The sequence below is a fragment of the Entelurus aequoreus genome, linkage group LG04, assembly GCF_033978785.1.
Source record: "Entelurus aequoreus isolate RoL-2023_Sb linkage group LG04, RoL_Eaeq_v1.1, whole genome shotgun sequence".
Taxonomy (NCBI): domain Eukaryota; kingdom Metazoa; phylum Chordata; class Actinopteri; order Syngnathiformes; family Syngnathidae; genus Entelurus; species Entelurus aequoreus.
Window position 1 is genome coordinate 33,419,209 of NC_084734.1, and position 140,917 is coordinate 33,560,125.

Genomic DNA, 140,917 nt, shown 5'->3' on the forward strand with positions numbered 1-140,917 from the left:
AGTACAAACAAAAACCTAAATTAAATAGGGCGTTGTGCGCCACTTTTGCATACATGAGGCCCCAGATGTTTCCGGCGGATCTTACGGGGTTCACTGTGGCATTTGCTATGCTAACTAATGGTGGGATACTTGTAACTGAAATTTCTGCATGGAACTTCAAGTGTAACAATTAGCTGAGGGACAGCTCTTATAGCAAAACACTCTTAAGTCAGGGTATTCTTAGACTGAGGTACCACTTTATATCTGAAACTTTTCTCTATTTCCTTTTAGCCCCCTGCCCTACGGATCTTTTTGCTCGGTTGCAGAGGGTCGGGCAAGACCACTCAAGGTGAGTGGCTTGCCAAAAAACTGGGCCTCTTTCATGTCCAGTTCAGGGAGCAGCTTCAAATGCTCCTTGTGGCAAAGACGAAGGAGCGGGCTGTTAACGCAGACGAGTCGACAGAGGAGCACCTCGATGCCTTGAAGGCTACCATCAAAGAAGCTCTTGGGGAGGAGGATGTTGAGACCACCAACGAGGTTAGTTTGCTTCTTATCATACAGGACTGTCAGATGATTTTTTTTTAAACAAAGTAATCACACTCTTGAATTTTAATGATGATTAATCACAAGTGCTTCACACCTGCTTGCATAGGTAATATTTGCTTAAGAAAAGACCCCAGTAATTGGTCACGTCTAATTTTATTCTCAGAATGTCGTACAGGAACGTTTTTTTTTTAATGTTTTACTGAACTGGTGACAAAACTTGGTGACTGTATAGTAAAAAATTAAGTGCACATTTTGAAAGTCTTTGCAATATAATAGTAAACAAGGTAAGGATGTACACTAAGAGAATATAATGAACACACCCATAAACAAGTTAACATAGTGCTCCATTTACATCTGCACTTACTCTTCCTTTAACCAGGTGCTTAAACAAACATGCTTATTTTACATTTTCAGATGACAGTGCTGATCTCTTTTTTGTACAAAGCTAGTTGTGATTATTTCCTGAGGTGCAATGGTCTCCAGTAAGCAAAATAAATTCAGCATCAGCCAGTAGTTGCAACTTGCTGCCCTTGTTTGTGCAGTACAGTTCGTTTATCCGTGTTATAATTGTGCCACTCCAAGGTAGTTTGTATGACGGATCACCTGTGGTGATATGCATGACTGTGACAGAGTGGATGAGCTCGGCACTCATCTCAACAGGCCTAATTTACATGATTATGTAATTGTCTTGCTGGCATTTTTAGCAGTTCTTGTTTCATTTTATTTCAGTTAAATGTATTAAGTTATCTGTTGCAATATACTTACATGCTGTGGCAGCTCACCTACAGAAATGTTTGGGACGGAGCCACCAGATATTTCCTGGTTGTTCTCAGGTAAAATAATATTTAATAACACCAGTAGTCAAATACTAAACAAACACTCTCGTGCAGGGATGTGCACGTAAAAAAAGGACACTAGTGCAGTTAGTAGCGCACAAAAAGACTATACAGAAACTCAAAACAAGACTATACTTATATTGAGGCGTGAAAAGAAAGAACAGCGTGCCACAGCCGTCATCAATTTTCGAGCGCTATTTAAAACACAAAGCTGTCTTAAATAGGCTGATGATTGTTAACTCAACTCATTTGGACCTAACAGCACTATGAGGCAGGAGTCAAGTTGCTTCAGGAGGAAAAAATAAAACAGGAAAAAAAAAAAAAAAAAAAGAGCGCTAGACCGGAAAGAAATCATCAAACACAGGAAAATGCCCACACATTTAAAATAAGGCACGGTTTTCTTCCTCTTCTTCATTGTATGGCAGGTCGTTATAGGTGCATACCCCCACCTGCTGTACTGGATTGAGTGTGTATCCTCATGGAGAGTACTTAGGGTACGGACTATATTGGTACAACCATATCAAATATGTATTTACACAAACCAGAACTACAAATAAAAATTAAAAAAACAAAACAAAAAACTACACTTTTAGTAATAAACCTGTGGTTTTGAAGAGGAACTGCCTATCGTTCACAATCATTATGAAAGACATGACGGCAGGGATTTTTTTTAATGCTTTCTAAATATTAAATAAAAGTAAATAAAAGTGTGCTTACTGCAGAACCAATGGGAGCTACCTTTTTCCGTCCATACAATCCGATAAATAACCATTCAATAAGCGCCAACAATACTCAATTTACATTTCGTGACTTGAATATTAACCAAGTATTAGTGATATTGTTATTATAAGCACTAACGCAGACAAACTATTTATAGTGGCGCCATCATCACAAGTTTGTGTGCCTATGTTTTCATTACATCATCAAGTGGTCTGCTGCTTCCTCGCTTCCTTGCTCCCTGTAAGTTTATTTTAGATCATAAATCATGCCTCTCACCTGAAAAGTACATGGCTGAGAATATAATCCGACAAATTGTGACACTCTGACAGCCGTTTCAGACCTGAAACTGGCGAGAACACCACAAAAAGCATCACACACCCCCCGCCCCCCCATCCTTCCCCCACCCCACCTCTTTTTTTTGCGAGGATTATGAGACATTTTCATCTAAATGGGAAAATATGAACATCCTAGCGGTCGGCATTGTAATACCAGCAGACCTTGTACAGTAAGTGATGTTTTATCATGTTTGTTGGCTCTCATAAAGTCTGCAGTGAGTAATAGTCAGTGATAAAGGAAAAAAAAGCAAACGTTGTTGGTTGTCCTCTGCTTGTTGTTGTCATTGTAGCATCCTCAAGTACATGTTTTGTTTTAAGATGGTACTATAAAAATGGGACCCATTACCTCCCTGCTTGGCACTCAGCATCAAGGGTTGGAGTTGGGGGTTAAATCACCAAAATGATTCCCGGGCGCAGCGCCGCTGCTGCCCACTGCTCCCCAAGGGGATGGGTCAAATGCAGAGGACAAATTTCACCACATCTAGTGTGTGTGTGACAATCATTGGTACTTTAATCTTAATCTTTAATCTTTTTTATTTGATGTGCGCTGATGATAAGCAAGTTTGTTGATGCAAAATCCAATAGTTTACCTTAGTTGTATCTAAAGTTACGTCGGACTGGGTTTTGAAGCGGAATTGGCCGCAGAGCACACCGCTCTGACTCTCATTCCTAATCTTCGCACTGGCATGTGGCCTGATCACTGACCGTGTAACAATGGTTAATGTAACGGGTTAAGATGCAGTCAAAACAAAAAGTGTGATTAATCTTCATTAATTTTTTATTTACGCAAAAATTTTTTCTTATCGATCACATGCATTACCGCGTTAATGTTGACAGTCCTAATATAAACTGATTGCCTCCTTGTTTTAGTCGTTTTTGCAGGATGGGGAACTGGCTGAGGAGGAAATCAGTATCAAAGCCTATTTGGTGGATGGCATTCCATTGAGTCAACATGTACTAGAAAAGGTCCTTAATCCATATTGGAAAACGGAGCCTTTCATGTAACTACATAGAAAACACACAAATTCTCTAAGTCAGGGGTCTCCAACCCATGCTCGCTGGTAGCTCCCCTTGCCTTTCCGAATGGTAGACATTGTGGTAGTGTTCACATACCCTTTCCAGAGGCTTTTATTATGCTCAGCCATCTAACACAGCTGCTATAAGTTGGCCGAACAATCAAATATTTTGAACGGCTCTTTTATATAAACAATTAAATATTAATTCGGACAATGGTACTGTAGAAGAAAGTAATTGGGAATTGGTTGTCAAGGTTCACTTAATGTATATCCGTTCAAAAAGTCGTTCATTTGTGGGGGGCACTGTTTTGCGTACAAATTGCATGTAAAATCTCGATTTATAAATGACAGTGCACTTCATATTGAATTTTAATGAAAACAATTTCTTGGCTGCTTCCTGCTCCGTCGCTGACAAGAATATAGTCGTAAAATTGCCCCCCTGACAGTCACACTGGCTCCTATGGCGCATAGTGCTTGTCTTGTAAGGCAGAGATACTGGATTAAAATCCTGATTAAAGTTGATTTTGGAAGGTTTATAAAAGTGTGTTTTAATGTTATTAAACTTTTTTTTTGTACAAAACACTAGTCAAATTAAAATCAAGTTTGATTTTAAAAGAAAGTATAAAAATCGTTTCACATTATTGGGGACTTATTATGCAAAACCAACTTTTCTTACCTGTTGGTACCTGTTTTTGTGTATTTAGGATCCGCATAAGTCCCGAAAATGTGTAGCATATAGTTCTACCATATTTCTGTCAGTAGATTCGCTATGGAAGGGCTAAAAACTAAAACATGATGCTGTACAGTGGAGCCACTTAATTAAGACCCTCCACAAAACGACGCACCCTGAAGAGACAGACGGAAAGCAGCTTGAAAACAGTCTGTAAAAAAAATTAATAATTTATGCGAATTTTAACCAAAGAACCACCATTACATGTTATGTAGACTACAAGGAAGAGTTCTAAATGTAGAAAAAAATTGTAACGGGGAAAAGGAGGCCTCTAAATAAAATTCTGCTTAGGACCCCAATTTAGCCTGGAGCAGCCATGGCTATGAAAATAAATGTTTCCAAAAGATGTAGCTCTCGGCCATTTTCATTTTCTAAAAGTAGCTCTCACAAGAAAAAAGGTTGGAGACCCCTGCTTTAAGTTATAGTTTAGGGTGTTGGCAATAATCAAGTTGTGTTTTTTTACAGGTCTACAGGTTTTATTCTCGAGGGTTTCCCTCTTAACACTGAGGAAGTGCACCACGTGTTGCAGTATCAGCTTTTCCCCGATGTTGTGGTCACCTTGACGGCGGAGGTGTCTGACATTCAGACGCGTCTGCTGCCAAAATTTTGGCAGAGGTGGAAGGAGCACTGCGATCGGCGAGAAGCTTTGCTCGACGTCCTACGTGAAATGAACCGCAAGACTCGAGTAAGTCAGCAACAACAATGCCAGAAAATATATTTAAGGGGACGGCGTGGCGCGGTTGGGAGAGTGGCCGTGCCAGCAACCTGATGGTTGCTGGTTCGATCCCCACCTTCTACCAACCTCGTCATGTCCGTTGTGTCCTTGAGAAAGACACTTCACCCTTGCTCCTGATGGGTCGTGGTTAGGGCCTTGCATGGCAGCTCCCGCCATCAGAGTGTGAATGTGTGTATGAATGGGTGAATGTGGAAATAGTGTCAAAGCGCTTTGAGTACCTTGAAGGTAGAAAAGCGCTATACAAGTATAACCCATTTACCATTTCTGTCCTCACAAAAAGTTGTTACAGGCAATGTGATTTTCTGCTATACAGCTAGCTAAACATGAAAATCTTCCATCATTGCATCCTTAAAGGAACATGTTGTCGGGACTGGCAGGATGTAAGTCAAGAAATACCCTTTACTTTGTAAAACTGAAAATGGGCACTAATAAAAACAGTGAGTACTAAAGACTAAATAACATTCCATCGATAGTCAGTTTACAGCAAACTAGTCATTATCACAACCCCAAAATGCATGTTAATTTTACTTTGAACAGAAGAAGCTCCCTGGGCCCCACTCGTTATTATCAACAGTGTTGGGACTAACGCGTTACAAAGTAACGCGTTACTGTAACGCCGTTAGTTTCGGCGGTAACTAGTAATCTAACGCGTTTTTTTTATATTCAGTAACTCAGTTACCGTTACTACATGATGCGTTACTGCGTTATTTTACGTTATTTTTTATGTAGTATCGGCTAGAAACAGAAGATCTGAGTGTGTTTTATTACAGCGCTGGAGTGACATGCTTCTGAATCTTCCTCTGCTCCCTGTGTGTGTCTGGGTGTGGGAAGGGGAGGGGAGGGGGATGCGCAATACAACGTAAACCGTTGGCCAACCAAAAAGTAACCACAGAACACTATACGACTATACGGTATACGTGTATAGTGTTCTGTGGTTACTTTTTGGTTGGCCAAGCGGACGTGACGACAGGCTGTCCTCACTCAGGTCTGCACGGACCTGGAGGGGGCGTGCCTTAAGTCCGGCTGGAAATCAAGAGAAATTCGGGAGAATGGTTGTCCCGGGGAGAGGCACTGAAATTCGGGAGGGTTGGCAAATATGAGATATTCTCACTTCTTTTCTTTTGTCGAGCACAAAGAAAATAACATTTTAGTTAAATGTAAGTTGTGTCTTGGATCAAAGATCCCGTCTATTGCCCAAAACAACAACTCAAATCTGCCTGGTTAGGCTTTGTGTATGTCACATGTGCCTTCCTAGGTGAAGCCAGGTTTACAGCTATGTTGTTGATTGATTGATTGATTGAAACTTTTATTAGTAGATTGCACAGTACAGTACATATTCCGTACAATTGACCACTAAATGGTAACACCCCAATAAGTTTTTCAACTTGTTTAAGTCGGGGTCCACTTAAATTGATTCATGATACAGATATATACTATCAAATATATGCTATCATCATAATACAGTCATCACACAAGATAATCATCAGAGTATATACATTGAATTATTTACATTATTTACAATCCGGGGTGTGGGATATGGAGGGGGGGGGGGTTGGGTTTAGTTGGTATCAACACTTCAGTCATCAACAATCAGCATCAACAATTGCATCATCAGAGAAATGGACATTGGAACAGTGTAGGACTGACTTGGTAGGACATGTACAGCAAGTAGTGGACATAGAGAGAGAGATCAGAAAGTATAAGAAAAAGTGTCTACATTTGATTATTTACAATCCGAAGAGGTATTATGTGGAAGGGAGGGTGTTAGTTTAGGGTTGTAGTTGACTGAAGGTGTTCTTTTAGTGTGGTTTTGAAGGAGGATAGAGATGCCCTTTATTTTACACCTGTTGGGAGTGCATTCCATATTGATGTGGCATAGACAGAGAAGGAGTTAAGACCTTTGTTAGTTCGGAATCTGGGTTTAACGTGGTTAGTGTTAGTGTTAGTGTTAGTGTTAGTGTTAGTGTTAGTGTTAGTGTTATTATGCTGTTTGTTACTTATGTATGTTATGTTGCAGCTATTTAAAATAGTTTTGTCAATTTGTTCTGGCCTGAAATAGATTGGCCCTTTGAAACATATCTTTGTCTTTGTGTGTTGTGTGTAGACCACATTGCTTAGCAGAGTTCAGTGATGCAAATGCATGTCAAGTTGATCAACGCATTGTATTATTCTCCAGTGCAATAACAGTATTTAAATGAAGGCTAAAAGGGCATTAATGGGAGCTTAAAAAAAAAAAGTAGAAGAAGTAACTAAATAGTTACTTTTCACAGTAACGCATTACTTTTTGGTGTAAGTAACTGAGTTAGTAACTGAGTTACTTTTGAAATAAAGTAACTAGTAACTGTAACTAGTTACTGGTTTTCAGTAATTAACCCAACACTGATTATCAATGCTATTACCGTACCTTACTTCCTGCTGATGCCTGCTATTTGAAACCACCACCACATTGCACCACATACACACAGAAAAACACTCCATTGATTCCGATCAAACAATCATCATGGTCAGGTAACTCTCGGGTACAACCTCAACCAGTGTTGATGCTTCATTATTACAGTGGGGGTAGGAGAGGCAGAGCCCCACCAGATCTGGCATATGGGGCTCTTGAAAAAAAACTATCAGCTACTGGGTGTAATAAATTTAAATACAATGTTATATTATATTATATTATATATTATTTTGGCAAGGAAAACTACAGTGGTTTAAAAAGAAGAAAAAACATTATACTTGTTTATTGATTAAAATAAAATAACAATGATCAGCTCTTGGCTTAAAAGGGCTCTTACCTCTTCGGCAAAACTAAGTGAGAATCTTTTGACTACATAAAAAGGCATTGATGATACTTCTTGATAATGATATATTTTTAGTATCCAAATTGGCAAGGAGGACAATCACTTGAGGCTACAGCTATTACGCAATATTTAGTACATGTCAAAATGTTCTAGACACACTTTTCTTATTTAGATCGTGTCCAAAACTTGACTGGTATTCTATAATATAGAAAGAAACCCCAGCTATGATACTTAATGAATGATATTTACTAAAACAAAGATTGAGACTCTTCATAGAACAAGTAGCGGAGCAACAAGGGTTAGATCATGAATAAGGTATATATTGTACATGTGTTGTTATGTAATGAAACTAGAGCTGTCAAAGTTAACACAATACTTACGCGTTAACTATAAAAAAAAATATAACAAAAAATTGTATGTTCTGTACAGCCACTCAGGCTAGTTATTGTGTTGATATGCATACCCATTTTGGCTGTACATATGTGCTTTAAGAAAAGAGAACTATGGGATATTTCTCCTGTTGCCATGTATTGTATGTATTTGACTTTTTTAAATGGATACTGTACATTAAGGGTTTGGCGCAGCCGGACCGGAGCAGGAGGGGATAAAAAGAAGGAAATAAAGATGGAGGGGGAAATTGTGGGGACAAGAGGGGGATAAGACAGAGAGAGACAACAACAACCACAAAATAACTACATCAGCAAATACGATATACATATGATACCAAAAATGATGAAGACAAACCACTTGATAAAGTAGATAGTAATAGCACAGAAATGACAATTAAAATTACACCACAAATTGCGCAACAAAAATACCAATAGAAATAACACTATTAATAATGTATAATAGAGGGCAGCGCGGGGGAAAAGGGGTTAGTGCATGTGCATCACAATACGAAGGTCCTGGGTTCGATCCCCGGGAATAGAGGGTAGCACGGGGATACAGGGGTTAGTGCATGTGCCTCACAATACGAAGGTCCTGGGTTCGATCCCCGGGCTCAGGGTCTTACTGTGTGGAGTTTGCATGTTCTACCTGGGTACTCCGGCTTCCTCCCACCTCCAAAGACATGCACCTGGGGATAGGTTGATTGGCAACACTAGATTGGCCCTAGTGTGCTCATGTTGTCTGTCTGGCCCTGCAACGAGGTGGATATTTGTCCAGGGTGTACCCCACCTTACGGGCTCCAGCACCCCCGCGACCTCGAGAGGGACAAGCGGTAGTGAATGGATGGATAATGTATAATAATAATAATTATCTCTATTATCAACAGTGATCCTGTTCTGTCTCCCTGTAATGTTTGTCTGCTCTTGAATGGGATTGTGCTGAAAATGTTAATTTCCCCTCGGGGATTAATAAAGTATTTCTGATTCTGATTGCTTCAAATGCAACAATAATGTAATCTAATGAATACTTGAATTACAAAAGAACACAAATAAAGCGGGAACAGAGAAAGAGGAGCGCGGTGCAACCTTAATAAATATTTGATGAGGCGTGATTGTAAGCATGAGTGTGTGTATGTATACAGCATGTGCATGTGTATGTACAGTATGTATGTTTGTACAGTCAATGTGCGTGTGTGTATGTTTGTTTGTAAGTACAGTATATTTGTGGATGGTTGTGTGCCATGTCCTCGGCAACGCGGCATAGTGGGCCCGGTCTCGGGGGTCCTGTCGCTGGCCGGCCTGCCTTTGGTCCCTTGTTTCTGGGCACCGCACCTGCTGTTTTGGGTTGGGTTTTCTGGGTGACTGTACATAGTTCTGCACATACATAAGTACATACGCATATACATACACTCACACAATACATACAGTACATCCACACACACTTTTACTGTACAAACATACATACATACATACTGTGTATACACGTGCACATATACACAAACATAAATTCATGCATACAATAACGTTTCATCAACCATATATTCACGTTGTGTCGTCTTGAGTAGAAACATGGCACACTGCTAAAGCGTAACCTATCTTTACCAAAATCAATGTAAAAGGTTAATATATTCCGCTCCTCCTTGTCCCCCTTCACCTTTATCTACTTTATTTTGTAATTAAAGTATTCATTACATTCATGTATAGTTGAATTTGAAGCGATTCCAATGTTGATAATAGAAGTAATTATTCATTATCAATAGGCAAGGCCAGTTTATTTATTGGGCACAATTCGTACACAAGGCAATTAAAAAAGATTTACAGAAAATTTAAATATGGCAAACAAATATACCAATTTATAATTCAAATTCAAATCAGAAAGCACACTAATCATCATAAAGAAAATCATAGTTAATTAAAATCAATCAAATACTGTAGATAAAATACTTTCAGTTGTCATAAGACACGATTGAATACAAGTGTTTTCAGACTAGATTTGAATATTGCCAACCTTGAGGCCCGTCTCACATTTTCAGGAAGACTATTCCAAATTTTAGGAGCATAAAATTGAATCGCAGTTTCACCATGTTTGGTACTGACTCTAGACCGCAGCAGGAGACCACCACCTGAGGTTCTCAGAGCTCGATGGGGTTCAAATGGCTCTAATAGTGTTATTTCTATTGGTATTTTTGTTGCTCCATTTGAAGTGCAATAATGTTCATTGACATTTCTGTGTCATTATTATCTATTTTATTAACTGGTCTTTGTTATAATTTTTGGTATCATATTTGTAAATATTGTATATGCTGATGTTTTTTTTGTTGTTTTTTGTTGTCTCTCTGTCTTATCCCCCTGTCTTCTTTTTTTCTTCTTCTTTCTATCCCCTCCTGAGCCAAACACTAAATATATCCATTTAATATAGTCAAATACAAATCGTCAAGGGTGTGTCGTGTGAGACGGTGAAAGTTGTTGGGATTTTAGATGCAGACAAACAAGGAGGCAACGTGCAGGTGAAAAGACGTTTTTGATACAGAAATAAACAAAAAGTAAGAGTTACAGCATAAGGGAAGGTAGGCGGGGCAAAAACTAAACTGGATAGACTACAGAGAAAACAAAATGGACTGCTGGAACACAGAAAAAATAAACACTGACTATGAGTTTGGAGCAGGCACCGTCCAGAAAGTAAGTCTGTACTTGACATAACCATGGAAATTTCCCGACAAATAATAGTGGCTCAGACTCAACTTAAATAGTCTTAATTACCAACAGAAAGCAGGTGTGTGTACCAGTGCTCAGAGAAAGATGCAAAGCTGTTATGGAAAAACACCAACACCACAGGAATTACCACCAAAATAAAATTGCAAGACAGGAATTAAACTACTAAATACCAGAGAAAACTCAAACTAAAAATAGGGCACAGTCTGGCGTAACAGGCTGTGACAGAATGCCCCCCGGCACCCCTAAAAAACGGATTCCAGACGTTCGAGAAAAGTCACGGGAGGGTGGAGGGAGGACAAGGCGGTGGGTCGACTAGCCCTGTGTCCTCTTAGCCAGCGGGGAAGAGTCAGATGGCGGAGCTAGACCGTTTAGTATTTTATACCTAAGTAGTAAAACACAGGAAGCCAGTGCAGGTGAGCCAGTATTGGCGTAATATGATCAAAGTTCTTGTTCTTGTCAAAAGTCTAGCAGCCCCATTTTGTACCAACTGTAATCTTTTAATGCTAGACAGAGGGAGACCCGAAATTAATTCGTTACAGTAATCGAGACGAGACGTAACGAACGCATGAATAATGATCCCAGCGTCGCTGGTGGACAAAATGGGAAGGAATTTTAGCGATATTACGGAGATGAAAGAAGGCTGTTTTACTAACACTCTTAATGTGTGACTCAAGTGAGAGAGTTGGGTCGAAGATAATACAGAGATTCCTTACCGAGTCCCTTTGTGTAACTGTTTGGTTGTCAAATGTTAAGGTGGTATTATTAAATAGGTTTCGGTGTTTAGCAGGACCGATAATCAGCATTTCCGTTTTCTTAGCGTTAAGATGCAAAAAAATGCTGGACGTCCATTGTTTAATTTCATTTAGACACGCCTCCAGGTGACTACAATCCGGCGTGTTGGTCAGCTTTAGGGGCATGTAGAGTTGGGTGTCATCAGCATAACAGTGAAAGCTAACATCGTATTTGCGTATGATGTCACTTAGCGGCAGCATGTAGATGCTGAAGAGTGCAGGGCCAAGAACCGAACCCTGTGGAACTCCGCACGTTACCTTAACATACCCCGAGGTCACATTGTTATGGGAGACACACTGCATCCTGTCAGTAAGATAAGAGTTAAACCAAGACAAGGCTAAGTCTGACATACCAATACGTGTTTTGATACGTTCTAATAAAATGTTATGATCGACAGTATCGAAAGCAGCACTAAGCTCAAGTAGCAGCAACATAGATGACGCATCAGCATCCATATTTAGCAATAGGTCATTAGTCACTTTTGCGAGGGCTGTCTCCATAGAGTGTTTTGCCCTGAATCCAGACTGAAAGGGTTCACAGAGATTGTTAGATGCTAAAGTTTCATTTAGTTGCTGTGCAACAATTTTTTCGAGGATCTTTGAGATAAAAGGAAGGTGAGACACCGACCGGTAGTTTACCATGAGGTCAGGATGGAGGTTAGGGCTTTTGAGCAGAGGATGAATAACCGTTTTCTTTTAATGCTACGAGAACAGTGCCAGAGGAAAGTGATAAGTTATTAATACTTAGCACAGATGGTCCTAATATTACAAACAGCTCCTTGATAAGTTTCCCAGGAAGTGGGTCAAGTAAACATGTTGTTTAGCCCACATCATTTGGGAATGGTGCCATTACCAAAGGCAATAGGCCAGAAAGAGTCATAGTTTTTGACAGCATTAATGTTGCGGCTGCTAAAGCAGTGGTTATTGGCCTGTTGCCAATTAATCAGAACTTCAAATTTTATAAGGTAATGATCAGACATTACTTTAGTTTACGAACATACCATAACTTTGGAGGTGGTGACACCCCAGACAAGGACTAGATCTATTGTATTTCCGTTGCAATGTGTAGGTTAATGTATTATTTGTGTAAAACCACAGCTATGGATTATAGTCTGGAGCGCCACACACGGAGGGTTTGACAGGGTATTCATATGTATATTAAAATCCTCCATTATAATTATGCGTGCGTCACTAGATCAGCGACAAACTCTGAAAATTCACTGATAAAGTCAGAATAAGGCCCAGAGGGGCGATAGATAACAACCAGATAGAGAGGTAGCGGTTTGACAGACCTTATAGTAAGCACATCAAATGGTTTATATTTATTACTTAGGTTAGGGGTAAGGTTAAGGTTTTCATTGGATATTAGTGCGCCCCCTCCACCCCTTTTAAGGGGACGGGCAATATGTGCACTCCTATTGTTAGGAGGAGGTGCCTCATGAAGCGGGAAAAATTCATCTGGCTTTAGCCAGGTTTCGCTGAGACCAATGATGTTAAAATTGTTGTCTCTAATGACCTCATTAACTAATAACGTTTTGTTATTAGTTAATGATATTTTTAAGAAGCCCATATCATAGATAGTGGGCTGTTTTGAGGAATTTTTGTTAATGGTATCCGTAGTACTGACGATCGTCAGCAGACTTTCATGTAGTCATGTAGTCTGCCTTACGATGAGTGTGGAGCAGACGGCGTCCACAAAGTACCTTTTATACTTGACAACACCATAGAAATAATATGAATAGTGAATAATGTGCCGACAATGAATGATGGCTCAGACTGAACTTAAATAGTCCTAATTACCAGTGATGGGCATTAACAAACTACATGTAGCTAAGCTACATATCTTAACTAAATTTTCCAGTAGCTTGGCGGTAGCTTAGCTACTTTTTTAACAATTAGCTTTTCCTGTAGCTTAGCTACTTTTAGACCTATGTATCTTATATCAAAGCTACAAGCTGATTAATAAAAAATAAAAATACATGAAAATGGAAGAGGGATTCTCTCCCGCAGATTAGATATTTCCTTTAGTGATGAAGATGACGTGCAGGAAACCCACAATAAAGTGTGTCCATATCCATATTTAGACAAATCTTTGCCGTTAGAGAAAAAAATGCCCCAAACTTTAGTTTTTAGTTGTCTACTGTGAATACCAAAATATAACTGCTCTCTCATTTAAGTCGTGGAACAGAAATTTAGCAATACACATTAAGGTGAGTTGAGTTTTTTACTGCACGTAACACAAGTCATTGTTTTTTTTTTGTCAAGATATAGATAGATGATGTTTGTTTTTTTACTGTAGGTAGAGAAAACGAATAACATTATAGGGGTGGGCCAAAGAAAAGGCAAACTAAATAAATAGATACATACAGTGATGTGCGGGGAGCCCTAGAGGTAGATGTAGAGCGTCCCTGCATGGCTAAATGACAGATCGTTAACAGTAATGGACCCTTATTGGGGCCATTTGTACTCTCTCAGTTACATTAACATTGATATTATACATGTGGGCCCATAGATATAAATGCCGTTAAATGTAACTTTGATGTAGCAAGTTACTTTTGCTGTGTAGCTTGTAGTGTAACTTGCTAAAATTCTCTGGGGAGAGCTTCCCCTGTAGTTTAGCCACATTTAATCGAGAGTAACTTGTAGCTCAGCCTACTACATTTTCCGAGTAGCTTGCCCATCACTGCTAGTTACTAATAGAAAGCAGGTGCGTGTATCAGTGCTCAGCAAAAATGTAAAGGTGTTATGGAAAAACACCAACACCACAGGAAGTACCACCAAAATAAAAGCGCAGGACAGGAACTAAAGCACTAAACACCAGAGAAAACTTTAACTAAATATAGGGCACAGCCTAGTTTAACAGGCTATGACACAAATAAGGCAACAAAAGAAGTATCCCACACTTCTATTTTGTAAAGTATATATGTACAGCAGATATGGGCATCTACAGTGACAAAATGATTTGCCTTAGTGGCTGGACAGGACATGTTTAAAAAAATAAATAAAAGTACAGTACAGTACCTTAGTAGGCCAAAGTATTCATTAAAAGCAAGGCAGTTTTATTTACACACATTTTGAACAGTAACACTGTTTTTGACTGTAGTAAAATAAAACAAGTACTTTAATCAAGTAATTATTACACTAGATAGAACCCACGTACCACTGGTGGTACACATACCACAGTTTAATAATAAATAGTTGATAACATAACACATAGATTGTTACTGTAACTACCGTATTTTTCGGAGTATAAGTCACACCTGCCGAAAATGCATAATAAAGAAGGAAAAAAACATATATAAATCGCACTGGAGCCCGGCCAAACTATGAAAAAAACTGCGACTTATAGTCCGAAAAATACGGTACTTCAATAAAATGGGATGCAAGCTCAGCAAAAATGAAAGACAGTAGGCAAAAAGTCGAGAGGGACTTTTTTATCTTGTCTGTCATCAATACATGTCAAGACACCTCTTCTCGAAAAAATCAATGACTTCCAGCTTCAAAACAAAAACGCTACGTGTCACATCCGGTCAAACTGCACTAACGGAAATGTAAATTTGCCTTACTTTACGATCATGCTTATCAAATATGTTTTGCAATGCAATCTGTGATATTTCTACCTAAATAAATGTTGGTTTATCAGTTGAGGAATATAGGAGCGGAAATTTCCTGACAGGCTAAAATATAGTGTATACTCTTTCATAACCTATTCTGGTTGATAGTCCTCAATTACAGAATGTTTAGCAGGCTGAATATTACACTTTCTTAATAAATAGAGAAGGGTAAGACATGGTCATGCAGCGATATGAATACCATTAACTTGTACAACATGTAATGTACAGGATTTATTCAAGAAGAAATATCACATTTTAGATTACCAATATCTTTGACCATCAAACAAACCATGATTGCAACAACTCGCATTTTGTGTTAATAATGCTCAAAACTGGTATCTAAACACAGAGGTGTAGCTCCTCTCCTCTGAATGCAAGTGTCCTACAGCCGGAAATAGAATTCTGTCAGGGATACACCAACTGCACGTCATTTTTGTAAATTGTCATTTGAAAAAAATGTTTTGTTTACAGTACACGTGCTAATAATGAAAACATTTAACCATCTGCTATTATCGTGATACATTTTTAGTTAACCATGATTTTATATTTTAATTGTTTGAGAGCCTTAAATCATGTTTTTCACAGGTTGTTTTGGTGCCAGATGTCAAAAATGCCTATTATTTAATACCTTGAATACCTTATGTACCCTTAAAGAAATTAACAATCAAATTTGTCCTATTGCTATTTACTGTAATGCAAAGTCGTGATCAGGCTCTCTTTGTTACAGGAAGACAACATTGAGAAGAGGAGGGCAGATCTAATGGAGGAGAAAGGCGTTTCTTCGCTAAACACAGCAAAAGTAAGGTCACACAGTAGTCTCTCTAAAATCTTTACTTCCCTTTTAGGAATACATTTTTTTGTTCCAAACTCTAAACAAACAACTTTTCGTGTCAGGCCGAAGACGAGGACGGGGACGGGGACGGGGACGGGGAAGGCTCAAACATCGAGGATGAGATCGAGGCTATCTTGGAGGAGGAGTTTCCCCTTGAAGGGGACGACGAATTCAGGGATGAAGAGGAGACCGAGGAAGCAACTGACGACAGGCTGAGCATGGAGATCGAAGAGCGCTACGTGACTGATACCAACAACATTGCTTCTGTGTTGGTAAAAAAGACAAACCCCTGGGCATTTGGTTTAATGTAAGATTAACTAGATTGTTAGTGCAGTTAAATAGGTTATGCAGTATATCCTTACAATAAAATAAAAGAGTTAGACACTTTAGTTCCAGTGTCAGACTGTTAGGAAATCCTTTATTAACCCTTACAGAAATCGATTCTGAATTGAATTGTTACCCCCAATAATCGAATCGTGTGGTGCCCAAAGATTCACAGCCCTATTGTATATACATACATATGTATATATGTACAAACCCCGTTTCCATATGAGTTGGGAAATTGTGTTAGATGTAAATATGAACGGAATACAATGATTTGCAAATCCTTTTCAACCCATATTCAATTGAATGCACTACAAAGACAAGATATTTGATGTTCAAACCCATAAACTTTATTTATTTTTTTTGCAAATAATAATTAACTTAGAATTTCATGGCTGCAACACGTGTCAAAGTAGTTGGGAAAAGGCATGTTCACCACTGTGTTACATGGCCTTTCCTTTTAACAACACTCAGTAAACGTTTGGGAACTGAGGAGACACATTTTTTAAGCTTCTCAGGTGGAATTCTTTCCCATTCTTGCTTGATGTACAGCTTAAGTTGTTCAACAGTCCGGGGGTCTCCGTTTTGGTATTTTAGGCTTCATAATGCGCCACACATTTTCAATGGGAGATAGGTCTGGACTACAGGCAGGCCAGTCTAGCACCCACACTCTTTTACTATGAAGCCACGTTGATAAGCAGGGGCGTCCATGGTAACGTTGCTTGGATGGCAACATATGTTGCTCCAAAACCTGTATGTACCTTTCAGCATTAATGGCGCCTTCACAGATGTGTAAGTTACCCATGCCTTGGGCACTAACACACCCCCATACCATCACAGATGCTGGCTTTTACACATTGCGCCTAAAACAATCTGGATGGTTCTTTTCCTCTTTGGTCCGGAGGACACAACGTCCACAGTTTCCAAAAACAATTTGAAATGTGGACTCGTCAGACCACAGAACACTTTTCCACTTTGTATCAGTCCATCTTAGATGAGTTCAGGCCCAGCGAAGCCGACGGCGTTTCTGGGTGTTGTTGATAAACTGTTTTCGCCTTGCATAGGAGAGTTTTAACTTGCACTTACAGATGTAGCGACCAACTGTAGTTACTGACAGTGGGTTTCTGAAGTGTTCCTGAGCCCATGTGGTGATATCCTTTACACACTGATGTCGCTTGTTGATGCAGTACAGCCTGAAGGATCGAAGGTCACGGGCTTAGCTGCTTACGTGCAGTGATTTCACCAGATTCTCTGAACCCTTTGATGATATTACGGAGCGTAGATGGTGATTTCCCTAAATTCCTTGCAATAGCTGGTTGAGATAGGTTTTTCTTAAACTGTTCAACAATTTGCTTACACATTTGTTGACAAAGTGGTGACCCTCGCCCCATCCTTGTTTGTGAATGACTGAGCGTTTCATGGAATCTACTTTTATGCCCAATCATGGCACCCACCTGTTCCCAATTTGCCTGTTCACCTGTGGGATGTTCCAAATAAGTGTTTGATGAGCATTCCTCAACTTTATCAGTATTTATTGCCACCTTTCCTAACTTCTTTGTCACATGTTGCTGGCATCAAATTCTAAAGTTAATGATTATTTGCAAAAAATAATATTTATCAGTTTGAACATCAAATATGTTGTCTTTGTAGCATATTCACTGAATATGGGTTGAAAATGATTTGCAAATCATTGTATTCCGTTTATATTTACATCCAACACAATTTCCCAACGCATATGGAAACGGGGTTTGCATATTAAAATGTTACTTCAAACATTGCCTGTAAAATTATAAAGGCTTTATGATGGTGACTGTTCACCTTACAGTACATGTACTTCAGTCTTTGAGAACATTTGCTTTTGTGTGTGTTTTCCATACCTAGGAGCTTGTGGCCGAGCTGAACATTCCGAGGATATCTATAAATGCGTCCCGTAAGACACAGATTGTTCGACGTCAACTCGTCCTGAAAGTGGAGCCTTTGTTCACCAACAGGGAGTCACTCTTCCAAAGATGCCTGGCCATTTCGTACAACTTGTCACAGCAGCTACTCCTCTACTCTTACAAGTTTCATAGTGCCTTTGGCTGCTTGGACCCCGTTAGGGTAAGACAAAATAACCTTGATTTTGAGGATTGAGAAATTTTCCGAGTAAATTAAGTCCTTTTCCACACAGCGGTATAATGAAAGAGATATCATCCAGCCTTTGCTGTGGCCTCTTGATGGCGCCTATCCCGTGCTCCTCAATCAGTATATCTACTTTTTAGAGTCTAAGAAGAACCAACAAACATTCATGCTCAACCCTTTAAAGTACCTCAGGCAGACCAAGCCCTCCCCTACGCTTCCTGTTAAAATGGCCATTATTGGACCACCAAAATCAGGGAAAACTGGCGGTGAGTTTCGAATTGCAGTTTTTCATAAACTTCCTTCTCTAGTTTTCTAATCAATTTCTCTACATGTTGATGAAGTCGCGCAGATGTTGTCTCAGAAGTACGGCTTGGACCTGCTGTCCATTGGTGGCGTCATGCGTCGGGTTCTCGACACCCAGGATCACAGCGATTTGGCCACGCAGATGAAAGAGCATCTCCACGAAGGCCTTGCTGTGCCTGATGAACTGGCCATCCAGTGCCTGGAGCTGGTGCTCATGAGCATGGTCTGCTGCACCCAAGGGTTAGGCAAACATCACCTTTTACTAAATGAACTAAACATATTTCACAGACATTAATTGCAACAATTATTCATTGTTTTTAGGTCCATTGCACAATCAAATGAGATCCGATACAACAGTTGCATGTAGAATTGTGTATTTACTGTACAATGACAACTACAATGGTGCTGAGTAGAGAACGGTTGTCCAAACTTTTTTCACATACTAAAAAACCAAAGAGTGCGGGGGACACTTTGATACGTTTTTATTAAGGTTTTTACTATAACAGAATTACAGTAGTTGATACCGATTCGAATTTCAACGATTTTTGAGACTACGACGAAAACAAAAAAACTGAACTCGTGTTCTTCTAAATTCACTAAACTCACTTTATCACTGTGCTTCAACATCTTTTTGCAAATAGTTCATCTGCCAAGAGGTAACTATACGTTCAATAAAGAAAAGCAGTCACCTATAGGCTCCAAGTATATACAAATATAATGTGCTTATTAATATGCTCATAAATAACAATAGACAACTATTTTACATTCCAAAAAGAACAGCAACGGCATGGTACTTAAAACCCTTAAACTTAAATTGACTCTCAATATGGTGGTGGCTTGACATCATTATGTAATTTGTAATGAAATAGGCTAATAAAAAGGCTAAACATATATTTAAAGACAAATCTTTGCATTTGTTTTATTAATATCAAAATGTTTGCATTTTTTCATCACGTCAGGTCTTTTTACTCTATTTTTTTTTATTTTTGCTGGGATTTTTTGGGTGTTAATTTTACTACTACAATGTTCCACCAACCAGTAAAAATGCCTATCCCAGCTGCACTCGGGCAGAAGGCAAGGGACACCCTGGACAAGTCTCCACCTCGTCGCAGGTCCAACACAGACAAAGAGACAACATTCACACTCACATTCACACACTAGGGCCAGTTTAGTGTTGCCAATCAACCTATCACCAGGTGCATGCGAGTGGGAGGAAGCTGGAATACCTGTAGGAAACACACGTAGTCACAGGGAGAACATGCAAACTCCACACAGAAAACCCTGCGCCCGGGAATCGAACCCAGGACTTTCTCGCTGTGAGGTAGGTTAACCGCTGTGTCACTGTGCTGCAAAAGTTTTATTAAAAGGCTAAAAAAAAAAAGATACACCGTGATACTTTAATTTTTGTAATCAAGAAGTTCTAAAAGATCTGACGAGAAACGAATCATACACAAACCAAATAAATGTTTAAATGACATGATGTAGATTCAATTAATCCATTTCAGACACCCACAAATATGACACAAAACATATTTTATAAATATTGTTTAGTTTGTTTTTTTCTGCAGAAATAATTGCAAAATACATACTGTATATATGACAAATGGTATAGATAAATGAAGAGTTACATAATTGTTACCTAGATTGAAAACTTGATTTGGCGATTTAGGAGAGGTATGATTGCTGCAAGTTCTTTCTTGAATTAAACCGTATTTCTCATTTTCTCTATCAAAGTGCTGGCACTCACAACTTTCTTTGGCCCCATGGTAGATTATTTTGCAGTCGTATACTTGTTTTAAGAAATGCATGGGATTTTTTGTCTGGGCACTTGACACTTGACAGTGATACACAGGAAAACTGACTAGTTTGTTCTGCACATTGTTTGACGAAAACTACAGTACAAAGCTGTGCGTCATTATTAGTTAACCCTTTTGCACTATTTTTCTCCATTTTACTCAGATTTTTTAATTTATCTCTACAAGTTGCTGCGGGCCAGTAGAAAAAAAACAGCGGCCCGCACACTGGAAATCACTAATGGAGCATGCAATACCATGCTAATCAACTCCAGTCTTGCAGGTGGCAGTAATTCCCATCCACAGCTCCACTGCAGGATCTGTTGGGGCAGTACCAGCCAATTATAAGCAAGCTGTGATGTCAAAAATTGGAAACAAAATTCCTTGATGTGCCTGTATTCAGATCTTCATCATCTTTGTCTTGTCTAGCTAGAAGACAAACTATTATCGCTACTACTGTAGTTCTAAACAAGCCAAAACTCCAATAACAATAATACAAATCAAGTGTGCAGTTTTAGTTAGCTCTATTATGCAGTTTTAAAAATAGCTCTTGTAGTGGATCTCATCAGGTTTACCCAGTGAGCATTTGGTATAGTTTAGATAAATTATGTGCAAATGCAAAGTGTATAGTTATTTTTTTTAACTTGTTTGGTATTTCAGGTATGTGTTGGATGGCTTTCCCATGACAATGAAGCAAGCACAGCTAATGCAGTCTCACAGCATCATCCCCATGATCATGGTTGAGATTGAGATGGGGACAGTGGAGGTCCTCAAGAGAGGCCTTGCTAGCAAGATGGAGGAAAACAAGTGAGATCCATTCCCCGCCCCCCCAAAAAAATCACATCCTAACCACAACCTTACGAACTGTCCTATTGTTTTTACGGCAGGCCCCACTTGGCGCACGACAGCACAGCGATCCTCCACATACGTAACACCTGTTACACTCAGGAGGCTGAGAATATGAGACAACATTTCCGACAACAATATGATAACTTGATCCCGCTTGATGGCCTCAAGAGCAAGTGGTACATGTGGGAGACCCTTATCAAAGAGATAAGCACCAGCATGAAATACATCCACACTTACCTAAAGAGGACACGAAGCGGTAAGTTATCCACAAGCAAAGCAGGTTAAGTTTGTATTGTAATTAATGTGTGTATTATATGTTTGTTTTTTACACAGGCCAAGCTGGCTGCATCAACAAGCTTTGTGTTACACCCATGGAGTTTCAGCGACAGCTTGGCGAGTTCGGTCAGTACTGCCCCGTCTGCCTTGCTCTGGATAACCACATAGTGGACTGCTCAGAAACGCCATCCCTTATGTATGCCGCTGAATACAAGAGACACTACTTCAAGATGTGTGACACGCACCATTTGGAGGTCATCAAATTGAGCAGTCACATGTAAAAGTGCAAAAATCCCAAGTTATATTTTACCACGGCAGATATTCCTGTCAACTCCGGATCAATTTATCACCCCTGACTGCCCACGCCCTCTCCCGGAGCTACACCTGCTGCCACAAAGGTTGACGGAAGCCGATGTAAAGGACAGATCCTCGCAGCAGTTTGAAATGGAGGGCTTCTGCCCCGTCACTTATCTGGATGGAAAGCAGAGGTACATGTGATAAACACGATTTATATACGGGAGAATGACTTTAATTTGAGGAGAACACTACTAAGTGTTACATTGATTGAAAAAAAAAATGACTAGTGTTTGTATATTTAAAAAAAAAAAAAAGGTAACTAAAAACTACAGTAATGTGTCTTATTGAATTATTTTCCTTTTCTAGTTAAATGCTAAACAAAAAAAATGTTCATCTAATGTTTTTATTTAATTTATTCTGAAATGTTAAGCAGAAGTGCTCAAATGCAATGTCTTGGTCACATTACATATGTTTTAATCCATTCGTTGCTAGGCAGAGTTAAAAAAGGGCACATTCATTTTTGTGGCTGCTCAAAAAATCAGAGAAATAGCAGGGGGGGGGGGGGTGTAGTGTTGTAACGATACCAATATTTTGGTAACGGTACTGGTACTAACATTTTTTCGGTAGTTTTCTAAATAAAGGGGACCACAAAAAATTTGCATTATTGGCTTTATTTGAACAAAAAATCTTAAGGTACATTAAACATATGTTTCTTATTGCAGTTAAGTCCTTAAATAAAATAGTGAACATAGTAGACAACTTGTCTTTTAGTAGTAAGTAAACAAACAAAGGCTCCTAATTAGTCTGCTGACATATGCAGTAACATTTGAATCATTTATCATTCTATTTTGTCAACATTATTAAGGACAAGAGGTAGAAAATTAATTATTAATCTACTTGTTCATTTACTGTTAATATCTGCTTACTTTCTCTCTTAACATGTTCTGTCATTTATTCTTCTGTTGTTTGATATTTTACATTAGTTTTGGATGGTACCACACATTTGGGTATCAATTCGATACCAAGTAGTCACAGGATCGTATATTGGTCATATTCAAAGTCCTCATGTGTCCAGGGACATATTTCCTGAGTTTATAAACATCATTTAAAAAAAAAAAAAAAAGATGTGATGCAAAAAAAATATCGACGTAATCATAGTAGTATCGACTATATACGCTACTGTACTTGGAATCATTACAGTGGATGTTAGGTGTACATCCACCAATGACGTTTATTTACATTGTGGCGCCGGTGAGCTACGGTGTGTAGTGAAGCATATTTAGCTATTCCTCGTCCTGCAGGGATTATTCTTGTAAGAAACCTACTTTATTTGTTGCCATGGAGACAAGGATTAGTGATATAGAAGTCGCTAACTAGCCACGTCTTAAAGCACCTTTTCCTGAGGACATTTCAGTGTTATAATTTCACCTTTATCGTTAGTTTTTAAGCCATAATGCGTCCGTTCTCCCTTTTCTGTCTACACACTGTGTCTGCTTGTAAGTACTCCGTGATTGTGTGCCGCCGAACATGCTCGTCTGCTCGTAAACCAGCAATGTCACGATGTGACTTCGACGAGGACGCGGGGGGGTGCGGGACCGGTACGTTTCAGAGACGGTATCGTACCGAAAAGGATTCATTAGTATCGCGGTACTATACTAATACCGGTATACCGTACAACCCTAAGGGGGGGTCGTCAAAGACACAGTCAATAAGTAAATGGCACACTCCAAAAGGAGCACTTGAAAGATGCTTCTGTGTTCGTTGTTTTACAAATTAAATATTAGTTGTTGTTTTTTTTAAATGACAATCATTGACAATGACAAAGCATGGGGAGAATCTGGATTCATGACTTTTGTCCATATTTACTTTCTGTGTGCCTTTAGGTATGAAGCCTTGGTGCGTGGAAGCAGTGAATATGCGGTGGAATACAGAGAACGCATCTACGCTTGTGAGACGAAGCAGAAACAGTACAAGTTTTTGAGGTGAGACTCCTCATTTCTCCCAAGAATGCCAATCCGTGTTAGGTGAGATATTTTTGCTACGTGTTGCAACTGTAGCAATAGTCAGTTAAGTATAATTTGGCTTTGATACATTTTATTACTGTTCAAGCGCTCCTGAGCTCTACTGGAACCTGCAGTTGCCCAGTAAGGTTCCTCCTCTGTGTGAGCCAATCCCCCTCACCTGCCTTCCCACATTAGGGTACCTGGAACAGGTCAGAAACAATCAAATGTCAAAGATTTTGTTACAGGTTTTTATGACTTGAAGACATTTGGCCTGTTTTGAAGGGTGTGGCAGTGTCAGTCATTAAGGCCATGACAGCTGTTGGGTGTCTGAAACCAAAGTTTCCCTTCTACAGTATGGAAAGATCAGCTCTCCACTATGTGGCATTTTATATGAAAGGTGAATATACCGCATGCCAACTTTACCAATATCACAACAAACTAACAGAAATGACCACCAATGCACGGTAGTTTCTCAAAGAGTTATTAGCTCCACTCTAGTAGACATTTCCTTTCCCCCCCCCCGAAAAAAACCCCAACAAAAACATTTACTATGCCTAATACCATGTGTCATAGTAGACGTTTTTAGCACAACACACACTGCCTTTAGTTTGTAAAGATGACGTTCACAGTGTTTAGAGCAGGGGAGTCAAACGTATGGCCCGAGTGCCGGATCAGGCCCGCGAACAGGTTTTATCCGGCCCACGGGATGAGTTTGCTAAGAATACAAATTTACCTGAAATTTGTGAATGAAAGAAACAGCTGTTATGAATGTGTCCACTGGATGTCGCAATAGCAATTCTTTGTATCTTTGTAGATGATGCTACATATGTACAAAATAAACACCATGATGTTAGTACATCAGTCAAGGAAAATGATCAAACTACATGAATAACATACTGTAATTTGATTTTGATATAATTTTTTTTATCTTAATAGATTGGAAATGAACACCAATGAGTTGACTGATGAACATTATCACATCATTTATTCAGAAAATATGAATAACGACAAATTAAGATAAAACACTATTAATCGCAACATGTAAGTGTAAAAAAAAAAAAAACTTTATGATTTGTACAATTTCAGAATGTGCTTGTTCTATTTTTAAACAAAGAAAACAATCTGAAGTTGTCTTTATTTTTAAGTTATTGTGCCGTGATTTTACCAGTCTGGCCCCCTTGGGAGTAGATTTTTCTCCATGTGGCCCCCCGATCTAAATGAGTTTGACACCCCTGGTTTAGAGTGAACGTGAAAGGTAATATTGTGGCAAATGCAAGAAACACAGTGTTCTTTCTTTGAGGTCTTTATTGTAAGACTGCCAACATAAGAATACACAATAAAACACAATATGCACTTTTATAGTGTGCCCAAGAAGGTACATAAAACCACACCCATTCTGCTGAGTGTGAGCATGGTCCTAGTGCCCGCCACACAGCCCCCCCCCCCCTCCCCGAACACCCAGACAGCAAGTTATGGGGAAAAAGAAAACCTGTCAGGGGGCCTCACTCGCCTGCCGTAACGGCTACAATGTCCATCCCGCGAAGCGGGTGTGCCTTGTGGAGCAGAACAAACATCAGGGTCCGGGAGAGACGAAAGACATTCGACCCGAACAGATTTTGGGGGGCGACCTCGGCGGGGGACTTGGCCCGGCAGTATCTCTTCACCTGCAACACAATGCGCCAGTTTAAGTCTGTCCAGAGAAACGCATTCCCTGCGCCCGCCCATATCCAGCACAAAGTTTTTAGGACCGCGTTCCAGCACCCTAAATGGGCCATCGTAAGGCGGTTGGAGGGGCGAACGGTGGGCGTCGTGACGTACGAAGACAAAACGGGCAGATTTAAGCTCCGATGGCACAAACGACTTAGGGAAACAGTGGTGAATCGGGCCGGGAGCCAAGGACCCCCTCGACAAAAAGGGAAACGGTCGCGGGGTACCACCATCAGGTAAAAATTCCCCCGGAACGCGTAGTGGCTGACCGAACACCAATTCAGCGGGGGCCGCTGCAAGATCCTCTTTAGGGGCTGAGCGCAACCCGAGCATAACCCAAGGTAAACGGTCAATCCAAAAGCAATTAACAAAAAATTCTTATTTTTTGCATGTACGAATCTGAGTCAGACTCGTACAAGGCAGTGATTACTATTAATAACAAAGTCGGCCATCAGATTTCTTACAGTGATGTCATAAATGACTTTGCCTCCAGAAAAGCCAGGAAGCACAGGTTTTAAGGAGTGGGTGGAGTGGTGTGGGTGGTGAAGAACAGAGGAACAAAACTGTGATGTGATGGTCAAATGTGTGAAGTAAGGACCTTAATTTAAGGTAGTTTATTTTGATTTTTTCCCCAAAAATTTTTTGCACATCGTTATGTACATTTACATAGTTTTAATATGTAGTAACTTTATATTTGTTTATAAACCGTTATGTTACCTTGTTTCTGGTAACTCTGTTCATTAATATTATTTAAGTATTTGCTTGGTATTTAATTTAATTATGTTGTTTCTTGTAAAATTGAATTTGTTCCTTTTTATATATATTTAAGTGATTTTATTGTTGCACTTTATTGTTTTTCTTGCACTACGAATTATTTTTGCACATTGCTGTTTCAGGTTTTTGTTACCAAAAATAATAAAGTGAATCAGAATCAGCTTTATTGTCCAGTTATGTTTAACACACATGGAATTTAACTTCAGTAGACTGCGCTCTCTTTGTACAAAGTAAACATTAAATATGAACAATTAACTAAAAATATAAACTAGTAATTAAAGACTAATATGTACAAGACTGATGAGACAAGATGACACTTTTACTGTAAATACAAAGCTTTATCACTTGGACTGTTCAACCCCAGGCCACTCTTGTAGCTGAATGTTTTCTACATTTTAAGATTAGGAACAATATGTGGCACTCTGGACATCATTCGTTCATTCATTGGTATTATTTATGTTCTTAACTGGGCCACCCCCATATCTTTATAAATGACATATCATTTGTAAAGACATGCCAGGCTGACATTAGGATAATGTAAACAACACTGCCAGAGCCGCAATGAGTTTATAGTAGGTGTGTGAATGATCAACAATCAATATTATTGGCAGAAATAGAGGGCCCTAAAATCAAATTTTGCTTAGGGCCCCATGGAGGCTTGGGCCGGCACTGTGTATAACCCTGCGACGGAGGGAGGGGGCCAACTAAGTCTACATGCACGTGGTCAAACCGCCTGACCGGAATCGGAAATGGTTCGAGGGCCGCCTTTGTGTGCCGGTGGACTTTGGCGCGCTGACATGCCACGCATGCGGCTGCCCACTGCCTAACATCCTTCCTAAGGCCAGGCCAAACAAACTTGGCACCAACCAACTTGACGGAAGCCCGAACGCCAGGGTGCGACAGGGAGTGTATTGCGTCAAAAACCCGGCGGCGCCGAGGGCGGCCAGTGGAAACATCGCAGAGGAGGGCGGGACCGCCATCCTGAACTACCACCTCCTCGAGCACTAGCGCTGTACCGTCAGTTTTGAGTGCGCGGATGTCGGGGTCGTCGGGCTGGTCAGCGGCCATTCCCAAAAAATCTAAACCGAGCTGCACACAAGTACGCGTGAGAGACAGTCAGCCACAGGGTTGGCCTTACCGGCCACATGCTGAATGTCCGTAGTGAACTCTGAGATGGCCGACAAGTGACGCTGCTGACTACAATATACCCACCATGGGGCCAAAGAATGTTGGAAGTTGTAGCATACTGTTTGTAGAGTCACAACAGTGAGACACGTTGTTCGGTAAAGCACAGTCACTCGCGTTGGAAAACGTCTGTTGAGAAAAAAAGGCGAGTGAGCACATCGTTGTTGGTGCGTTCTTAGCTATAACACCAGTGCTAGTACTTTGATAAAGAAGGTGGGAAACACTTTTTAATTTGTGTAGCTAAGTAGAAAGGTGGCTCTTTTGTGGCTCTTATTTCTTACAGGAAAAATGGCTTTGATGGTCTTTGTCTGAGGTTTTTTACCACTTTGGTAACACTAATTTCATTCTAAATGATTAAATTCATAATAACAAGTGAAGTACGTAACAGAAAACAAAGTTACTGTTTCTTTGGTTTCTTTTCCACAGCGTTCAACCATCGCAGCACAGTGCACATTCGCCAGATGTACAAAAAGAAGTTGGCCTCATTTGAGGAGAGTTGCACACTCATTCCCTACCTGAGCTCGTTGATGAAAGCACCTTATAAGTTCCCCAGTGAACAACCAATTGACTTTGAGTTCAAGCTGAACAAGTTCCTAGCCTTGAATGACTCTCCTGAAGACGAAACCGAGCTCTAGCCAACATGCCTATATCAGAAATTCAATCTACAGAGTGTTTCTCTGGTTGAGGAATGTTTCTAGAATATTGTCAAAGTGTGACGAGGGCCTTAAACTTCAGAGTGGTCACAGTAGCGTGAGAAAAAAAAAAAAAACATGTTTCATAAATTCAGTGAAGCCAAAGGCACAAGTTATGTATTTGACCTTCTATGGTGAGAGAATGTACACTACCGTTCAAAAGTTTGGGGTCACCCAAACAATTTTGTGGAATAGCCTTCATTTCTAAGAACAAGAATAGACTGTCGAGTTTCAGATGAAAGTTCTCTTTTTCTGGCCATTTTGAGCGTTTAATTGACCCCACAAATGTGATGCTCCAGAAACTCAATCTGCTCAAAGGAAGGTCAGTTTTGTAGCTTCTGTAACAAGCTAAACTGTTTTCAGATGTGTGAACATGATTGCACAAGGGTTTTCTAATCATCAATTAGCCTTCTGAGTCAATGAGCAAACACATTGTACCATTAGAACACTGGAGTGATAGTTGCTGGAAATGGGCCTCTATACACCTATGTAGATATTGCACCAAAAACCAGATATTCGCAGCGAGAATAGTCATTTACCACATTAGCAATGTATAGAGTGTATTTCTTTAAAGTTAAGACTAGTTTAAAGTTATATTCATTGAAAAGTACAGTGCTTTTCCTTCAAAAATAAGGACATTTCAATGTGACCCCAAACTTTTGAACGGTAGTGTATATTACAGAAATATAGTTTTCTGGGGCAACTCTTATACATTGTCTGAGGGAGGCTCACTGTGCCACACATTGGACAGACTCCCCATGTAAAGTATTTTTTCTCCACTTAAATCATAGCTAAAAACCAACCAATAAACATGACTCTTACAGTGTGTTGTTCTCTCACTGCATATACTGTATTTTATCTTTTTTGGATTGTATTTTACCCTAATAACCTTGTCCAAATGGTCTCTCAGAGGCCTCAAAGTCAGGAGATCACGGTATTCTCCAGGTGTACTCTGGTTTCCTCTCACATACCAAAAACATACATATATAATTGGAGGCTGTAAATTGTGATGCCTATATGTGCCTTGCAATTGGCTGGCGACCAGTCTAGTGTAAAGCCTGTCCCTGGATAGGCTCCAGCTCACCTCTGACCTTAATGAGGACAATTGGTATAGAAAATGGATGGTTTATGAACAAAACACTAGCCCCATTATACAGTAATACAGCAGAACCATGTGGTTTTTTTCAAGCCAATCAACAAATATGGGTAATGATAACAATGAAAATGTATTTCATATCATTAAAAAAATTACAGTTATAGATTATTTTTGAGATGCATGTTCTCTCCGTGACTGCGTGGGTTCCCTCCGGGTACTCCAGCTTCCTCCCACCTCCAAAGACATGCACCTGGGGATAGGTTGATTGGCAACACTAAATTGGCCCTAGTGTGTGAATGTGAGTGTGTTTACACCAATACCAGTACAAGAGTTATCAACCCTGACGGAGAAACTGGGTCGTTTGAAATCAGTGCTGGCAGGGAGATACTCTAGCCCCTTTTCTTTTTATCATTGTCCTCGATTACGTCCTCCACGTCTCTCTTGATGCTAACAACAACATGGGGCTGATATTAAAGCCCCAAACTAGCCGCAGACACCCGGCGGAATACATCACAGATTTAGATTTTTGCAGATGACATTGCAATACCATCCAACTGGTCGGCAGATGCAGAGGCCCTTCTCCATGATCTAGAGGATGCTGCTAACTGTGTTGGTCTCCACTGCAACTCCTTGAAGACAGAATTTGCCTCAACCGAAACTGCTGTACAACTGTCCTCCAAATCTGGAGCCCCACTTAAGCAAGTTAACGATTTTAAGTACCTCTGTTCCTGGATCATGGATTCCGGTAATGAACTTCCGTACCAGGAAAGCCCAAGCCAGAAAGCATGTAATAAAATGGACAGCATATGGCACTCCAACCTGCCCAATTCACTTAAGCGAGACCTCTTCAAGTCTACCATCGTACCCATCCTCATGTACAGCTCCGAGACCTGGACCCTCAGCGCGCGCCTACACAAACGCCTTGACGGTTGCTATACCAACCTGCTTCGAAGGGTTCAAGGCTTGTTGTGGCAGTCCCATCCCACCTTGGACCAAATATGCGGCAACCTACCTCGAGCAAGCACCCGTCTGAGCCAACGTTGCGCTCAGTTTGCTGGTCACTGCTTCCGTGCCAAGACGGAGCTGATATCACAGCTTCTCCTTTGGAAACAATCTACCAGGGGTCGCCTCACCTACCCCGAAGTAATCGCACGGGACACTGGGATCCTTGTTTCAGAGCAGGGCTCTGCCATGGGTGACCCTGACTGCTGGCTAAGGTTTGTGCAAGGTCTCTCGGCTACGGCCGCACATTGATGATGATGATGAGTGTGAATGTTGTCTGTCTATCTGTGTTGGCCCTGCAATGAGGTGGCGACTTGTCCAGGGTGTACCCCGCCTTCCGCCCGTGTGCAGCTGGGACAGGCTCGAGCGCCCCCCGCGCCCGCATAAGGGACAAGCGGTTGAAAATGGATGGATGGATATTCAAGCAATGTACTATAAGTAGTAATAAGTAGTGTAGTGGTAGAGTCTAGGTCAATCTGTGGCTCCCGAGTAGCATGTGACTTAAAACCTCCTTGTTCTGGCTCCCTGAATATATCAATAATTAGTCAATAATTTCACACTAACATAAGTGTTATATTTTTTTACCTGAACCTAACCAATATTCAAATATTTTTTTCAGAAGTTGATAATATATTAATACTATGACACACTACAACTACAGTATGATGTAATAAACCAATGCAACTCTTCCCTTTCCCAGCAATAAAAACAAGAGTGACATGTAAATAATACCAGTTATGCAAATTGTCACTTCTTTTGTCAGAAAAGTTTTGTTAAGCTGTGATATCAATATTAAAGTTCTAGATCATAGGGTGTGTTATGTTTTGTCGCTCCTGACTATTTTCCTTTAGTTAAAGAGGGGTGTTGATAGAAAAGGTTATTGCTGCCAACCCCTTTCGTGTTTGCAAGAAAAAAAAATCATATATTGCCCAGAAAAATCAAAGCGTATGTTGTTGATTTTAAAGTAAGATGGGTCCATTAAAATGTTGACATGTTTGGATTTAAGCACTTTTTAGTTTTAAAATTACATCAATATTAGTGTTGACAAATGATCACCTTTTTTAATCAGACAAATCACACTTTAGCATTTTAATTAATTGCAGTAAATTATTTGAGTTCATCATTTAAATTCCATCCATCCATTTTTCTACCGTTTAACCTAGACATGGCAACACCGGTGTTGGTTGACCCAGGACAAGTCAGATTGATTCGGGCAACTTAGCCCGTCCATGGAAAGACAGTCATCGATGAATCAAATTTCTAGGTGTAATAAAAGATGATAAAATGAAATGAAAAAATACAACATAAAGTGGCAAGAAATACTTCAATAATGAAGAAAACAAAATATGTTCTGGACCAAAAATCACCCCATATTCTCTATTGCTCGTTAGTGTTATCATATCTAAGTTAGCATGTAGAAATATGCAGAAATAATTACAAAAGTACTCTTAAATCACTAATTGTGTTACAAAAAAGTTCAGTTAGGATGATACATAATGTTTGTTACAGAGAACATTCAAAACCGTTTATAGAGTCAAAAATATTAAAATTCTATGATTTTGTGCATTTGCAAACAACAGTTATGCACAAAGCAAACTATAACCTGCTACTTAAAATGTGCCAACAATTGCTCTTAACAAAAATAGACAAATATAAACTTAGATAAAAATCAACTTAAAGCATGTGTACCTTACCTTCAGTATATCAGTAAATTATGGATTGGATTAATAAACAATTTACTGATATGATTCAGTTACTTTTCAAATTTGGTGTTTACAAAGAACAAATATGTGATATTGTAAGTACATGTTCAAAATAAACCACCATAATGCCACAACCATAAAACATACTGCCTCCCCAGGCCACCATAGCATATATCAAAGTGGGTGTGTCTTGAATCAATCAATCAAAGTTATTTATATAGCCCTTAATCACAAAAGTGTCTCAAAGGGCTGCACAAACCACAACGACATCCTCGGCTCAAATCCCACATCTTGGCAAGAAAAAAGTAAATCCAATGGGATACAATGAGAAACCTTGGAGGGGACGCAGATGTGGGGACCCCCCGGGGCGACCGGTGCAATGGACGTTGAGTGGATCTAGTTAATAGTGTGAGAGTCCAGTCCATAGTGGATCTAGTTAATGGTGTGAGTCCAGTCCATAGTGGGGCCAGCAGGAGATCATCTTGAGTGGAGACAAGTCAGCAGCGCAGAGACGTCCCCAACTGATGCATAGATGAGTGGTCCACCCCGGGTCCCGACTTTGAACAGCTAGCGCATAGACATGGAGTTAACAGAGAGGAGAGAGTGGAAAGAAGATGATGAGGTGCCCATGGGCGAAAGATATGTGAAAACGAGATTCTATGGTTTCCTAAATATTTATAGAGACTGCTCAAAGGACCTGGTATCAGGAAACGTTGGGGAAGGAGTGTATATTCCAGATGTTGATGTGTCAATATGAAAAGTACTTTGTAATACCTGTCACTAGTCACAGCTGTAATGGTCGCTATCATACTAGCACTACAATGGATAGAGAAAATACAACCGCTGACAGCAGTGAACGGACACAAACATTTGACAGACAGTAAGTGAACGGGGACATACAGTTGACAGACAGTTGCAATAGCCAATCAGATCACGAGTTTTTGTCAGTAAGGCCTTCTAGCTGGCCTAAGGCAGATATACAGTATTGTGATGTTATGAGCTAGGTAATATAAGAACACCATTACCCAGCATGCCACAGTAGTGAAGAGCATGTGCAGTAGCCCCGTTTAGGTTGTTGAATGTAGACATGCCGGCAGCTTGATGTTATTGATGAGCACACTGTGAAGTAAACTTTAAGAACTCAGCCAACACGCCTCGTCTGCATCTTTTATGATTAGACAAGACAACACATATATTTGCAAGACCATTTTTAAGAAGGATATTTAAAGAGAAATTACATATTGTGAGACGATGTCGGCCAACCCCGGAAGCTAGCTCAGCTGTCCCGGCGATGAAATGTGAGTTCAGATATTTTATTTGTATGTATGTATTATTTTCGGGTCTCCCTCTGTCTAGCATTAAAAGATTACAGTTGGTAGAAAATGCGGCTGCTAGACTTTTGACAAGAACAAGAAGTTTGATCATATTACGCCTATAGTGTAAATACCTTTATCTACCTATATACACATATACCTAAATATATACCTATACTGGCTCACCTGCACTGGCTTCCTGTGCACTTAAAGGCCTACTGAAACCCACTACTACCGACTACCCAGTCTGATAGTTTATATATCAATGATGAAATCTTAACATTGCAACACATGCCAATACGGCCGGGTTAACTTATAAAGTGCAATTTTAAATTTCCCGCTAAACTTCCGGTTGAAAACGTCTATGTATGATGACGTATGCGCGTGACGTCAATCATTGAAACGGAAGTATTCGGACACCATTGAATCCAATACAAAAAAGCTCTGTTTTCATCTCAAAATTCCACAGTATTCTGGACATCTGTGTTGGTGAATCTTTTGCAATTTGTTTAATGAACAATGAAGACTGCAAAGAAGAAAGTTGTAGGTGGGATCTGTGTATTAGCGGCTGGCTCCAGCAACACAACCAGGAGGACTTTGACTTGGATAGCAGACGCGCTAGCCGCCGCTAGCCACCGACCGCACGGATGATCGGGTGAAGTCCTTCATTCTTCCGTCTGTCGCTGGAACGCAGGTGAGCACGGGTGTTGATGAGCAGATGAGGGCTGGCTGGCGTAGGTGGATAGCTAATGTTTTTAGCATAGCTCTGTGAGGTCCGGTTGCTAAGTTAGCTTCAATGGCGTCGTTAGCAACAGCATTGTTAAGCTTCGCCAAGCTGGAAAGCATTAACCGTGTATTTACAGGTCCATGGTTTAATAGTATTGTCCATCTTCTGTCTATCCTTCCAGTCAGGGGCTTATTCCGTCTGTTTCTATATGCAGTTAAGCACGATGCTATCACGTTAGCTCCGTAGCTAAAGTGTTTCGCCGATGTATTGTCGTGGAGATAAAAGTCACTGTGAATGTCCATTTCGCATTCTCGACTCTCATTTTCAAGAGGATATAGTATCCGAGGTGGTTTAAAATACAAATCTGTGATCCACAATAGAAAAAGGAGAGAGTGTGGAATCCAATGAGACCTTGTACCTAAGTTACGGTCAGAGCGAAAAAAGATACGCCCTGCACTGCACTTTAGTCCTTCACTCTAACGTTCCTCATCCACAAATCTTTCATCCTCGCTCAAATTAATGGGGTAATCGTCGCTTTCTCGGTCTGAATCGCTCTCGCTGCATTGAAAACAATGGGGAAATGTGAGGAGCCCTTCAACCTGCCACGTCACGCTACTTCCGGTCCAGGCAAGGCTTTTTTTATCATTGACCAAAAGTTGCGAACTTTATCGTCGTTGTTCTCTACTAAATCCTTTCAGCAAAATATGGCAATATCGCGAAATGATCAAGTATGACACATAGAACGGATCTGCTATCCCCGTTTAAATAAAAAAAATTAATTTCAGTAAGCCTTTTTTTTTTTTCCTTTTTTTTGTCCTGTCCAGCTTCTCAGGCAAATCATATAGTTGATGTAGATGCCCATATCGGCTGTTCAGATTTACTTTACAAAAGAGAAGTGTAGGATACTTCTCTTGTTGCCTTATTTGTATTTGACTTTATTAAATGTATTTATATTATCCTTTGGTGCAGCCGGGCCGGAGCAGGAGGGGATAGAAAGAGAAAAAAAGGAAGACAGAGGGGGGAATTGTGGGGACAAGAGGGGGATTAGACAGAGAGACAAAAACAACAACGGCAAACACAACAACGACAACAACAACAATAGAGCAACATCAGCAAATACGACATGTACAAATATGATGGTAAAAGTAATAGCAAATAAGCAGTTAGCGAAAATAAAAAATAATACAGAAATGACAATGAGCATTATTACACTAAAAATGGAGCAATACAAATACCAATAGAAATAGCGCTATTGATAATTAACATTGTTCATTTCAGTAGGCCTTTAAGATGTGACTTTAAGGTTTTACTACTTACGTATAAAATACAAAACGGTCTATCTCCATCCCATCTTGCCGATTGTATTGTACCATATGTCCCGGCAAGAAATCTGCGTTCAAAGAACTCCAACTTATTAGTGATTCCCAGAGCCCCAAAAAAGTCTGCGGGCAATAGAGCGTTTTCTATTCGGGCTCCAGTACTCTGGAATGCCCTCCTGGTAGCAGTTAGAGATGCTACCTCAGTAGAAGCATTTAAGTCCCATTTAAACTCATTTGTATAGTCTAGCCCAGTGTTTTTCAACCTTTTTGGAGCCAAGGCACATTTTTGTTCATTGAAAAAATGCGGAGGCACACCACCAGCAGAAAACATTAAAAATGCAAAATTGGTAGTTGATATTGACAGTAAAAAGTAATTGTTGCAATTGTTGGATATGAATTCAAATCATAACCAAGCATGCATCAATATAGCTCTTGTCTCAAAGTAGGTGTACTGTAACGATCTGTCACATCACGCCGTGACTTATTTGGAGTTTTTTGGGGTTTTCCTGTGTGTACTACGTCTTGCGCTCCTATTTTGGTGGCTTTTCCTGTTTTGTTGGTATTTTCCAGTAGCAGTTTCATGTCTTCCTTTGAGCGCTATTCCCCGCACCTGCTTTGTTTTAGCGATCAAGACTATTTCAGTAGTGCAGACGCTATCCTTCTGTGTGGAAATTGTTGAATGTCATGTCATGTACGGATGTACTTTGTGGACGCCGTCTGCTTCACACGCTGTAAGTCTTTGCTGTCGTCCAGCATTCTGTTTTTGTTTACTTGTAGCCAGTTCAGTTTTAGTTTCGTTTTCCATAGCCATCCCTAAGCTTCAATGCCTTTTTTAGGGGCACTCACCTCTTGTTTATTTTTGGTTTAAGCATTAGATACTACGTTTACAAAGCAATTAGCTACCTGCTTCCACCTACTGATATGGAAGAGTATTACACGGTTACTATGCCGAGCTCAAGACAGCACCGACACTTGCAGGTTATAATTACTGGCTGGCATAAAATATTTTTAACCCAAATAGGTGAAATTACATAATCTCCCACGGCATACCAGACTGTATCTCACGGCACACTGCCGTGGCACAGTGGTTGAAAAACACTGCTCTAGCCTTTAAATAGACCCCCCTTTTAGACCAGTCGATCTGCCGTCTCTTTTCTGCTCTGCCCCCCTCTCCGTCGTGGAGAGGGGGGCTAGCTGTTCAAAATCGGGACCCGGGGTGGACCACTCATCTGTGCATCAGTTGGGTACGTCTCTGCGCTGCTGACTTGTCTCCACTCAAGATGATCTCCTGCTGGCCCCACTATGGACTGGACTCTCACACTATTAACTAGATCCACTCGATGCCCATTGCACTGGTCGCCCAGGGGGTCCCCACATCTGCGGTCCCCTCCAAGGTTTCTCATTGTATCCCAATGGGTTGAGTTTTTTCTTGCCCTGATGTGGGATCTGAGCCGAGGATGTCGTTGTGGCTTTGTGCAGCCCTTTGAGACACTTATTTAGGGCTATATAAATAAAGTTTGATTGATTGATTGATTTATTATCAATAATATTATCATTATTATTATTATTATTATCATTATGTGTTATTAGGCTTTAGGTTTTGTGTAACCCAAGTACTCAGCATGAGAATACATCCTCCAGCAGGTGGCGGTGTGTACCTAATAACGTTGGTTGCGCCCTGCAATAAAACTAAAAAGACGAAGAAGAAGACAATGACATCCGGCCGGCTGACAGAACGGCGCCATGTAAGTACAACCTAAGTGTCCACCTCTGTCCAGTTCAAAAGTCCCGCCAACTTATTTCAGAAACGTATAAACAAACTCAAGACAAGAAACTAAACAATCGCTAGCTTTTTTGTCGTCATCACGATCCGTTTGGACAGCTGAGCTAATGCTATGTAGCTAGCAGGTGCGTATATCCGCCTTGATTTCGTTTCTCACTGTCTAATAAAATAGTGTTTGTAAAGGTGCCATACTTCTGCTGTGTATCTCGTAAACTGGCAGTGAACGAACAGTTGTCCCTCCATCTTTGGGTTGACTTGGAGCGAAGAATGTCAAAGAAGAAAAATAGTCCTGGTGGAGTCAACGCCTGCAAACGGGCCAAACCAGCAGAACATGACGAAGAGGAGGATGCAATGCAAGTTGATCACGACACTAATAAGAGAGATGCTCGATTTAGTAAACAGGTACGAAAGTATTTTGTCTTTTAAGTTTTTGATGGCGTGCTCAAACTGAACTCGTTTAGGTGCTCTTTGGTGGAGAGGTAGTGAGTGATGCAGGGATTGTGGAGAGCATCACACTGAAGAACTTCATGTGCCACTCCGTCCTTGGACCTTTTCCCTTTGGATCCAATGTCAACTTTGTGGTCGGCAAAAATGGAAGTGAGTGTAACCAGCATTTTCAGGAAATTCAATTATCATCCATCAATTTTCTACACGGCTTGATTAAGGGTCACAGACCACATAATAACTCACGTTTACTCAGTGGCGGGCCGTGCGTTTCCCACCTAGGCCTTCAGTGATGTCCGACTTCAATGCCCATCCATCCCATCCATTTTCTATCACTTGTCCCTTTTGGGGTCGTGGGGGGTGCTGGCATACTTGCCAACCCTCCCGATTTTCCCGGGAGACTCCCGAATTTCAGTGCCCCTCCCGAAAATCTCCTGGGGCAACCATTCTCCCGAATTTCCCCTGATTTCCACCCGGACAACAATATTGGGGGCGTGCCTTAAAGGCACTGCCTTTAGCGTCCTCTACAACCTGTCGTCACGTCCGCTTTTCCTCCATACAAACAGCGTGCCGGCCCAATCACATAATATATGCGGCTTTTACACACACATAAGTGAATGCAACGCACACTTGGTCAACAGCCATACAGGTCATACTGAGGGTGGACGTATAAACAACATTAACACTGTTACAAATATGCGCCACACTGTGAACCCACACCTAACAAGAATGACAAACACATTTCGGGAGAACATCCGCACCGTAACACAACATAAACACAAGAGAACAAATACCCAGAACCCCTTGCAGCACTGACTCTTCCGGGACGCTACTATATACACCCCCGCTACCACCAAACCCCACCCCTCCACCCCCCATCTCCCGAATTTGGAGGTCTCAAGGTTGGCAAGTATGGGTGCTGGAGCCTATCTCAGCTGTATTCGGGCGGAAGGCGGGGTAGACCCTGGACAAGTCGCTCCCTCATCGCAGGGCCAACACAGATTATTATCTCTGCCGTGAAATTTGCAGGACACAGCTAGAATGTGTCATCATCATGCATTATCTCGATGTAACGATACTATTAGAAGCTCTAGCGTTGGCCAAATTAACCCCACACTAAACTATGAAGTGAAATAGAGGGCCAAAAAATATGGGCTTGTGGACCACAAATAGCCCGCATGTCGTGAGTTTGAGACCACTGAGGATCCTCCAAGCGTAATTTTTATGGCTGTCACGTGGCCAGTAAAACATGGCCACAACGTGGAAATACTTAACTAAAGTGAGAGTAACATACATACTCCGTGTCAGGATTTGTTTTTTTAATTTAGTGTCCTTGGATTTACTAAAAAAAAGAGGTCGGTAGGTGAAAGTTGTCTTCTCGGAGAAGGATGAGGTAATAAGGGTCATGAGAGTCCTGTAAATCAGAATATAAAGTGTCAGCTCATAAGACAAACCTGAGTAGTTTTTTTTTTTAGTGATGTGGCTTTTTACATGCAGTGTGTTTAAGGTGCTCATTTTCTGTGCAGGTGGAAAGACTGCCATCCTGACAGCCCTCATAGTCTCGTTAGGTGGGAACGCACTGGCCACAAACAGAGGAGCGTCTCTCAAGGGTTTTGTGAAGGAAGGCGAAAGGTACAAATTAGTGCTGTCAAATCATTTTTGATTAATTGAATATGATCTGTAATTAATTAATCTATTTTTTAATATTACCTAAACAATGCAGTACTAAGAAAAACCCTCAACCTTGGGTATTTTTATTTAAAGTTATTACATTATTATAAGTGGAGATATATAATAACAAAAAATGTAGCCTGAAACCCATCCTGAAACCCAGAAGTGCCCGGATGTGCCTCGAGGTCACGTGATTGCAACCCACCTATTAAAAGTTTTAAGAAGTGAACTGCATCTCAACACATCTCAGTGTGATGCGATTAAATTTTGCACCGCCACCGTTATTTTGTAAAGAAAATTTTTTTGCTAAAGGACTGCGTTTCATTGGGTTACATGCGTGTCCCCTAGCAAAGTGTTTGATGTACTGTACGTATTTTTAGAGAAATTCTATGTCATTAACACACAAAGAGGCTAACCTGTTATTGCTTTCTTCTCCCAGCTCGGCTGATGTATCCATCACCCTGCGCAACAAAGGAAGGGATGCCTACAAATCTGAGGTGTACGGTCAAGCCATCATTATAGACCTGAGGATAACCCGTGATGGAGCGAGAACATATAAACTTAAGAGCAAAACTGGTAAAAAAAAGAAGTAACTACAGAGTTTTGACTTAAATCATGTCCACACAATCACTACTTTTTTGGTAGCCTTTTATTTTTGCGCCACTGTCAGTCCACAAGTATTATCCCCCCTTTCCACATTTTATCATTACTGGGTCTTTTCCGGAAATTAATTTCCTTCAAATTGTCCAAAATGGGGTTATTGAATCGCCTGTTGCTTCGGTATGTTCTTGACAACCAGCAAACAAAAAATGTGTGTTGACTTTTTTTAATACCTGTGAATGTGTGGACATAACATTAGGCAATATTTATATTTTCACAGTACAATATGTCTCCCTGTAAAAATGCAAGATGGTTCATTCAGAATATTTTTTCTTGTAGGCCATATTATCTCCACCAAAAAGGAGGAGCTTGACTCGATGCTGGACAATTTTAATATTCAGGTATGAACTGTTGTGGCGCAGGATACAGATTAATATTGTTCATAAGAGAAATAACCTAACCTGTTTTTTCCCCCAAAAAGGTCAACAATCCTGTGTCAGTTCTCACCCAAGAGATGAGCAAATACTTCCTGCACTCCAAAGGAGAGGGGGACAAATACAAGGTTTGCTTGCCTAACTTTTCTTGGTGAATTTGTGTTTGTTCATTGAAGAAATACATTATTTTACAAAATGAAGTACACTTGTCACATTTGAAGAATATTTTTGTCATAAAGGGTAATACTAAAGAAATACAATTTGAGAACACTAGGCAGTGTATGATTTGCTTAACAGTATATATGTACAATTCACTGAAAATGACTGAAAACACAGCCAGTATTCTTTAATACCATACTGGTAGAAGTGTCACTGTCTGTGGCTGCATGACTGCCGCTGGCACTCTGCAACGACAGTTCATGGAGATACTGTATTTGAAGGTGTTTCTCCTTTCTTGTTCAGTTTTTCATGAAAGCCACACAACTGGAGCAGATGAAGAAGGACTTTGTGCACATCAAAACTACCAAACATGTCACTGAAGATAAAGTGGATCAACATGGTGAGGTAAGTGTCCTAAAGGGATCATATTATAATGTTTTTCTTCATTTAAAACAGTTCTTTGTAGTCTACATAAGACGTAATAGTAGCTCTTTGGTCAAAATGTTGCATAGATTATGTTTTACAGACCGTCTTCCAGCCGCCTTGTGACCGTCTATTCAGGATGCGTCGACTTGTGGGCGGTCTTATTTACGTGCCTCCACTTTGACTGTGTCTTCTTTCCATAAGCCATTTTGTAGTTTTCAGCGCTTCTATATCTATTGCAGTGACAGATATAAGTTAGAACTATACTCTACTTTGTATCAAGATCGTTACTAGGAATTTTGGGCACTTTGAAAGAGTATCGGTGTGGGCCCCTCTACCCCATTTATTGCCACCTTCAATGTTCTTGTTTTTTTAGTGTTCTTGATGGTGCCTTGTGTACCCAATTTTACTTTTTTGTATTTAGGCTATTAACATTTCCCACTAATAACACATTTTACACCACCACATTGAACACTTCATGATAACATAACTGACCTTCGTCAGATGCTCATAATTACTAATATGACTATCTGACAAAAGTCATTATTTAGTTTCTCTGTAAATATTAACAGGGATGTAACAATATCAAAATATCATGGTATGATATTATCACAGTATTAAGGCCACTATATGATCTTATTGTGGTTTATGTCCCAAAAAATACTTAAAAATGCCGTAGTGTGTAAAATGAAGTGGCAGGAATGTTTAGAATAAACACACTTACTGTTATTGAACACATAATGCTAAAATGTTCTAATCATATTTTTTACTACAAACAAGTATTTATAATTGCAAACAATTGTGCGGGAACACCCACTGTGTCTCAACGTTTACGTCAGACAAGCAGTGTCTACACTATGGACATTTTTTATCAGTTTTGAAAAGGCAGTTTCTCAGAAAAGATAACTCACATTTTAACTTTTAATAATGTAAATACCTCAAAAAAATACATTTAACTTCGCTGGCTTCATCTTTTCCGGGTGATGGTAGCTTATCAAGTAGTTTGATGTGCAGCTAATGCTTTCCAAGATCTTAGTAGGAGGCACTTGTCAGTAAAAGACAATTGTTTTTTTTACCACCTTAAAACTTGACACAAACTGCAGTGTGTGCTAGTAACTAAAAGGGTCAGAGGGAATATTGAACAACAAACCAATGATTGAAGTGATAAACTTGCCATCCAAACAATACCCTGTTTGTTGACAAGAACATGCAGTCATGGAAGCAAATTGAGAGCTAACACAAACCAGTGAAAGATTAAACGAAGTTGACATCAAGGCTAACAAACTGCTCCTGCTAACCTGTTGAGCTAACAAAAACGACTTAAGCGAAGATGCCTGTGAGACTCAGACTTGGCGTGGACTTGCTGACGTCACTAGGCAACAGGCACTGCCATTTGGAGGCACACTGACAGACGCACACACTGTTCTCATATGAAACTAATCTCAACTGCATTATGCCAGATATCAACACGGTGGCTCAGGATCTTTCTGTGTGGAGTTTGCATGTTCTCCCCGTGACTGCGTGGGTTCCCTCCGCTTACTCCGGCTTCCTCCCACCGCCAAAAACCTGCACCTGGGGATAGGTTGATTGGCAACACTAAATGATCCCTAGTGTGTGAATGTGAGTGTGAATGTTGTCTTTGTGTTTGCCCTGCGATGAGGTGGCGACTCGTCCAGGGTGTACCCCGCCTTCCGCCCGAAAGCAGCTGAGATAGGCTCCAGCATCCCCCACGACCCCGAAAGGGACAAGCTGTAGAAAATGGATGGATTAGATTTATTTTTATTTTTTTTAGTACAGGGCATCCGCAGGGTCTTAAAAACTCTTAAAAAAACAACAAAAATAAAATAAAATTCTAAATTCCACAATTTTAATCTAAGGCCTTAAAATAATTTGCCTAAAATGTCATAAAAGGTCTTAAACATAATTTTGAAAGGTCTTACAACGATTAAAGTTACTTTTTTCTAAAACATGCATTGACTTCAGTCTTGCTTTTGAATATTTAGATTTTTTAGGGACGCAAAAATGTAACTACAAAACGGAACTAAAGTAGGCTCCTTGAGCTGCCTGGTCGGAAATTATCGATAACCACTAGCTAGTGAGCTGCGCGCGTGCAGCGGTATGTTGTTTTAGCTCAGCATAGCAGCAGCGAAAACTTAACGTAAGCCCACAGTAATGCCCAACTTGCAAATGATGGGTAAGTGCAATTTCAACTTTAAATTCGGGCCTCCAGATTTCCTTCATTTCTTTTGTACTTTTTTACCAGCCGTGACTAGGCAACAGTGGAGGATGCATTTGCATGTATGAGCCAGTCTGCCTCACAACAAGAGAATAGAGAAAAATAGGGAACTTATTGACTACAGCTTTGGACAACGATGGCGGACTTGCGCAAAGCTAGTCGGGTAAACATCTACCATTAAAGGAGAAACCTAACCTTGTTGAAAAAACGTCACAAGATTTGCAAATTCCAAATGGCTTGTTTGGAATAAGTATGAAGAAAGGCCAGAATGTTTTTTAAATATCTCCGCCATGCCTTCATGATGTGATTTCACATTTTCGGGACTAATGCAGATCACAAATTCACAAAAACAGGTACCAATTGGTAAGAAAAGTTGGTTTTGCCCAATAGGTCCTCTTGAAGTTAATTTGTTAAATTATTTTTTTTATTTGGTATGAAAAAAATCTGCCCTCACAGTCATTGAAGTATTAGGGTGCACTCACACTGGGTTTATGAATGTATGTCACAGTGCTTGAAAGAACTGAAGCGGAAGTCCTTGGAGAAAGAGGAGTGCTACAAGAACCTGGCATCGCTTGATGAGTTGCAAACCAAACTGGAGGACTTGCAGAAGCAGATGGCCTGGGCTGTGGTCAGATCATTTTATCCCACCTTTAAAGAGGGTGTTTGCCATCTTTACGTGGATTCTTACCTTCAATGTATTTTGGGCCGTATCCCGCCCACTTATGGCTTTTAGGACGTAATGACTAGGGGCGGCAGGAATTATCGACATCAATGTTTTAATTATTGTGATAACCGCCACAGGCTGAGGTTTTTTGTTTTTTTATCTCTCCGCCATCAGCGGCATTTGAGTGACAGCCATGTTCGCCAATCAGAATTGTGAAGCCTCGCGTTTGTTCGTCTCTTGCTTCAAACAAAGAGAAAGACGTCTCACTGTGCATCGCTCTCAGCACCTGAGCGTGTTTATTTAACAGTAGAACTAACTAAATGCAATGAGCCCTCGTTTCAATCTTTGTTTTGGTGGATGGAGAGCAAGACCGCCAGCTCCACTCGCACAGGAAGCACAGATAGTTTTGTGACTCGCCAGTAAGAAGTGCCACAAAGTAACAAAAAATAGGAGGAAAGAAATGATTACGAAGCCAAATGTACCCTTGTGGGAATATTTCAGCTTCAAATTGGACGAACACGGACGAACGAGCAAGAATGCCGTGATGACATGATGCCAATAAACAAAAAGACAACGTCCGACTTCGTTTTTCCAACTGGGAAAAAAAAATGCACTTTAAGATGTTTGTTTATTTTAGATTTCATTTTTGCTTACAGAATTAAGCGTCCATTTTATTGTTTGTTTGTTTATTTAGTATAACTAAGTTATTTAACTTCCAATTACACTACAATAGTTAACAATTATACTATAATGACAAACAAAAGTGTATATTCTTTTCAATGGTTACTTGCATTATTATTACCGTATATTGTGATTACATTACATTATAAACATTGTATAGTTGTTACCGGTTGTTTATTCAGTTTCAGAGCATAATGATGTAGACCAAAGCTGTGAGTCTGTGCATGAAGCCAAATATTTTTGAAAGTAAATTATTGCATTTTGTTCTAATGTGTGGCACCTTGAGACAAGAATGTAGATTGACAGTCTTAAAATAAAATGTCTTCCTTCACTTGTTACTTTCGCAGTTTTATGCATTTATATTTATAAAATATAAAAATCGCAAATCGAATTGCAAGTTTGAAGAGAAATATTGCTATCAGGTTTTTTCTCAGTCGTGCAGCCCTAGTAATGACGTACACTACTACGTACGTACGTACACTACTACGTACGTACGTAACCGTTTGTGTTGTTGGCTAATGATAGTGATTTGGATAGCTAACGTTAGATATTGTTTATATATTCTATGATAACATTATTTATGAAAATTATTTGCTTCTCTTAGAATGCTTTTGTGTGTGCGCACGCGCTCCCTGCGTGTACATGTTGACGAGACGTGTGTGACATGCCTGAACACCATACAAATTCCTCTGGGTGACTTTTTCTTTTCAATACAAATAATTGTGAACAATATACATTTACTTACTTAAGTAACTACAGTTACTTGCATGTTCGAAATAAACTCAAACTCAACTTAACTCATTTATATACATGTATATTTATAATTTATATATGTTCTGGTAAACAACTAATGGTAACATAAGCTAGCTAGGTGGTTTTGTAAAAAAAAAATTTTGTTTGAAAAATGTTACTGTGAGCAAGATGCAAACAGCCCCTTGAACTGCAGTAAGATTAGTATTTGTCTAAATGTTGTGGATTTGGTGACTTACAGGTAATTGAGATGGAGAAAGAGTTGGAGCCGATGAAAGTGAAGCTGCAGTCGGACAAACATACCACTGTAAAATATGATGAAAAATTGAAAGAATGGAAGGTAATGATTGCCTTGCACTTTTCTGACATGCATACAAAGTTCTCATCCAATCTGATTGTAGAACAAGGTCAAGGACTCCGAGAAGAAGTACAAACAGATCCAAGAACAGTTGGAGGTGATCACACAGCAGGTCCAGGAGCTCCAGCCTAAATGTGCTGAGCTCAAAGCCAATACCCAGAAACAAAGCACTCTTTTCAAGTCCAGTGAGGTCCGTGTTCTCATTACTAGCTTTTGCACAAGTTTAAATGACACTTTAATCTTTATAGTACTAAATCTACAAGTTTATTTTTATTTTTGTGTTCTAGGTCACCGTCCATAGATGCAAGGCTAACCTGAGGGCTTTAGAAAAGGACAAGGCCCAGTTGTCCTCCAAGATAAATGATCTCAGGCTAAAGTGTGGCCCCTGATGACACATTCAGTTTTTTTCAAAATGTAACATGAATAATACAGTATTATCATTCTATTGATCTATCCAGCATCAGTCAGGTAACGGGGTCAGAGAGCAAGGCCAAGGAGGAGCGTATGCAGCAAATACAGACCGATCTAGAAGATTTGATTCACCAGATCTCCACTCTGGATCAGCAAATTGATCAGTATCAATACGCCTACAGTCGTGCAAGAGAGGAACATGGAAAGATAAGGTGAGGTCTTTTAAACTAAACATTAATGAGAAATAGTTACAAGCACCAAATGCAAATATGCCTTCAGGAAAGAGCACAACATACTCAGGAATTCAATAGAAGCCAACGGTAAGCACTTGCGCACCATGGAAGGCAGTCGATCTAATCGTCTGCGGCGGTTTGGGGAGCAAATGCCCGCACTGCTCAATGCCATTGAAGATGCACATAAAAAGGGCCAATTCAAGCACAGACCTCGAGGACCCCTGGGTATGACTTGGTGGCCAATGGTGTGAAACATTTCTTTGCTTGCATCTCTGTCATGTCCATGCCTCCCTACACTAGGTTACCTTATCAACCTGAAGGACTCTGAGCTTGCTCTTGCCATAGAAGTGTGTCTAAAAGGTCTGGTGAAGGCTTTCACTTGTGACAACTACGAGGATGAAAAAGTGCTGAAGGGACTTATGGACAAAGTGTTTCCGGCTGGGCGAAGGCCTCCAATCATCACCAGCCAATTTTCCCCACATGTCTATAATACAAGCAAGCGGTAGGGGCAACAGTGCTACTGAGAATATTGGAAACCTTAAAACTCAACCTTCCAATCAAGAGTTCATTGTTTCATTTGTCTCTTCCAGGGCTGTGAATCACCCAGAATATCCATCTGCGCTTCAAGCTCTAGAAATTGAGGACCCGGTTGTGGCCAATTGCCTGATTGACCAGATGAGTATCGAGTGCGTTTTGCTCATTAAGGTAATAAGCCCTAAAGCAGAACTGTTTAATTGGCGGACCCGGGAATAACATCAGACTCATTTTGAATTCAGTTCAAAATTTTGGGAGAGAATAACATTTTTTACTGCAGATTCCCAAAAACTCTAAAGTGATGTCTTAAAGATCTTTAGTTTTTTTGCTTAATGGAAAACATTTTTCTCCAAATTTTATAACTGTAACAAAAAATAAGAGACCGAAAATAAATGGCTACTGCAGTGTACGCTCATTCTCATGAATATACAAATGAATAATTATGAAATACTAATATTGATAATAGTGTAGGCCGAAGTTCGGTACTTAGTTTTCTAGAATTATGCTCCCCATAATAATTTAGTTGAATAACCATGCCCGAAAGGAAAATGGGCATAATGAAACCATGTTTTTTTGGCTGTGCTTTAGCGACTCGGAGACTCGCTGGTTTATTGAGAAGAGGCACTAATTGGAGCATTTACTGAGAATTACAACTTCACCTTTCTAATTTTTGCTGGGCAAGTGTCTTTTAACGTACAAGCAATTTGCATTTAGGATTTTGTGTGTGTGTAGAATCGCACTGAGGCCCGACAAGTGATGCAATCCAGACACCCTCCTCCCAACTGCCATGTGGCGTTCTCCATGGACGGCGACCAGATTTTCACTAATCGCATTTACACCGCCGAACAGACTCGAGCCAACCACCTTTCTAAGGATGTCGAGGATGAAATACGGTGTGTCTGTGTGTGTGCGTGGCCAGTCACCATCTACTTGACCAAACACATCTGCTGGCATAAATGTAATAATATGCTATTTGTAGACACCTCCAGAGAGAGTTGGAAAACCAGAAAACTCAGGCATCATCCTTGCAGCAACAAATGAAGAAGTTAGATGAGGACATCCGAGAGAACGAGAAGCTGGAGAAGAGAGCCCTTACAGAGCAGAAGCTTGCCAATGTATTACTTCTCCTTATGTAATGACTGATGTTAAGTTTTCTCAGTGGTAGACTATATTTAATTTGTTGCAGGATGAAGCCACAAAGTTAAAACTGGAGCTTTCAGACCTCCAGAATGAGGAAGAGCATCAGATGGAGGACCTCAACCCACTGGTTTGTACCATGCAGCAGATCCCTTGTTAACAGGAGAAAATGTTAACAAAACTCCATCACAGGAGGAGGATCTTCAGGAGATTGTCAATAAGATCTCATCAAAAAGCACAGAGTACAACGATGTGCAAGCTCTGATGAATGAGCTCAAGATGTCTTACGAAAAGGCAGAGCAGAAGTACAGGGAACACAAAGAGCGTATCAGCACAATTACTGAGGAGGCCGACGCAATCAAAGTAAGATGAGACGAGCCCTTGTATTGTGTCTGTCTCTGAACATCCAGTTTCTGTCTAATTGATCATCCATTTTGTCTCTAATTAATGGTTGTTTCTTCATAAAGGAGGAACTAACCAAGGCCGACCAGGAGGTGATGAAATGCAAGCATTACAAGAACCAGTATGATGAGAAACACAGCGCTCATCTGCAAAGCATCAAAATGCTGGAAGCCACGCTGCAGCACAAGGAGCAGGACATTCAGGTTGAGTGTGTTGGAACCAAGTTTTAAAAGATCCCTCCATGTTGCATCAGCGATTCACTAGTTTGCTTCCTCGAACGTCCAGGCTCATGTTTCCAAAGCCCAAGAGATTTGGCCTCAGCGCCTGAATGTGCGTCGGACTGCCAGGAGTCTGGACACGGAAATCAGCCGCCTCAAGGACAAGATTGCCAGCCAGCGAGAGCAAGAGGGGGACCGCGAGGAGATTGTTAGGTGTTTATTCTGCTGAACCTTTTTGTCATGCACTCACCATTGCTTTTGCTGCTAAGCCAGAAGTCTAACAACTTTGTCTCTGCTTATGTTGGTAACTTAATTTTATCATGAACACTCAGGCAGTACCATGAGGCGCTGAGGGAGTATAAGAATATGGCACAGCAATTGAAGAACCTCAAGATGTTCATCAAAAGCCTAGACAGTGTTATGAATCAAAGACTTCATGTTTACGCTGAGCTCAGGAGGTAAATGTGGCGAGGTTAAGTTGTAATTACCTCTGACAACTTTAAAAGAACCTCTTCTTCCTTTCCCGGTGTGCCTCAGGTTCCTCTCTGCACGTTGTAAATATTACTTTGACAGCATGCTGGCTCAGAGAGGCTTCACTGGAAGCATGGTCTTTGACCATAAGAACGAAACCCTCTCCATCTCCGTAAGAACATTCCAGAGCTGGCTTGCCTGTGGATTCAGAGTAGAACATTAACCAACCTCCTCCTTTCATTTTTTGCAGGTACATCCGAGTAAAGGAAACACGGCCGACATGAGCAACATGCGCTCGCTGTCAGGAGGCGAGCGCTCCTTCTCCACAGTCTGCTTTGTTCTCTCTCTCTGGGCCATTACCGAGGCACCATTCCGCTGCCTGGATGAATTTGATGTTTACATGGTAGTAACAGTTATTCTTTATCCGTGTCCAACGTGTTTGTATGCAAAACCCTTTTATCATTTTTCAGCATATTTAGGTAACAAAACAAGATTGGTTCACTAGTGGCCACATCATAATATATAAATGACATAGTACCTTATTGTTTACAAGAAAAAGTGGAAAAAGCCTAGTTGTCTTCGGTTTAAGAGATTTATATGTGCATACTAAACGACTTCTCCCGAAGTGAGTCAGAGCTGTTTTTCCTGTCACTCACACATACACTAATGACCTTGAGAGGTGCAGATAGAGATTAGCTGGGAAAAAAACGGTCCTGTTTTTGGTGTATTCAATTTTCTTGAAAAGGAAGGGTTGTCTTCTATTTGGGTCAATGTGGTATTTTTGAAAACCAATGCCCCCATGCTTTGTGTGATTTGAATTAGGACATGGTGAACAGGAGGATCTCTGTGGATATGATGCTGAAAGTGGCTGATGGCCAGCGCTACAGACAATTCATTTTTTTCACACCACTAAGCATGAGGTAATCACAAATATTGTCCCAAATGTACTTCCTTATTTTTCGCTTATTAGGCAGTGTAATATTAGTAAGTCACGTTTTCCTGCCTTTTTGTTTTAGTTCTCTCCCGGAGAGTGATCTCATCAGGATCCTCCGTGTCAATGGTCCCGCCCGGGACCAAAGCACAGAAGACGATCAAAATGAGGTCCAGACCTGATCAAATGTTATAAGTTACATCTTTATGCACAGCATGTTGGTTAACTGTTATATATTTTTCTATCCCTGTTCGCGTGCAAAATCAAAAGGTCCTTGTGTTATAGATTTGTTTCTGATTGTTGACCAGCTCTAAAGAATAAATGTTAGAACTTGCTTACTAAATGCATATTGTGGGGGGAGTTTGTTCAGATATTGCTAAAATAATAGCTTATGCAAAAGATGCTCAGTAAGTCAACAAAAGCAGAGTTCAGGCTCTATCATAACTCAGTAGCCAATCAAGAAAAAGTCAGAACCCACCCTTTCCCACTTGTTGCTAGGCAGAGTTTATAAGGCTCGATTATAACTGCCATTTTGGCCAAAATGAAATGTTGTCCTAAACCAGGCTCACATTTGTTGCTAGGCAGATTTCATTACTGACCCAATTGAGAAAAAAAATTGGTCATACATCAACCTAACCCATTTGTTTGCGGGCAGATTTCATAGCGCCTCAAGGCCGATTTTAAAGAAATCAAATACAAGCCATGCCTTTTTTCCCCATATACTAACTATGCCCACTTGTTGCTCGGTGGAATTAACAGGGTTCAATCACAACTGACTTAAAGGTCAATGGATAAATTGTCATGAACCCCCGTCACCCATTTTTAGGGTTTACTCATAACTACCCCATGGTTGTGATGTGCGAATTGATACTGATACCCCCAATACTAGATCTTTATGCTCTAATGGCGTTTCTCAAATCAAAATACCGATAACTTTGCAACTTCAGTTATCTTAGATAATGTATATCATTAACAGGAACACAGTGTAAAGTAACTAAATCATTGATATCTGGTGTAATTGAAGCCCAATTGGTGGAAACTACGTTTTTTTCCCCGCTTCGGTATGTACGTAATACGCAATGGCAGCAGCACGCTGTGCTTCCATCATTCAGTCTGTCATTTGTTTAAGAAATTTACTGGCAATTGAAATGAGTCGCTCAGTATTATAAACGGCAAGTGTATGTATTCTTTTATTGTAGGCTATTAAGAGACACCCCATACAGAGTTAAATATAAATACAATAACGTATTCAGTGCAGAAGTATATGTTTAGTTTGAAGATACCGGTAATTCCCAAAGAGCAGCAACACTTGAGATGTACTACTTTTTAAATTTTATCAAACACATTAGATATATTTGCACAGAAAGAAAATCAGTGGTATTGCACATCACTACCCCATGGGCTAATAAAAAAACTGAGCCTATGCCAGCGACGCCTACATAAATGCACCAAGAAATTTAGTCCCAATGAGAGGAATATAAACATTACGGATTTCCAAAATATAATTATTACTCTGTATTAAACATAAAAATGTACGGTGAGTCGATACAGGAGGAGGATTTGCACTTTTCTAATAGCTTTTTGCCAGCTCCTTTGCATAAAGCAGTTTAGAATCTGGAATGCACTTGCACTCATGCGAATAATGTCTGTTGACAACATACATGACCCCCTTCTGCGGGAACCTAAGTTGTTTTTACAGCCCCTCCTCCGCCTCCTCCCAACACTACATCCTTCAAAGCCTCCACAAATGCCATGAAGCCCAAAGGTGTTCCATGGAGGTCGCTACTGCCCAGAGATGCAGAAGCAACACCGTACCAGCGACATGTGGACTGCTGTGAGGAGGACCGTGATTCTGATGAGTCCACCGTGAATTGCACTGAGACGCCAGGATTGGGTTTCAAGACAGGACGTTACCAGCCTCTCATTGACCAAGAGAAGAAGAAAAAGAAAGAAAAGTACAAAAAAGTCAGAAAGGTTAGTGTTGTTACGCAGTGATGCATGTTGAGTACTATCCAAACACAATTTCTTCAAGAACATTCAATGATAACACTTTTAAGATAGAACATAACATTCTATGCGTCGTTGGCTTGCTTGTGAATATATTTTTCCAAATCTTCAGACTTCATATCCCCCAGAAGTCAGCCCTTTCCTGTTCCAAGCAGCATACAATAGAGTTTACAACGCTCAGTCCGTGTTTAGGAAAGGGCTTAAAAACAAACCCCTACTGTGCTTTTGTCATTCAATGCTGCACCTCTTTGGTTCCACTGGCAAAAGAAAAAAACATTCATCATGTGTATCGGGCAGTTTCAAAAAATAAGATGCAGCAGCTTGAAAAACGAAAAAAAAAGTTGACACGTTAGAATAAAATGCATCAAGAAAGGAGACAGACTTAAAATGTTCAACTTTTTCTTTCAAATCATAGTTTTCCATCCATCCATTTTCTACCGCTTGTCTCTTTCGGGGTGGCGGGGGGTCGCTGAAGCCTATCTCAGCTGCATTCGGGCGGAAGGCGGTGTACACCCTGGACAAGTCGCCACCTCATCACAGGGCCAACACAGACAGACAGACAACATTCACACTCACATTCACACACTAGGGCCAATTTAGTGTTGCCAATCAACCTATCCCCAGGTGCATGTCTTTGGAGGTGGGAGGAAGCCGGAGTACCCGGACAGAACCCACGCAGTCACAGGGAGAACATGCAAACTCCACACAGAAAGATCCCGAGCGCAGGATCGAACCCAGGACCTTCGTATTGTGAGGCAGACGCACTAACCCTCTCCACTATGCTGCCCCAAATAAAATTTTCTTAAAATGCAAATGTAATCTCATATCAGTACTTTTTTTTCATAAAGTTAACTTTTCTAAAATGAAAACTTAAAGACATTATTAAATTCTCGTTAAATAAAAGCTATTTATTAAGACAAGTGTACTTTCACAATGACTATATATAATTAACAATTTACTTGACACAATTGTTCCAAATTATAAAAAAATTCAAAGTCTTGTAAATTTTACATTTATGCTAACAGTACCTTTTTTTTCATGAAATTACAACTGTCACACTTAATTAAAATTTCACATTTAAATCTGTTCTTCTACCATTTTGACTTCATTTTCAAATTTCAGCATTAATTTTATTGAATATAACTTTTTGTCATAACATTACAAATTACATCTTGCACACGTGTGTGTATATATATACATATATATATATATACATATATATATATATATATATATATATATTAGGGATGTCCGATAATATCGGCCTGCCGATATTATCGGCCAATAAATGCATTAAAATGTAATATCGGAAATTATCGGTATCGTTTTTTTTATTATCTGTATCGTTTTTTTTTTTTTTTTTTTATTAAATCAACATAAAAAACACAAGATACACTTACAATTAGTGCACCAACCCAAAAAACCTCCCTCCCCCCATTTCTTTCTGTTATCAATATTCTGGTTCCTACATAATATATCAATATATATCAATACAGTCTGCAAGGGATACAGTCTGTAAGCACACATGATTGTGCGTGCTGCTGGTCCACTAATAGTACTAACCTTTAACAGTTAATTTTACTCATTTTCATTAATTACTTGTTTCTATGTAACTGTTTTTATATTGTTTTACTTTCTTTTTTATTCAAGAAATTTTTTTTAATTTAGTTATCTTATTTTATTATTATTTTTAAAAAGTACCTTATCTTCACCATACATGGTTGTCCAAATTAGGCATAATAATGTGTTAATTCCACGACTGCATATATCGGTTGATATCGGTATCGGTAATTAAAGAGTTGGACAATATCGGAATATCGGATATCGGCAAAAAGCCATTATCGGACATCCCTAATATATATATATATACACGTGTGTGTGTGTGTGTGTGTGTGTGTGTGTGTGTGTGTGTGTGTGTGTGTGTGTGTGTGTGTGTGTGTGTGTGTGTGTGTGTGTGTGTGTGTGTGTGTGTGTAGATATATATATATACATATATATACACACACACAATTGCAATACAACTATTTGAATAAAAATTTCACAAACGTTTTTCCTCTTTTGTTCTTGTAATATTGCACATCAAACCTCATAGTATTAGGACTTTATTTGCATAAAAATTGTGTAAAACGACGACCTCATTGTCTTAACATTTCACATAAGTCGTCATACTACTACTTAATAAAATAATTCTCACTTGAGTTTAAAAATGTGAGGAGTCATTGATACCTTTATTTATTATGGTACCGTATTTGTATTTCACTGCAAACATTCTAAAGATATAATTGTTTTATTACATACACTGTGTGTGTGTGTGTGTGTGTGTGTGTGTGTGTGTGTGTGTGTGTGTGTGTGTGTGTGTGTGTGTGTGTATGTGTGTGTGTGTGTGTGTGTATGTGTGTGTGTGTGTGTGTGTGTAAATGCATAAATATATATATACTGTATATAATTTTTTACTATAACAAACTGTGTCTGTGTCTTCCAGAATGTTGGAAAGGCACTGCGCACCACATGGAAGTGCTTCATGCTGGGCTTGCACAATTTTGCACAGGCCTACTCAACTCCCATCACATTGGCTGCGACCTTTCAACCAAGGACGAAATAGAACTTGAAGGCCTCTGCTCCACTTCCTTCTGTCATGTAATTTAATACAGTAACTTAAAATGTATATATTCTTATTTTTTCAAATCAATCTTTCCTTGAAAAAGAAGAACAATTTTGGCATATAATTGTTTCAACAAGGAGCCAGTTATCAATACAATGTGAAGGGAAAGGGGCCGCAATTAATTAGGAGACCAAAATGTAATGACAACAGTGCCATTGTTGTCTTTACATTTGCAAGTCATACATGAATATATTAATAAAGTGTGCATTAAACCTATGTACCTTTCTGTTTGTGTAACATACGGTTGTTCAGCCCCCGGACATGAACCCTGGTCCCCCGCTTGAAAGGTGAGCGTGCTGACCACTGAGCTAAAAGCCCTGGCTGGCCAACTCTGCAGCCAGAACACCCTTGAAGTTGTCAGGGAGTGAGGTTTACTAAACTGTACACTGGTTGACCCGTTACAATCACGGCACCACTACAACCTACGTGGTTCGGCCCCCTGCCTTTATATTAGCCCACACGAGGACGTGAATCCTGGTCGTTCCCTTGAGCAGTGAGTGTGCCAGCCACCAAACTAAAATCCCAGCCTGGCACTCGACAGACAGCTGTACTCTTGAAGTTCAGGTTTACTAAAAAGCACATTGCCCAGCCACACCCGCTGGCCTCTGCTACATTTTTCATAATCATATGGTTAAACTCATTCAAATGTACTACAATAGATCCATATAACTATAGTAGTGCTGTCAACTGATTACATTTTAAAATCTGAGTTATCGTGATTAAACACAGGTTTTTATTTGCTTGCATAATTAAAACTAACTTAAAAAAAGAGCCCAATATTTTGAGACGGATTTTATTGTCAGATTGTTATACAGGAAAAAAATATATATATTTTAGTGGAATGCAGGTCATTTATATGCTCAAAACTTGGTAACAGTTTTATCTGCCTTTTGGGTAACCAGTTACCCGAAAGTTGAGGTAAAGGAGCATATGAGCAGGCAAAGTAAATTGTGTGATTAATCTGTGTTTATACATGATTAATGCGATATTAATATACAACTTCCGGACGGCTTCGAAGCCATTCTGGACTACCATGCGAGAGATAGGGCTGGCTTGGTTGACAAGACTGCAACATTCCGTGGACATCGTGGGCAGTACCTCTATATTAGCAGACCAGGGTGGTGGTTCTTCTCTTTAAGAAGAGAACCCGGAGGGTGTGTTCCAACTATTGTGGGATCACACTCCCCACCCGTTTTGGTAAGGTCTATTCGGGTGTACTGGAGAGGAGGCTATGCCGGATAGTTGGACCTCGGATTCAGGAGGAGCAGTGTGGTTTTTGTCCTGGTCGTGGAACTGTGGACCAGATCTATACTTTAGACAGGGTCCCTGAGGGTGCATGGGAGTTTGCCCAACCAGTCTACGTGTGCTTTGTGGACTTGGAGAAGGCATTAGACCGTGTCCCTTGGGAAGTCCTGTGGGGAGCGCTCAGAGAGTATGGGGTATCAGGCGGTCCGCTCCCTGTATGATCGGTGTCAGAGCTTGGTCTGCATTGCTGGCAGTAAATTCGACCTGTTTTCAGTGAGGATTAGACTCTGCCAGGGCTGCCCTTTGTCACTGATTCTGTTCATAACTTGTATGGATAGAATTTCTAGGCGCAGTCAGGGCGTTCAGGGGATCCGGTTTGGTGGCTGCAGGATTAGGTCTCTGCTTTTTGCAGAGACCTAATCCTGCTGATGATCCTGGCCAGATGATGGCTTCATCTGGCCAGGATCTTCAGCTCTCACTGGACCGGTTCGCAGCCGAGTGTGAAGCGACTGGGATGAAAATCAGCACCTCCAAGTCTGAGTCCATGGGTCTCACCCGGAAAAGGGTGGAGTGCCATCTCTGGGGTGGGGAGGAGATCTTGCCCCAAGTGGAGGAGTTCAAGTACCTCTGAGTCTCTTTCACAAGTGAGGGAAGAGTGGATCGTGAGATCGACAGGCGGGATCTTCAGTAATGCGGACGCAGTATCGATCCGTTGCGGTAAAGAAGGAGCTGAGCCGGAAGGTAACGTTCTCAATATACCAGTTGATCTACGTTTCCATCCTCACCTACGGTCATGAGCTTTGGGTTATGACCAAAAGGACAAGATCCCGGGTGCAAATGGCTGAAATGAGTCTCCTCTGACTGGTGGCGGAGCTCTCCCTTAGAGATAGGTTGAAAAGTTCTGTCATTCGGGAGGAGCTCAGAGTAAAGCCGCTGCTCGCACATCCGACCGGCTTGACTGTGACTCCAGGCTGGCCTGGTAATGCCTCGAGATACCCCGGAAGGAGCTGGACGAAGTGGCTGGGGAGAGGGAATTCTGACCTTCTCTGCTTAGACTGGCTTTCCCCGCGACCTGATGAATAACGCAATATTTTTTGTGATTAATCACATGAGTAGACTCCTTATTTTTGACATCCCCAATCTATAGACAGTATTTCATATGATTTCATTTATGGATTTTCCATCATTACATTTTTGTTTCCATTCATTCATCCATTTTCTACCGCTTTTCCCTCTCAGGGTCGAGGGGGGTGCTGGAGCCTATCTCAGCTGCCTTCGGGCGGAAGGTGGGGTCCACCCTGGACAAGTCGCCACCTCATCGCAGGGCCAACACAGAGACAACAGTCACACTCGCGCTCACACACTAGGGCCAATTTACTGTTGCCAATCAACTAGGGATGTCTGATAATATCAGGCGGGCGATAAATGCTTTAAATGTAATATCGGAAATTATCGGTATCGGTTTTATAATTATCGGTATTGGTTTCTAAAAGTAAAATGTATGACGTTTTAAAACGCCGCTGTGTACACGGACGTAGGAAGAGGTACAGAGTGCCAATAAACATTAAAGGCATTTCCTTTGCGTGCGTGCCGTCCGAGTCACATAATATCTACCGGCTGTTCTCATCACGAATTACTGCATAGCATACTTGGTCAACAGCCATACAGTTCACACTGAGGGTGACCGTAAAAACAACTTTAACACTGTTACAAAAATGTGCCACACTGTGAACCCACACCAAACAAGAATGACAAACACATTTCGGGAGAACATCCGCACCGTAACACAACATAAACACAACAGATAAAATACCCAGAATCCCTTGCAGTACTAACTCTTCCGGGACGCTACCCTCTACCCCCACCCACCCCAATCCCGCCCACCTCAACCTCCTCATAGTCTCTCTCAGGGAGAGCATGTCCCAAATTCCAAGCTGCTGTTTGTATAGATAGATAGATAGTACTTCATTGATTCCTTCAGGAGAGTTCCCTCAGGAACATTTAAAATTCCAGCAGCTGTGTACAGAATTGAGATCGAACTTAAAAAGTAAAAAGTAAATAATGTGGGTATAAATGGAAACAGAATAGAAAAATATTGCAATAATAATAAAAATAAAAAGCAACAATGAGAATAAAAATATAACAGTAAAATAAGAATATAACAAGAGAAACTAGGCAGTATGTGACCATGTTATGAAAAACTTGTTGCACTGTTATTGTTTTGAGGCATGTTAAAAAAAAAAAATGCACTTTGTGACTTCAATAATAAATATGGCAGTGCCATGTTGGCATTTTTTTCCATAACTTGAGTTGATTTATTTTGGAAAACCTTGTTACATTGTTTAATGCATCCAGCGGGGCATCACAACAAAATTAGGCATAATAATGTGTTAATTCCACGACTGTATATATCGGTATTGATTGATATCAGTATCTGTAATTAAGAGTTGGACAATATCGGATATCGGTAAAAAAGCCATTACCGAACATCTCGTTTCATAAATGAAAATATATAAAACCAAAACGATAGGTTCATCTGAATTTAATTTCGAAATAAGTCTAAATTGGCCGTAGTGTGTGAACGTGAGTGTGAATGTTGTCTGTCTATCTGTGTTGGCCCTGCGTAGAGGTGGCGACTTGTCCAGGGTGTACCCCACCTTTCGCCCAAATGTAGCTGAGATAGGCTCCAGCACCCTCCGCGACCCCGAAAGGGACAAGCGGTAGTATATGGATGGCTGGAAGATTAAAATTAAATTAAAAAGTTTCCTCTTTTTTCTGTGTCAAAAACAAGAAGTAGCTTTAACAAACGGTTGGATGTCATGTATATCATATAACAAACATAAAAATAAGTCAGCAGAAATGAAAACAACAGACATGTTTATTTATATATACATACAGTACAGGGAAAAAAACTGGGGGTGTTGTATTCGGCTAGGAAGATCATCATGGATCAACATGTTACACTGCCCTTTCTCCCTTCAGGTCGCCGTCTTGTCTTTGAATAGCAACTCCCTGTTCTGCTGTCGCAGTAAAACGAAACACCTGTTTTTGGTATGTTTTCTTGGTTTCTGACTGTTTTGCTATCTTAAATATAAAAAAATTAATAAACCCGTTTTTTAGATGTACTTATTGTGCTTCGGCAAAAAGGTTTTTGGTTTTTTTTCAAACAAAATTTAAAATAAAACAATCGTTTTCTGTTTTTTGTCCTTCCCATTACGAAAATAAATTCTAATGAGCGAAACGGTCCTTGTACCTTCCGTTCATTCTATTTCCAATTCTAAAACGCAAATGAAAAAACAAAATTAGGGCCGCTTTTCGATTTTTAATTATATATGGCAGATTAGAAAACACACAAAAAAGGGTTGATTTTCATTAAAATACTGCCATAAAATTGGATTTTGTGATGTTGTCTTTATGGATTTTTATTTTTACAGATAAACACAAAAATCTAATTTATGTTTATACAAAATGCAAAAATGCTTCTTTATCTGTGTGATGACAAATTGAACCGAAAGCAGTATTTTGGATTTTCCTTTGCGTTTAGCATGTTTTTAGCATAATGCTAACATCTTTGTTCAGCAGGAGTCTTATTGTCGTTTTAAGAAAGTGTCATTAAATAGTTGTCCAACTTTTGTTTCAGAAATAAAAATAGAAAAAATGACCCGAAATGTGTTTTTGATTTGCATTTAGGAATTGGAAATAGAATAAACGGAAAGTACACGGACCTTAAAATACTGCTTCCGGTTCAATTTTTCATCACACAGATAAACAAGCATTTTGGCATTTTGAATGAACATATATTCGATTTTTTTGTTTATCTGGAAAACTAAAAATCCATAAAAGGAAATCAACTATTTTTTGTTTGTTTTAAAATCTGCCATAATATAATACAAAAACGGCCCTAATTTTGTTTTTCGATTTGCGTTTCAGAATTGGAAATACAATGACAGAAGGTACACGGACCTAAAACATTCAGTGGCCGTCTATACTAATACTCTGGTCCATCCATCCATCTTCTACCGCTTATTCCCTTCGGGGTCGCGGGGTGCGCTGGAGCCTATCTCAGCTACAATCGGGCGGAAGGCGGGGTACACCCTGGACAAGTCGCCACCTCATCACAGGGCGGACACAGATAGACAGACAACATTCACACTCACATTCACACACTAGGGCCAATTTAGTGTTGCCAATCAACCTATCCCAGGTGCATGTCTTTGGAGGTGGGAGGAAGCCGGAGTACCCGGAGGGAACCCACGCAGTCACAGGGAGGACATGCAAACTCCACACAGAAAGCAGACGCACTAACCCCTCTGCCACCGTAATACTCTGGTATCATTCTTAATTTATGCCATGGTCTCAATGGCGCTTGCTTGTGACGTCACTGTCATGCGCCTGCGCGGTAGATCGTTTCCGCGGTCTTGCTTTGTTGACATGCTACACTGCTACGCTACAGTCTTTACTGAGCGAACTTTTCCGTGTTTTTAGTGAACATGGTGACCCCAAAACCTCTCAACATTAGTTCCGTGCCTATTGACGGCTTCAGCAATTTAAGAATTACGTCAATATGGACTTTCCTCTTGTCTGTAAGTTCAACTCTGTCGCCCAATTGAACATGCTAGCATGCTAGGAGTAAAGCGTGGCGCATCGCTACTCCACACAATACATTTAGTTTTATCATTTACATTTTTGTCTGTTTTAGGTGCAGTGGTCAGAGCCCTGGCTTATTGGCTGTTTAGTGTTCCACTGTATGTGTCTGTGCCTGACTGTGTTGACGTGCAAGTATTACAGAGCTCAGATTTGCCACTTCCTCTTCATAGGTAAGTGAAAAACAATTGTTGTGTTGGTTGTAATGTGCTGGGGGCATTCCAGGTGGGAGGTTCAACAAACTCTGAATTTCAACTCAAGGCCTGGGTTGATTTATATATAAAGGTTTATTTTAAATAGGGACAGATACAGAAACATAGACATCTGAAACAGTTATCCAATGTATGCATCATAGTGTTTGTAGCCAAAGCTAATTTACAACACTTGTCCCTAACAACAACAACACAGATCCAACATCATTAAAATGGGAAAAAGAAAGAATAAGGCAAAGATGAGTCGATAATAATGATAATAGTAATAATTTCTAATCCATTTCTCTGTTTTCAATTGTTGATGACTGATGATAATCAACCAAACCTAACCCCCCCCCCCCCCCCCGGATTGTAAATAATTCAATGTGATTATCTTGTGTGATGACTGTATTATGATGATAGTATATATCTGTATCATGAATCAATTTAAGTGGACCCCGACTTCAACAAGTTGAAAAACTTATTCGGGTGTTACCATTTAGTGGTCAATTGCACGTAATATGTACTTCACTGTGCAACCTACTAATAAAAGTCTCAATCAATCAATCAATCAATACAGACAAAGTGCAAACTAGATAAAAAACAATAATAATAATAACACAGACAAAGTGCAGACTAGATAAAAACCAATTAGTAAAAATTAGTAAAAACTAAACATGGGAACATGATTGTTTCTCAACTAGCCACAATTTTGTTTGTTTTTTGAAAGTGACAAGTGCAGGTATACCTTTCAAAGTGTCAGGTAGAGAGTTCCATAGTTGTGGTCCTTTTATTGAAAAGGCAGTCTGGGCAAAATATGTTCTACGGAATGGAACGCAATAGTTGCCTTTTGACCTTTACCTGCGGATGGGGAACTTTTCAGTGTCTGGTCCTAAACAGCTGATCTGAGTTAGATCAGTATCCCGAGTATGTTGACTATGAGCTAAGACCATAATAAAAATCCATGATCAATGAATGATTCCACCATTCAGCATAGCAACTGTGGATAGAAAAGTATGGAAGTAGAATTGTCTCACATCAACTTATATATATGAAAATGATATTAATACATATCCATATATTAATAAATATACAAATACAAATGTGATATAAAAATATATAAATCATTCGTATAAATAAACGCGTATTTGTAAATATATTTTTGAGACTTGAAAATATATACAAATAAAATTTATAAATATAAATATGTGACATACAAATAAATGAAGAATTTGTATAAATAAACGTCCGTCCATCCATCTTCTTCCGCTTATCCGAGGTCAGATCGCGGGGTCAGCAGCCTAAGCAGGGTAGCCCAGACTTCCCTCTTCCCAGAGAATCCAGAGGCGTTCCCAGGCCAGCCGGGAGACATAGTCTTCCCAACGTGTCCTGGGTCTTCCCCGTGGCCTCTTACTGGTCGGACATGCCCTAAACACCTCCCCAGGGAGGCGTTCGGGTGGCATCCTGACCAGATGCCCGAACCACCTCATCTGGCTCCTCTCGATGTGGAGGAGCAGCGGCTTTACTTTGAGCTCCTCCCGGATGGCAGAGCTTCTCACCCTATCTCTAAGGGAGAGCCCCGCCACCCGGCTGAGGAAACTCATCTCAGCCGCTTGTACCCATGATCTTGTACTTTCGGTCATAACCCAAAGCTCATGACCATAGGATGGGAACGTAGATCGACCGGTAAATTGAGAGCTTTGCCTTCCGGCTCAGCTCCTTCTTCACCACAGCGGATCGATACAGCGTCCGCATTACTGAAGACGCCGCACCGATCCACCTGTCGATTCACCAGTCGATCTCACGATCCACTCTTCCCTCACTCAAATAAACATGTATTTGTTCATATATTTTTGAGATTTGAATATAAATATGCTTGATTTTGTATTTGTATTTGTATTGAATTTGCATATGTGGATCGCTTTTTTGCTTTTGTGTCGATGAGACATTCCTCCCACAAACCAGATGCACAAATAAATGTGACCTACACACTTCCCTGAACAACCAGCAGAGGGCACTGCAGCCTGAGCGTGCAGACATGGTCAGACACTGGCGAGCCAATCAGAGGCACACCAGGGAGGGTCATATTACGTCATGACTTTTGGCATGATTTGACACACATTGCACTGATAAGAGATCAGTATCTACATCAGGACAAAGTCATTAAACGGCATTGATACAGTAAAATAAGCAGCTAGCACGGTCTTTCAGATTAACTGGATGAATTAGCATTAGCTAATACAACGCTAATGTTAGCTATCTCAGACCCATTGTGCGTTGTCCCTGTAAAGACGCGGATTGTTTTTGTGCAGAGAACTCCGGGCATTTTGCATATAATGCAGAAAATGCTCTGTGACCCAGACCGCTCTGGCTGCAGTGCCCTCTGCTGGTTATTCAGGGGAGTGTGTAGGTCACATTTTTTTGTGCACCTGGTTTTTGGGAGGAATGTCTCATTGACACAAAAGCAAAAAAGAAAGCCACATATGCAAATTCAATACAAATACAAAATCAAGCATATTTATATTCAAATCTCAAAAATATATTTACAAATACATGTTTATTTATACAAATTCTTGATTTATTTGTATGTCACATTTTTATTTTTATATCTTTTCAAATCTAAAAAATATATGAACAAATATGTGTTTGTTAATATAAAATATTTATTTGTATATCAAATTTGTATTTGTATATTTATTAATATATGCATATGTATCAATATCATATTGCTATATATAAGTTGATGTGAGACAATTCTACTTCCATAGAAAAGGCGAGTATGAACACTTACTTGAAATAAAAGTAATACAGTAAAATAATATTAGACTGAAGTGACAGACAATTACTACCAGAGTCAATTCTTAAGTTGAAATGTAATAGTTTATTGATTTAACGTTTAATCACATTTCCTTATTAGCCCACGGGGGGGGGGAAAAAGGCAGAGGATTGTTGTCTCATTTTAATTTAGGTGCAGTCCAACCTGAAAAAAAACACATGGAGACAGCTGAAAATAATATCAATAATTATATTTCACATGTAAAGTCAATGCAAAGTAAATATCATTGACTGGTGTAGACATATATGTATATATATATATATATGTGTGTATATATATATATGTGTATATATATATATATGTGTATATATATATATGTGTGTATATATATGTATGTATATATATATATATATATATATGTATGTATGTATATGTATGTCTTAATTAGAGTATCCAAAAAAATAGTGCTCAATACCGTGGTAAAGCGCAATATATGTATGTGTGGAAAAAAACCACCAGACTACTTCATCGCTACAGGCCTGTTTCATGAGGAGTTCCCTCAATCATCAGGAGATTTAAAAAAAAAAAATAATCTCCTGATGATTGAGGGAACCCCTCATGAAACAGGCCTGTAGCGATGAAGTAGTCTTGTGATTCAAAGTTTATTTATATATCCCTTAATCACAAATGTCTCAAAGGGCTGCACAAGCCACAACGACATCCTCGACTCAGATCCCACATCAGGGCAAGAAAAAACTAAAACCAATGGGAACAATTGAGAAACCTTGGAGGGGACCGCAGATGTGGGAACCTCACCAATGCGCATTTGGAAGAATGGTCGAAAATTCCTATAAACATACTCTGCAACCTTGTGGACAGCCTTCCCAGAAGAGTTGAAGCTGTAATAGCTGCAAAAGGTGGACCGACATGCTTTCTGGAATACCCGCCTGCACCATGATGATATTTACTTTTTCCAAAGAAAATATGAATGTAAGAAATATAAATAACATACAATATAAACATAGGGGCGAATCTCTCATTACGATACAATGCTGTAAACTGCAACCACTATCATCATTATCTTAACATGGGCGTGGCGAAGTTGGTAGAGTGGCTGTGCCAGCAATCGGAGTGTTGCTGGTTACTGGGGTTCAATTCCCACCTTCTACCTTCCTAGTCACGTCCGTTGTGTCCTTGGGCAAGACACTTCACCATTTGCCTCTGATGGCTGCTGGTTAGCGCCTTGCATGGCAGCTCCCGCCATCAGTGTGTGAATGTGTGTGTGAATGGGTAAATGTGGAAATACTGTCAAAGCGCTTTGAGTACCTTGAAGGTAGAAAAGCGCTATACAAGTATAACCCATTTATCATTTAACATTTAACATAGGCTGGAATTTGCATAATGTGCAGGTGTTCTTAATGTCATGGCCTGGCCATTTCTGTGACTTATTAGCTGATATGTCACCACAGTTGCCTTGGTGTACAGTGCTGAATATTTGAACGAGCTGGCAGCCATGAACTGGAGGTAAGTTTGTGATATTCCCACCATGTGTTTAATGCACACAATCCTGTGTGTGTTTTTGTGTTCATGTATAATCAGACACTCGTCTATTGCAGGTCTTTTTCCCAATTCCAGTACTTTGATTCCACGGGAATGTTCATATCGCTTGTCTTCTCTATTCCGCTTCTCTTCAATGCAGTTATCATTGTGGTGAGTAATACTATCCTTTTAACACTTTGTCTCACATTAAGTGTGTTTAAAAAAAACCGTGTTGTCTACAGATGGTGTGGGTGTACAGGACCTTCTCCACCATGGTCGAGCTGAAGACACTGCAACTCAAGCGAAAAACACGCCGAGAGAACAGAGCCAAAAATGACTGATCCTTGTGTTTGTGTCAATAAATGGGCTTCACTGACAGATTCTAAATGCAAGACCTTCGCTCATTCCTTGTTTTTTAAAGTAGTTAACGTCAGAAGGGCCTGTGTTTCTTTCTACAGTAAATAGTTGAAAGGATTATGGTTATGGTGTACGTTTATTTCAAACATGCAATGTGAAACATATAATTTATGTCTCTTTAAAACATGTCCGAAAAGAAGACCAACTGTTTTGTATATATAAGGATATTTTATATTTTGTTCAGTTGCAAAAATAAAGTATTTTAAGAAACTCATCACTCAATGTTGCTTCTTGTAAACCATCATTACATTTACAGCACTGTATAAAAGTCATTAGATTTGTTGATTTTGTAATGATGTAATAGCAATATAACAGATATTAAGTACAAAACCCAAAACCAGTGAAGTTGGCATGTTGTGTAAATGGTAAATAAACAACACTCAGTAAACGTTTGGGAACTGAGGTTGGCATGTTGTGTAAATGGTAAATAAACAACACTCAGTAAACGTTTGGGAACTGAGGAGACCAATTTTTGAAGCTATCAGGAGGAATTCTTTCCCATTCTTGCTTGATGTACAGCTTAAGTTGTTCAACAGTCCGGGGTCTCCGTTGTTGTATTTTAGGCTTCATAATGCACCACACATTTTCAATGGGAGACAGGTCTGGACTACAGGCAGGCCAGTCTGGTACCCGCACTCTTTTACTACAAAGCCACGCTGTTGTAACATGTGCAGAATGTGGCTTGGCATTGTCGCTGAAATAAGCAGGGGCGTCCATGAAAAAGACGTTGCTTGGATGGCAACATATGTTGCTCCAAAACCTGTATGTACATTTCAGCATTAATGGTGCCTTCACACATGGGTAGGTTACCCATGCCTTGGGCACTAATACACCCCCATACCATCACAGATGCTGGCTTTTCAACTTTGCGCCTATAACAATCTGGATGGTTCTTTTCCTCTTTGGTCCGGAGGACACGACGTCCACAGTTTCCAAAAACAATTTGAAATGTGGACTCGTCAGACCACAGAACACTTTTCCACTCTGCATCAGTCCATCTTAGATGAGCTCAGGCCCAGCAAAGCCAGCGGCATTTCTGGGTGTTGTTGATAAATGACTTTTGCTTTGCATAGTAAAGTTTTAACTTGCACTTACAGATGTAGGGACCAACTGTAGTTACTGACAGTGCTTTTCTGAAGTGTTCCTGAGCCCATGTGGTGATATCCTTTACACACTGATGTTGCTATTTGATGCAGTACCGCCTGAGGGATCGAAGGTCACCGTCAATGTTAGTTTTCAGCCTTGCCGCTTATGTGCAGTGATTTCTCCAGATTCTCTAAACCTTTTGATGATATTACGGACCGTAGATGGTGAAATCCCTAAATTCCTTGCAATAGCTGGTTGAGAAATGTTGTTCTTAAACTGTTGGACAATTTGCTCACGCATTTGTTCACAAAGTGGTGACCCTCTCCCCATCCTTGTTTGTGAATGACTGAGCATTTCATGGAAGCTGCTTTTATACCCAATCATGGCATCCACCTGTTCCCAATTAGCCTGTTCACCTGTGGGATGTTCCAAATAAGTGTTTGATGAGCATTCCTCAACTTTCTCAGTCTTTTTTGCCACTTGTGCCAGCTTTTTTGAAACATGTTGCAGGCATCAAATTCCAAATGAGCTAATATTTGCAAAAATTAACAACATTACCAGTTCAAACATTAAGTATCTTGTCTTTGCAGTCTATTCAACTGAATATAGGTTGAAAAGGATTTGCAAATCATTGTATTCTGTTTTTATTTACGATTTACACAACGTGCCAACTTCACTGGTTTTGGGTTTTGTGTTTGTAATGGGTCTAGGTAGGGCTTATGTCATTATTAGTAATGCCTTTTCCACATATACATAATTGAATTAATATTTAAAACGCTGTTAAATAATGCATTTTATGTTTTAAAAAAAAATACAAATGAATGTAAATGTAATTCTATAATTAAACAGGCCACGAAATGGATACATTATTCAATATATGAGTCATAGAATAAATAATTAGTACTGTAATTCGTTTTATAGGATTTATTTAAACAGTTAAATTAATTAAAATAACATTTCAGCTTAATCACTTGATATTTAAATTATATATATATTTGGCTTTGCAGTATTTCATTTTGGCTCAAATAACTGTAATGTCGTCACACTGACCCCTGCCGGTTAACATGAGTAATGCATGCATTTTCCAACTGATGGTATACGTTTTTATTTTGCTATATAGTTCATAAGAACAAAGTAATCATGACATGCTCAATTTAGAGTCCTTGCCAAAATCAATACTTTTCTGAGTGGCCACAGCATTAGGAACACCCACAGTCATTATTTAAGTCATGCGGTCACATAAGTATTAAAAGGAGGATGGAGTGCGTCTGGCTGTGTGGCATCTGTGGAATGCTGACCACTATTTCCTGTTTTCTGTCTGTCCAGGAAATGGCAACCCCCCGCTGTTATCTTCTAGATGCACGTTGACCCTTCATTAGAGGGGGGCTTAAATTAAAAGTGTTTACTGTCTATAGCACTCATTGTGCAATTATATGAAACATTGTTTTGATTTACACGCTGCAAAAAAAGGGATTTTACTGTCATGTCAATGCCACCTTCTGTGTACTGCCCTCAGAGATGTTGTCATTATTGTGAGGTCTATAGTAGTTCACACATTTTCCCATGAGAAATCATTGAAATTGTCATTTCCAGGATCAAGCTCCAACTACCACGCAACCTTTATTTGCTTTACAGGCAATATTTTGTGTCATTTTATAGTATTCTTAACGGTCATACAAGTGTAAAAAGAAGTTAACCTTAGTATACTTATATGATAAAATGTTGTAACTGATGCTTTAGTCAAAAAATATTGCTTTATGAGCCTCAAAAAGAATATATATATATATATATATATATATATATATATATATATATATATATATATATATATATATATATATATATATATATATATATATATATATATATATATATATATATATATATATATATATATATATATATATATATATATATATATATATATATATATATATATAGTACAGGCCAAACGTTTTGGACACACCTTCTTCAAGAGGTAGTCACCTGAAATGGTTTTCACTTCACATGTGTGCTGGAAGCTCATTGAGAGAATGCCACTAGTGTGCAAAACAGTAATCAGAGCAAAGGGTGTCTATTTTGAAGATACTAGAATATAAAATATGTTTTCAGTTATTTCACCGTTTTTTGTTAAGTACATAACTCCACATGTGTTTATTCATAGTTTTGATGCATTTAGCTTCTACAATATACATAGTCATGAAAATAAAGAAAACGCATTGAATGAGAAGGTGTGTCCAAACTTTTGGCTATATATATATATATATATATATATATATATATATATATATATATATATATATATATATATATATATATATATATATATATATATATATATGTATATATATATATAAACAAACACACACACACACACTCACCCACACACACGATTAGATAGTTTGGCCAAATTATTTTAACCCAATGTGGGCCTTGAGTACCACCCCTGGATTAGTAATTAGTAGACTTTTGAATTTTTTTTGTGTCTAATTCATTTTAAATGTCTGATGCCTTAATTTAGTACTATATGATATTGTATAATACAGTAATAATTGTGTTTTATACCATGACAAACATATATACAGTATTAGTTGATTGCAATATTTTATTCTTATTGATTTATTTGTGTATTTTATTACTTCTTACAATAAACACAATATCTAAATAAATCCCAAATAGTGTGTTTTTTAAACAATTATAGTTATTAAATAAAACCAAAAAGGTTAAAATATAATCCACATTTTTACTCACAAAAATTTGCAAATAAATGCAATTGTTAAATTATATAATAATTATAATACATGTATAATTAATACATTATATTGAGCTTATAAAAGAAACACAACTAAACATAAAATTGTCTCTTTAAAACAAATTTAGCATTTAAGTTAGTTAAAGCACAAAAACAGTTGTAAGTGTAAAAAAAGGACAATTTTAAATTATGTAATAATTATAATACATCCATCCATTTTCTACTGTTTGTCCCTTCATACATTATTAATTAAATATATAAAACATTAAATGTATACTTGTTATACAACTTCAATTAAATTGATAATTAAACCAATAAATACATGTAAAAAAAATTATATAATTAAAAAATATATACATATAACAAATACTAAAGATGATATACAATAATTATATAAAATTACAATTATGTTCACAATATTTGCTAATTATTAAAAAAAAAACTTTATGTTTACGAATAATCTATATTTAAATTACCAAATGTGTGTAAAAAAAATTAATTATTTAATGATTATAATACATAATACATAATACATATAATACATATATAAAACATTCCATTTATATTTTTATACAGTTTCAATTAAATTGATAATCAAACCAATAAATAAATATAAAAAAATAATTGAATTGAAAAACTATATTCATATAACAAATACTTAAGATGATATACAATAATTATATAATATTACAATTCTGTTCACATTATTTGCTAATTATTTAAAAAAAAAAATTGTGTTTACAAATAATCTATATTTAAATACCCAAATATGTGTAAAAAAAAGACAATTTTAAAATATGTAATAATTCTAATACATATATAATTAATTAAATATATAAAACATTAATTGTATACTTTTTATACAGTTTCAATTAAATTGATCATTAAACCAATAACTAAATATTTAAAAAATAATTGAATTGAAAAATCATGTACATATAACAAATACTTAAGATGATATACAATAATTATATAATATTACAATTCTGTTCACATTTTTTGCTAATTATTTAAAAAAAACCTGTATGATATCTACAGCATGTAGTGTAAATATGGTGATTGAATGAAAAGTGTGTGTGTGTAAACCATGCAGATGTTTCCCTGTGTTGACCTTTGCCCGTCTGATAACTGCTTTACACCCAACATGTATGTTGTCCTGTCAGAATCCACAATGGCGTCACCTACAACCCAATTTTTAGTCACGGCTGCATTTCGTATTGTCCCTCGGTGGCGACGAAGAAATCGTTGAGGATGTTTTGCAGGAATTCAAACGTGGGCCGCTCCTCGGGCCTCTCCTTCCAGCAGGCCTTCATGATGTGGTAGAGTTCCTCAGGACAGCCTTCTGGACACGGCATCCTGAACGAGCACTCCAGGTTTCGGATCACCTCCGGGTTTGTCATCCCTGCAGAAGTAAGGGTCATGTGAGGAGGTATTTCATAACAAGCTTCATATATATTGGATGTGAACAATATTAACCGGGGTATGGTATTCTTCCATAGGTGACAATTTCTGTCAGGAGGATTCCAAAGGACCATACGTCTGACTTGATGCTGAATGTGCCAAAGTTGATGGCCTCTGGGGCTGTCCACTTGATGGGAAACTTAGCACCTGATTACCACAAAACAGGTGAAAACACAAGTTAATTAAATAACACACCTGTGCTGACCGATATGACACACTATTGACTATGCGATTAAATAGCTTTCATTTCTCGGTTTCTTTTGATGGATTTATGTACATCATATATATACAAACCCCAAAACCAGTAAAGTTGGCACTTTGTGTAAATGGTAAATAAAAACAGAATACAATGATTTGCAAATCCTTTTCAACCTATATTCAATTGAAAATACTGCAAAGACAAGATACGTAACGTTCGAACTGGAAAACTTTGTTATTTTTTGCAAATATTAGCTCATTTGGAATTTGTTGCCTGCAACATGTTTGAAAAAAGCTGGCACAAGGGGCAAAAAAGACTGACAGAGTCAAGGAATGCTCATCAAACACTTATTTGGAACATCCCACAGGTGAGGACGTTAATTGGGTACAGGTGTGTGCCATGATTGGGTATAAAAGCAGCTTCCATGAAATGCTCAGTCATTCACAAACAAGGATGGGGCGAGGGTCACCACTTTGTGAACAAATGCGTGAGCAAATTGTCAAACAGTTTAAGAACAACATTTCTCAACCAGCTATTGCAAGGAATTTAGGGATTTCACCATCTACGGTCCGTAATATCATCAAAAAGTTTAGAGAATCTGGAGAAATCACTGCACGTAAGTGATGATATTACAGACCTTGGATCCCTCAGGCGGTACTGCATCAAAAAGTGACATCAGTGTGTAAAGGATATCACCACATAGGCTCAGGAACAGTTCAGAAAACCACTCTCAGTAACTACAGTTTGTCGCTACATCTGTAAGTCCAAGTTAAAACTCTACTATGCAAAGCGAAAGCCATTTATCAACAACCCCCAGAAACTGCCGGCTTTTCTGGGCCCGAGCTCATCTAAGATTGACTGATGAAAAGTGGAAACATGTTCTGACGAGTCTACATTTCAAATTGTTTTTGGAAACTGTGGACGTCGTGTCCTCCGGACCAAAGAGGAAAAGAACCATCCGGATTGTTGGAGGCGCAAAGTTGAAAAGCCAGCATCTGTGATGGTATGGGGGTGTATTAGTGCCCAAGGCATGGGTAACTTACACATCTGTGAAGGCACCATTAATGCTGAAAGGTACATACAGGTTTTAGAGCAACATATGTTGCCATCCAAGCAACGTTATCATGGACGCCCCTGCTTATTTCAGCAAGACAATGCCAAGCCACGTGTTACAACAGCGTGGCTTCATAGTAAAAGAGTGCGGGTACTAGACTGGCCTGCCTGTAGTCCAGACCTGTCTCCCATTGAAAATGTGTGGCGTATTATAAAGCCTAAAATACGACAACAGAGACCCCCGGACTGTTGAACAACTTAAGCTATACATCAAGCAAGAATGGGAAAGAATTCCACCTAAGAAGTGTTGAGTGTTGATGAATGTGCTCCCAAATCCAGGTCTTCTTGTTCAATGATTCCTTGGAACATGGTGGTGTTGATATTGAATGTCGATGTTTGTTTTCCGTCAGACTCCATTATAGTTGTTGTTGTTGTTGTTGAAGCGCTGTAAACTTTGATAAAAAAATACCTTCCTCTATCAAAATGTAAAAATAGAGATAAAGGCATCGTGAAATGACAAAAAGCTGACAAGTTTATATTAATAATGAATTGAAAAAAACATATAGTGTATATATCAATGATGAAATCTTAACATTGCAACACATGCCAATACGGCCGGGTTAACTTATAAAGTGCAATTTTAAATTTCCCGCGAAACTTCCGGTTGAAAACGTCTATGTATGATGACGTATGCGCGTGACGTCAATCGTTGAAACGGAAGTATGCGGACTCCATTGAATCCAATACAAAAAAGCTCTGTTTTCATCTCAAAATTCCACAGTATTCTGGACATCTGTGTTGGTGAATCTTTTGCAATTTGTTTAATGAACAATGAAGACTGCAAAGAAGAAAGTTGTAGGTGTGATCGGTGTATTAGCGGCTGGCTCCAGCAACACAACCAGGAGGACTTTGACTTGGATAGCAGACGCGCTATCCGACGCTCGCCGCCGACCGCACGGATGATCGGGTGAAGTCCTTCGTCGCACCGTCGATCGCTGGAACGCAGGTGAGCACGGGTGTTGATGAGCAGATGAGGGCTGGCTGGCGTAGGTGGATAGCTAATGTTTTTAGCATAGCTCTGTGAGGTCCCGTTGCTAAGTTAGCTTCAATGGCATCATTAGCAACAGCATTGTTAACCTTCGCCAAGCTGGAAAGCATTAACCGTGTATTTACAGGTCCATGGTTTAATAGTATTGTTGATTTTCTGTCTATCCTTCCAGTCAGGGGCTTATTTCTTTTGTTTCTATATGCAGTTAAGCCCGATGCTATCACGTTAGCGCCGCAGCTAAAGTGTTTCGCCGATGTATTGTCGTGGAGATAAAAGTCACTGTGAATGTCCATTTCGCGTTCTCGACTCTCATTTTCAAGAGGATATAGTATCCGAGGTGGTTTAAAATACAAATCCGTGATCCACAATAGAAAAAGGAGAGAGTGTGGAATCCAATGAGCCAGCTTGTACCTAAGTTACGGTCAGAGCGAAAAAAAATGCGTCCTGCACTGCACTGTAGTCCTTCACTCTCACGTTCCTCATCCACAAATCTTTCATCCTCGCTCAAATTAATGGGGTAATCGTCGCTTTCTCGGTCCGAATCCCTCTCGCTGCTGGTGTAAACAATGGGGAAATGTGAGGAGCCTTTCAACCTGCGACGTCACGCTACTTCCGGTACAGGCAAGGCTTTTTTTATCAGCGACCAAAAGTTGCGAACTTTATCGTCGATGTTCTCTACTAAATCCTTTCAGCAAAAATATGGCAATATCGCGAAATGATCAAGTATGACACATAGAATGGATCTGCTATCCCCGTTTAAATAAAAACATTTCATTTCAGTAGGCCTTTAAATCATTTATGCGTTGAAAATAAAAGACCGAGTGAACCTTCTTGAGCCGTGTATTCAGACTCCACCAGCCTGGCCAGACCAAAGTCTGCGATTTTACAGTGCAACGTGTCGTTGACCAGGATGTTTGCGGCTCGCAGATCTCGGTGGATGGAGTTCTGGCTCTCGATGTACGCCATGCCTTCTGCTATCTGTCTTCAACAGGAGCACAAAATTATCTCGGATATTATATCAAATGGATGTGCTTGATAGTGGATGGGAAAACGACTGTAAGGAAGTTAACAGAAGTCGCACCTGTGCTGACATGTCTATCAGCTTATTGAGCCTCAGCCTTTTTCCGTCGTCCGTTTTTAAGAAGTCCAGTAGGCACCCTGAACGTGGAAGGGCAATTCAGATGTATTGATAATGAATATCGAGCTGCATGGATTGTCCTACCATTGACCATGAACTCTGTGACGATGAGAATGGGCTCCTTTGTGACCACAGCGTGCAGTCGCACCAGCCGCTCATGCTGCAGCTGCTTCATCAGGTTGGCCTCCTGCAGGAAGGCGTGCGGCTCCATGGTGCCCTCCTTTAGGGTCTTCACGGCCACCTTCAGCATGTTCTTATAGTAGCCTGTAGTGGAGGGAAACCAAACATGACTCCACATTCGGGCTAACTGTTTCTTTTCATCAAGTTCCACTCACCCATCCACACTTCTCCAAACTGGCCGGCCCCGAGTTTCTTCACCAGTTTTAGGGTCTCTCTGGGGATCTCCCATTCGTCCGGAGCCCATGGCTGCAGGGGGGGCTTCTTCTTGCAGGGGGCATACAGACGCTGGCACAAACCGTCAGCCGTACCTATGCACAGACATTAGAGCCCCATAACCCAGATTGACTTGAAATTTTTCATACACCTCTACAAAACACCTACTGTCCAGTCCCTCCAGGAATTTTTGATGTTGTGAATGCGCCAATTCACGCAAATTATGTCCAACATTGTCCAATGGCACATTTTGGCCAATCAGTGTCATATTTGCCAATCGAATTTGTCACTGAGCGGCGCTCAAACACGCTCGTCAACTGTCTGATCCAAATCTATGTATGTAAAAACTGGAAGACTTTACAATATATGAGGTTATTATTGCTCAAACGGCACAATTGTAGTCCTCCTCCGTAGCTCAGATCTACTCCTGGTTCCTGTCTACGACGCTAAGCCTTCTGGGCAATAGAATGGAATGGAACTGTTATTGTTGTCATTGCACTTAAAAAGTACAACAAAATACATGTTGAAATACAAAATATTTCCTAGTTTACATTTATATATTTATCCATGGTAAGACAATTAAGAACATTTACGTACTTATATACGTTTACATGACAGAGATGTTGAAGTGAGATGATAATCTATCACCCTTTTGCCAGTATCTGCTATCTCTTTTAGCTCATTTTGCAGGTATAAAGCTCAGTCATATTTTGGTACCTGACACATGCTAACTGTTGACATGTTAACGTATGTTAATTTAAGTCCCATCTTAAAACTCATTTGTATGCGCTAGCCTTTAAATAGACCCCCCTTTTAGACCAGTTGATCTGCCGTCTCTTTCCTGCTTTGCCCCCCTCTCCTGCGTGGAGAGGTTATTAGGTGACCACAAATGAAGCGCTAGCTGTTCAAAGTCGGGACCCGAGGTAGACCACTCATCTGTGCATCAGTTGGGGACGTCTTTGCGCTGCTGACTTGTCTCCACTCAAGATGATCCCCTGCTGGCCCCACTATGGACTGGACTCTCACACTATTAACAAGATCCACTCGACGTCCATTGCACCGGTCCCCCCACATCTGCGGTCCCCTTCAAGGTTTCTCATTGTATCCCATTGCCTTGAGTTTTTTCTCCCCGGATTCCCTCTGGTCTTCTTGCTGCCTTCCCTGATCTCGACCTCTCGCTTGGACACGGACTCTGACGCCTCGCTCCTGCCCTTGACCTCTTGCTTGCCCACGGACCTGCGAGCCTGCCTTGCCCCCTCTGGACTTCGGCATCTCTCACATCTCTCACATCTCTCTGTATGTCTTTAACATATTACTTTGCTGAAACTACTCTGTGACATGTGCTGTTGACCTCTTGGCCAGGTCACCCTTGTGAAAGAGATCTTGATCTCAATGGGTTTCTTATCTGGTTAAAAACAGGTTGTACAACGCGCACCTTCAACATTGTACGGTAACACTCACGTAACACTACATTCAACAACCTATACGGGGCTACTGCGCATGCTATTCATTACTGTGGCATGCTGGGTAATGGAGTTATTATATTACCTAGCTCATAATATATATCTGCCACCTAATCAACATTTTGTTGTCTTTCTTTGAGTGTCAACACTTCCCGCTTCCTGCTAAGTTGCAATTCGTGAATGGATACTCACTTTGAAATGACAAGTGAGTATCCAATCACAGTCTCGTTAACATCAGGCTACTTAGGATAGGCTACTGTCAACAACTTGTGATCTGATTGGCTATCGCAACTGTCTATCACCTCTATGTGTTCTCAAATTCATCCGCTAACGGTCCCGGTGAGTATCCAATCACAGGACGCGTAAATGTCACATTTAACCTTAGACCATCAAGAAGGCCTTACTGACAACAACTCGTGATCTGATTGGCTATCGCAACTGTCTATCAGCTGTTTGTGTCTGTTCACTGACAGTGCACGGACGCCCGCATTGTTGATTCTGAAGACCCGGGCAGATTTCGTACAGCTTATTTTGGTAATTTTAATCAATAGCGGGACTTCCTTCTGCCGCGCATTTATTCCCGTTTTTATAGCAGCGCACATCCGACTTCCGGCATGTACTGTGTTCCTACTTTCGCAACAAACACGCGGGTGTGTTCTAATCATGGCAGACTTGGTAACAAACAATGACGACTATTTTTGGACAAATGAGGATTCACAACCTTTTCTTTTTGAAGCTGAATATACGAACGGAAGATGAACTGCTGCTTCTAGAAGTGAGCACAGAGAAGAGGTCGAAACGTTGGAGCAGACAGAAGCGCAGAGAGTGAGGTCAGTGCAAATCTGGAACTTTTGAGCCAAGCTATGCCGAATTATTTGAGTGCCCAAATCAACTGGAAACGTCCCCGGCCAGCTTGACCAACTGTCCATCGAGTAAGTCGCTATAACATTAATCATGATACACGCAGCACGTCATGCGTGTTATTACAACTATAGTACATACGCTGTCTGTCTAGCTGTGTACAAACAAAACATGAAATGTGGGCTAATACTTTACAGATACTGTAATATGATTATTCATGTTTTCAGTCAGTACAAATTGGTGTCTTATCGCATTGTGTTGTGTATTGCAAACTCAAACACGCTTCGTGCTGATGTAGAAGCTGGCTTATCATTTTCTGTATCTAGCTTATACCGTAGCATGCCGATGTGTTACTACGCTATTAAAAAAGTTCCTGTGTTCGCTCTTACAATAACAATGTCACTACAGCTGGGTTATTAAACGAGTTACAAAAACGTAAAGGAAGTATTGTTGGCGGTTTTTTAAAGCATTTTTAAAGTGATTTATAGGTAGAATTGATTGCTCCCATTAGCTGCATTACTAGCTGCATAGAATGAGTCGATTTTTGTATGTTAGAAAGAGAAAAAAAACAACACCTTTTTTGACGTCTCGTCTCTCATAAGTTTTGTGAACGATAAGCAAAATTCCAAATAAAAGTGCAGTTCCCATTTAAGGATACAAGAACAACTTAACATAACAAATTCATAAAATCGCAGGTTGATTCAAACAAGCCTCAAAAATATTTTTTTTTTAGGTTGTTTAGCCGAATCGCCTCAAACCTTTAGGGCAGTGGTTCTTAACCTGGGTTCGATCGAACCCTAGGGGTTCGGTGAGTCGGCCTCAGGGGTTCGGCGGAGGTCAAGACACACCAGACTCATCGTGTAAATAAAAACTTCTCCCTATCGGCGTATTACGGATACGGCAACAGCAGAAGTCACACTGATTCGCAGGTGTGTAATTTGTTGTGAGTTAATGCACTGTGTTGGTTTTGTTGTTTGAACAAGGTGATGTTCATGCACGGTTCATTTTGTGCACCAGTAAAAAAAACATGGTAACACTTTAGTATGGGGAACATATTCACCATTAATTAGTTGCTTATTAACATGCAAATTAGTAACATATTGGCTCTTAACTAGTCATTATTAATTACTTAATAATTCCTTATTCGGCATGGCCTTATTATAACCCTAACCCTCTAACCCTGGCCCTAACCCTAACCAAATAACTGTAAATTAAGTCTTTGTTACTTAGAATTTGTTCCCCTAGTGTCCAAATAACTCTAAATTAAGTCTCTGTTACTTAGAATATGTTCCCCATACTAAAGTGTTACCAAAAACATATAACTTTGTCTTGAATTTGGAAGAAAAACTATAGATTTTATTTTTCACTAAAGAAGGGTTCGGTGAATGCTCATATGAAACTGGTGGGGTTCGGTGACTCAAACAAGGTTAAGAACCACTGATTTAGGGTGTACCGACAAGCACGTGTGTGAAATTTCAGGGAGATTGGCTGAAAAACATGGCCACCATGGACTCAGCATGCGCAGTAGTGCAAAATTGAAAGGAGGTGACTCACAGGTGTAGTGTTTGACCAGCTCCTGCAGGGAGGAAAAGGTGCTAGACGGGGAGATGTAGTAGCCTCCGTTGTCCAGAGAGCGGATCTTGTAGTGCTTCACCACGTCGGCCGTTTCCGCTGTAAAATCTCTGACGGACAGCGAGAAGGAACCTACCACAAACACCACTTTAAACATCGACTCAGTAGTTCTTGACTCTTTTGTTGTTTTACTTTTATAAGGTCTGTCAGAAAAGTTCATTTTACCCCCTTTGAGATTGGGCGAGAGGAAATAAAATCACACATTGGTGCAGGCCTGGGCAATTATTTTGACTCGGGGGCCAAATTTAGAGAAAAAAATGTGTCTGGGGGCCGGTATATCCGATTTTTAGGAACACTAATACAAAACCTCACAATATTGTCTGATTAAATGCTAAAAATGTTATGACAGACTGCCTTAAAAGACGGAATGGAATTTAATTTTTTTTTTACTGAATGAGACACCCAGAATGTACATGATAATAATGTGGGATTTACAAGATTAACTATGAACGATAAAACACTGAATATTGACAAACGCAACAAAAATGCAACAAACACAGCAAAAAATAATGCGAAGGGTAAAAAAAAAAAAAACCTACAATCTGATATATCTGATATATCACTAAGCTTTAGAACTTTGTTGTAAAAATCTCCTTCCGGGTCTGTCCCTGACACCCACATTTCAGGCTGGCCGCTCTGGAAACACTCTATGGAAACACTCTATGGAAACGCTCCCCACCCACACTGCTTGGTACCTCGTCTGAGCTGCTGTGACTTAGATTACCATAGTAACTAATTAGATTACCATAGTAACTAACTAGATGACTATAGTAACTCATTAGATTACCATCCATCCATTTCCTACCGCTCGTCCCTTTCGGGTCGTGGGGGGTGCTGGAGCCTATCCCAGCTGCATTCGGGCGGAAGCGGGGTACACCCTGGACAAGTTGCCACCTCATCACAGGGCCAACACAGATAGACAACATTCACACTCACATTCACGGACGAGGGCCAATTTAGTGTTGCCCATCAATCAATTTAATTAGTTACCATAGTAACTAATTAGATTACCATAGTAACTAATTAGATTACCATATTAACTAGTATATCATGCAAAAGCGCAGATTGCAACCATTGAAAGACTTTGTATAGTTCAAGACTTACGGTCATTTGAAAACATCACTGCACATCATAATGGCAGCTACGATCTCCATCTTAAAGATCTAAAAACATTTGGGGGGGAATGTCCGGCGGGCCAGATTGAAAAGCTTAGCATGCGGTCCCCGCAGCTTAATTTGCCCAGGTCTGCATTGGAGGTTGCGTGGCGATGTTCTCACACGACATCAACATCAACAATCCTGGAAATTTTCTGACACACCTCGTACATATTACGCGAGTTAGCTGATAGACTCCCAAAGACGATGGAAGTATCCGCGTTACCTTTACACGTCTCACTTTCCCGGATGAGGAAGGCCCCCGGTTTGTTTCCAGGCGCCAGGAGCAGCCTTTCGGTTTCTCTTCTGCTCAGGTCCTTAAAGAACCACCTGTATGCATGCAGGCGTACGTCACATTACATCACGCTTCGTGCATGACGTGTACAACTTACTTCTCCACCTCCAGCGTGTCGGCTCTTGCGACGTAATTCGACGGTATGAAACCCTCGTGTCCGGTGGACAACGACCGAGCCAGCAACCATTCTCCGTTCCTTACAACGACACAGGTGTCACATTAAAAGCGCTTGGTGTACCGCAACAGAGTTCAGTGGCACCTGGAGAGTGTTTTGAGATAAGAGTCATCAGCGATCACTCGAAACGAGTATGATTGTCCTCCTGTTGCTGGGATTGCCTTCAGGAGAACGCCTGTGCGTGGAATCTTTTAAAGTGGGGAGACTGGTGCACAGACAGCCACCACACTGTCCTTGGCAAAGAGAAGACCAGGGTCCAATGGCATGGAGACCAAGACAATTGGGGGCCCATATTTGCTGCAGCCTTCTTCCGCCTTTGTCACCGTTGTGGAGCTTCTATGCAACCATCATCCGCCCACTCCGCCGTTGAGGTCTTTTAGTTGGTGTAACACAGTCCTTCTCAAATAGTGGGGCGGACCTCGGGGAACATGCTTTTTTTGCCATACCAGAATATGGTGAAGTGAATGTAGCACTTGGCTTCACTGTAACCATGGTGGGAAACAAGGAAGACCTTGTTTCCTTTAATGTTAATAAACTTACAATGTTATGCAGAGGTATAGTTATAAAAATGTTATAGACAAATTATACTTTTTATAGTCGTGGTGGAGAGTGGGAGGGGGCGTTAAATATTTTATTCTTCATAAGGGTGGCATAATAGAACATATTTGAGAAGCACTGGCGTGACAAATGTCACGGTGAACCCCGTAAACATTGACAGTCTTACTTGCTAGAATTAGCTTGTAGCTAAAGATCAACATAACTTTGTAATTCCATCCATGGGAAGGAAGAAAGTGAATGTGAAGGACGGTGCTGAGAAAGTGTGTTGCCATTTTGGCAAAGCAGTTGAGCGTATCACTGCTGACTTGCAGCATACTGTAGCCAAATGAGTTGATAACGCCAGCCAAGTATGTTAAAGGCCTACTGAAATGATTTTTTTTTAATTTAAACGGGGATAGCAGATCCATTCTATGTGTCATACTTGATCATTTCGCGATATTGCCATATTTTTGTTGAAAGGATTTAGTAGAGAACATCGACGATAAAGTTGCAACTTTTGGTCGCTGATAAAAAAAGCCTTGCCTGTACCAGAAGTAGCGTGACGTCAACAGAGGAAGGACTCCTCAAAATTCCCATTGTTTTCAATGCAGCTAGAGCGATTCGGACCGAGAAAGTGACGATTACCCCATTTATTTGAGCGAGGATGAAAGATTTGTGGATGAGGAACGTTAGAGTGAAGGACTAGAATGCAGTGCAAGACATATTTTTTCGCTCTGACCGTAACTTAGGTACAAGGGCTCATTGGATTCCACACTCTCTCCTTTTTCTATTGTGGATCACGGATTTGTATTTCAAACCACCTCGGATACTATATCCTCTTGAAAATGAGAGTCGAGAACGCGAAATGGACATTCACAGTGACTTTTATCTCCACGACAATACATCGGCGAAGCTCTTTAGCTACTGAGCTAACGTGGTAGCATCGGGCTCAAATGCAGATAGAAACAAAATAAATAAATCCCTGACTGGAAGGATAGACAAAAGATCAACAATACTATTAAACCATGGACCTGTAAATACACGGTTAATAATTCCCAGCCTGGCAAAGCTTAACAATGCTGTTGCTAAGGACGCCATTTAAGCTAACTTAGCAACGGGACCTCACAGAGCTATGATAAAAACATTATCTCTCCACCTATGCCAGCCAGCCCTCATCTGCTCATCAACACCCGTGCTCACCTGCGTTCCAGCGATCGACGGAAGGACGAAGGACTTCACCCGATCATCCGTGCGGTTGGCGGCTAGCGTCGGCTAGAGCGTCTGCTATCCAAGTAAGTCCTCCTGGTTGTGTTGCTACAGCCAGCCGCTAATACACCGATCCCACCTACAACTTTCTTCTTTGCAGTCTTCATTGTTTATTAAACAAATTGCAAAAGATTCACCAACACAGATGTCCAGAATACTGTGAAATTTTTAAATGAAAACAGAGCTTTTTTGTATTGTATTCAATGGGGTACCAATACTTCCGTATCAATTGTTGACGTCACGCGCATACGTCATCATATCCAGACGTTTTCAACCGGAAGTGTGGCGGGAAATTTAAAATTGCACTTTATAAGTTAACCCGGCCATATTGGCATGTAGGGATGATACTCGAAACCAGTTTTCCCGGTTGTTCGACAAGAAAAGAACCGAGTCCTCGGACTCGAATCCCTTTTTGAGAACCGGTACCCGTTATCGAGACCACTATAGTAAAGAAAAAGAGTTGGTTCTTTATTCGAATCCCTGGGACCAATCCCGTCCCGACCAGAAATGCCCCGTGAGACATCACAAGAAATGACGTCACATAGCTCAGTCATTAGGCGCAGATAGCGAAAGCAGGAAAAACAATGGACCGGAAAAAGCACTCCAAGGTGTAATAAAGTTCAAAACAAAAGGTATAATCCAATTAATAACTTTACTGAGAGATTTGAGCAGAGTACAAACACATGAAGAACACTTTTACGACCAACCGGAAACATAGCAACCAGGCTAGCAACGCACCTCCTTTACGGCAGCTGTCGCAACGTTCTTAAAGCAACCGCAGCACATACATATATACAGTATACAACATATATGACATCTCCCTTTTTTAACTTTTGTTTTTCTTTCCTTGTAAACAAAACAAAATCACACTGTATATGTGTTGTCTGTCTAATTATAAATAATGCAGAGGAGGCGTGTTGGCTGAGTTCTTGACGTTTACTTTCACAGCGTGCTCATAACCTCATTCTTAGCTGCCGGGTGGTAACATGCAACAACACTTTTCGGGGCTACCGCGCATGCTCGTCACTCCTGTTGCATGCTGGGTAATGTAGTTGTTATATTCCTAGCTCATAACATCACATATTTCCCCCTATAAAGAACTAATGTTAACTCAATAAAGTGTATTTCTTTTTTTAGCTTTAACTTTTCATTTTTTAACATTGTAACCACATTTGCAAACAACTTTTCTCTTCATAGAATTTTCTTTTAATAAAGAAAGTGCAAAAATGTTAAAGCATCATAACAAACAGTTATGTCAAATAGCAGCAGAAGTGCACTTTTTGGAGAGCTGTATTATTTTCAGTTTTGTGCCCAAGGGACTGATTTTATTTAACACTATATTATTATTTACACAACTATAGTGATCACAGAGACAGGTTGTTTTTGTGTTACTGTATATATTTGTTTTTCTGAAAAATCCCACTTAATATACTTTGGGTAACAACAGTCAATATTCATTTATTTTATTTTATTTTTTTAGGGGGGTAACAGTCAATATTTATTTATTTATTAGATTTTATTTTTTTCTTATATAATAAAAGTGAGCTTTTGTTAAACCAAATATTGTGTGTTTTTTTCCATATACAACAACCTATCTGGACTCGATAAGAGAATCGATAAGGAATCAGTTCGATAAGAGGATTCGATAATAGGCTCGAACTCGATGATTTCTTATCAAACAGCATCCCTATTGGCATGTGTTGCAATGTTAAGATTTCATCATTGATATATAAACTATCAGACTGCGTGGTCGGTAGTAGTGGGTTTCAGTAGGCCTTTAAAATAATATCCAAACGGTGGACATGTATCCATGAAAATATGGAAAAGCTGCTGATGTTGTGTTTGACGGAGAAGCTGCTACTCTCCAAGGTAAACTTTTTAGACCAGTTGATCTGCCGTTTCTTTTCTTTTCTCCTCTGCTCCCCACTCCCATGTGGAGGGGGAGTTACACAGGTCCGGTGGCCATGGATGAAGTGCTGGCTGTTCAGAGTCGGGACCCGGGCTGGACCGCTAGCCTGTGCATCGGTTGGGGACATCTCTGCGCTGCTGACCCGTCTCCGCTCGGGACGGTTTCCTGCTGGCCAAACTATGGACTGAACTTTCGCTGATATGTTGGATCCACTATGGACTGGACTTTCACAATATTATGTCAGACCCACTCGACATCCATTGCTTTCGGTCTCCCCTAGGGGGGGGGTTGCCCACATATGCGGTCCTCTCCAAGGTTTCTCATATTTATTCACATCGACGTCCCACTGGGGTGAGTTTTTCCTTGCCCTTATGTGGGCTCTGTACCGAGGATGTCGTTGTGGCTTGTGCAGCCCTTTGAGACACTTGTGATTTAGGGCTATATAAATAAACATTGATTGATTGATTGATTGAAATGCTGTACATCAGGGGTGTCAAACTCATTTTAGATCGGGGGCCACATGGAGAAAAATCTACTCCCAAGTGGGCCGGACTGGTAAAATCACGGCACGATAACTTAAAAATAAAGACAACTTCAAATTGTGTTCTTTGTTTAAAAATAGAACAAGCAGATTCTGAAAATGTACAAATCATAATGTTGTTGTTTTGTTTTTTTAAATAATGTATTTGTTATTTATATTTTCTGAATAAATGATGTAATAATGTTGATCACATTGGTGTTATTTTTTAATTTATCAAGATAAAAACAATTATATCAACATCAAATTACCGGATGTTATTTATGTAGTTTGATCATTTTCCTAGACTGATGTACTACAATCATGTGCTTTATTTTGTACATATGTAGCATCATCTACAAAGGTACAAAGAATTGCTATTGCGACATCCAGTGGACACATTTAGAGCAGCAGTTTCTTTCATAAAAAAATTTCAGGTTAATTTTTTTTAGCAAACTCATCCCGCGGGCCTGATCCGGCCCTCGGGCCGTACATTTGATACCCCTGCTGTACATTATCATTAAACTACTTCATAAAACTAACGTAGTTGTTAGTACTACATTCTATTGTAATGTTTTTATATATTTGTTTCTCTTTTTAAAAGGCCTGTTACATATTAAAATGATGTTGTTTTGGGTGAGCCTAGCACCTATTATATTGATTTCATTTCATTTCAACACTGATCTGAGATGCACGTGTTTTGAGTTAGGAAGCTGGTCATGGACTCAGTACTACTCGTAATTCGAGGTAGTACTGCACCAACATGTACTTACTCTTGCAGCACCTGGAACTGATCCCCCTTCCCGAATGAGAGATCTCTGTGGTTGGTTGGCTTGAAGTCATGCTGCGCCACAAACACCACATCATCTAAACACCCGGATGAAAATCTGTTTGTTAAGCTGGTCAGCCAAGGACAACGTAAGCTAGCAAACGCCACACATGATGGTGCCCCACACAATGCCAGCCTTTTCCTTTTCCACACCACTTATCCCCTGTGAAAACGTACAAATGTGAATAAAAATATGCTTTGGTGTATGAACTTTGTCTCAGTCTATGAACGTTTTATCCACCCACTGTGTTTCTGCTGTGCAGCCATTTTGTGCCCGGCAGCACATCCATTGTGGGCACGTTGATGCTTGTGCTTATTTAGTCATTTATTTTGTGTGTGTGAGGAACTCGCATGGCTGCAGTTTGTGTGTCCCCAAGATGCAAAAACCAGGAGGAGGATGTGCAGGTAAGATGATTTTAATTAACATAAACAGAAAATAAAGCAGTCTTGCAGAGTTGTTCCAAACATAGAAGTCTATCATCGAGCACCGAAGAGTGCTCGAGAGAAAACATAAATAGACATATGCTGATTGGCAGCAGGTGTGGACCGGCTGCCAATCAACGGCAGGTGAAGGGAAAACAGTGCTCCGCGGAACAGGAAATTTAACAAAATAAGAGCACTGACCGGAAGTAATACAAAAACCAAGGAGACAAACAGAAAGGAAGTGACCGATCGTCACAGGACCCCCCCCCTCAAGGAACAGATTCCAGATGTTCCCTGGAAACAATCATGTAAAAAGTCCAAAAATTACGGGAGGGTGGAGGGAGGAGTTGGTGGAGGGTCGCCAGGCCAAATGTCCTCGCAGCCAGCGAGGGAGCGTCAGGTGGCGGCGACGCGTTGAACGCCGCTGCCACTGGCGAGGTGGGCGACCGCGGAACGGCCACATTAGTGGCCGACAAGGAGGCGGAAGCGCGTGGTACCTGAGCACCAACAGCTGCAAAGGTCCACACGCAGGTTCTGCAGATCGCAGCAGACAGCGCGGAGGAAGTCCATAACACCGCCGCGTCTTTGGCGGATGAGGAGGAGGTCGCACAGCCGGCGGCGACGATGACGACAGCGCCATGGGAGGAGTCTTCGATGGCGGCACCGTGCAGTGTCCCGCCGGTGACGCGGAAGATGTCTGCGCCGTGGGAAGGCGCGCCTGGGAAGATGAAGGTGGCGGCGATGATGTCTCCGTGGGAGGAGACGATGGCGGGGATGACAGCGGCGTGTGCTTGGCTGCACTGCTGCTGGTAGTAGCCCCCCCTCCAGTAGGCGGATGCCAGACGCCGTCCACCACAGGGAGAAGGAGTTCCGGGTTGTTGATGTCCCCCGGTGCGAAAACCAGGGACGGGCGGTAGGGGGCCAGGAGGAGGGAAAAAGACACGTCCCTCGCCGAGTCCCAGCAGGAGGCCAGGAGGGACATCATGGAAGGCTCCACTGGAGCCTTCGCCGGACTGGCAGGACGAGCGGGTGCTGGAAGGGATAGCAGCCGTGGTGCAGCTGCTGGAAGCTGCCTTGGAGCAGGAACGGGTGCTGGGCGCTCAGCCGGTGTTGGTCGTTGTGGCGCCGCGACCGGCGTAAGACGCGGGGCTGCGACCGGCGTGCGACGCGGTGTGGGAACCGGAGGTCGACGCGCCGGCACAGGCGATTGCCGTGGAGCCGGGACAGGACACACAGCAGGCGACGGGGAAGAAGATGGCGGCGGTGGCCGCGCCGGTCGGAGAGCCGGAGCCGGCGGCCTAGCCGGGAGGAGGGAAGGCGGCGGTGGCCGCGCCGGTCGGAGAGCCGGAACCGGCGGTCGAGGCGGAGGGAGAAGGTCCGAGCCTGCTGTGGGCTGGGACCGCACAAACCTGGCTTTCAAGTCCTCTATGAATTGTGCGGTCCAGAACGTCGGCTGTGCGTCGCCGACAGGGGTTCTCGCGAGGACACAGCATTCTGGCTCGATGATACTGTGAGGAACTCGCATGGCTGCAGTTTGTGTGTCCCCAAGATGCAAAAACCAGGAGGAGGATGTGCAGGTAAGATGATTTTAATTAACATAAACAGAAAATAAAGCAGTCTTGCAGAGTTGTTCCAAACATAGAAGTCTATCATCGAGCACCGAAGAGTGCTCGAGAGAAAACATAAATAGACATATGCTGATTGGCAGCAGGTGTGGACCGGCTGCCAATCAACGGCAGGTGAAGGGAAAACAGTGCTCCGCGGAACAGGAAATTTAACAAAATAAGAGCACTGACCGGAAGTAATACAAAAACCAAGGAGACAAACAGAAAGGAAGTGACCGATCGTCACAGTGTGCTTTTCAAGTGATTTATTTTGCCTTTTTTACAGCATTTTTCTAGTTTTACTAACTCTATACGAGTCCAAGAAAAGCAATGGACAAGCAATGTGTGGTTTGAAACATTCAGAAAGTATCCACAGCATTGTCAACACTGCCTTCCCCCTTCCCTTCCACTGTGCACCAAAAACATTAACAAACAAGGTAAAGTGGATTTAATGTTTTAGTCCAATCATTGTATCAAAGTTAAGAGTTTTGTGACTTCAAAGTGTGAGTGCACCACAGGGCTAGCGACAATGTGTGTGTGTGTGTGTGTGTGTGTGTGTGTGTGTGTGTGTGTGTGTGTGTGTGTGTGTGTGTGTGTGTGTGTGTGTGTGTGTGTGTGTGTGTGTGTGTGTGTGTGTGTGTGTGTGTGTGTGTGTGAATGAACACAGATCACCTACTTGTTGTTTTTACTTTGTTATTAAATAGGAAGTTGATCCATCACCCCCTTGTTATGTTTGTTTGATATACAGTACGGTATATCACTTTATATTGTGTTCAAATTAAAGTTAAAGTTAAAGTACCAATGATTGTCATCAATGTGTACAAACTTGAACTTTCATGGACTTTTGTCGAGGCAGGAGCACAATATTCATGTTTACATTGTTTCTTATGGAGACATTTGCTCCAGTATATAAATTTGTATGTTTACAAACCCTTTTCAAGTTAAGTGCGTAAATCCAGGTCTCGCTGTAGTATGCATGCCAGGCCACTGGGTGGCGATGTCACCGTTTAAGACCCTTGTCACGTAAACAAATAAGCATAACGCCGTTTTTATTCATTTTCAGTTCAACACTACAAAACCCTAAACCAGTGAAGTTGGCACGTTGTGTAAATGGTAAATAAAAACAGAATACAATGATTTGCAAATCCTTTTCAACTTATATTCAATTGAATAGGCTGCAAAGACAAGATATTTAATGTTAGAAATGAGAAACTTGATTTTTTTTTTTAAATAATCATTTACTTAGAATTAAATGGCAGCAACACATTGCAAAAAAGTTGGCACAGGGGCATTTTTACCAGTGTGTTACATGGCCTTTCCTTTTAACAACACTCAGTAAACGTTTGGGAACTGAGGAGACTAATTTTTGAAGCTTTTCAGGTGGAATTCTTTCCCATTCTTGCTTGATGTACAGCTTAAGTTGTTCAACAGTCCGGGGTCTCCGTTGTGGTATTTTACGCTTCATATTGCGCCACATAGTCTTGTACCCGCACTCTTTTACTATGAATCCAAACTGTTGTAACACGTGTCTTGGCATTGTCTTGCTGGAATAAGCAGGGGCGTCCATGATAATGTTGCTTGGATGGCAACATATGTTGCTCCAAAACCTGTATGTACCTTTCAGCATTAATGGCGCCGTTACAGATGTGTAAGTTACCCATGCCTTAGACACTAATACACCCCCATACCATCACAGATGCTGGCTTTTCATCTTTGCGCCTATAACAATCTGGATGGTTCTTTTCCTCTTTGGTCCGGAGGACACGACGTCCACAGTTTCCAAAAACAATTTGAAATGTGGACACGTCAGACCACAGAACGCTTTTCCACTTTGTATCAGTCCATCTTGGATGAGCTCGGGCCCAGCGAAGCCGGCCGCGTTTCTGGGTGTTGTTGATAAATGGCTTTCGCTTTGCATAGTAGAGTTTTAACTTGCACTTACAGATGTAGCGACCAACTGTAGTTACTGACAATGGTTTTCTGAAGTGTTCCTGAGCCCATGTGGTGATATCCTTTACACACTGATGTCGCTTTTTGATGCAGTACCGCCTGAGGGATGGAAAGTCACGGGCTTGCCGCTTACATGCGGTGATTTATCCAGAATCTCTGAACCTTTTGATGATATTACGAACCGTGGATGGTGAAATCCCTAAATTCCTTGCAATAGCTCATTGAGAAATGTTGTCCTTAAACTGTTCGACAATTTGCTAACGCATTTGTTCACTAAGTGGTGACCCTCGCCCCATCCTTGTTTGTGAATGACTGAGCAATTCATGGAAGCTGCTTTTATACCCAATCATGGCACCCACCTGTTCCCAATTAGCCCGTTCACCTGTGGGATTTTCCAAATAAATGTTTGATGAGCATTCCTCAACTTTTTCAGTCTTTTTTGCCACTTGTGCCAGCTTTTTTGAAACATGTTGCAGGCATCAAATTCCAAATGAGCTAAGATTTGCAAAAAATAACAACATTTCTCTGTTTGAACATGAAATATCTTGTCTTTGCAGTCAATTCAATTGAATATCAGTTGAAAAGGATTTGCAAATCATTGTATTCTGTTTTTATTTACGATTTACACAACGTGCCAACTTCACTGGTTTTGGGTTTTGTATGTAGCGGAAATTTCCCTTAAAACAAGAGACTCCACATTTTTTCTAGCGATGGCTGCGTACAGAAAATTGAAAGGAGGCCACTTTGATACATTTTGTACATTAAATACGCAAAATGCAATGCAATATAGGCTAACCAACATATAGTATTTTGAACTATATATTTTAGCAGTGTACACATGGTCACGATGACAGGAGGCACAGAAACCATCAAAGCCAGGCCAGTTGTTTATTTTGTTTGTATGTGTCATTTTCTTATCCGGGACATTGTTATTATGTCTTTAGAATGTGTCGCGGGCCTATAAAAAGGGCTTTAGACACACCGGCTTTAAATAAAAAGCCACCGCTGAGTAGAAGTGTGTCCCCAGGGGGACGCCAGAGCAGCTTGTAAAATAGTGATTTGTAAAAATGTGATTTTCTTTTAGAACTTTCTTTACCTGTTAAGGCAAGAAACAATTGGATGTTAGTTGCTACCCTGATGAAAGAGACAGGACATGTTCCACACTGTACCACATACACTATATTGCCAAAAGTATTTGGCCACCTGCCTTGACTCACATATGAACTTGAAGTGCCATCCCATTCCTAACCTATAGGGTTCAATATGATGTCAATCCACCTTATGCAGCTATTACAGCTTCAACTCTTCTGGGAAGGCTGTCCACAAGGTTGCGGAGTGTGTTTACACAAATTTTCGACCATTCTTCCAAAAGCGCATTGGTGAGGCCTGGCTCTCAGTCTCCGTTCTAATTCATCCCAAAGGTGTTCAGGTCAGGACTCTGTGCAGGCCAGTCAAGTTCATCCACACCAGACTCTGTCATCCATGTCTTTATGGACCTTGCTTTGTGCACTGGTGCAGCTGCTCGGCCATGGAAACCCATTCAATGAAGCTCTCTGCGTACTGTACGTGGGCTAATTGGAAGGTCACATGAAGTTTGGAGCTCTGTAGCAACTGACTGTGGAGAAAGTCTTTGCATTATGTGCTTCAGCATCCACTGACCCCTCTCTGTCAGTTTACATGGCCCACCACTTTGTGGCTGAGTTGCTGTTGTTCCCAAACTCTTCCATTTTCTTATAAAAAAGTCGACAGTTGACTTTGGAATATTTAGGAGCGAGGAAATTTCACGACTGGATTTGTTGCAAAGGTGGCATCCTATGACAGTTCCACGCTGGAAATCACTGAGAGCGGCCCATTCTTTCACAAATGTTTGTAGAAACAGTCTCCATGCCTAAGTGCTTGATTTTATACACCTGTGGCCGGGCCAAGTGATTAGGACACCTGATTCTGATCATTTGGATGGGTGGCCAAATACTTTTGGCAATATAGTGTAGCAAAACCCTTCTCCTTCGTTCATTCATCTTCTGCAATCATCTCATGTAAAGCTGCTGAAACGGAACCCGGCACACATTTGAGATAAGTGTTTCCTTCCGTTGCTAATGACCACGTCCCCTGGCGTGGTCTACGTACTGCACACGCTCACAAATGGCTTGTACAGTATAGCCTACTATTATTACAGTACTGAACTCCCTCTTACAATGATGTAACAGTCTTCCCATGCACAGTGTTAAGTGTTATTACCGTTGTCACAATAAGTGTTTCCGCCCCGAACCTGGAGGACAGAAAGAACAGCGTTGTTTTCCACAGGTTGTTAGCGATTGTTTTTATGTTGATGTTCAAATGTGACTTCAAAGTGTGTACGGTGGTCCCAGTTTGACACTGGAACAGACTTTTCCTATTGCTATTACCTCCTACTGGGAAATGGTTCCGACATACGAACTTTCTGCATTTTTTTAGAGGTCCAACTTCCAAGTTGTGTGCTTACCGTGTGATTAGACGCGTAGGAATCCTGAGAATGTCTTCTTTTGTGGACATTGTCGCCCAAACGTTGGCCACTGCAAGTACATCCCATCCTGAACGTACAGTTGTCAATTGATTCTAAATTAGGGGATAAGAACATTTAGCAAGACTGTGGTTTCACATTGTTAGTTGGTAAAATACCCTGTTGTTGTTCATAACTACGCTTTGTACAGTTAACTGAGAGGAAATAGAAAACCACGTACTTGATCTTGTTCTTGGTCGTCCCCCAGATGTAAAATGTCTTGTCAGCGTGTCACTCTCGCTCTGTTTCTTCCCCTCAAAACCTTTCTCTCTCTCATGATGAAGTCCCTCAGGAGGCCTCGTTATGTTTGGAACACTTTCTGTTCACTTCTTAGCCATCGAGACTTTAAAAGCTGAAGACTTATATAAAACACTTGTTGACTGAAATACAAATAAATAAATAAATCAAGTATCAACAGTTGGATAAAAAAAAAAACATCTGCCTTTACTTAACTAAAATGATAATTAATCATAATTAAATAAAAAAATAGATGTTCATTCTTATTAAATTACACATTTCCACTAAAATGTTGACTTTATACTCACGTTCAAATTCCAATTATTTTCTCAACTGAATTGATCTATCTTTCTGTAAGTTACCACATTATTCTTGTAAAATTGTCACACTCTTTAACAATTTTTCCACAGAATGTACAAATGTATACGACAATAAGACTGCAACTTTATTCTTGTAATATTTCAGAATTGTTCTCGTAAAATTCCCATTATATGTTCAAAAATGTTAAAATTGTCATTTAAATTTTACTCTTGCGAAAAATTATAATGTATTTATTACAAATTTACTCTAAAATGTTGACTTTATTCTCACGTTCAAATTGCAATTATTTTCTCCGGTATATCAGTATGTGGAATTAAATTATGGAATGGATTAAGCAAAGCAATCAAACAATGTACTAATATGATGCACTTCAAGAAACTCTTCAAACTTAAAGTGTTTACAAAGTACAAAGAAGAAGAACCATGATAAACATTCTGAATTTATTTAATTCATCCATTCTTTCACTCTCATCTTATTTATCTCATCATATGAAATGTAACTTACTTCACCAATTATTATTTATTTATTTATTTTTATTGTGATTACTTATGGAGTATATTGTGAATAAATTGAGAACAGGAAGTGAACAAAAGTTTTAGCAACTGTTATGTAAAAGAAAAGGGGTAGGATTAAATAAGCTCTGCTTCTTCCTACTCCTTTTCGAACATGTTGAAATATGAAACTGGAAATTGTGATGTATCATGTTGTATGCTTGCATGATCCAAATAAACTCAAACTCAACTCAACTCAACTAATTGATCTATCTTTCTGTAAATTACCCCATTATTCTTGTAAAATTGTCACATTCTTTAACCATTTTTCCACTAAATTTAAAAATGTATACGACAATAAGACTGCAACTTTATTATTGTAATATTTCAAAGTTATTCTCGTAAAATTCCCATAATATGTTAAAAAATATTGAAATGGTCATTTGTGTGTATGTATGTGTGTGTATGTGTGTGTATACATATATATATATATATATACAGTATATATATATATATATATATATATATATATATATATATATATATATATATATATAAATATATATATATATATATATATATATATATATATATATATATATATATATATATATATATATATATATATATATATATATATATATATATATATATATATATATATATATATATATATATATATATATATACAATAGGACTGTCAAAAATAACGAGTTATCTTGTGATTCATCCCAAAAAATATTGCATTAATCATGTGTATATGCAGATAAAACACACAATTTATGTTGACTGGTACTCCGATAGGTTGAAACTAGTGTGTGAATGTGAGTGTGAATGTTGTCTGTCTATCTGTGTTGGCCCTGTGATGAGGTGGCGACTTGTCCAGGGTGTACCCCACCTTGCGCCTGAATGCAGCTGAGATAGGCTCCAGCACCCCGCGCGACCCCAAAAGGGACAAGCGGTAGAAAATGGATGGATGGATGTACATGCTCCTTTACTTTAATGGCAGGTTGTTAGGATCAGGATCAGGGCAAAGCATACACTAGCAAATTTTACTCTAGTTAGAACTGTTCACAAGTTTTGAGCAAATAAATTATGTGCATTCACATGAAACTTTAAAAAAATATTCCTGGATGACATTCTTACAATAAAATTACATTTGTGTCCAAATATTGGCAGGGTCTTTTTTTTAAATATTAATTTAAATTATGCAACCCTCGACTAAATATGATTAATCCAAAATGTGAATAATCTGATTTTAAAAAAATTATAATTGACAGCACTATATAAACATATATCAATATAGATATTTATAGAACAATAAAACATACAAATATACGTATATGTATATGTATATGGGACGGCGTGGCGAAGTTGGTAGAGTGGCTGTGCCAGCAATCGGAGTGTTGCTGGTTACTGGGGTTCAATTCCCACCTTCTACCTTCCTAGTCACGTCCGTTGTGTCCCTGGGCAAGACACTTCACCCTTTGCCTCTGATGGCTGCTGGTTAGCGCCTTGCATGGCAGCTCCCGCCATCAGTGTGTGAATGTGTGTGTGAATGGGTGAATGTGGAAATACTGTCAAAGCGCTTTGAGTACCTTGAAGGTAGAAAAGCGCTATACAAGTATAACCCATTTATCATATTTATTATGTACATGTTTACATATAGAAATGGAGACAGTGAGCCCATACAAACAAAATATTCCATAAAATTCACATGTAGACATACAGCAAAAATATCATCTGTAAATATCGATAAAGTATATATAAAATTGTTTCATGAAAATCTCTATGTTTCATACATGTCGTTAAAGTTTAGTAAACGATAAGCGCTAACAACTTGTCAGTCCGAGTTCAGCTGGGATAGACTCCGGCGCCCATGCGACCCACAGGGCGATGAGCGATAGAAAATGGATGGATGCATGATAAACGCTATGGCATGCACTGAATACTGTAGTTATATGTTGACATTTCCAAAACCTGCCACTAGGTGTCGACAAAGTCTAGGTTGTACTGCTCCTAACCAATGACGCCATCTTTGTTTGACACACGATTGACCCTTGTAGTGACCTGTAGTGTATTCAAGTGACGCAACATAATAACCATGACTCATATATTCTTTGTTTTTTACATCCTAAATGACAAAAAAGCCCTGAAAGGAGGGTCTCATTGAACTGAAGTGGCGGCGAACAATCAATCTTACAACAGCGGAAGTCTTTGCTTCCTATGGGGGGATTCATCCAACACGCAACATGGGGGGATATTACTCTACTGGGCAACACTTCACAGCTTTTGCTTTGGACCACCTGTCCTTTGTGTGTGTGTGTGTGTGTGTGTGTGTGTGTGTGTGTGTGTGTGTGTGTGTGTGTGTGTGTGTGTGTGTGTGTGTGTGTGTGTGTGTGTGGGAGGGGGCGGGGCGGGGGGGTGGCTATTGTAATCACACTGACACTTCACACACACACACACACACACACACACACACACACACACACACACACACACACACACACACACACACACACACACACATGCTTGATGCAGGTGCACAGAGAGTGTTATTGAGTGTGTCCTGGTTTACTAAAACTCCTGTTCCGTTTTTGTTTTTCAAGCTTCCTTCAGGCTCCCTTGTTTTCTTCCCAAGGCTTGGCGGATGCCGCTTGGGGTCCCCAGACATCGCATCCTGCCTGCAGGAGCCTCCTAAGTGGCCCCACAGGATAACCTCAACAACGGTGGGAAAGAAAGAGAGTGTGGGTCTCCTTTGGAATCCCACTCACCCCCTGTGACACCCGTTATTAATGTCACTCTGTGTCTTTATGTGTGTGTGTGTGTGTGTGTGTGTGTGTGTGTGTGTGTGTGTGTGTGTGTGTGTGTGTGTGTGTGTGTGTGTGTGTGTGTGTGTGTGTGTTCTTGTATTTCTGCCCTTCTTGAGTCATCAACAAGGAAAAGTACTTTCCATATGAGGACCAGTGAACAAGTTAGGACCAATACGGAAAACCATTGCATGTAGTAGAGAATGTCTCATTTGGTGAAATCTATCAAATCTATCAGACGTTGTGTGAATGGTAAATAAAAACAGAATACAAAGATTTGCAAATCCTTTTCAACCTATATTCAATTGACTGCAAAGACAAGATACTTAACGTTTGAACTGGAAAACTTTGTTATTTTTTTGCAAATATTAGCTCATTTGGAATTTGATGCCTGCAACGTGTTTCAAAAAAGCTGGCACAAGTGGCAAAAAAGACTGAGAAAGTTGAGGAATGCTCATCAAACACTTATTTGGAACATACCACAGGTGAACAGGCTAATTGGGAACAGGTGGGTGCCATGATTGGGTACAAAAGCAGCTTCCATGAAATGCTCAGTCATTCACAAACAAGGATGGGGCGGGGGCACCACTTTGTCAACAAATGCGTGAGCAAATTGTCGAACAGTTTAAGAAAAACTTTTCTCAACCAGCTATTGCCAGGAATTTAGGAATTTTACCATCTACGGTCTGTAATATCATCAAAAGGTTCAGAGAATCTGGAGAAATCACTGCGTAAGCAGCAAGGCTAAACACCAACATCGAATGACCTTTGATCCCTCAGGTGGTACTGCATCAAAATCAGACATCAGTGTGTAAAGGATATCACCAGAACACTTCAGAAAACCACTGTCAGTAACTACAGTTGGTCGCTACATCCGTAAGTGCAAGTTACTCTACTATGCAAAGCGAAAGCCATTTATCAACAACACCCAGAAACGCTGCTGGCTTCGCTGGACCCGAGGTCATCTAAGATGGACTGATGCAGAGTGGAAAGTTGTTCTGTGGTCTAACTAGTCCACATTTCAAATTTTTTTGGAAACTGTGGACGTAGTGTCCTCCGGACCAAAGAGGAAAAGAACCATCCGGATTGTTCTGGGCGCAAAGTTGAAAAGCCAGCATCTGTGATGGTATGGGGGTGTATTAGTGCCCAATACATTGGTAACTTACACATCTGTGAAGGCACCATTAATGCTGAAAGGTACATACAGGTTTTGGAGCAACATATGTTGCCATCCAAGCAACGTTATCATGGACGCCCCTGCTTATTTCAGCAAGACAATGCCAAGCCACGTGTTACATCAACGTAGTAAAAGAGTGCGGGTACTAGACTGGCCTGCCTGTAGTCCAGACCTGTCTCCCATTGAAAATGTGTGGTGCATTATGAAGCCTAAAATACCACAACAGAGACCCCCGGACTGTTGAACAACTTAAGCTGTACATCAAGCAAGAATGGGAAAGAATTCCACCTGAAAAGCTTCAAAAATTGGTCTGCTCAGTTCCCAAACGTTTACTGAGTGTTGTTAAAAGGAAAGGCCATGTAACACAGTGGTAAAAATGCCCCTGTGACAACTTTTTTGCACTGTGTTCCTGCCATTAAATTGTAAGTTAATGATTATTTGCAAAAAAAAATAAGTTTCTCAGTTCCAACATTAAATATCTTGTCTTTGCAGTCTATTCAATTGAATATCAGTTGAAAAGGATTTGCAAATCATTGTATTCTGTTTTTATTTACCATTTATACAACATGCCAACTTCACTGTTTTTTTGGGTTTTATATTTTCTCGTGGTAATCACAAATTTATTCTCATGAAATTACAACGTCACACAAAAATTGTGACTTTATTCATATTCGCACATTTAAACTTCAATTATTTTCCTCAAAAAATGGCAACTTGATTAATTTCATTCATTCATTTTCCAGTAAAATGACCAAATTATTCTTGTAAAATTGTTAAAGTTAAAGTTACAGTACCCATGATTGTGTCTCACACACACTAGGTGTGGCGAAATTATTCTCTGCATTTGACCCATCACCCTTGATCACCCCCTGGAAGGTGAGGGAAGCAGTGAGCAGCAGCAGTGGCCGTGCCCGGCAATCATTTTTGGTGATTTAACCCCCAATTCCAACACTTGATGCTGAGCCAAAACTATTCTATATTGTGTTTAAGAAAAAGGTTGTCATAAACGTTACTTAATTCATTAAAAAAATAATAATACAAAACAAAACACATTTTTATGCATATGTAAATATATTCAGTTATAAACATTCATTCACTTTCTTCTTTCCTTCATGGATCTAAACTTTACCGCTGCCGGTATTTTTTTAAATATTTTTATTGTAATATTTTCAGAATGTCTATTTTTGGCCAAAGTAAGACAAAGAAAACAATCTGAAGTTGTCTTTATTTTTTAAGTGTTAATGCCATGATTTTAATAGCCCAGCACAGACTTTCCTTAGGGCGGAATAGCTCGGTTGGTAGAGTGGCCGTGCCAGCAACTTGAGGGCTCCAGGTTCGATCCCCGCTTCCGCTATCCTAGTCACTGCCGTTGTGTCCTTGGGCACACCTGCTCCCAGTGCCAGCCACACTGGTTTAAATGTAACTTATATATTGGGTTTCACTATGTAAAGCGCTTTGAGTCACTAGAGAAGAAGTGCTATATAAATATAATTCACTTCACTTCACTCCATGCGGCCCCTTAGCTAAAAATGAGTTTGACACCCCTGCTCTACAGTAAAACTGCAACTTTATTATCATTACATAATCTCATAAAATCTGGATTTTATCCCCATAATATTTTTAAAAAACAGACTTTATCAATATGTAAATGAAATTACCACCCATAATATTACAACTTCACTTTTCTTACAATTATTCTCATATTCTCATAAATGTTCGACTTTATTGTCATCGTTTGATTTGTGTACCTTTTCATGGTTCCGGTCCCTCCTACATGAGTACATATATACATCTGATCTTGACCCCCACACCCCCTTTTCTCTGTGACAGAAGGCCCCTGGCGGACTTCCTGTCAGTGTGGGAACCACCAGTGTCCACTGTCACACACGGAAGTGAGGAGAGGGTCCCCTCTTTCTCCTGCTGCCGTAGTCCTAACAAGACAAGGTGATGGAGGAACAATGATGATGATGATGATGATGCATTGAGCAGACACACACTCCTCTGGGACGGACTGCTGCTACCGACCTTGATACATACCTAAAGTACAGTAACACAGTACAGTAGTACAGTAGTGGTAGTGACGGCTGGGAGGGAAAACCCCCCTTCTTCCATGATGGCGGTCCGGATGACGCTCCTCACTCTTCCAGCGTTTGTTGTGGAAACAACTCGGCTCTGCCAGCCAGCAGGTGCTTCCTCTGCTACTTTTTGCTTCTCCAAGTCAAGAAACGTATGCACACACAGTGCATGGACTTTAAAAACAGCGAGTTTAGGTCTTTGACTGCTGTCCCTTAAAAACAGTTCACATGGAAGCTTTTCGACTGGGTCGTCTTTTTGGTTAAAACTGGGTAACACATGGCACACTGACCAAGCTTAACCTATTGTTACTATAACAATCTACAAGGTTAATATAGTTGGCTTCTCTTTCTTCCCCTCCCTTTATCTGCTTTCTTTTGCATGTCAAGTTATCATTACATATATGTATTGTTGCATTTGAACAATTGTATTTAATAAATTATTCGCCCGGAAAAGGGTGGAGTGCCATATCCGGGTTGAGGAGGAGATCTTGCCCCAAGTGGAGGAGTTCAAGTACCTCTGAGTCTTGGTCACGAGCAACGTTCCCTCTAAGGTGCGCGCCTGTGCAATTGCGCACTGCTCAAGCGTCCTCTGCGCACGGCAAATCTATGCCACGCACAAAATCAAATAAAAAATAAGCTCATAACAATTTTCGACACACGGACACGACAGAGAAAACAGTTTTCGTCATCATTGTTCAAATATTGTAACGTCTGTCGAGACGCTTTGAGGACATGAATTCCATCCATCACTTTACTGAGCAAAACTCTTTATTGTCATCCATAAACACATCACCAAAACATTAATAAAAAAATTATATCTAGCAAAATTTGTCATTTTCTGCAGTACAAACCAGACCAAAAGCAACTTTGTTATATCAACAGCAGTCGCTCTCTCTTTCTCACCTGCACCAACATATGCACATATGGCACTTAGCCAGTGATGCGTTTACAGCCACACAAAAAGTCGGACAACTCCAACACCACACAAAGTGTCATTCCAGGTCGTTACACTATGATTTACCAATCAAATGTGTGCTTATTCTAGTGTCATTTATTAGGAATCTTAATTTATAAATATTAATCATGAAATGCTGTTAGTATATTGAATAAATACTAATAAAAATATATTTTTTACAAACAGGAAGTTGCAGGAATGTACACATGATCCCCTGCTTACATCTCATTGTGCAACATGTGAATGTTTTAATGGGAACTAAATGCAATGTCTGAAAGGCGTACAAGTTATTTCCAAAGCAGGACCTCCACCCAGACAAACAATACAAGTACACAGTTCATGAAAAACTATATTTTTTGTTATTGTCATTGTAAGTGGGCCTAAACACTTATATTAGGAATGGAAATGACTGCTGTCATTTGATTATAATAATAAGAGAATGTTGTCTGTCTATCTGTGTTGGCCCTGCGATGATGTGGCGACTTGTCCAGGGTGTACCCCGCCTTCCGCCCGAATGCAGCTGAGATAGGCTCCAGCGACCCCGAAAGGGACAAGTGGTAGAAAATGGATGGATGGATGGACAATTTGATGTGATTCGATGCAGATGGTAGCTTTGCATGGGGAAAAAAATATTAAATGGATCATGGCAGAATAATGTCACTGAATACTGTAGTTATATGTTGACATTTCCAAAACCTGCCACTAGGTGTCGACAAAGTCTAGGTTGTACTGCTCCTAACCAATGACGCCATCTTTGTTTGACACACGATTGACCCTTGTAGTGACCTGTAGTGTATTCAAGTGACGCAAGGTAATAACCATGACTCATTTATTCTTTGTTTTTTACATCCTAAATGACAAAAAAGCCCTGAAAGGAGGGTCTCATTGAACTGAAGTGGAGGCGAACAATCAATCTTACAACAGCGGAAGTTTTTGCTTCCTATGGGGGGACCAAGTGGCTGGAGAGAGGGAAGTCTGGGCTTCCCTGCTTAGGCTGCTGCCCCCGCGACCTTACCTCGGATAAGCGGAAGAAGATGGATGGATGGATGGTATTGTTATTATTCATTATCAATTGCTCCATTTGTAGTGTAATAATGCTCATTGTCATTTCTGTATTATTATTAATTTCACTAACTGCTTCTTTACTATCACTTTTACCATCATATTTGTACATATCCTATTTGTTGATGTTGTTCTGTTGTTGTTGTTGGTATTGTTATTGTTGTGTTTGCTGTTGTTGTTGTCTCTCTGTCTAATCCCCCTCTTGTCCCCACAATGTCCCCCTCTGTCTTCCTTTTTTTCTCTTTCTATCTCCTCCTGCTCCGGCCCGGCTGCACCAAATGATAATATAAATACATTTAATAAAGTCAAATCCAAATGAGGCAACAAAAGAAGTATTCCACACTTCTCTTTTGTAAAGTAAATCTGAACAGCCGATACGGGCATCTACATCAACAATATGATTTGCCTGAGAAGCTGGACAGGACAAAAAAAACAAAATAAAACAAACAAAACAAAAAAACAGGGAGTTATGGTCTTCGACTGCCATTCCTAAAAACAGCACACATGGAAGCTCTTCGACTGGGTCGTTTTTTTTTTCTCTCCGAGGCCAAGTGACGTCCTCCTTCCTTAAAGTCCTGGTGCAGTCAATCAGGGTGACACCAATTATGGGTGTCACGTGCCCGCAGGAGACCTCCAGTGGCAAGCCGTGACAAAGGTGCCATCCATCAGCTGCGTCTTAATAAGGGTTGTGGGGGTGGGGGGCTGCATTTACTACACAGACGCCAAAAAAGTCTCATTTTAGGGACTCTGCAGTCGCAGCACACAAGCTGATTTGATATTAGTAAGCAGTTAACTTCCTGGCTATCATGGAGAGAAACCTATAGGCTGCACCTTTGGGACGTCATTCATAAATGTAATATCTTTTTTATATAGCCACAAATGTGGGCTGTTGTTGTTAAAACTGTCATTAACAGTAACTACCGTGTTTTCCGGACCATAGGGCGCACCGGATTATAAGGCGCACTGCTGATGAGCTGGTCTAGTCAGGTCTATTTTCATACAAAAGGCGCACCGGAATATAAGGCGCATTAAAGGGGTCGTATTAGGTTATTTTTCTAAATGTAAAACACTTCCTTGTGGTCTACATAATATATATATATATATATATATATATATATATATATATATATATATATATATATATATATATATATATATATATATATATATATATATATATATATATATATATATATATATATATATATATATATATATATATATACATCTATTGTATTTAATGTTTCTAAATTTGGAGTCAGAAGATGATTCACTGAAGTAAAATATTTTGCATTTTCATTACTAAGTATTTTAAAATTTAAAAAAACACGGTGTATACTGCGTTGATTGGTATTTTATGTTATACGATTAATAATACATAATAAAGTGTAATATGAAATAAGTATGGATGCGCTGATCAATTGGCCACCGATCAGTATCAGATGTTTTTTAAGGAAAATATGTGATCGCCATTGCCGATTCATGTCTTTTAAAGCCGATCCCCTCTGGCTGATATCGTGTTTCTTTTTAGTCCCCAAGCTGACAGGCAGCGAGCCGCTAATTATGTGTCTCCATGCGCTGTGAGGAGCCGCTCTTCTAAGCTAATAATAATCACTTTCATTATGGTAAATAAACTGCTTTTTTTTTAGTATCTTAGGAATCATTATCAAGTAGCACTATCACTGGAAGACGACACTGAACATGTCCCACATCGAGAGCAAGCCAGGATACTAAACTAATCAGTGCTCTAGTGGTTAGAGTGTCCGCCCTTAGATCGGTAGGTTGTGAGTTCAAAAGCCGGCCGAGTCATACCAAAGACTATAAAAATGGGACCCATTACCTCCCTGATTGGCACTCAGCATCAAGGGTTGGAATTGGGGGTTAAATCACCAAAAATGATTCCCGGGCGCGGCCACTGCTGCTGCTCACTGCTCCCCTCACCTCCCAGGGGGTGATCAAGGGTGATGGGTCAAATGCAGAGAATAATTTCGCCACTCCTAGTGTGTGTGTGACAATCATTGGTACTTTAATTGCTGAGCTGACTGCTAAGCTAGCTTTAAACAACACCTATAAATAAGTGCTATAAATAAAGGTTGATACTTTATTTTCTATTTTATCTTATCTCCAGCACCCCCCGTGACCCCGAAAGGGACAAGTGGTAGAACATGGATGGATGGATGGATTTAAAAGAGTAATAGATAATAGTTTTGCCTGTGTTCAGTTATTGTGGACTAATGATTTTGTTTTGCTCTAACAGTTGTATGTTAAAAAAGAGAATAAGGAACTAGTTTAAATGTTGTGTTGGTATTGTTACACTGTCGATAACGCTAAGCATTACTTTTGAAAATGTACAATTAATACGTGTGATCTGTATCTGTATCGCTATTAGTCGATCTCAAGGATGATCGAAATTGGCAGCTTAAAACCCTAATCGAAGCATCCCTGGAAATATTTCATAATGTTATTTAAAAATACAATTAAAAAAACATAGAAAACAAGTGTATTTAAAGTGCATTTGTATTTTAATCCACAGACAAAAAAAAGTGCAGTACATTTAGTTGAGGTAATATTTGCCTCCACACGGTATGAAGCTTTTAGTTATGAAAGCATACATTTGTCTACTCTACTGATATGTGCATCCCGTTTGAATACTCACACTGTGGTACTTTGAAGCGTTCAAAATGATAATTATTCATGGCTTTTTAAAGAAACACTAAAAAAATCCCAACAAAGAAAACAAAATGTATCATTTTAAAAAGGAAATACTAGAGTACAGTATATGTGCAAATATATACTTGTAATGGCCACAATATTAGGTACACCTAATGAGATCCAATACTAGAGTTGTCTCACATGGAATGCATGATTGTGTTCATCTTCAGTGTACCTAACACAGTAGCCAGTGTGTGCAGGTGTGTCTAAAGGGAGGTGCAGGTTGTGAGTATTAGTACACATGTAGTACACAAGTGAATTCAAGTTTTCCTTCAAGTTTTCAAGGTGGTTATGTCCCAGAGCTGCCTAGTCATGGAGGTCGTGGTTGTGATACTCGTACATTCTTTCAGTGTCTCTCAGCATCTGTAGAAGCGCCCCGAGAATGATACATCCACACCTAGAATACTTCATTCAGTCCCAGAATATTGCAGCCAGTCCCAAAATACTGCATCCAGACCTAGAATACATCATCCAGTCCCAGAATACTACATCCAGTCCCAGAATACGGCATCCACTCCAAGAATAGCATACAGTCCCAAAATGCTGCATCTAGTCCTATAATACAGCATCCGGTCATAGAAAATTGCATCTAGTCTTAGAATACTGCATCTAGTTCTAGAACACTGCATCCAGTCCTAGAATATTGCATCCAGTCCTAGAATATTGCATCTAATCCTCGAATACTGCATCCAGTCCTACAATATTGCATCTAATCCTAGAATACTGCATCCAGTCCTAGAATACTGCATCCAGTCCTAGAATACTGCATCCAGTCCTTGTCCACATCACTTGTTGTCTGACTTTAAGGTTTCCGTGTCCGAGTCTTCTCCATCTGCGTAGACGCCGTCCTCAGACTCGGCGCTTACTTTAAGCAAACTGTTGTTTACCACTAAGGTAGTAGTTTCCCTGGCCTGGTCCGGCTCCTGATTGTCTGCCTTGTTGGGGATGAAGTCCTTACTTCCTTTCACCTCTTCGTCGGCATCATCGGATTCTGCCTCGTCTTCGCCGTCGGCCGACTCCCCTTGGTTAGCGGACAATTCATCTTTTTCAGATACTTCAAAAGTGTCCCTGTTTGTTACGTTGTCGTCTTCGTAATTTTCTACATTATCTTGACCATCATCATTGGTCACCTCATCCTCCTCATCGTCCTGTGGGATGCCACCTGGATCTTCAGCCACTTTTGTTTCTACATCCTCTTCTTCATCACAGGTCGCCACTGATTCCTTGTTTTCAGCAGGTTCCTCTTCAGGATCTTCCTCCTGAGAGTCTTTCGTAATTGTTGCAGCATCCTCTTCATCCTTGAGCTCCGTCTCATCTGCTGCCCCCTCATTAGTGCATTCAGCCTCATTCTCAGCCATATGTTCATCTCCAGCTGCGGGAGCATGAGAATCAAAATCAGTACCACACATGCCAGCAGGCTCCTCTTCGTCCTCATCCGTTTGTTCCGCTGTTGTTCCCTCATTGCCTGACTTCTCTTCATTCCCGCTCTCATCAAATTCTTCATCTTCCTCGGGTAAAGTTTTCCCCTCTTCTGCATTCTCATCCTTATTGTCTTCTTCCATCTCATCTACAGCTTCTTCGTTCTCATCTCCACTGTTTACAGGAGTCTTCTCATTACCAGGGACTTCCTCCTCCTTGTTGGATTCATCCTCACTTGGGACTGTCGTTGCTTCATCTTCAGCTGTTTCAACAATCTCTTCAGCTGTCTTCTCATCTTCTGCTGCAACCTCATCATCATTCTCATCTCCACTAGTGACAGGAGTCTTCTTTTCTTTTTCCTCTTCTTTCTCAGATTCATCCTCATTTGTGGCCATCATGAAGGTCTCTTCTGCTTCTTCTTCTGCTGTTTCGACTATCTCTTTATTCATATTCTCATCTTCTGCGGCAACCTCATCCTCAGTGGCGGCATCCTCATTCTCATCTCCACTGGTGACAGGAGTCTTCTCATTGCCAGGGACTTCTTCCTCCTTGTTGGATTCATCCTCACTTGGGACTGTCGTTGCTTCATCTTCAGCTGTTTCAGCAATCTCTTCACTCGTCTTCTCATCTTCTGCGACAACCTCATCATCAGTGGTGGCATCCTCATTCTCATCTCCACTGGTGACAGGAGTCTTCTCATTACCAGGGACTTCTTCCTCCTTGTTGAATTCATTCTCACTTGGGACTGTTGTTGCTTCATCTTCAGCTGTTTCAGCAATCTCGTCACTCGTCTTCTCATCTTCTGCGACAACCTCATCATCAGTGGTGGCATCCTCATTCTCAACTCCACTAGTGACAGGAGTCTTATTTTCTTCTTCCTCTTCTTTCTCAGATTCATCTGCATTTGTGGCCGTCATTAAGGTCTCTCCTGCTTTTTCTTCTGCTGTTTCGACTATCTCTTTACTCCTATTCTCATCATCATCATCATCATTGGCGGCATCCTCATTATCATCTCCCATAGTGACAGGAGTCTCTTCTTCATCACTTGCTCTGTCTTCTTCATCATCCTCTGTCATGGTGACCTCCTGTGCTCCATCTTTGTCTTCAGCTGTTTCAGAAACCTCTTCACTCGTATTCTTATCTTCTTCAGCAATATCATCCTCATTCTCATCGCCACTAGTGATAGGAGTCTCCCTTCCTTCGTCTTCCTCTTTCTCAGATCCACCCTCATTTGTGGCGATCATGGTGGTGTCTTCTGCTTCTTCTTCTGCTGTTTCGGTTACCTCTTTCCTCAGACTCTCATCTTCTTCAGCAACATCATCCTCATTCGCATCTCCACTAGTGATAGGAGTCTCCCTTTCTTCTTCTTCCTCTTTCTCAGGTCCACCCTCAGTTGTGGCCATCATGGTGGTGTTTTCTGCTTCTTCTTCTGCTGTTTCGGGTACTTCTTCACTTGTCTTCTCATCTTCCGCAGAAACATCATCGTCATTGGTGGTATCTTTATTCTCATCTCCACTTGTGACAGGAGTCTCCTCATCACTAGGGACGTCTTCTTTCTCAGATTCATCCTCATTTGTGGCCATCATGATGGTCTCTTCTGCTTCTTCTTCTGCTGTTTCTACTATCTCTTTACTCATATTCTCATCTTCTGCAGCAACATCATCATCATTGGCTGCATCCTCATTCTCATCTCCACTAATGAAAGGAGTCTCTTCTTCTCCGCTTGCTCTATCTTCTTTATCATCCTCTACTATGGTGACCTCCCGTGCTTCATCTTCATCTTCTGCTGTTTCAGCATCCTCTTCACTTGTCTTCTCATCTTTTGCAGCAACCTCATCATCAGTGGAGACATCCTCATTCTCATCTCCACTAGTGACAGGAGTCTCCTCATCTGTAGCCATTACGGTGGTCTCTTCTGCTTCTTCTTCTAATGTTTCAGTTACCTCTTTTCTCATCTTCTCATCTTCTGCAGCAACCTCATCATCAGTGGCAGCATCCTCATTCTCATCTTCATTAGTGACAGAAGTCTCCTCATTTGTAACTATTATGGTGGTCGATTCTTCTTCTTCTGCTGCTGTTTCTCTTACCACTTCTCTCAACTTCTCATCATTTGCAGCAACATCATCATTATCATTGGCGGCATCCTCATTGTCATCTCCACCAGTGACATGAGTCTCCTCATCACGAGGAACTTCTTCTTTTTCAGATTCATCCTCATTTGAAGCTATCATGGTGGTCTCTTCTGCTGCTTCTTCTACTGTTTCAGCAACTTCTTCGTTCATATTATCGTTTTCTGCATCATTATTATCACTATCAGTGGCTGCATTCTCATCCCCACTGGTGGCAGGAGTGTCTTCTTCAGCACTCACTTTCTCTTCTTCATCTTTCTCAGGTCCATCATCATCTTGTGCTGCTTCATTGACTTCAGCTACTTTGACAACCTCCTCACTTATAATCTCATCTTCTGCAGCAACCTCATCATTTGTGTTGTAATTCTCAGAATCAACATCATTGTTTTCCATTCCCATTGATGGCTCTTCTTCACCACTGATTCTCGCTTCTTCATCTTTATCATCACTTACAGCACCATCTTCACTCATCTTCTCATCTTCTGCAGCAACATCATCATCAGCATTTGTGATCTCATTCTCAGTGACTGAGTCCTCATTCTCTCCTCCACTGGTAGCAGAAGATTTTTCTTCCTCATTTTCTTCAGGTTCCTGTTCACTGGCAGCTATTATGGCATCTCCAAGTGCTGCATTTTCAGTTACAGTAACCTCTTGACATATCATCTGATCTTCTACAACAACTTCACAGACAGCATTTATATTGTCATATGCAGTGGCTGCCTCATCGTTCTCATTCCCACTAGCAGCTGGATTCTCTTCTTGACCACAGACTCTCATTTCTTCATCTGTCATGGCCACTACTTGCCCATCAACTTTATCTTCAGCTTCAGCTGTTTCCTCAACCTCTTCCCTCATCATCTCATCATTTGCAACGACCTTGTCATCAGTCACTGCATCGTTATTCTCATCTCCACTAGTAGCGGGACAGTCCTCTACACCACTGATGGGTTCTTGTGCTACTTGTTCATCTTCTTCTATGATGGCTCCCTCTATCATCTCATTTTCTGCAGCATTGGGAACATCATCATAGTTCTCTTCTCCATTGGCAGAAGCCATTTGCTCTTTACCAACACCCCCCCATTCTGCATCTTCTTCACATTCATGTTCACTTGTGGCTGTCACCTCAGCAGCAGCATTTGCATCCTCATTCTCAGTGGCGGCCTCATCCTCCACATCTTCACAGGTAGCAGGTATTTCCTTATCACCATCGGCTTTAACTTCTTCATCTTCATCTTCAGATATTATGTTTACAGCAGCTTCCCCAGTTGTCATGTCTTCTGCAGAAACCTCATCATCAATTTCTACACACTCATTGGAGTCCTTCATGGTGTCTGCATCCTTATTCTCATTTCCACTGGTGGCAAGTGTCTCCTCTTCACCATCTCCTGGCCCTTCTTCATCCCTCTCAGTTCTATCTTCCTCAGCCAACATCTCTTCTTTTGTAGAAACCTTATTGTCAGTGTTTGCATTTGAGTCCTTCACGGTGGCGGCATCATCTTTCTCCGGTCCACTGATAGCAGATGTATCTTTAGCTAAAATGACAGTCTTAACTTTACATGCTTCCCCCACTTCTTCTAGCGGCATATCAGCATTAGTGGTGAAATTATCTTCAACTGGAGCTTCAATTTGGTCCTCACTTAGGGTGGCTTCTTCTTCATCTTTGGCTTCAGAAACCTTTCCACCTGTGATATCACCCTCATTTGCCTTGTCTACAACATCTTTTTGATCTTCCTCCATTTCCATTATGGCGTTCTCCAGAATCTGTCCGATAAGCGTTGCTGCTGCTTTGGTTTCATTATTGGGTAAAGAGTGGTCTGTAGTATCATCATTCTTCATCTGAAGAATTCTCTTCAAATCAAAGTCCATTAAAACAGGGGCAGTACTCATCATTTCCCCAAGCAATGGAGTTGTCTGTGCCATTTTTTTCTTATCGCACGATTCGCATGGGCAGCTTTCATCCTCGGTTTCTTCACGCTGATCGCTGTAAACTGTGCTCATAGCCGAATCGTCGCTTTTTCCTGACTGTGGTTCAAATGACTGTTTGGCTTTCATCTTAAGCTTTCGTCTCCTTTCGTCCGTCTGGGTCGTTGAAGGCCTGGACTTTGTTTCTTTCGGAGGTCTTGGTAGGCCTGTTCGACCTTTGATCTTGCCCAGTTCTCTGTGTATGCTAGTTTGGATGCGTGTTTCAATCACATTTTTAATTTCTCCTATCATTCTGTCCAGCTGCTCATTATCGTTAATTTTCCACTGGTCTTTGAACTCACTCATTGCATTGATGTAATGAGTCATAAACTGCTTCTCTATTTTGTTTAGTAAACTCAGGACCCAAACAGGATCAGGGTCTTGACAAATATGTTTACTGGATTGGACCGGACTCTCAGACATGGAGCCTGTATCACACCTCTGACCATTGCCTGAGGAGAGTGGGCTTTCAGACATCTCTCTTGAGCTATCATTACTTCTAATGGTCTCATCTGTTAATCGGTCTCCCTTTTGGTTTCCCTGAGGTAATTCCTCCTCTCCTCTGCCTGTTTCTTCATACCTGTTGACTTCCTGTGCTTTGCCAAATGCATCTGCAATAGTTTGTGCTTGATTACCATTCACTCCGTCGCTGCTCTTTCCAGAACCTGTGGAGCCACTATTGACATCTACGCCAGAGGAGGACGTGTGATTAAACTCTTCATCAGAATGGCGGTCCTTTGCTAACAAAGGTTCATTGTCTAAGGAGTCGCACAGCCAAAGGGATTGAAGAATCTCCATCAGTGCTTTGTATCGTTCACATTTTTCATCTGTGTTCTTGGGATCGTGGTCTATTAACTGTAACTTCACAAGGCAATCCAAGAAACCTCTGGCTGAAGTGCTTAATTTGCGTCCATATGCAGGAGAAACCTCAGGTAAACTATTGCATCTGTCCAGTTTTGGATTGAGAAGGACTTTCATCACTTGCACAGAAGAGTAAAATATCTTGGGGTCATTATCTCCACAATCTGCATTTGATATATCCGTGTCTTTATGATGTTCATCTCCAGAAACACCGTTCAGATCATTTGGTTTGTTTACATTCTCAACTGCTTTGTCATCATTGGGTTCATCGACCACTGTGCCGCTTTTGAGTGTGTCACAGTTTTCGTCAAACTCCTCCAAGTCGCACAGTTCGCCGTCAGCTGGTATGGTTTTAAGCCATTCGCTAACAACCTCAGTTAGAGAAGCATTTGGCAAATTTGATGGAACTATCGCTACATCATCAGTATCTATATTCTCTTTGACACTTTTGTCTGCAGGCCCATTCGGTAGTCTCTCAGAGCTTGCATCTTTGCTGGTTTGCTGGTTGTCATCAACTTCAGTTTTCTTGGATCTTACAGATTTGACAGATAGAGACTTTTGTCCTTTCCCCCGGCTTTTTCTTCCCAGAGATGTAGCTGACCTTTTGGACTTGGATGACATACCTGTGGGTGTTCGGTCTTCCGAGTCCTCAACCGCCACAGCAGGAACTTCTGAATTCTTGGATTTCACAGATACACTGGACATCACACTGTGGGTTCTTCTATCAGTCTGTTCGCTCGGGGCTACTTCAGACATTCTGGTTCTTGAAGACACATTTGATTTGACGGACAAAACACTTGGAGTGCCGCTGATTCCATTAACATCCTGATCAGGCATTTCAGCTGCCCTTAGTGATATATTTGATGTCCTTGATTTTAAAGATATATCTGATTTGATAGTCATCACACTTGGGGTTTTACATTTTTCACAACCTTTTCTCAATTCAATTTTTTCAGACACAACAGACTTTGCTGATTCATCTGATTTGATTTTAGTGGCATCAATAATAGCATCATCTGCAGCAGCTTCTGACTTCTTTGATGTTGCTGAGGAATTTGATCTCCTGGATTTAGTTGATTTTACAGAAAAACTACTTGGTGCTTTCTCTGTATTCTCGTCATTGTTTTCATGCAGTATATTCGAAGATGTTGCTGAAGTGTTTGATTGTGCTGATTTGGCAGATCTGGCTGATTTAGCGCTCACCGGCCTCTGCTCAGTTTCCTCCCCGTTTGTAGTGTTTTCTTCTGAAGGAACCTCAGATGTTGCTCTTGATGAGACAGATGTGTTTGTCTTGGTTGATTTGACGGATAACTTGCTTGCTGATCTTATTTGTGATATTTCATCATGATTCTCATTGTTTTTATTAAACAGAGAGAGGCCTGAAGACTTTGTCTTTGTAGAGCTAGCTGAAAAAGAGCTAGCAGATCTTTGCATAGAAACACCTCCAGTCACACCAAAATCTTGTGATTGGAATGATTCCTTTGCTTCCAGTTGCTCCTCGTCCCCATTATCAACTGCACATTCAGTACTTTCTTCAGTTTTGGAGCCTATGACTCTTGCTGATGCACCTGACTCGACTGACTGCCTTGAACTCCCTTGTGCTTCACTCTCCATTTCAGAGATTTCAACGCTGTGTTCGCTAGTCAGCTCAGGAACATCCCTAGACACTCCAGAGACACATGTCCTTGCAGATATTGCTGATTTGATGGACAAGTTACTCAAAGCTCTTTCAACTGGCTCATGACAAAAAGTATTTTTGTCAGCTGAGACTTTTGATTTGTTGGACTTTGTGGATTTGGCAGACACTTTACTCTCTGCTCTACTTGAGATTTCTCTAGTGAGAACTTCCGACACGTCGGATTTTGATGATACGTCAGAAGCATGTGACTTAGGCCTGCATTGTTCAGCTAGAACTTTGGTTGAACATTTGGACTTACTTGACCGCGCTGAAACACTTGATAAAACTGATAGTGAGCTTATTGATCTGCTATCACATAGTTTTTCTCCGGGAGAATCCATATCGTGATCAGATGGACTGTCCTTAATGGACTTAGATTTTGCTGAAACATTTGTTTCTGCAGATCTTTCTGATCTGACCGACCTGCTGCTTGACACCCTCTCTTGATGATAATGGCCATTAGCTGAAATATTAGATACTTTGGACTTTGTCGAAAAAGAAGACATTGCAGATTTAGCTGACATCTCACTGTGTGATCTCTCAACATCTTCCTCTCCAACATCTTCGGCACACATTCCAGAAACATCTGATTTTGTAGATTTTCCAGAAACTTGCGATTTTGTTGATTTTGCAGACAAAGCACTGAGTGGTCTCTCTGCAGAAGCCTGTGACTGGATTGAACACTCAGATGTTTCGTCCGCTGGAACATCAGCAGAGTATTTGGACTTAATTGACCTTGCCGATTTGTTAGATCGAGCTAACATGGCGTTTGTTACTCTACTTTTTGTCTCTTCATCAAGTATATCAACACCATCTTCCAGAAGAGCTTCTGAAACATTTGATTGTGAAGTAACATCATCAGATTGGGAGATAACCGACATCACACTTGGTTCTCTCTCATCCTCATTTGATCTCGAACAAATGCTTGACTTGGTCGATTTGGTTGACATGGCGCTGGGTGACCTCTGGCTAGCATCTTGCTCACTATCGTCTTCGTCATTTTGTTCAAGGACAGGCTGAGAGGCTTTGGATTGAGAATATCCCTTGGATGCCTTTGATTTGGTAGACATTGCACTTTGTGCTCTCTCTGCATCATCAACATTTCCTTCAGTCCTATTTTCAGAGGTTCTGGACTTCATGGATTCTGCAGACAATTCTGAGTCAGCAGTTTTTTCTGACATGGCACTATGATATCCTGAAGCAGGCCTCTCTGTTTCCTCAACCTTGTGATTTGAAACACTATCTTTGACTTCCAAACTGCTCACTATGGCTGAAGTGTTGCACGCTGTTTCTTCTGGAGTTGGCACTCCATTACTTCTACATTCATCATCTGGTGCTTCTGATGACTTAGATTGACATGATGTAGCAGAAATACTGCTCTTTACCGACCCTACTGAGTCGATTGACGTTGTGCTTTGTGGTCTACCTTCAGTTGCCTCTGTAGTATATCCATCAGCATCAACTTCTGGGGATTTTGATTTCCTTGACCTTACATCTGATATAACAGATTCAACTGATATGGTAGTTGGAGGTCTCTCCTCAGTTTCTTCCTCAGGGCAATCATCAACATTTAACATTGCAGATGCCTCTTGTATTTCTTTGACAACCTCCAAGGTTTTAGACTTTGTCGATGTCGCTGAAAGGACACTCGATAATCTTACTTGATCTTGTACGTCCTTTGTAGATTCTAGTCCCTCAGTATTCACCTCTGAGGTTTCTTCTAGACTTTGTTCAGGTGATTTGGACTTTTTAGAAGATTTCATAGACATTTGGCTTTGAGTTCTCTGTCCACTCTCACTTTCCTCTGCTTGGTCTTGGACTTGTTCTTTGGCATATTCTTCTTCAGCCTCATCCACATGAGTGTATCCTTTTGATGTAACTGAAGTTGTGGATCTGGACGAGCAGGAAGTTGTTGGTCTTTCTGCCTCCGCTTCTTTTTCTGATTGACATAGTTCACTTGTCACCTCAGACTTGGCTGATGTTTGACTTGATGGTCTTTCATTGCACTCTAAGACTTTTGGTTTACACTTTGTTGAGGCATTTGAATGAACGGACATGGCACTTTTTGATCGATCCTCTTCCACACCCGCAGGTTCTGCATTATGTGTTTCTTTGCATTCATTCGACTCAACAGAATTTGATCGGACAGACGTGACAGCAAGAGTCTCCTCTGAATTTGTTTGCATTTGTGTATCCTGACTACCATCAGATGCTCCACAGTGACATGCATATGACCTTCTAGACTTCTTAGTGGATTTCTTTGAGTGTGTAGATCCTGACGATGATTTCCTCAAAGTTTCCGGCATAGCATCTCCTTTCAGCTCCTCCTTTTCTGGTTTTTCACTTAGCGAGTGTTGTCTTGATGCACTTGTAGATCCAAGTTCTCGTTCTTGCTCAGCCTCACAGTTGTCTACCGTATTCATGCAAGACTCACTATGGATGGCGCAGTACTCCACCGTTTCAAATGATTTAACATGCTCAACCACTTCTTCTAAATGCTCCTCGCTTGATTTGGCCACAGTTTTCCGACTTTCAACCATGCTCTTTCTTGAAACCACCCTGTGCGAGGAAGCGCCTGAGCTTGATGTGTGAGTGCTGCCACTTTCTCTCTGAGAACCTGTTGCGGTGTTAGTCCAAATGTTGTACTCTCTTGTTTGATTACAGCAGTGAGGACAACCAAAGCCCTGTCTTTGGTGGCGCCTCCTGACGTGTGCCTCACCCGTCTCTGAAACATTTTCAGAACCCAAACAGCTTCTGTCGAGAACCTGGTGCTCGCAGGTTCTGTTGGAGCTTTTTCTCACTTCTGTCGACCACAGTAAGGTTTCATCATTTTCTAGTCGAAAGCGCACTTTCATCTTCATAGACAAGCTGCCATCTTCGTTGATACGGACTAGTTTCTCCACATCATCATCATTTATTCTGTTAGCAGTGGCCGGACAGGAGGTGACATCTTCTAAGGATTCTGTTCCATCTGGAAGTGACTTGTCAGAAGACACTGAATGCCTCGTGGAACCATTGGTAGATTCTAGTTTCGGTTGAACGGCGTGTCCTTCAATGATAAAAAAAAATGTAATCAATTTGTATCCAAACACTTTGTCAAATAATTTTCCTACCGTCATCACTGTCTACACCGCAAGCGGATCGTGCCTTCGTACTCAGCATTGGCAATTTGTCCTCAGCTGCTTTCCGAAATCTCTCCAAAATGGAGGGGTGAGACGGATCCCGACCCACACAAATCAGAACACCAGGACAGTGCATAACATTTTGCACATTTTCAACCTGAAACCAAAAAAATCCTTTTGAGGAAAAACATTTAAAGACCGATGTTTTCTAAGGATTTAGCGATGGACTGGATTACGATTGGGACTGGTTGGCACTGGAGAAAGGCTTGTTCACTTTTGGGCAAGACTTGCAAGACTGTTCTTGTGTCATAACTACAAGAGAGTCCTAGGTAGTGACACCCTTTCCTGTGCTAAAAAATACAGCTTTCTCTCTTTGTGCCACTGCTAGCAAGCTAAAACACCTTAATCAAGGATGATCTCTAAAGGACTCCAAGGGATGACTGTGCAGTCCTGCAATGGAAGACTGCCAGCAGTGGGCTTACACAGGGACAGTGTGACTAGGGTATATTAAACACGTCACGCTGACTACATATTGTCATCACAAATTAAAATATAATCCCCTTGTTTGACGGATGATTAACCCAAATGGCTGGGTCCAGTGGGGCAGTAGGGCCAGCATGAGCTGACCTCTTTCTTCTATCTGGACTAATTGAAGTAACGAATAGCCTCTGATAGTGCTGCTTGCTCGCAGTGTGATCTAGTGCATGTCTACAGTCAAAAAAAGAATACCAAAAAAAATACAATCTATGCCTGATATTGCAACCAGAGGCTCTAGAACGGATGCAATGTGTCTTTCACTGACACTTTTTAAAAGTGTGTTTTTGATGGCAAAGCAGTTTTGAGCTAAAAATCCACGACCACGCTGCATAGATGAATAGCTTCAGGCAGACTCACACCAAACCAGAGTGAAGGTAATGAATTACCCTCCTGATATATAATCTATTTAGAGCGTAAATCTGTGAGAGTTTGAAAACTAGTGATTTCATAAAGATGAAAAATGAGAATGCGTTTCGTGATGTCTGGGAATACTTTTAATGTCCCTGTAATTGCATATGTGCATAAAGTGTATAGGATGTAGATACATGACAGACCTTTCAGTAACTAAAGGAAGAGAACCCTCATGAACTACAACAGCAATTTCACCAAAACTACTTTTGCTGTGCCCAATTAACAGATGTATTTAAAATTAAGAGAGTTATTCATCATTTTGAGCAGACACATTTTACACCAAAACAATTTCATTTGTAAGTAGTAGTGTTACATCATCTTATCTACTGTTAGTTAAAAGCTCATCCAATTTTATTTTTGCCTCTTGAAATGTAACTTTAATTCTAATTACAATTACATTTGCAACTAACTAAAATATTACTGGGAATTGATCCACATCATTTTGCAACTAATAGAAGACGGTGGGAACTAACTTTGTTAAATGTTTTGCTAATTAAGTTAATTTTATAACGATTATATTACATTTTAAGTTGAAAAAGTTACTTTTATAAGTAATAAAACTCAATTTAAAGCTGATGATAGTTACTTTTAAAACTAATAAAACTACATTCAAGGCTAGTAAAGTCAATTATGTAACTTGTACAATAATGTTTTCAAGCAAATAAGCATTTTTTTTTAAATTGGTAAGTATACTTTTATTCCCAGTGCCATACAGTAAGTCTTGGCACTAATGAAACCACTTAACATAGTAGTAAAGTCACTTTTGTAACTAATAAATTACATTTGTAGCATGCAATGTGACTTTAAAGTTAATAAATTACATTTTAGCAGGTAAAGTACAGCTCTATAAATTTTTGGGGGCAAATAATGACAATTTTCGTATATGACATAATACATTTTAGACAACTAATGACATTTTTATTATTAATAAGTGACTTTTATAACTAATAAAATAACTGTTGTAACTAATTAACTTTCCAATGTATTTTAAGCGTTATGTCCCGCCCTCCTCCGTCTTCTAGGAGGTAATTAGGAGGTAATGTTTAATTAGGTACGGGCGTAAAACGTGTATGCGCATGAGCTTTGGGTGTTGTTAGCTAATGATACCGATTTGAATGGTTAGTTTTAGCCGTCATTGAATGTATATTCTATCGTAACAACAACATGACTGCAAATTGATCGTTAATTGCTTCTCTTGGACTGCTTTTGTACGTGTGCACGCGATTTTGTCGGGCAGGTAAACATTTGTATTACATAAACTTAGTAATAGTGAAAAATATCGACAGTTTTAAAACAAATGTGTTCTGTTAAACCACTAATGGTAACATCTATTTTTTGCTTTGACAAATGTAACTGTGAAGGAGTTAAAAACAGCCCCTTTAAGTAACTTGTGTTACAAATAAAATGATCTTGTATGGCATAAAGTGACATTTATAACCAATAAATGACATTGATAGCAGATTATGTGGCTTTCAGTGCTAATAAATTTCATTTCTTGCAGATAAACGAATTATATTACAACAAACTTTTTGGGGGGCAAATAATGCCACTTTAATAATTGACTTTTAACACTAACATCATGTGACTTTTCAAGCTAATTAATTATTACATTTAATTTATAGCTAGTACATAATTTTTTAGGCAAATAATACCACTTTTATAATTAATTTGTTTACTTTTTTAACTAATTATAGTAGATAGATGCTTGGCCTCCTCTTGCTGTGCACCGATTAGGCCACCAGAGGCCACTGTTTCACTCTGCTCTACAAGTAATGTAATGTAATGTTGTTGTAATGCTAGTACTGTACAGTAAAGGTGAAGCAGCATAAAGGCTAATATTGATGAGTCAATGCTTATGTGAAAATGACCTTTGGATGCTCGGTGCACAGGTGTGCCTAGTGTTGTGACCTCACCTTGTGTCCGTCCAGAGTGCACACCTTCCTCACGTGGTACTGCATGAGCGCGGAGAGTTCCTCCAAGAAAAGTCCGAAGCTGCGCAGCCCCTTGCGTTGTAAGACGATGGTCTTTCTGACCGAGGGGTTGCTATTTTTCACCAGGATTATCCTCTTTAAGTGCCGCTGAGGCGCCAGAGGGTTGTTGTCGGGCCTGCCGGGCCTCCATCGAACATGCTGGTGAGGCTGGCGATGATTATGATGGTGGTCGTAGTGACAGAGAGACGACAAAGACTGTAACGCCTCCATGGTGCGGGCGTGTCTGTACTCTGAGCACAGGTAACATTCGGTCGCCACGGGGTCATGATGGGCGATGCGGGGCAGCCTGCAAGTGGGGAGTTTTGGGGAAGGGTCCCCAGAGACGGCACTGAAGCACTGGAAGTCGTGGGAGGACATGGCGACTGCTTGTCCTTCCTCTCAGATCAGTAGGAGACGGGCAGGGAGCCTCGTAAGGCGTCGCCTTCCAATCATCATAACCTGGTAGAAAGACAGGATGAAAAAAACAGTGTAATAGATGATTGTGTGCGTTAGCTACTCAGCATTCTAAACGTTACATATTCCCATGAAAAAGACTGAAGTGTAAACGAAGACACGGATAACGAAGAGGCAATGCCAATCCTACAGAGCGACTTTAAATAACGAGCTTAAAGGTGACGTTACCTCGTCACTGTCACCGCCGCCGCAGAGGAGAATCCACTGGGAGAACCTCCGCCAGGGATTAGCGCCGCTAAAAAGCGTAAATATCTGCAAATAAAGTCATTCTCAATGAGACAAAGCTGGGTGGTAAAAGAGGACTCATTGTTGTCGGGTAGAAAAAGCAGAAAAGGGATGTAAATGTTTCAAGTGTTGGTAAAATAGGCCAAGCTTGACTGACATTTATAAAGAAAAGCTTTGGCTGTTATCTTTCTTTTTGTATTAGCGTCCTTCCTGTGGTTTGTTTGGCAAAGGTGTGCACTCCATTGCTTAAAATGTTTCTTATTGTGCGGTCGTGCAAACATATCATTTATGTTACAGCAACTACAAACAATACACCCCCCTCCCCCCCCCAAAAAAAATCCTGGCTTTAAACTATTCTTGATGGTTTTGACAATAGTGTTTTTCTGCAACACATTTAGTAAAGACATTTAGAGCAACCCAAAGAAGCTGTTGTTTTTCTTGACGGTGTGAATCCAACTGCGGTAAACATGCTAAGGCAGGGGTGTCAAACGTACGGCCCGAGGGCCGGATCAGGCCCGTGAGCAGGTTTTATCCGGGCCGCGGGATGAGTTTGCAAAGTATACAAATTAACCTGAAATTTTTTTATGAAAGAAACAGCTGTTCTAAATGTGTCCACTGGATGTCGCAATAGCAACTCTTTGTATCTTTGTAGATGATGCTACATATGTACAAAATAAACCACATGATGTTAGTACATCAGTCGAGGAAAATGATCAAACTACATAAATAACATCCTGTATTTTGATTTTGATTTTGATATAATTTTTTTATGTTGATAAAGTGAAAATTAACACCAATGAGTGGACTGATGAACATTACCACCTAATTTCTTCCGAAAATATAAATAACGACTAATAAAGATAGAATGCTATTAACCGCAACATGTAAGTGTAAAAAAAACCCAACAACATTATGATTTGTACAATATCAGAATGTGTTTGTTATATTTTTAAACAAAGAAAACAATCTGAAGTTGTCTTTATTTTTAAGTTATCGTGCCGTGATTTTACCACTTGGGAGTAGATTTTTCTCCATGTGGCCCCCGATCTAAAATGAGTTTGACACCCCTGTGCTAATGTAATCAATGATAAGTGATCTGTTTTAGATTCATTTTATTTACAAATGCATATTGTCCCGTCTGGTCCATCAGTAACATCCTAGATGTGTTTAGCGTCGCTACGGTAACAACAATGCATTTATTCTCCTACTGCTGTGCTATCAAGATGATTTAAAAACTGAGGTATATTTTACGTATATTGCTTTAATAACGTTTATTCATTACTAATACGATGAAACTACAGAGGAGATATAGAAATAAATATTTTTGTTTGAATTTAGATTTTTATTATTGATTTATGTGTATTATTTTTTAATACAGATAAGACAGGATTTTTTTTCTTTCTTTTTTTTTTAGCCAAAACTCAAATAAAAGTCTTGTTTTTAAATAAGTTCACTGAACAATGACCACATGTAGCTTTTTGGTTTACTAGAAGCATAGAAATATACATTAGAATGTCATGTTTTCTTTATTACAAAAACCACACCCAGCGTTAAGCCTTATCATTTGGAGGTTGTTTTCTTTTTAGCAAGTACTGCAAATTTGACAGATGCATGAATAGTAGAATAAAGCGCACATACTTACTAGATCCACAGTCATAATCCACGAGCAATCCAAGGAATAAAGTCCACAAAGGACCTCCGGACCTTCAGTGTGCACAGAAACTAGTTAGCACTCCTGCAGTGCAGTCCAGTAGCCTAGCAGCTAATCACATGCATGAGGATGCTAAGGATAGACTGAAAAGCCTGGCTAATCGCTGGCAGATTGGACAGAAATCTGCTGGACACATGACTTGGACGCCACCATTGCATAAGGGCAGTTGGAGACGCTTTTGGCTAAAGGATTAAATGTTAAAAATATGTCGGGTCTATTTTCAGCAGGCCAGCGACAAAAACCTTGAGTCATCATGACATAGCTGATACGTTTTCGCTATTAAAACCTCCAGTCTTGACATTAAATGTGCTCTAATATTAATCTACACACACATAATAAGACGGACAATAAAACGTGACAATTGCTTATTTGGTAAAGCTGTTGCTTGGTGAGTTACAATTAGGCGGTTTGCGGTTAGGTTGATATTTATGTCGGATAAGTTGTTACGTTACATTTACTTAAGTAACTTTTTGGATCAATTGTACTTGTCAGAGTAGTTCTATTGCAACATACTTGTTACTTTTACTTGAGTATTGTTGTGAAGAATAACTGCTACTTTTGCTGATTTATAAATATAAATGTACTAAATTTACTTACATCATCTTTATATTTATGGGCCAGCTGCAAAGCAAAGCAGCCCATATTAATATTAATGTGTGAATGCCACAAGGCATTCATACATATGTTGTTATTTATCCTGTTCCTATGTTAGCATGCTAACATTTTATGCTGTTGTATAAGCAAATGTTGTACTTTTAAACCTACATATCATGAATTTAAAGGCCTACTGAAACCCACTACTACCGACCACGCACTCTGATAGTTTATATATCAATGATGAAATCTTAACATTGCAACACATGCCAATACGGCCGGGTTAACTTATAAAGTGCAATTTTAAATTTCCCGCTAAACTTCCGGTTGAAAACGTCTTTGGATGATGACATTTGCGTGTGACGTAACCAGTGAAACAGAAGTATCGGTACCCCATTGAATCCGATACAAAATAGCTCTGTTTTCATCTCATAATTCCACAGTATTCTGGACATCTGTGTTGGTGAATCTTTTGCAATTTGTTTAATGAACAATGAAGACTGCAAAGAAGAAAGTTGTAGGTGGGATCGGTGTATTAGCGGCGGACAACAGCAACACAACCAGGAAGACTTTGACTCGGATAGCAGACGCGCTAGCCGACGCTAGCCACCGACCGCACGGATGATCGTGGTGAATTCCTTCGTCCTTCCGTCGATCGCTGGAACGCAGGTGAGCACGGGTGTTGATGAGCAGATGAGGGCTGGCTGGCGTAGGTGGAGCGCTAATGTTTTTATCATAGCTCTGTGAGGTCCCGTTATACTAAGTTAGCTTCAATGGCGTCGTTAGCAACAGTATTTTTAAGCTTCGCCAAGCTGGAAAGCATTAACCGTGTAGTTACATGTCCCTGGTTTAATAGTATTGTTGATCTTCTGTCTATCCTTCCAGTCAGGGATTTATTTATTTTGTTTCTATATGCAGTTAAGCACGATGCTATCACGTTAGCTCCGTAGCTAAGTTAGCTTCAATGGCGTCGTTAGCAACAGCATTTTTAAGCTTCGCCAGGCTGGAAAGCATTAACCGTGTATTTACATGTCCCTGGTTTAATAGTATTGTTGATCTTCTGTCTATCCTTCCAGTCAGGGATTTATTTATTTTGTTTCTATATGCAGTTAAGCACGATACTATCACGTTAGCTCCGTAGCTAAAGTGTTTCGTCGATGTATTGTCGTGGAGATAAAAGTCACTGTGAATGTCCATTTCGCGTTCTCGACTCTCATTTTCAAGAGGATATAGTATCCGAGGTGGTTTAAAATATAAATCCGTGATCAACAATAGAAAAAGGAGAGAGTGTGGAATCCAATGAGCCAGCTTGTACCTAAGTTACGGTCAGAGCGAAAAAATATATGTCTTGCACTGCATTCTAGTCCTTAACTCTAACGTTCCTCATCCACGAATCTTTCATCCTCGCTCAAATTAATGGGGTAATCGTCGCTTTCTCGGTCCGAATCACTCTAGCTGCATTGAAAACAATAGGAAAATATGAGGAGGCTATCAACTGACTACGTCACGCTACTTCCGGTAGGGGCAAGGCTTTTTTTTATCAGATACCAAAAGTTGCGATCTTTATCGTCGTTGTTCTCTACTAAATCTTTTCAGCTAAAATATGGCAATATCGCGAAATTATCAAGTATGACACATACAATGGATCTGCTATCCCCGTTTAAATAAAAAAAAATCATTTCAATAGGCCTTTAATTTCTTGGCGCCATCTTACAAGTATCGTAGCTTTTCCCATAGACATCTTATAAGGGTACGCAGCATAGACCGCTACTGTCTACTGGCGCTGACGAGACGCGGGGCCGCCATCTTGGAGTGGTGATCCGCTCCACTCAGTGCAATTCATTTGGCAGGAGCAATGAACTGTCAGCGCATTTAATTCATCTTACCTCACTGAATACCACTGATTTTCACGCGCTTTTTTGTCATACGTGTAGCTATGATAAAGAACACATGTTTTGGCGTGTTTTACTATTCATAACTTCCATCCATCCATCTTCAACCGCTTATCCGGAATCGGGTCGCGGGGACAGCAGCTCCAGCAAAGACCCCCAGACTTCCCTCTCCAGAGCAACATTTGCGACTTCCTCCTGGGGAATCCCGAAGCGTTCCCAGGCCAGAGAGGAGATGTAATCCCCCCATCTGGTCCTTGGTCTGCCGCGGGGCCTCCTCCCAGTGGGACGTGCAACGAGGACCTCCCTAGGGAGACGCTCGTGAGGCATCCGCACGAGATGCCCGAACCACCTAAGCTGGCTCCTTTCCAAGCGAAGGAGCAGCGGCTCTACTCCGAGTCTCTCTCGGGTGACTGCACTTCTCACCCTATCTCTAAGGGAGATGCCAGCCACCCTTCTGAGGAAACTCATTTCGGCCGCTTGTATCCGCGATCTTATTCTTTCGGTCATTACCCACACTTCATGACCATATTCATAACTTGATTAACAGTAATATAATTTATTTATATGCTATAAGTGACCAGACGTCCGAGATCAAAACTGGGAATATAATCCCAGAGAAGGGGGAAAAGAACGGTCAGCTATTTTTAAATTGAAGAAATAATATGATTAGGCTATATATACATGCGTATATCCTACATAAACAATGTATGAATACATTAGATATCTATATATCTTAGGGATTGTATCTCTGTTGCTGCAGCAGCAGATAGTTTATTCTGTCTTGACACTTTGTATTGATATTTTGTATTTGTCATGTCTGTTCATGTTTTTGTTTTGGCCATGTGTTTGTTTTTTGGACTCTTTTTAGTTCCTGGTTGCACTTCCTTGTTTGTTTGTTTCCATAGCAACTCATTAGTTTTCACCTGTCCTGTCACGCACCTGTTTCACGTTTTGAGTCACGCACCTGTTTTCACCAATCATGTCACTGTTATTTAAAGCCTGTCTTTTTCTGTTGGTCTTCCTGGTGACATCACCTTCTCCACACATTTATGCTCTGCTCATAATATCATCGTTTTTCTATAGTCCATGCTGATCTTCTCATGCCAAGTAAGTTTTTGTTTAATAGTTTTTGTGCCCTTGTGCAAGTCTTTTGTTTTGTCATAGTCAAGTTTTTACCTCCGCTGTGAGCGCTTTTTGTTTGTACCTTTTTTTTTAGTTAAAATATTAAACATGTCCTCACCTGCATGCCACGTATGGTCCAATTAATTTGCACCACGGGAGAACAAACCACGCCACAGAACAAGTCATGACAGTATTACATTCTTCCTTTAAATGATCATGTTTACAGTGATTGTTTTATATGTATTTTGTATGTATGTCGCTTTGGATAAAAGCGTCTGCCAAATACTTAAACATAAACATATATAAACACCTGGAAGTCTTTATATCAGCTAAAACCACCAAGCTGTTTCACTGGATACAGAATAAAACCAAATTCTGTTTTACCCAACAATGTCAGTAGTTGACCCGAAATTGGGTTGGAAAGCTAGACTAAATTTAGACTTGTATAATACTGTATAGCCATTGTCCATCTGATTGTCTAGTTAGCTAACATATACTACTCCCCCCCCTCTACACAATCTGGACTGTGGTCCTATCTTTTACCCCTGTTGGCTTTTACAATCTTTATCTTCATCATTTAATCAACTTTATGTTATTAAAGTATGACATTTTTAAATTTAATTAATTTCATTGAGAAGCAATTCTATTATGGTCATACTCTTGTTTGTTAGCGGCTACAATTTCAGTACTAGTGAAGATCTTTGCTCCTTCTCAACTCGGTGGTAATATTCTTTTCACAAAATACAACCAATAGTACGTTATTGTTAAATCTTACTTGTGAAAAGTAATCCCCCGATTCCTATTTTCAACAGTCCGCTCATTTGAGCAGAAAAACGCTGAACACCAGCCCGGCATCTTTGTTTTCTACCTGTCAACAGTCATTTTAGGCTGCTCACCGGCTCCTCATCACCACTTCAAGATGGCGGCCGAATTTCTTGCGTCACAGCAGCCAATCTACTTATAAGATGTCTATGACTGTTCCTATGCTAGCATGCTAACATTAGCCTGGTAACATTTTATTGTACAGTTTTAACCAATGTATATGTTTAAACCTAAAAATCATGGATTTACTTACTTGGTGACATCATGTGAGTATGTTAACTTCTTCTTTGTTAGCATGCTAGCATTAGAATAGTATTACACTAGCATTAGCATGCAAACTTTTTTTTTTAACTAAATTGGCATATTTTTCATAAGAACTGCTTAAAAAGGAGCAAGTCGGTCTTGAGGTTCACAACACAGAAAGCAGGCCTATCCAAATGTCCCTTTTTTTTATCATCTTTTGATTACTGTTCGCTAAAACGTGTATTGTTTTGGGTCGTTGGAGAGATTTCTTCCATTGAGGACTGTCACATGACTTTGTTTCACCAATCAAACACAGCCTGGCAGTCACATGACCGCACGCTGTAAAAAGTGACATGACATCAGACAAAGCCGCACAACTCTTCCATGTTTACTTACAAACTCTGACAAAGAACATTTATATCATGAGCCGCGATCTGTGTCAGTGGAAATGTTCACATTTCAGCCGACAAGTCTTCCACTTCCGACTCGAGAAAACATGTTGTGATAAGTTGGAGATGTTTTTTTATGCTTTAGCTGCGCATGTGCTAACATTAGCCCTGTTATAATGCAATTAGTAACTGTAAAATGTGCATGCATACACACACCAACTACAAACCCCGTTTCCATATGAGTTGGGAAATTGTGTTAGATGTAAATATAAACAGAATACAATGATTTGCAAATCCTTTTCAACCCATATTCAATTGAATGCACTACAAAGACAACATATTTGATGTTCAAACTCATAAACTTTATTTTTTTTTGCAAATAATAATTAACTTAGAATTTCATGGCTGCAACACGTGCCAAAGTAGTTGGGAAAGGGCATGTTCACCACTGTGTTACATGGCCTTTCCTTTTAACAACACTCAGTAAACGTTTGGGAACTGAGGAGACACATTTTTTAAGCTTCTTAGGTGGAATTCTTTCCCATTCTTGCTTGATGTACAGCTTAAGTTGTTCAACAGTCCGGGGGTCTCCGTTGTGGTATTTTAGGCTTCATAATGCGCCACACATTTTCAATGGGAGACAGGTCTGGACTACAGGCAGGCCAGTCTAGTACCCGCACTCTTTAACTATGAAGCCACGTTGATGTTACACGTGACTTGGCATTGTCTTGCTGAAATAAGCAGGGGCGTCCATGGTAACGTTGCTTGGATGGCAACATATGTTGCTCCAAAACCTGTATGTACCTTTCAGCATTAATGGCGCCTTCACAGATGTGTAAGTTACCCATGTCTTGGGCACTAATACACCCACATACCATCACAGATGCTAGCTTTTCAACTTTGCGCCTATAACAATCCGGATGGTTCTTTTCCTCTTTGGTCCGGGGGACACGACGTCCACAGTTTCCAAAAACAATTTGAAATGTGGACTCGTCAGACCACAGAACACTTTTCCACTTTGTATCAGTCCAGCTTAGATGAGCTCAGGCCCAGCGAAGCCGACGGCGTTTCTGGGTGTTGTTGATAAACGGTTTTCGCCTTGCATAGGAGAGTTTTAACTTGCACTTACAGATGTAGCGACCAACTGTAGTTACTGACAGTGGGTTTCTGAAGGGTTCCTGAGCCCATGTGGTGATATCCTTTACACACTGATGTCGCTTGTTGATGCAGTACAGCCTGAGGGATCGATGGTCACGGGCTTAGCTGCTTACGTGCAGTGATTTCTCCAGATTCTCTGAACCCTTTGATGATATTACGGACCGTATATGGTGATTTCCCTAAATTCCTGGCAATAGCTGGTTGAGATAGGTTTTTCTTAAACTGTTCAAAAATTTGCTTACACATTTGTTGACAAAGTGGTGACCCTTTTTACACTCAACGGCTTACTTCACTATTTGTTTTTTTAATTTATTTATTGTATAATTTATTGAGTATATTTTGAACGAATTGAGACCAGGAAGTGAACAAATGTGTCAGCAATTGCTATATCATGGGCAAGGGCTAGGACTAAATAAGCTGCACTTCTTCCAACTCCTTTTCGAACATGTTGAAAACAGACACCGTAAATCGCAATGTATCATTTTGTAATTGTACGCATGTTGGATATAAACCATACACCAATAGTTTTCATGAAACACAGACAGAGACACTGAAAAGGTGTGTTATTGTTTGTGCTATGGCGCCATATTTTGGACAAGTTCGCTCACTGCAGGTTCGGTGTGGTTCAGTTGGTGGAGCGGCCGTGCCATCAACTTGAGGATTCCAGGTTCGATCCCCGCTTCCGCCATCGTGTTTACTGCTGTTGTTCCCTTGGGCAAGACACTTGACCCACCTGCTCCCAGTGCCACCCACACTGGTTAAAATGTAATTTAGATAATGGGTTTAACTATGTAAAGCACTTTGACTCACTAGAGAAAAGCGCTATATAAACATAATTCACTTCACTTCACTTCAGGTTGAAAATGTACTTCCTGTTTCGTCACTTGAACCACAATATATCCTGTTTTGTCTACTATTCGTTTATAGCGTTTCTGTTCGAAAGGATTTTTGAATCATTCCAAGCAACGTTTGTAACTTTTACAATACAACTAAAACAATTCATACTTACTAAACCTTCCCATGTGTGATGTTTTTTTTTATTCATATTTGTATGTGCTATCGTAATGTAATTAAGCTAGCGTCGTTAGCGTTGCCGGATATGTTAACACGTTTACAAGTGACTGTGTTAGTATTATTAACTCACAATGGCATTCTTTTTGTATTGTTTCAGTTTCATTATTGAGTCTGTTTAGCTGATTGGAGAGCTAGCCTTCGAAGCTAGTGAGTCCATAATGATGACTTCTGTTTTGTTTGATCAGCTATTTTACTGCCAGTAAACATTACTGGCAGGCACCGTTTGGAAACAATTGTAAACATTTACAAAATATTTCGTACTGGTACATATCTGCGGCTTATACTCCGATGCAGCTACTACATTTAAACATATTTATTTCTTCTCAAATTTGGCGGGTGTGGCTTGAATTTCACTGCGCTTTATAATCAGGGAAATATTGTATTTTTTTTACTTGCGTGACTTTACTCTAAAGCAGGGGTCGGCAACCCGAAATGTTGAAAGAGCCATATTGGACCAAAAATACAAAAACAAATCTGTCTGGAGCCGCAAAAAGTTAAAAGCCATATTACATACAGATAGTGTGTCATGAGATATAAATTGAATTAAGATGACTTAAAGGAAACTAAATTACCTCAAATATACCTACAAATGAGGCATAATGATGCAATATGTACATATAGCTAGCCTAAATAGCATGTTAGCATCGATTAGCTTGCAGTCATGCAGTGACCAAATATGTCTGATTAGCACTCCACACAAGTCAATAACATCAACAAAACTCACCTTTGTGCATTCATGCACAACGTTAAAAGTTTGGTGGACAAAATGAGACAGAAAAAAAAGTGGCATAAAACACGTCCTAGAAAGTCGGAGAAAGTTACAAACTACGGTGAGTTCAAGGACCGCCAAAATTAGTAGGACAAAACGGTGCTCGCCAAATACTCGAATCAGTGAAGCATGTGTAATATAAACAGTGTGCTTTATAACAATTAGGGAGGTTTGTGTCATGTTTGTCCTCCTACAGAAACCATATTAAAACAAAAAATATATTTTTTTCCCCTCATCTTTTTCAATTTTTCGTACATTTATGAAAAAGCTCCAGAGAGCCACTAGGGCGGCGCTAAAGAGCCGCATGCAGCTCTAGAGCCGCGGGTTGCCGACCCCTGCTCTAAAGTAACAACAGTACTCTTATTTGAATAACATTTTTGCAACGTTACCGTCTTCTGGTTAGGGTATGCTTTGGACAGGGCTAGGTTGAGGTTTGGCGATAGTGTCGGGGTTAAGTGTACGGCAAGGCTTCCCTTATGGTTGAATTTAGTTGTAGTCTTGTGATTTTATTGAACGTTAGTGTTAGGCTTCTATGGTTTTAGGTTAAGTTTAGGGCTGTGGTTGGGGTTGCAATCCAGGGCTTGGACTCAGCTTTTCCAGGAAGAATTTGGCAACATAGCATTTGGAGAATACGGTCATATTGATCCCACTACTTTTCACGTGCGGGGCAAGCGTTCTACCATCTGAGTCCCCATATTGCAATAGTGTGTCAGCGCGTGTTCTACTATCCAGACGTCGCTTATAAGAAGTGCTTTTATGAGCCCACTAGGCCAGATTGAGACTCAAATAACAAGATGAGGTTGTTGAGAAGTTAAGGCGATGCACTGCTAATCCTTTGTTTTCTGCACGCGTGAGTTTGGGTCCAATCCCTTTCTTACCTGTTGGTACCTGTTTTGTGTATTTGGGACCCCCATAAGTCACAAAAAATTAACAGAACGAACTGAAGCACATTTAAGCCACATATGTTTTAATGACACACAAACGCGGCGCAATGGCGTGACGTCAGACAGCAACCAGAGACTGTCAGTCACAACGGATGCTATCTTGCTTCAAAGCAACTTTATGGATTATTATATTACCAACATTTTTCACTTTTTTCAGTGGATTAATGGATCGGTTGATAAAACGCGGTCCTGACTCGTTGGGAGTAAAGTGCGTTCACTCCAAACTGACACAGCGTGAGTGACTTTGAGAAACTTTTGAGGAGGAAATATTGTTGTGTTACAAACTTTGTGTGGTGTTGCTTCTTTATTTGTCATTACTTCCAGACTATTTTTTTATGTAGCAGTGGCAGCTCAACTGAATGTGACAGCGTGTCATAATTACTGGAACAACAAATACCAATAGCAGTCTCATTAGTCCAGAATCTTCACGGTCCTCAAGAATCAACCTAATTAGGAACCGGTACCCAAAAAATACCGGTACTCGGTGTGAATCCCTACTTGTAAGGGAATTAGGTATAAATTAATTATGGATACAAACAAGCAAGTAAGCAACAATTAATGGCCAATGCATTCACATCTTATTTCAATCAATGTCATCAATCAATGTTTATTTATATAGCCCTAAATCATAAGTGTCTCAAAGGGCTGCACAAGCCACAATGACATCCTCGGTTCAGATCCCAGATTTGAATGAAGTGCAACCAATACTCAAGGTTGAATGAACAAAAATAAACATTGTCTGCTCACATTTTCAATATTCAAGTAATTTTCAAAAAAAGCACAGTAACCAACATTTTAACTGTAGATTTACCTGCTAAATAAAGTTCCCCCTGACGCCAGGGTGGTGAACTAATACTGTATTTGTTCACCACCCTGGCGTCACAGATGAAGGACTTAGACTTAGACTTAGACAAACTTTATTGGTCCACAAGGGAAATTGTTCCACACAGCAGCTCAGTTACAAATGATGGAAAGGCTAAGGATGGAAAGGATAATGCAGGTATAAAGTAGACTAAAAATGTACCATAGTAGCAATGTAAGATGTAACACAAATGTAATATTTACATATTATATATAAATTATATAATATATACAGCGTCCCAGGTGTGTGGAAGCTTGTATGCCCCCTCACCCCTGTTGGTGGTGTTGGCCCATCGCTTCCTAAATTCCATAGTCTCCTTCATCCATCTCTTCTATTTCTTTATTTCTCATCAAATTACTTTTCCTTGTGAGCCAGTTGTTGTGTTCCCTAAGTCTTTGTGTCGCCGTAACTTGCTCCGCTGTCCCTTTCGTTTTGTCAGTCACGTCTTTTTCGGCCTAAAGTTGTGTTGCAGCTTTACATTATTGTGTTGTGGCATTTGTCTCTGTTGTGGCTTTTGCAATCGTGCTGTAGCTGAAAGTTTTTGTGTTGTAATTTATGATATTGTCTTGTTGCGTTTGCGTTTGTTATGACCTTTCTTGACCACCATTTTTGTTGACTTCACAGACAGTAAAACAGACTTAACGGTAAATGTCCTTATTATTAAAAGTGCTGAACTTTATGTAAAGTCTGCTGTTCTTATATACAATCTTTTTTTCTTGTTCTCGTATAAATAAAATCGATTGATTCCTTTTGTAAAACGATCTTGGATCGATACCAATCTTTCGGAAGTCAAACTCGCCGAGCACAGATCGATATACTTAAAATTTAGAATTATAAATCGATCTATCGATATATCGTTACACCCCTAATAAATATATATATATATATATATATATATATATATATATATATATATATATATATATATATATATATATATATATATATATATATATATATAGTTTGGACACACCTTCTCATTCAATGCGTTTTCTTTATTTTCATGACTATTTACATTGTAGATTGTCACTGAAGGCATCAAAACTATGAATGAACACATGTGGAGTTATGTACTTAACAAAAAAAGGTGAAATAATTGAAAGCCTGTTTTATATTCTAATTTCTTCAAAATAGCCACCCTTTGCTGTGATTACTGTTTTGCACACTCTTGGCATTCTCTCGATGAGCTTCAAGAGGTAGTCACCTGAAATGGTATTCACTTCACAGGTGTGCTTGAAGCTCATCGAGAGAATGCCAAGAGTGTGCAAAGCAGTAATCAGAGCAAAGGGTGGCTATTTTGAAGAAACTAGAACATTCAGTTATTTCACCTTTTTTTGTTAAGTACATAACTCCACATTCATAGTTTTGATGCCTTCAGTGACAATCTACAATGTAAATAGTCGTGAAATTTAAAAAAAAACACATTGAATGAGAAGGTGTGTCCAAACTTTTGGCCTGTACTGTACATAAATACATACTTACATACGTATACACATACATACACGTGAAACGTGTGCTCTCTTTGCAGCTTAGCTCTCCTGGCTCCTGGCTGCAGTTCAACCATCACAAGTCGTTAGCGTCCAACCAGCTGAGTGATAAGGTTGCCAGGAGCTTTGCATCTTGACAAGTGGAACCAACTGTTGGAACACTCGCTGCTTTAAAACCAAGATTACTTCAACATATTTAAGTCTGGCGTATTCATACATATGTTGTAAAAGAAAAAAAAAAGAAGTGAAATTTTAAAAGTAGGTGAGTGTTTTGAGTGTCATTTTAATCTATATAAACGTGTTTTATAATGTCCACAAAGTTCAATGAGCACAAGGTGTGTTGATTTTTTCTTGTTGGTTATTGTTCATTTAGAGCAGGGGTGGGCAATTAATTTTTACCGGGGCCACATGAGCAACCCGAGCACTGCTGGAGGGCCACACCGACAATATTTCAATTAAATTTTGCTCAAATTATTTTTGATATACCGTAAGATAGATAATAATAATAATAATAACATTTTCATTTAACCTAACTTATCTTTATACAAAAGCAGATGACTTTTGATGGTTTTATTTTTAACACTTTCTTACACAACACTTCCTGATGTATATTACAATACAAAAATTTCAATTTCTGTCACTTCATCCTGCATCCTCTTTGTTGTGAACGTAGCACGCCTGTAAGGTGATTGGCGAAGAAGGAGGAAGCGTTGCTGTTGCGGAAATGAGGAGTGAGGATTGGTTTTCCTTTTGGAAAGAACGAGATAAGTTGAGCTGTGTTAGTATAGCATGCTCAATAAAAGTTTAAAAAGTGCATCAGACTTGGTGTGCACTTCTTCTGGACGCTACAATTGATGTCAGAAGTGGGATGAAATGCCTCCCAGTTCGCCTTGCCATCAAACCTGGGAGTCTTCATTGAGGGCGGAATTCCCCCCGTGGCAAGCAGCGTGGCTGCACCTGTAAACGCTGTCTCTCTCTCCCTCTCTCTCTCTGTCTCTCTCTCTCTCTCTCTCTTTGCGGCGAGCTCCTCACGTGGCACGTACCTCCCGATGACGTAGCACACAAACAGCGCAGTATGCGCAAAGTTTTACTTGTGCCACCAATTGTAGCGTCCAGAAGAAGTGCACAGCAAGTCTGACGCTCTTTTTAAACTTTTATTGAGCAAGCTATACTAACACAGCTCAACATATCTCGTTCCTTCCACACGCACGTCTCCTCACTCCTCATTTACGCAACTCAAGAAGACAACATCTACTTCAGCAGGTCGTTACACTATATTCTTTAAACACAGCAACGTGTGTACCACAAATAAGCACACGGCTTTACCTTTACTTGGCAGTCCATGTCTTGTTGAAAACACGCCATTCGTCATCAACTTTTCTCTTTTTAGCGTCTTGGGGATAACCGGGCATCACTTGTCGCTGTACGCCTTCACTAACAGGACATACGCACATATAACACTTTTCAAAATAAAAGCAGCACAGTTGTATTGCACACATGACAAAGATGTTTTTTTAATTTATTTTGTAATTTGAGATTGCCGCTGCGCGCACGAGCATACGTCCACACAGAAGTAATACAAATAACGCTTTTCAAAACAAAAGCAGCACCGTTGTATTGCACACTCGAAATAGATGCTTTTTAAAATTTATTTTGTAATTTATAATTGGCCTCACGCGGGCCGGACAGGGACGTACAAAGGGCCGGATGCGGGCCGCACAATGCCCAGGTCTGATTTAGACCATGAGTGGGAAAAGTTGTGTTATATAGTTTGATGTTGTGCCCAACTCCCTTGCAAATGAAACTCATGGTCACTGACCAATGAATCTGTCTTCGCCCTCAAGAGGGAGGCTCCATCACTCGATCACCAATCTTCTTGTTAAACTTCTGATGTTTCACGGGCCGCACCGAAGACTTCGGCGGGCCGCACTTGGCCCCTGGGCCACAGTTTGGGCACCCCTGGTGCATACAGTATCATCAATCAATGATCAATCAATGTTTATTTATATAGCCCTAAATCACAATAATACTGTATGCACCCCTGGTGCATACAGTATTACAATCCCAATTCATGCATGCAATTTGACTAGGGGAGTTTCGTATTCCATATTTCAGGTAGAACCTGCAGCGCTTAATCCCTCAGTAATGAGATTGGCACGGCATCAGATAAGGAAATCAGTCCAAATCTGGTGAATGGGGGTTAGCCAAGCAGATCGCTCTTTTACTTTTCACGTTCATGCCAGTATTGGAGTTTATTCTGCTGGCAGGAGTACAACACCATGTTAGCTGCCATGTTTCACGTTCTGCTTTGTACTGTATTAGTGATAAGAGTGTTTGCAATTTGTGTATAAAAACACATCCATCCATTAGTTGAAATAAAATGTATGTTTACAAAAGTAAAGATATACAAAAAGTGATGTCAGAAGTGGGATTCGAACCCACGCCTACAGAGTAGACTACGACCTGAACGTAGCGCCTTAGACCGCTCGGCCATCCTGACATGTAGGCTTCAGACTTAATTGTCTATATATAAGAATTAGTGTACATAGATGACGGAGACGAAATTAAGAAACAACCCATCTAACTAACAAACACCGGTTGAAGTTTTACACAGACACATCTTTGTGTCATTTTAGCGACGTTTGAGAAGGCAACTTTTAAGAAGGCGGAAGTGTTTCTATTCTTCGTCACATCATCGCCGAATGTGATTGGCTAACTTGTTTTGGTGAACCAATAGGATTGCTCTTGACAGCAACGCGGTCCGCTGACTGTTTATTGAAAGTGGCTTTCTCTTATAAAAACATGATTGAATCGCTGGCTATGTGAGTGAATATGAGAATGTCGTATAATACTCGTAATGTTAAAACAATGTTTTAGTAAAATACTTCGACATGGTCCGAAGACGAGACCCTGGGTTTGGGAGAAGACCGCTTGGGTACCTCAATTGGTTTCATTGTATAGCTTACACTATAAAGGTAATACAGTAGAGTAAAGAATAAAGCGATCTCAGAAAGCTTTGAAGGTGTTTTTCACACTGTTGTAGTGTTAATTTGCCATTTATTATCAGGCAGCACCGTGACCACCACTAGGGGTTCAGGCGGGGTCCTAGGCAACTGGGACAGGGCATCTGTGCTGGGCTTCAATAAAGTTGAGCAAGAGTAAGTCACTTTAGTACACACACTTTATATTAAACATGTAGTAAATACTTGTATTAGTGCATTTACAGTTGTTGCCTATCAGAGCCGTCAGCCATGCCTGCTCTTAAGTGCTCTGCCATCTGCAATAAACACACAGCTACACGGCTCATATCCTGTTTTCAACCTGTCAACGCGCCACTTTAGCCGCAACGTCTCAACTCTGGGGACGAGTCCGTGAGTCACTTCCGCCCGTTTAATTTTTTTTTTTTTTGATGTGCTAGTCTTTAAGGAAATGGGCCCCAAGCGTTCCGGCAGGAAGGGATTCCTTCAAGCTTAACAACACGGCAAATATTAGCCCCATAACGACATGGAAATGATGCCGCTTGACCCGCTGCCAAGGTCAGCCTGGAGCAGGCCCATAACCAGAAGCTTTTTAAGTAGAAAGAGAAGAGAACATCAAGGCAGCGGACATGTTGTGTGTCATCGCTGACGTACTTGTATCGACACACATAGCACAAGACGCCTCTTGTCATGGTTCCTGCAGGGAACAACAAGATCCCACCAAGTAAACATGCACCCACACACTGCACTAATAGACAAATAGATAGGTAGGTAGGTATAGAAAGACAGGTAGATAATGTATATCTATCTATCTACATGTATCTAGTACGGGGGTCAGCAACACGTGGCTCTCGAGCCGTATGCTTGCTCTTTAGTGCCGCCCAAGTGGCCCCCTGGAGCCTTTTTAAAAAAGGATTGAAAATGAAAAAAAATGGGGGGAAAATATAGATTTTTTTTTTTTAGTATGTTTTTTGTTTGAGGACAAACATGACACAAACCTTTCCAATTGTTAGAAAGCCCACTGTTTAATATGTTTGTGTGTATGCTTCACTGATGAGACTATTTTCCACCATAGTGTGGACTGTGACGCAACAGTTTGTTTACATGTAAAATCTTCCACTCCTTCGTTGTCTCATTTTGACCACCAAAGGTTTTATGCTGTGCGTGAATGCACAAAGGTGAGTTGTTGTTATTGACTTGTTGGAGTGCTAATCAGGCATATTTGGTCAGTGCATGACTGCAAGCTAATTAGGCTAGCTGTATGTACATATTGCATCATTATGCCTCATTTGTAGGTATCCAATCCAATCCAATCCACTTTATTTATATAGCACATTTAAACAACAAGAATGTTTCCAAAGTGCTGCACAGCCATGTTAAAAACAATATTAAAAACAATATTATGCTCCACCAATGACTGAATAAATACAAAAAATAAATAAATATAAAACCAATATAAAAATAAATATGATTAAAAACGATTTTAAAGGGTAAAACCAATTAAAACAGTAAATAGAAATCAAAATTTATATTAAAAAAAACGCAGAGAGGACAGAAGACCACACAACTCACGTAGTGTTAAAAGCCAAAGAATGAAAGTGGGTCTTAAGACGAGACTTAAAACACTCCACTGTGGAAGCAGTTTGAACATGGAGGGGCAGAGTGTTCCAGAGCTTAGGGCCAACCACAGAGAAAGCCCTGTGGCCCCTGGTTTTAAGTCTCTTCTTGGGCACCACGAGCAGGAGGTGGCTCTCGGACCTCAGAGCGCGCGCAGGAGTGTAAATTTGGATGAGGTCCGAGATATACTGAGGTGCCAGTCCATGTAAAGCTTTAAAAACAAACAGCAATGTTTTAAAATCAATTCTAAAATGAACAGGGAGCCAGTGCAAACTCTCAAGAATTGGGGTTATATGCTCGCATTTCCTGGCCCCTGTAAGGTATATTTGATCTCATTTAATTTCCTTTACTTTTATCCTCTTTGTATATAATTTAGTTTTGCATGTCTCATGACACATTATCTGTATGTAATATTGGCTGCACTTCAGATAGTTGTTTGTGTGCCATGTTGTTCCAGACTACAGCAAATATTACCCAGCTTGCCAAAGATTGTAATAAATCTATTAGAAAAAGACAGCCTGCCGTTTCCTTTAACTTGGACACACACATCTATACCTTTGGCCATTCTAAGACAGTGATTTCCAGGAGTAGTCTTACCTTCTGAGTAGCCTCTGATTTACTAATGGTTTCTAATGTCTAATACATTTCAACATTTCTGTCAACGAAGATTTGCGACAGATAGTCATTTTGATAGTAGGCTATTATAGCTAATATAGACACTTACATCATGTGTTGCCTTCATTATAAGACTTATATAATATTATATATATATATACGGCTTTTAATTTTGTGCGGCTCCAGACAGTTTTGTTTTTTTTATTTTTGGTCCAATATGGCTCTTTCAACGTTTTTGGTTGCCGATCCCTGATCTAGCTTGTGTATTTTTGTGCAATTTCGTGTGATAAATGTGTTGCTTCATTGAAAGGGCTCATATTAACACGGTCTTATTAACATCCCTCCACTTCGACTGCGTGTTCTCCCCGTCAGCCATGTTGTAGTTTTTAGCACTTCCATATGGAGTCTACTGACAGATATAAGTCAGAACCATATATACTTTTTCACTATATCTACTTTGTGTAAGTAATGGCAACAGCGTGCATGTACGAGCCAGTCTGCCCCACAACAAGAGGATAGAGAAAAATAATTGACTACATAACTTGCGCAAAACTAGTGGAGATACCCGCTGACGTCACACTTGGGGAAAAACGTCACAAAGAGGGCAATTTCCAAACGGATCGTTTGGAGGAAGTATGAAGGAAGGCAAGATTGTTTTATAAATATCTCCGCCATGCCTCCATTGTTTGATTTTTTTATTTTTCTGGACTCATGCAGATCCCAAATACACAAAAACAGATGCCAATACATAAGAAAAGTTGGTTTTGTATACTCCTTTTTAATGTTACATTAATATATTGTTTGTATTTACTTTCAGAATGTTCTTTGTCTATTAATATTTGTAATGTATTATTTATTATTATTTTTAGTATTATTTACAATTTGTATTTCATCATGTACTTCTTATTTGTGTTTTTAATTATTATTATTATTATTTTTTGTATTTTTATTTTTCATCATTAATGTTTTTATTTGTGTGAACTGTTCTTAATTTTTCATATTTTGTCATGTATTATTTGTCATGTCTGTGTTAATCATCAGTCAGCACGGTGGCAGAGGGGTTAGTGCGTCTGCCTCACAATACGAAGGTCCTGAGTAGTCCTGGGTTCAATCCCGGGCTCGGGATCTTTCTGTGTGGAGTTTGCATGTTCTCCCCGTGACTGCGTGGGTTCCCTCCGGGTACTCCGGCTTCCTCCCACCTCCAAAGACATGCACCTGGGGATAGGTTGATTGGCAACACTAAATTGGCCCTAGTGTGTGAATGTGAGTGTGAATGTTGTCTGTCTATCTGTGTTGGCCCTGCGATGAGGTGGCGACTTGTCCAGGGTGTACCCCGCCTTCCGCCCGATTGTAGCTGAGATAGGCTCCAGCACCCCCCGCGACCCCAAAAGGGATAAGCGGTAGAAAATGGATGGATGGATGTGTTAATCATGTTTTTGTTTTGCTTGGTTTTTGGACTCTTTTTTTTAGTTCCTGGTTTCACTTCCTTGTTTTGTTTGGTTTCCATGGTCACCCATTAGTTTTCACCTGTCATGTCACGCACCTGTTTCACGTTTTGAGTCACGCACCTGTTGTTAATCATGTCTGTGTTATTTAAGTCCATTGTTTTTCTGTTGTTCGTCCTGGCGACCTCGCACTTTTTCATCCCTCTACTTCATGTCATGTCACAGTTCTTTGCCAAGTAAGTTTTGTTCATTTATGTCACAGTTAGTGTTTTTGTTTTATTGTTCATAGTTTCTGCCTTTGTGCAAGTTTTGTGTTTATACCCAAGTTTTGTATTTCCGCCTTTGTGCGCGCCTTTTGTTTCCATAGTCAAGTTTTTACCTCCGCTGTGAGCGCTTTTTGTTTATTCTTTTTTGAGTGTTAATATTAAACCATGTATATAACTTCACGTCTTGCCCGCGCCAACTTTCCGTTGCCTTCCGGAGAAACAAGACCCAAGAACCAAGTCGTGACAGTAGGTCGCCAGCATAAGAGTTTCTCCGCAAGAAAGTTGGACAGTTTTGACGAGGCAGCGTGGGAGGTCCTCTGCGCGATGGAGGAAGAGACGCTGCGTTATTCCTCCGGGAAGCGCAGAGACCTGATGTGGGGGCCAGATGGAAATCTGGTGCCATTGAGCTCCATTTGGTCCGAGGACGGCGCTGCGTCACCGCAGTCCCGGAAGCGCCGCTCCAGACCAAGGACATCAGGGAAGGCGAGCGGAAAGCATGCGGCGCTGCCGCAGGCTCCTCCCACTCCGGGCGGAAGCAGGTTGCTGCCAGCTCCGCAGCTCCAAAATGACGTTTCAGACCAGGATTTTTTTTTTTCAACTCTTTTACTTTTGATCACCCGCCTTCAACAAAAGACTCAAAGAACAAGATAAAGCACTACCAAAACATGATTTTGAACATCAGGTCTAGTCAATCACAGTCACCCAGATTTCATGCCCCCCTCCTGACCTCCCTCCACCCCCCCCCCCCCCCAAAAGACGGTTCCAGACCGCAGGGAGTGCGTCTGGGATCCGCTCCTTGAGGGGGGGGCTAGGGCTGGGGACTGTTCAGGTGGGGTCGCTCTTCGTCATGCCATGCCACAGCCTCCAGCACGACCACCACCACCAGTCTTTCGTCACGCCAAGCCTCAGCCTCCAGCACGACCACCACCACCAGTCTTTCGTCACGCCAAGCCACAGCCTCCAGCACGACCACCACCACCAGTCTTTCGTCACGCCAAGCCACAGCCTCCAGCACGACCACCACCACCAGTCTTTCGGCCTGCTAAGCCGCAACCTCCGGTTCGGCCACCAACACCGGTCTTTCGGCCTGCCAAGCCGCAACCTCCAGCTAGGCCACCTCCACCTGCTCCACGCCCTGCTCCAAGGCGATCAACGGGCCCAGCTCCACGCCAAGTGCCGCCAGTCGCAGCTCCACGCCAAGCGCCGCCAGTCGCAGCTCCACGCCAAGCGCCGCCAGTCGCAGCTCCACGCCAAGCGCCACCAGTCGCAGCTCCACGGCAAGCGCCACCAGCCGCAGCTCCACGCCAAGCGCCACCAGCCGCAGCTCCACGCCAAGCTCCGTTACCTGCTCCACGCCGCCAAGTGCCGCCAGTCGCAGCTTCACGACGCCAAGTGCCGCCAGTCGCAGCTCCACGACGCCAAGTGCCGCCAGTCGCAGCTCCACGACGCCAAGTGCCGCCAGTCGCAGCGCCACGACGCCAAGTGCCGCCAGTCGCAGCGCCACGCCGCCAAGAGCCGCCAGTCGCAGCGCCACGCCGCCAAGACCAAGACCCCCCACGCCAAGACCAAGACACACCATGCCAAGACCAAGTCCAAGACCAACCATGGCCCCGCCAAGCTTCGCTACGCCAAGCTTCGCCGCCCGAAGCGCCACGCCAATCTTCGCCACCCGACGCGCCACGCCAAGCTTCGCCGCCTGACGCGCCACACCAAGCTTCGCCGCCCGACGTTCCACGCCAAGCTTCGCCGCCTGCTTCATCTGCTGCTTCTACGCCTGCCATGACGACGACGCGCCTGTCTTCTCGTCGGCCACGGATATGGCCGCTACCTGGTCGTCCGCCACGCCAAGTGCGCCCACTTCATCGTCTGCCACGGATGTGGCCCTTCCCGGGTCGCCCACCTCGCCTGTGGCGGCGGCGTTCCACTCGCCGCCGCCACATGACTATGCCTCGGTGGATTTGAGGCCACTTGGCCTGACGACCCACCGCCATGTCCCCCTCCCGCCCTCACATGACTCTTGTTCATTTTTTTGTGTTGGGACATCTGGGATCTGTCCGTAAGGGGGGGCTCTGTCATGTCTGTGTTAATCATGTTTTTGTTTTGCTTGGTTTTTGGACTCTTTTTTTAGTTCCTGGTTTCACTTCCTTGTTTTGTTTGGTTTCCATGGTCACCCATTAGTTTTCACCTGTCATGTCACGCACCTGTTTCACGTTTTGAGTCACGTACCTGTTGTTAATCATGTCTGTGTTATTTAAGTCCATTGTTTTTCTGTTGTTCGTCCTGGCGACCTCGCACTTTTTCATCCCTCTACTTCATGTCATGTCACAGTTCTTTGCCAAGTAAGTTTTGTTCATTTATGCCACAGTTAGTGTTTTTGTTTTATTGTTCATAGTTTCTGCCTTTGTGCAAGTTTTGTGTTTATACCCAAGTTTTGTATTTCCGCCTTTGTGCGCGCCTTTTGTTTCCATAGTCAAGTTTTTACCT

At 40.5% G+C, this 140,917-nt stretch overlaps 6 protein-coding genes, 1 long non-coding RNA gene and 1 other non-coding gene across 12 annotated transcripts in view; 5 read left to right on the plus strand and 3 right to left on the minus strand.

Annotated features, from left to right (window-relative positions):
* Nucleotides 1-29,160, plus strand: part of LOC133648489 (adenylate kinase 9-like) — a 46,504-nt gene extending 17,344 nt beyond the window's left edge. For 3 of the 4 annotated variants that reach the window (XM_062044647.1, XM_062044648.1, XM_062044649.1), the window contains exons 19-34: nucleotides 271-516; nucleotides 3,287-3,417; nucleotides 4,628-4,847; nucleotides 15,924-15,995; nucleotides 16,091-16,300; nucleotides 18,234-18,452; nucleotides 18,523-18,739; nucleotides 18,815-19,016; nucleotides 21,230-21,376; nucleotides 21,457-21,674; nucleotides 21,752-21,948; nucleotides 22,013-22,182; nucleotides 23,875-23,973; nucleotides 24,101-24,203; nucleotides 24,277-24,391; nucleotides 28,087-29,160. In XM_062044647.1, coding sequence (XP_061900631.1) covers nucleotides 271-516; nucleotides 3,287-3,417; nucleotides 4,628-4,847; nucleotides 15,924-15,995; nucleotides 16,091-16,300; nucleotides 18,234-18,452; nucleotides 18,523-18,739; nucleotides 18,815-19,016; nucleotides 21,230-21,376; nucleotides 21,457-21,674; nucleotides 21,752-21,948; nucleotides 22,013-22,182; nucleotides 23,875-23,973; nucleotides 24,101-24,203; nucleotides 24,277-24,391; nucleotides 28,087-28,295 — 2,775 coding nt within the window. In that variant the 3' untranslated portion in view covers nucleotides 28,296-29,160. The remainder of the gene's footprint in view (nucleotides 1-270; nucleotides 517-3,286; nucleotides 3,418-4,627; nucleotides 4,848-15,923; nucleotides 15,996-16,090; nucleotides 16,301-18,233; nucleotides 18,453-18,522; nucleotides 18,740-18,814; nucleotides 19,017-21,229; nucleotides 21,377-21,456; nucleotides 21,675-21,751; nucleotides 21,949-22,012; nucleotides 22,183-23,874; nucleotides 23,974-24,100; nucleotides 24,204-24,276; nucleotides 24,392-28,086) is intronic. The other variant, XM_062044650.1, reaches the window with a different exon arrangement.
* Nucleotides 29,161-37,171: 8,011 nt separating this feature from the next.
* LOC133648487 (structural maintenance of chromosomes protein 6-like) lies at nucleotides 37,172-50,377 on the plus strand. Of its 2 annotated transcripts, XM_062044645.1 has the most exons (28): nucleotides 37,172-37,257; nucleotides 37,318-37,420; nucleotides 37,516-37,697; nucleotides 37,757-37,892; nucleotides 39,266-39,371; nucleotides 39,850-39,986; nucleotides 40,350-40,411; nucleotides 40,492-40,572; nucleotides 40,907-41,008; nucleotides 43,771-43,890; nucleotides 45,599-45,697; nucleotides 45,759-45,905; nucleotides 46,003-46,091; nucleotides 46,174-46,338; nucleotides 46,406-46,584; nucleotides 46,660-46,861; nucleotides 46,950-47,064; nucleotides 47,626-47,786; nucleotides 47,873-48,008; nucleotides 48,080-48,160; nucleotides 48,223-48,393; nucleotides 48,498-48,635; nucleotides 48,718-48,863; nucleotides 48,983-49,108; nucleotides 49,188-49,293; nucleotides 49,372-49,524; nucleotides 49,944-50,041; nucleotides 50,138-50,377. In XM_062044645.1, exons 3-28 carry the CDS (start codon nucleotides 37,563-37,565, stop codon nucleotides 50,232-50,234), a joined length of 3,288 nt encoding a protein of 1,095 aa, XP_061900629.1. In that variant the 5' UTR covers nucleotides 37,172-37,257; nucleotides 37,318-37,420; nucleotides 37,516-37,562; the 3' UTR covers nucleotides 50,235-50,377. The 2 variants fall into 2 exon arrangements, with proteins under 2 accessions (XP_061900629.1, XP_061900628.1); XM_062044644.1 differs by having other exon boundaries at nucleotides 37,201-37,420.
* A 235-nt stretch (nucleotides 50,378-50,612) lies between these two features.
* LOC133648488 (required for drug-induced death protein 1-like) lies at nucleotides 50,613-54,947 on the plus strand. Its single transcript, XM_062044646.1, has 2 exons — nucleotides 50,613-52,026; nucleotides 54,542-54,947. Exons 1-2 carry the CDS (start codon nucleotides 51,805-51,807, stop codon nucleotides 54,659-54,661), a joined length of 342 nt encoding a protein of 113 aa, XP_061900630.1. The 5' UTR covers nucleotides 50,613-51,804; the 3' UTR covers nucleotides 54,662-54,947.
* Nucleotides 54,948-60,286: 5,339 nt separating this feature from the next.
* LOC133648491 (transmembrane protein 18-like) lies at nucleotides 60,287-65,747 on the plus strand. Its single transcript, XM_062044651.1, has 5 exons — nucleotides 60,287-60,549; nucleotides 60,666-60,783; nucleotides 65,047-65,101; nucleotides 65,194-65,287; nucleotides 65,359-65,747. Exons 1-5 carry the CDS (start codon nucleotides 60,457-60,459, stop codon nucleotides 65,455-65,457), a joined length of 459 nt encoding a protein of 152 aa, XP_061900635.1. The 5' UTR covers nucleotides 60,287-60,456; the 3' UTR covers nucleotides 65,458-65,747.
* A 4,650-nt stretch (nucleotides 65,748-70,397) lies between these two features.
* On the minus strand, nucleotides 70,398-92,029 carry LOC133648492 (tyrosine-protein kinase Blk-like). Its single transcript, XM_062044653.1, has 13 exons — nucleotides 91,999-92,029; nucleotides 91,761-91,873; nucleotides 91,517-91,547; nucleotides 85,246-85,339; nucleotides 80,166-80,264; nucleotides 80,000-80,103; nucleotides 78,542-78,691; nucleotides 74,606-74,758; nucleotides 74,355-74,534; nucleotides 74,214-74,290; nucleotides 73,960-74,110; nucleotides 70,848-70,979; nucleotides 70,398-70,773 (listed from the first exon to the last, which is right to left on the minus strand). The coding sequence occupies exons 2-13, from the start codon at nucleotides 91,845-91,847 to the stop codon at nucleotides 70,571-70,573; spliced, it is 1,461 nt and encodes a 486-aa protein (XP_061900637.1). The 5' UTR covers nucleotides 91,848-91,873; nucleotides 91,999-92,029; the 3' UTR covers nucleotides 70,398-70,570.
* Nucleotides 92,030-103,454: 11,425 nt separating this feature from the next.
* LOC133649186 (microtubule-associated protein futsch-like) lies at nucleotides 103,455-120,165 on the minus strand. The gene is made up of 5 exons (XM_062046020.1): nucleotides 120,088-120,165; nucleotides 118,389-118,472; nucleotides 117,690-118,205; nucleotides 114,820-114,985; nucleotides 103,455-114,755 (listed from the first exon to the last, which is right to left on the minus strand). The coding sequence occupies exons 3-5, from the start codon at nucleotides 118,122-118,124 to the stop codon at nucleotides 104,443-104,445; spliced, it is 10,914 nt and encodes a 3,637-aa protein (XP_061902004.1). The 5' UTR covers nucleotides 118,125-118,205; nucleotides 118,389-118,472; nucleotides 120,088-120,165; the 3' UTR covers nucleotides 103,455-104,442.
* Nucleotides 120,166-133,929: 13,764 nt separating this feature from the next.
* Nucleotides 133,930-134,012, minus strand: trnal-cag (transfer RNA leucine (anticodon CAG)). The gene has a single exon. It is a non-coding gene; the product is annotated as a tRNA-Leu (tRNA).
* Nucleotides 134,013-134,581: 569 nt separating this feature from the next.
* The window catches only part of LOC133648495 (uncharacterized), a 22,178-nt gene continuing 15,842 nt past the window's right edge, over nucleotides 134,582-140,917 (plus strand). Inside the window, exon 1 of the long non-coding RNA XR_009825877.1 lies at nucleotides 134,582-134,670. This is a non-coding gene — a long non-coding RNA (uncharacterized LOC133648495). The remainder of the gene's footprint in view (nucleotides 134,671-140,917) is intronic.

Bases quoted from the DNA above. Each gene is read 5' to 3' on its own strand.
- LOC133648488 (XM_062044646.1), top strand. From the start codon at position 51,805: ATGAAGCCCAAAGGTGTTCCATGGAGGTCGCTACTGCCCAGAGATGCA. The intron at 52,027-54,541 runs GTTAGTGTTGTT...TGTGTCTTCCAG, and splicing joins AGTACAAAAAAGTCAGAAAG to AATGTTGGAAAGGCACTGCG.
- LOC133648487 (XM_062044645.1), top strand. From the start codon at position 37,563: ATGTCAAAGAAGAAAAATAGTCCTGGTGGAGTCAACGCCTGCAAACGG. The intron at 46,339-46,405 runs GTGAGGTCTTTT...ATATGCCTTCAG, and splicing joins GAGGAACATGGAAAGATAAG to GAAAGAGCACAACATACTCA. The intron at 48,636-48,717 runs GTTGAGTGTGTT...TCGAACGTCCAG, and splicing joins ACAAGGAGCAGGACATTCAG to GCTCATGTTTCCAAAGCCCA.
- LOC133648492 (XM_062044653.1), bottom strand. From the start codon at position 91,847: ATGGGATGTACTTGCAGTGGCCAACGTTTGGGCGACAATGTCCACAAA. The intron at 85,340-91,516 runs GTAATAACACTT...CCGGGTGTTTAG, and splicing joins AAACACTTATTGTGACAACG to ATGATGTGGTGTTTGTGGCG. The intron at 74,535-74,605 runs GTGAGTGGAACT...CCTCCACTACAG, and splicing joins GTTTGGAGAAGTGTGGATGG to GCTACTATAAGAACATGCTG.
- LOC133648491 (XM_062044651.1), top strand. From the start codon at position 60,457: ATGGTGACCCCAAAACCTCTCAACATTAGTTCCGTGCCTATTGACGGC. The intron at 60,550-60,665 runs GTAAGTTCAACT...TGTCTGTTTTAG, and splicing joins TATGGACTTTCCTCTTGTCT to GTGCAGTGGTCAGAGCCCTG. The intron at 65,288-65,358 runs GTGAGTAATACT...TGTTGTCTACAG, and splicing joins TCAATGCAGTTATCATTGTG to ATGGTGTGGGTGTACAGGAC.
- LOC133649186 (XM_062046020.1), bottom strand. From the start codon at position 118,124: ATGTCCTCCCACGACTTCCAGTGCTTCAGTGCCGTCTCTGGGGACCCT. The intron at 114,986-117,689 runs GTGAGGTCACAA...TTTTGGTTTCAG, and splicing joins GCACTCTGGACGGACACAAG to GTTGAAAATGTGCAAAATGT. The intron at 114,756-114,819 runs GTAGGAAAATTA...TTATCATTGAAG, and splicing joins CGGTGTAGACAGTGATGACG to GACACGCCGTTCAACCGAAA.